This window comes from Scatophagus argus, chromosome 14, assembly GCF_020382885.2.
Source record: "Scatophagus argus isolate fScaArg1 chromosome 14, fScaArg1.pri, whole genome shotgun sequence".
Classification (NCBI taxonomy): Eukaryota; Metazoa; Chordata; class Actinopteri; family Scatophagidae; genus Scatophagus; species Scatophagus argus.
The window spans coordinates 196890-341068 of record NC_058506.1 but is presented as its reverse complement, the minus strand read 5'-3'; the positions used below and the strand labels follow the sequence as shown (position 1 = coordinate 341068).

Here is a 144179-nt window from a genome sequence, read left to right as displayed (position 1 = left end):
AAACACGGCTATAAAAAACTCCTGATGTTATGAAATGTTAATCTCTTAAGAAAGAGTAAAACAAACCGCTATAAACATTTATGAACAAAAATCTCTCGCAAGGGAGGAAATAAGCAACTACCTAATACTATAATCCTAAGAACATAAAACTCTCCAACTGGAGAAAACAGAAACTGACACTACTAAAAGACGAGAACAAAAAAAATCACTCTAAGCAGGAAGACTAAGACTAGGCAGAAATTCTAAACTAAAGTAAGTAAACTGAGCTACAAAATCTACAACAAAAAAATCACTCTTAGAAGAGGCAAAGACGAAGTGCTTACTAAGGATCAAAACTATGACTATCAGGGAAGACAATCAGACTGGTGACATATGAGGAAGGGCAAGTGACCTGAAACAAGAGGAAAGTTACTGCGGTGTGACAGCTTGCCATCAGGGAAAAAGTTTGCTACAAAAAATATGGCCAATAACTTGTTTATTGCTAACCAAATACAATTCTAAAGCCCAGAGCATGTGATTGTCCTGTGATCACTTGTTTCTTTATTGGAAGAGCAGGCCATAATGCTGACCGACATAGGCATACCAGCTGTATATGTCTTGAAGAACCCACCTGCCACATATTTTACATGCATACAATTGTACCTGAAAGGAATCTATTATTCTTCTTTTTCCTCTTCTAAGATTACTGAGTAAAATTTAGTTTATTGACAAATGCACAGATTCATAACATTACCTTAATTTTCTGCTACTTTGTTTTCAGTCCTATACATGAAATTATTATAGGTGTGCCAGACATCTGTATCATTTTTGTATCATATAGTTCAATAGATAGGGACGTAACATTGGTTTAGACCTTTTATTTGTATTCATTTGTCAAATTAGTATAGAACTGGATAATGATGTGCTATAGATGGATAATGAAGGATTTTGCTTAATTTGGAGCATCTACGATTGATTTATTACATCAAACAATTTATTTTTAGAAATTTCAATGAGACAACAAACAAAAGATAAACAGATCAAAAACCATAAAGAGCGAGAAGATCATACAGGTTAGAAACAGTTAATTTAGAATATCTAAACTGCTTTATTTAGAGGACCTGGAATGACACTAATGCCTCATTGCACAGGAAAACAGTGCACTATATCAAATACAATACATGCATGTTGAAATAATAAGTGTCTGCAGAACTGGTATGGTCTATATTAAAAAATCCATTGTGAGAGCTATGTAAATAAAACCCAAGTTCTATTAAACATTACTTTTCCTATAAACTAAGCTTATTGACAACATGAATATGTTTCCATGATATCAATTCCGATATCTGTGTAGTCAACTTAATCACAGAGCTGAGTGTAGTGAAGCTTCTAGGTGCCCTTAGCTAACATTATGCTAAAAACTCCCTGAGCTGCCCACTCTGTTGCCTCATGTTTTTATTTTGTTAAATATAATTTCTGTTGATGCCTGATAAGTGATATAATTTATTATTTAAAATTTATTTCCTTAATGTTAAAAAGAAAAAAGAAAAGCATGCAGTGTTGTATGATTATATAAGCCCATTCTTAGATGGACCTAAGCATATCTGAATATCTGAAGTTTTTTGCCAGTTAAAAATAAAATAAAATAAAATAACAATATCAAGACCTCTGCATGCTAGTGTGTGCTCATGCTACTGCTGAACCTTATCACACACTCTTTATACTACAGAGGAGTTATACTACACTAGGTCTACTACAGGATTTGTAAATCTTTTGATTGTATGCTTGCTAAAAAACATTACTTCACTCATCATCATCATCAAAACATCACTCTTTAACTTTCAAAACTAGTTTATTGCTGGATATCAGTATTTGCTATGAAACATTACTTTTTATTCAAAACATATTTTCACCTTCTAATGTTACTGATTCTCACATTCCATGGAAGATGCATTTTCCAAATAAAGTCTGATGTTGTGTGACACAATACAAGCTTGACCAAGATCCTCGCACACTTCTAAACACTATAAATATAAACAATGCCATTTTCACTACCAAGTTAGACAAAGTATTTTCATTCAAAAACCGAAAATGATACACAAATGTGGTTTTTTTGAGTACAAATTAAGGTTTATCTTTGTGGCTTAGGCGCTAGAGTAAAAAGAATTTCTTCTCAGGGAGAAATAAAGGAATTCTGATTCTGATTCCAATTCTGAGTGGGTCGTCCACTTATCAGAAGCTTGGTGGTTCAATCTCTAGCTCCACCTGCATGTCAAAGTGTCAAGATACTTTACCCTAAATTGCTCCAGAAGATATGTGAGTGTATGTGTATGCTAACTGATAACTTTCATGACAGCCTTCAGTGTTTGACCTTGTGTCTGAATGGGTGAATGCGGTTGTAGAATAATCCAAGACCATTAAGACATCAGTTGTGTAGGTTGAATAATAACATAACACAAAGAAAGGCTACTAAAGCTGTATTTAAGATAAGATAAAATAAGAACTTTATTGATCCCGCAGGAAATTGTTGATATTTTGATATAATTTCATATATATTCTATAAATATTCTTTTTTTCTTTCTTTTTTTTTGATAACTCTTATGAATGTCTAACTATCTTGTAGGAATAGTAAAACGCAAAGGTGAGGCTAAATGACCCAGGTTGAAGTCCTTGACATAATCTGGGTTTATGGCCTTCTGTCCTGGGTCACCTTTCATTGGTCATAATGACAGATGTGCTTGTGTAATGTGGAGTCTCTCTGTGGATCTCAGGGGACAAGCTGGAGCTGGGACTCTGGCTTTTGTAGCTATAAAAGGCCATCTCTTTACCATGGTAATTACAGCTATCTGTTACATGATTCATTTTGGTAAAAGTGTGGGCTTTAATAGAACCATGTTTGCGCAAGACTTTATGAAAGTTCAGAGACACATATGGTGCTTGAGCTGGAAGTCCCATTCCAACCCCCATCATTGACAACGTTCTTCTGTCCTCCTCAGCAGACCTTGACTGTAGCTCCACTTGAGCTCCATCTTTCTGTACGCCATCAGCAGGTTGTGGATATCCTGCTGCTGGGTGGCTATATGGGCACTCCATCAGATATAGCCTTCTTCTCTGCTCCAGTGCCATCTGCACAGGGAGGTGCTGGCCCACACGGTGGAGCAAGCCACCTCTCTTACTGTTACCCAGTACCAGACCACTCAGCAAAGGGCATGCAAGGGCCCGGTCACCTTGAGGTCCCTCAGCACCTTTTGTATCATTTTGAACATCCTGGTTTAAAGGCTTAATCTCACTGTTGACAGGTGTGGAGTGTTCATATGGTTGTTCTTTCAGCCTGCTGGTAGAATGTGGGTTTGTGCTGGAACAATGATGGTGGATCTCATCAGGGTATCTACAGTCAGTTGACTTCATGGGGCCTGAAGAGGAAAAAAATATTCAGAAGCTGAAATTACACCATAACTCCAGCTGAAAATCATGGAGGAGCAAACACTATATTTTGATAAGTAGTTTTCTCTCTCTCTCCCTCTCTCTCAACCCAGCCGGTCAAGGCAGATGGCCACCCATCTTGAGCCAGGGTCTGCTCCGAGGTTTCTGCCTTCTAAAAGGCAGTTTTTCCTCGCCACTGTCGCCAAGTGCTTGCTCAAGGGGAATGTTGGGCTCTCTGTATTAGAATTTAATTAAAGAGTTTGGTCTAGACCTGCTCAAATTGGAAAGTGTCATGAGATAACTTTTGTTGTGAAATGGCGCTGTATAAATAAACTGAATTGAATTGAATTGAATGTCAGGCAAGTGCATCGTCAACGAAACAGGTAGAGAGAAGTGTCTCATGAAGGTGTTGAGACTTGTGACCTAAAAATCTAATAGCTTTAACCTGTTTAATCTGTCTGCAATACTGCTGTTGTGGATTTGTCCTGTCAGTCACATGCCTGCACACCTGTTTGTCATCTGCTTCCAATCACTCATCACTGTCCATGGATTTTTAAGACTGTCTCTCCCTCTCCACCCTTGCCAGATTACACCATTTACTCCAGTGGTATCTTGTCAGGCTCACTTTTTGAATTTCGTTGTTGCTTATTTTGAGAAGACTAATTTTGTTCTTCTTGCTCAGGTTCACCTCCATGCTCCTGCCTGCCCTGCTCGGCTCTCTCTCCAGATCTCCCCAGCTTTTGGAGTTTGCCTTTGTGTTTTGGATTCTTCACTCTGGATATCTCCCTAAGACTTTTGCACTCTCCTGCTGCCTGGCTATCTGCCTGTTTCGTTTCCCATTCTTGCGAACTGTTTCCATTGTTTGTTTTGTACTGTTTACTGCTTTTGAAGTCTGAAACCAAAACTTTAACATGGTGTGTGTGTTCATTGAATCATTCTGCTATTTTGTTTATATGTAATGTCAGCTCTCTTGTGCAAATAAGATCTTCCTCTCAGTGTGATATCCTTGATAAATTAAACTTAACTAATTTGCTTGAATGACTAGTCTAATCTGTGAACTGTTACCCCTCAACAATGTCAATTATCCTCTGATTCTGTTGTACCAATCAAAGGCAAAGGGACATAAGATACCTTTAGACTGAACTTTATTTGTCCCAGAAAATTTTTTTTGGCAACACAGTTGCAGTTCAAAGAAGAAAAGTGGAAATATAAAATTTTATAATGGTGGAATTACAAAAACAACAATAAAGATATCCAAAACAATTAACTCCAAATGCTACACAAGTTTCTTAGATATATATAACCCCCCCCCCCCCCCCCCTTTTTTTTTTTTCTGGGGTGCTGTGTGTCTTCTCTCAAGTTCAGGTCCTCTACCAGAGGCCTGGGAGTTTGAAGGTTGGGGGTCAAAGCCCCCAGTACCCTGATTACCACTGTTGCTTTGCTCACCAAATCTTTTCTAGCTCTTCATTCAGCCCTTGGTATTTTTCAAACATCTCATATTTGTTCTTCTTGATGTTGATATCACTTTGAATCATGACATCTATCACCACAGCTTTCTTCTCATGTTTGTCAACCACCACAATGTCCGGCTGGTTGGCCATCACCGTTTTATCAGTCTAGATCTTGGTCATTCTCAACCACACTGGGAGATGTTTTCCATTATGACCTTGGGACTTCCAGCCCATAATCAGTGCATATGTTCCTATATACTATGCCAGCCACTTGGTTATGGTGTTTCATGTACACTATTCCTGCCTGTATCTTACATCTTGCTGTTATATGCTGAATTGTGTCAGGAGCAACTTTGTACAGCCTGCACCTGGGGTCCTATCTGGTGTGGTAGTCCCCAGCCTCCAGAGTGCAGAGTGCCTGTTCTTGTGCTGCCATGATTAGTGCTTCTTGTCGTCCTTTAACCAAGCCTTTTACAGACATAGAAGGTAGAATTTATTGATATCAGCCACTTCTTCTATCTATCGGTGGTACATTCCTTGCAAGGGCTTGTCCCTACGTGATGGTTCGTTGTCTTCCTTTTCATCATTTCCAGGTTTTTGCTGCCTGAGGTATTCACTACGCAGTTCATCTCTGAGGGCCATCTTCCTGATGTTTTTCTGGATTTTTGTTGTTTTATCCTGGACAGTGGCGGCACGGTGGTGCAGTGGTTAGCACTGTCGCCTCATAGCAAGAGGGTTCCAGGTTCAAATCCCGGTCTGGGCCCTTCTATGTGGAGTTTGCATGTTCTCCCTGTGCCTGCGTGGGTTTTCTTCGGGTACTCCGGCTTCCTCCCACAATACCAAAAACATGCACATTAGGTTAATTGGCTACTCTAAATTGCCCCTAGGTGTGAATGTGAGAGTGTGTGGTTGTCTGTCTTTGTGTGTTGGCCCTGCGATTGACTGGCGACCAATCCAGGGTGTACCGTAGAGAGCTGGGATAGGCTCCAGCTCCCCCGCGACCCTGACGGATAAGCGGTATAGAAAATGGATGGATGGATCCTGGACAGTGGTTCTGACTCTCACTAGTCCTTGGCCTTCCTCATTCCACTTAGTGTATAGTCTCAGTGTGCTGGACTTGCATGCATTGTTAAAAGCTTCCTTGTCTTGATATACACTGCTCAAAAAAATAAAGGGAACACTTAAACAACACAATGTAACTCCAAGTCAATCACACTTCTGTGAAATTAAACTGTCCACTTTGGAAGCAACAGTCATTGACAATCAATTTCACATGCTGTTGTGCAAATGAAATAGAAAACAGGTGGAAATTACAGGCAATTAGCAAGACACTCCCAATAAAGGAGTGGTTCTGCAGGTGGTGAACACAGACCACTTCTCAGTTCCTATGCTTTCTGGCTGATGTTTTGGTCACTTTTGAATGCTGGTGGTGCTTTCACTCTAGTGGTAGCATGAGATGGAGTCTACAACCCACACAAGTGGCTCAGGTAGTGCAGCTCATCCAGGATGGCACATCAGTGTGAGCTGTGGCAAGAAGGTTTGGTGTGTCTGTCAGCGTAGTATCCCGAGCATGGAGGCGCTACCAGGAGACAGGCCAGTACATCAGGAGACGTGGAGGAGGCCGTAGAAAGGCAACAACCCAGCAGCAGGACCGCTACCTCCGCCTTTGTGCAAGGAGGAACAGGAGGAGCACTGCCAGAGCCCTGCAAAATGACCTCCAGCAGGCCACAAATGTGCATGTGTCTGCTCAAAAGGGTCAGAAACAGACTCCATGAGGGTGGTATGAGGGCCCGACGTCCACAGGTTTCGGTTGTGCTTACAGCCCAACACTGTGCAGGAAGTTTGGCATTTGCCAGAGAACACCAAGATTGGCAAATTCGCCACTGGCGCCCTGTGCTCATCACAGATGAAAGCAGGTTCACACTGAGCACATGACAGACGTGACTGGAGTGAGTCTGGAGACGCCATGGAGAACGCTTTGCTGCCTGCAACATCCTCCAGCATTACCGGTTTGGCAGTGGGTCAGTAATGGTGTGGGGTGGCATTTCTTTGGGGGGGCCGCATGTGCTTGCCAGAGGTAGCCTGACTGCCATTAAGTACTGAGATGAGATCCTCAGACCCCTTGTAAGACCATATGCTGGTGCAGTTGGCCCTGGGTTCCTCCTAATGCAAGACAATGCTAGACCTTATGTGGCTGGAGTGTGTCAGCAGTTCCTGGGAGACAAAGACATTGGTGCTATGGACTGGCCTGCCTGTTCCCCAGACCTGAATCCAATTGAGCACATCTGGGACATCATGTCTCGCTCCATCCACCAACGCTATGTTGCACCACAGACTGTCCAGGAGTTGGCAGATGCTTTAGTCCAGGTCTGGGAGGAGATCCCTCAGGAGACCATCTGCCACCTCATCAGGAGAATGCCCAGGCATTGTAGGAAGGTCATACAGGCACATGGAGGCCACACACACTACTGAGCCTCAATTTGACTTGTTTTAGGGGACATTAGAAACAAAGTTGGACCACTTTGATTTTGAATATGACTCCAAATACAGACCTCCATGGGTTAATAAATTTGATTTCCGTTGATAATTTTTGTGTGATTTTGTTGTCAGCACATTCAATTATGTAAAGAACAAAGTATTTAATAAGAATATTTCATTCATTCAGATCTAGGATGTGTTATGTTAGTGTTCCCCTTTATTTTTTTGAGCATCTCCTCTTTTGGCCAATTTATTATGCCAGCGGGTATCTGATGACTGGCAGGGTGTATGTGTAGATGGTCCACACCTTGTTCTTACCATTCAGTTGGCTTCTCAGCACCTGCCTCACTTTGTGTAGGTATTTGAGTGCAGCTGAATTCCTTGCAGCCCCCTCATGGTTTCCATTTGCCTGTGGGATCCCAAGGTACTTGTAATTGTCCTGAACATTTGTTATGTTGTCCTTCTGTTAGAACAGTCCCCTCCATTCTGATCATATTCCCTCTCTTTGTTACCATCCAACCACAATTATTTAGTCCAAACGATGTTCCGATGTCACTACTGTAGATCTCAGCTGTAATGATGTGGATCAGCGAATCAGTGTCTCGCTTACTCCTGGCGTACAGCTTGTTATGTCATCCACTTAGAGGAGGTGGCTGATAGTTACCCCACTTTGAAGCCAGTATCCATAATCAGTCTTTTTAATGATCTGGCTGAGGGGGTTCAGGGCTATGCAATTGGGATAGAGAATCACCCTGGTATATTCCACATTCAATGCAGTTGGCCTTGAGTTGGCCTCGAGAGTTGTCTTCTACTCTTCCACAGCCCCATCGAGTTCTTTATGAAGGCACTTAGTGTCCTGTTGATGTTGAACATTTCCAGGCATTCTGGTCTTGCAGTGCAGAGTAACTGCTCTGTCGACCAGTAGCTGGTGCTTGTCTCCCCTGGTATTGCTACCAATTCTCCTTTGAGCACCCCTCATGTATGAATCCATTTGCCCACTTGTCTTAACCGGTATGAAGCCTGACAGGGGCTTCTATCTGCAGAGACAGGTTATTGCCTCGCCTAGGGGTCCGCACCGAGTATGTAGTCTGACTGGGCTTTGAACTCAAGCCTACCATACCAACTTTATGGTGCTGTTATTTAGGGTTGGTAATCTTAATGTTTCAGGATACCAAGACATTTTGGGCAATGCTATGCTTCCAACTTTGTGGCAACAGTTTGCTGAAGGCCCTTTGTTATACCAGCGTGCCTGTGGCCCAATGCACAAAGCAAGATCCATAAAGACATGGTTGGATAAGTTTGATGTGGAAGAACTGGACTGGCCCACACAGAGATCTGACCTCAACTGTAATCAACACTTTTTGGGGTGAACTGGAACAGAGATGCAAGCCAGGCTTTTTCATCGAACATCAGTGCTTGATCTCACTGATCTCATTCACCTCACAAAGAAATACTCCAACATCTTGTGTAAAGCCTGTGCAGAAGAGTTGTTATAGCTACAAAGCTGTCTACGTATTTAGAATGCAATGTCATTAAAGTCCCTGTTGGCGTAAATGGTCAAGTGCCCCAGTACATTTGTCTATACACAGTATGTACAACAGATTAAATGTAGGCTGAAGCCACTTCATGTATCTGCTTGTCTATCTCTCAGAGATAACAGAGTTAAAAAATTTGATTGCCACAGTAGCGAAAGACTTCCTGTGGCATTCTGTCTTGCATCATGGAGAGCCATTATTCATGCTCTGCAGTTTTGTGCGGCAACTTCTTTGACACTACCACCAAAGCATCAAGCTCCACCATTTTGTGGCAAGCCATATTACTCTCTGTAGTGAGGTCTTACATCCACACTGGGTCAACATTCCACCTCTGAAAATTAGGGTTTATGTAAGCACTCTCCCAAACAGAAAAGCCACAGTCTTGTGTGTTGTGTGGACATAGAAAAATATACAATATCAAAACTGTGCTTGCCTATTTTTAAATATGGCCAAATGGAAAACAGATTTTGAAAAGCTTCACCAGCTGTAGGTGGATATCAAGGGCATTTTTCAGAAGCAAAAGCTAAGGTAAAATGAAACACAGGAAACAAATATACAAAATGTGGATCCACCACTTAATGAAGTTTAAGTGTGGTAACTTAAAGTTTATCTGATAAAGGGTGTACCTGTGTATTTGTTTGCTACTGCCGGGCTACTGATGTCCCATCCACCAGGTTCTCTGTTGTGCAGGGAGCTGATGACCTGCTGACCCAGCTGGGAGGAGGGACCTGATCTAGGCAGCCGATTCTGAGCATCCAGATGCTGACATTTATAGGGGTATGGGTGGGTCAGATTGTAAGTGGGGTTGCAGGAACCCTGGCCTGCTTCAGGGATCAAGCTGGATCTCTTCTCCCTGCAGGGGGTCACAGAGTACAGGGATCTCTCCTTCCATAGCCCCATCTCATCGTCCAAGTGACTAGTGGTCTGCTGTTATTAATAAACAAACACCCATCAGCAAAGAAAATGTTAGTGAAGCGCATGTGTGTTTACTGCTGCACATGTATATTTTTTTAATTTATGTATTTCTGTGGTTGCAGGAGTAGTTTTATAACAGACCATCATGTTGAAATATTAGATTTACTGGCTTTCTCACTGGATCAATATTTTTATTCAAACAAAGTTTAACTACTGTGTTAAAGGACTGCCATTTTGAAATTTATCATATTTAGTAAGATTTATTTCTTAAGAGTGGGATCTCAAATAATGCCAAAGTAAAAACAAAGACGGATAAATTCCCATTTCCTTCAGTTTCCTATTCCAAAACTGTTGGGATGCTGTGTACAACATCAATAAAAACAGAGTGCAATTATTTGCAAACTATCTGTGATTACAGGCAACAGTTTTACTGAGTATTCCTGAGCCCATGTGATAATATCCTCTTATAATTTTAAGGGTTAGAGTTTTCTGGACATACAATGCAAGACACACACGACTCATACACAGAGGGTATAAAGAGGTAACAGCTGAGGATCTTTTGATATCCAGGAAGACTGGTAGAGGTAAGTTGTACAGGGGTCTTTGGAGGGGGTGTGGCAGGGGAGTGTTAGTGGTCAGGTGCAGCGGTGAATCCAAGAAAGCAGGGAATCCAGAGAACAAAGACACATTATGCTGTGCAAGGCAAACAGGAGCTGACTGAATTAAACCACAATAGGTGACTTTTCGATCTTGCAGCTTATGGATCGGTGAGCTGGTCCTTATATACTGCGATCGTTGGCCTCATCATGGATGGAGACAACCGAGAGTGCCGAAAACTCATTCAAGGATTGGACTGGTGGACTGGTGCCAGGAGAACTGCCTCCAAATCAATGCTGGTAAAACCAAGGAGCTGGTGGTGGACTTCAGCAGGCGCCAACACACCCCACCCGTACTGGTGAACATCCAGGGAACGGACATTGAGAGAGTCACTTCCTACAAGTACCTGGGCTTTCACCTCAAAAATAAACTGGGCTGGACTGACAACACTGACCACTGCCTCAGTCCAGGGCTGCTCCCTGGACTCATTGGATGAGGTGGGTGACAGGAGGACGATAGCCAAGCTGTCGTCCATGCTGGAGACCCCCTCCCACCCCATGCAGGGCACTATGACAGCACTGATTAATAAAGAATTATCTTATCTTATCTAAAGAAGGGTGGAGTTAATGACAGGATCACATGCAGCTGTGTAGGTAACAGCTGGCTGGAGGAGACAGGCTTAAGCTGGGAGACATGAAACGTAGGGTGAATCTTCATTGAGACAGGCAGTTTAAATTTAACAACAAATGGTTGGATTATTTTGATTATAGGAAAATGACCCAGATATCATGGAGACATCTTTCTAGAGAATAATGTTCTCTCAAGGAAAGCTATTTTCTGACCTACTCTGACCTACTTACTACTCTGCTGCAGGCATTTGATGACAGTCAACTACACTCTTGTTGCTCTGCGCCATCCACAGTAGTGCCTGGTGTCACTTGAGTTTCTCTCCAGAGCTTTCCTCCTGAAGTTCAGTATGAACTCTTTGTGGTCTTTGTGGTGTTTAGCGTCAGGTTATTCCACACCACTCTGAAACTCTCTGTATCTCATCTGTGTAGGCTCTTGGTGCTCTGTGTCATCCAACAGTAATGCCATGAGAGTTACTTTCCAGAGTCTTGGACCAAAGGAAATCTTGTTGAATTCAGTTTATGCCAATTCTTGTGATCAGTCCAAAAGACACAAGGAACGTCCTCTCCAACCAGTGTCACCACTCTTCAATATGCCAGCTTAACAGACAGCAACTGTGAGTGCCCCATGTCATAGTTTCTTTTAGCCAGTGAAAGGCACTGTGAAAAGAATGCATAGGCATGTAGTCTCTGGTCCAGACCTGAGTGCTGAGAGAGGACGGCCAGAACACCAATGTTTGAAGCAACCACTTCAACAGTAAACTGACTGGAAGAGTTAGGTTGCATGAGAACAGGAGCAAAGGTAAACAGATCTTTAAGTTACTGTTGCTTCAGAGGTCCGGGTGAACAGGGTTGCTGAGGAGATTTGCTTAGTGACAGGGGTTGCTACACGGCTGTGGACACAAGTGAACCAATGGTAGAAATTTGCAAAACTGAGGAACCTTTGAAACTATTTACGAGTGGTGGGTTTGGACCACCCAACTTCAGCCTGCACTTTCTCAGGATCTGTCCTAGCCTGATCTTTTTCAAAGATGTAACCCAAGAAGCTGCAAGTCGTAGAGCGAAATTCCTAATTTTCTGTTTTTACAAAATTTAACAAGCCAAAAAGGAAGACCACCTTGGCACTGGTCAACACTAAGGGCATGACTAGATATTCAAAATGCCCCAGGGGATTGTTAAAGGTGGCTTTCCATTCACTCCTTTCTCTGATGTGCACCAAGTGTTAGATGTTACGCAGTCAAGCTTAGAGAACATCAGAAAATCACAGCTCCCTGTATGGTTCAAATGCTGAACTTATGAGCAGAAGTGGGTACTTGTTATGTTGTTGAGAACCCAGTAGTCAGTGCAAGGTCTCCTGCTCCTAAAGAAGAGGACAAAGCCAGCTGCCAGTGAGTCATTAATATATTTTTCCATGGCCTCCCTTTCACTTTCACAGAAGTTATACAAGTGACTAGTGGGAAAAGGACCACTAGGTAGCAATTCAACGATGCAGTTATAGGAGATATTAGGAGGTAGAGATAAGGCTTTTTTTCTTACTAAAAACTTCACTCAGGACATGACATTCAGATGGGATAGACAGGAGATCAGATTTCAGGCTGGATAGAGCAGGAGTCTCCTCTACTGTCATAAAAAGTAATAAATATTCGATGCAAATGTTACGTACTGCAAGATGGCAGCATATGTGGACTATTTCCTATTATTCAATGTGCTGATGGTTGCCCAATAGAATGCCACTAACAGCTTCCTCTCAGTGTGGTCCTCCTGAGCACTGAAGTAGAGTCTCTGTGCTTTTTTCCCAACTTCCATGGTGTTTGCCAACCAGGAGAGGTCCTCAGACATGAGGACTCACAGGATTTTAAAAGGCTACATCTGCTCCATACATGCTAGAGTTATACAGAGGGTCCTGGATCTGTGTTTCCTCCTGAAGTCCAGTATGAACACTTTGTCTTTGTGGTGCTTAGCGTCAGGTTATTCTTAGAACACCACTCTGTATTGTATCTCATCTGTGTAAGTTGACTCATCTCCTTCTGAGATGAGCTTGATGACTGTTGTCAGCAAATTTTATGACGTGTTGGTCGAGTCTGTTGACCAGCAATTGTAAGTATAAAGAGAATAGAGCAATGGATTCAGCACACAGCCATGTGTTGTTGAAGGAGGAGATGTGTCAATCACTTTTAACCCTCTGAGTCTGGTCTTTGAGGAAATTTTTGATCCAGGTGCGAATGGAAAAGGGGAGGCCTGCAGTTTCCCAACCAGGATATCTGGGATGATAGTATGAAAGGCTGAGCCGAAGTCCATGAAAAGCATCCTCATGTGGTGATCTGAGTGCTTAGTGCTGTGTGCTCAGTGATATGAGTTGCTAAAGTGATTGCATCCTCAGTTGACCTGTTGGCTCTGTACACAAACTGGTGTGTGTGTCAAATGAGGGATGTACTGCAGAAGCAGTTTCTGGAAGCACCTCATGATTACTAGAATAGTAAAGAATAGTAAGTCCTCCAGGACCATTTCTTTGGGGACCGGGATGATGGCCTTTGATGTGAAGCGGGGTGGGATGATTGCTTGTGCCAGGGACTAGTTAAAGATCTGTGAAGACCCCAGCAAGCTGGTCAGGGCATGCCTGGAGTACTTTGACTTCAGCAACCTCCTCACTTCCTGTTGCCTCAGTGTGAGTGTGGGGGTGTTGGTCACCCACTGAGACCATAGCTATGTTGTTAACATCAAACCAGGCAAAAAAAACAGTTTAACTCCTCTGCCAGTGAGGTATCAATGACTGCAGTACTGTTACAGTAGTACTGCAGTACTGCCTTTGTCATTGGTCAAGTGCTGTAGTCCTTGCTACACCCTATGTGGGTCATTGTGTGTTAGATGGGCCTCTGTGATAGGTGATCTGACAGGCCAAGGTGAGGGAGAGAAGCAGTCCTGTAAGTATGCTTGATTTTAGAGTACACATGGTCTAACATGATAGTTTCCCTTGTAGCACAGCTCATATGTTAATAAAAGCTAGGAAGTACTGTTTTTAGACCTTTCCATCCATTCATCCATTTTCTTCCGCTTTATCTGGGTTGCGGGGGCAGCAGCTTGAGCAGGGATGCCCGGACTTCTCTCTCCCCAGACACTTCCTCTAGCTCTTCCGGGTGGACCCCAAGGCGTTCCCAGGCCAGCCAAGTGACATAGGCCCTCCAGCGTGTCCTGGGTCTCTTTCGGGGCCTCATCCTGGTGGGGCATGCCCGGAACACCTCCCCAGGAAAGCATCCAGGAGGCATTCAAAACAGATGCCTGAGCCACCTCAACTGGCTCCTCTCGATGTGGAGGAGGAGTAGCGGCTCTATTCCAAGCCCCTCCCAAGTGACAGAGCTCCTCACCCTATCTCTATGGGAGTGCTCCACCACCCTGCGGAGGAAGCTCATTTCAGCCGCAGAGTTTGACAGATGGATCGGTGCTCCCATCTTCAATCACTCGTGAACAAGACCCCAAGATACTTGAACTCCTCTACTTGAGGCAGGAGCTCTCCTCCAAGCTGGAAGGGGCAGACCACCCCTTCCTGGTTGAGAACCGTGGCCTCGGATTTGGAGGTGCTGATTCAGAATCAGAATTCCTTTAAGTGGAATTAAGCTCCCCAGTGCACGCTGAACCAACAGGACAACATCGTCTGCAAAAAGCAGAGATGAAATCCTGTGGTTCCCAAACCAGACACCCTCCGGCCCCTGGCTGCGCCTAGAAATCCTGTCAATGAAAATGATGAACAGGACTGGTGATAATAGGCGGTGGGCCTACAGGAGGTCAGGCCCACTGTTAGGATGGCTGTGTAGTGGATGAACTTAAAAACACGAGGCTGGAGGCAGAGGTTAGGTGCAGACCAACCAGGTGTTTATTTCACCCCCACGAAGACATAACAGGAGAACATGGAACAAACACTGTGGACCCCGAGCAGCATGTAGTCCTGACAGCCAGCCCTCCCAAATGGTGGCAGCCTTTTATACTCTGCCACTGATTAGGACCTTAGCCACTACCAAACATAGGGAAATATACGCTCCCCTAACACCAAACATTACAACAATTTACAAATAGAATTAAAATACATATCGCCTATATTTGTCTTCCACTGCCAGCATGCTCTTAATTTACATACTACTATACAATAGTGTGACAGAAATCTATAAAGAAAACATACAATACATTGTCACCCCCTTTCTTATTAACAACATGGTATCTCCCACCCACTTACACCCACATTGCCTATTCAGGCTGTGCCCAGCCAGGTCCTGTGGGCAGAGACCCCGACCACCAGGCACTCGTCTGCGAGCCCCAACCCCAGGCATGGCTCCGGGGTGGGGCCCCAGCAACGCCAGTCCGAGCAATGTACACAACCGTCATACATTAGAGGCTTTTAAACCGATCTTGGTCAGACCTGTCAACTAGGACCTTTTTGCCTTGGCAGACCCTACCCTCATTAAGCCCCCGACAACAAAGTTGGGTGCTCAAATCTCCACCACATTGAGGTGGCAGTTCAAGAAGGGGAGTTTTTTAGGAACAATGAACAATGATAGTGTTAGCACTGGTAGGGATGTAAACAACAGTGATGATTACTACACTCAGAAGAAGGTCTACATAACGCTGAGAGAGCTTCCAGGACTAGGTAGCAATGTCGGGCAATACTCCTGCTGTTGGTACACCAGTGACTGTGCAGGTAAATGCAGAGTCCCCATCCTCTGCTCTTGGCCACCTCACTACTTCTGTTTTGCTGGTAGCATGCATGTCCTGCTAGCTGCACGGTGTCCTCATGAACGAGCGGGTGTAGCCAGCTTTTGGTGATAATCATAATGCAGCAAGTCTGGACAAAGCAGTAAGAAAGGACCAGTAGCTCCAGTTCATCCTTCTTGTTCATGATGGATTTGGCATTTGTAAGGAAGATTCTGGGAAGCGCAAGTCTATATGGTTGCTTTCTTAGCCTAGCTTGTAGCTTGTCTTGTCTAGCTTGCCTAACCAGCACCCTCACTTTTGCTTCCTCTCCCTCCTCCAACTCAGTCGTTGGCTGGGCATGCTAACTATCCACAGCGTCTTCAGTGGTCTAGCAATGTACTCCAGGATGTTGTAAGCCCTCTGGTAATCGCTGGAGACTCTTATATTGTAGTTTGTACGTATTTCAATCAAATTTTGTCGACTATACACGTCTGCTTGACAGAGTTATAGGTACACAGACTTTGAGGTCTGTGAATCTTTAACCAAGGAAAATGACTGGTTCTCTGGGAGCCAAAATGACATTAAGTCAGGTCTGTTCTTGGTGTTTACTGGATAAGATCAACGTCAAAGAGGCAGGTTGGTGTGTAACCCGGGCCTAAAGTCTGTTTTTCGGGAAGCAGCGGTTAATGGATGAGGCAACTGTTCTAATTCGAGGCCTACTTGTATTTACAATTTGTGGTCCAAAAAGTTATTCTCTGCCCTACAGTCAGTAAGAGCTAGTAGGGAAGGTGAGTTTATGTTAATGGGGCCCTGAATCTGCGGATGCAAAAGATGGGGAACACTTGGCTCACCATTAACCCCACTTCGACTGATGGTCTTTGCCTTTTTGCCATTAGGGTAGGCAGTAAGAAAATGTTCTTTTTGATCACAAGTCAGTGCTCACATTCCTCAGAGGTAAGCAGAGACTGTCCAAGTTGCATTGGCTCCATGATGAAACTTATGGTGGGGATTCTTGGGTCCACAAATTGGGTTCTTGCCACAAGTCGGGTCCTTTAAACCTGACTTGTGGCAAAGAATAATGGAATGTTTGGAGGTGAGTAGAGAGTCCGGAACAACTAATCTGCATCCCCCTTTGGTTTGGTACTTGTTTATCTAGGCAAATGGCAAGAGAAACAAGTGAATTCAAATTGTGTGACTCATCACGAGTGATGAATCAATCCTTCAATTGCTCAGACAACCCCTGAATGAAAATTCCTCTTAAAGCTTCCTCATTCCATCGAGAGTCAGCTGCATAGGTCCAAAATTCAATCAAGTTATCGGCTACACTTGGCTGTTTGAGGCATCTTCTTCATCTGAATGGTCAAAAATTGCTTTGAGGCAAGAAGAGGTTAAACCAGTGTCACTGGAAAACACAGCCCATAAATAAACACAAAGTACAAAGTAAACAAACTAAGCTTTAGAAATGTCAAAGGTCTCTGTTTTAAAATATAAAACATTGGAGCAAAAAGCCTAAGCAGTGTTTTAACTAGCTGAGTATCTGCTGCCAAGGAGTTTTAAGGTAAAACTGGAGTATGAGCCAGTGGATCTACGGTGGAAAATAGAGAGGCAGGCTGCATAGGAATATGTTCTGGTAAACCATGAAAACTGACAGCAAAGTTTTGAGATTGATAAGGTAATGACCTGACTGTTGTCCATTATGGATCAGCTTAATTGATTATGCTGACCAAGCATGGCTCCTTGACTACAGAGTGCTTAGTTTGAGCACTAAACTAAGCAGTTTAGCAAACTTAGAGTTTAGCAGAGTCTGGTGTGGTGTCTCAGAGTGAACTCACAGTGCAAGAATCGCAAACTCAGACATAGAGAGTAAAACGAGGTAACAGTCTTTATTTTGAAGTGTGATTTGAGTCCTTAGCTGAGGATGAGTCTTATCGGTACCCAGGTAGCTTGGTGGAGGTGAGTTGATCAGGATTCCTCAGGGAGTGGTGTGGCAGGTGAGTGTTAGTGGTCAGGTGGATACAGGAATGAGCCAGGCAGAGTATTGAGTACACCACTGTTAGGATGGCTGTGTAGTGGATGAACTTAAAAACACGAGGCTGGAGGCAGAGGTTAGGTGCAGACCAACCAGGTGTTTATTTCACCCCCACGAAGACATAACAGGAGAACATGGAACAAACACTGTGGACCCCGAGCAGCATGTAGTCCTGACAGCCAGCCCTCCCAAATGGTGGCAGCCTTTTATACTCTGCCACTGATTAGGACCTTAGCCACTACCAAACATAGGGAAATATACGCTCCCCTAACACCAAACATTACAACAATTTACAAATAGAATTAAAATACATATCGCCTATATTTGTCTTCCACTGCCAGCATGCTCTTAATTTACATACTACTATACAATAGTGTGACAGAAATCTATAAAGAAAACATACAATACATTGTCACCCCCTTTCTTATTAACAACATGGTATCTCCCACCCACTTACACCCACATTGCCTATTCAGGCTGTGCCCAGCCAGGTCCTGTGGGCAGAGACCCCGACCACCAGGCACTGGTGTGGAATGTTTGGAGGTGAGTAGAGAGTCCGGAACAACTAATCTGCATCCCCCTTTGGTTTGGTACTTGTTTATCTAGGCAAATGGCAAGAGAAACAAGTGAATTCAAATTGTGTGACTCATCACGAGTGATGAATCAATCCTTCAATTGCTCAGACAACCCCTGAATGAAAATTCCTCTTAAAGCTTCCTCATTCCATCGAGAGTCAGCTGCATAGGTCCAAAATTCAATCAAGTTATCGGCTACACTTGGCTGTTTGAGGCATCTTCTTCATCTGAATGGTCAAAAATTGCTTTGAGGCAAGAAGAGGTTAAACCAGTGTCACTGGAAAACACAGCCCATAAATAAACACAAAGTACAAAGTAAACAAACTAAGCTTTAGAAATGTCAAAGGTCTCTGTTTTAAAATATAAAACATTGGAGCAAAAAGCCTAAGCAGTGTTTTAACTAGCTGAGTATCTGCTGCCAAGGAGTTTTAAGGTAAAACTGGAGTATGAGCCAGTGGATCTACGGTGGAAAATAGAGAGGCAGGCTGCATAGGAATATGTTCTGGTAAACCATGAAAACTGACAGCAAAGTTTTGAGATTGATAAGGTAATGACCTGACTGTTGTCCATTATGGATCAGCTTAATTGATTATGCTGACCAAGCATGGCTCCTTGACTACAGAGTGCTTAGTTTGAGCACTAAACTAAGCAGTTTAGCAAACTTAGAGTTTAGCAGAGTCTGGTGTGGTGTCTCAGAGTGAACTCACAGTGCAAGAATCGCAAACTCAGACATAGAGAGTAAAACGAGGTAACAGTCTTTATTTTGAAGTGTGATTTGAGTCCTTAGCTGAGGATGAGTCTTATCGGTACCCAGGTAGCTTGGTGGAGGTGAGTTGATCAGGATTCCTCAGGGAGTGGTGTGGCAGGTGAGTGTTAGTGGTCAGGTGGATACAGGAATGAGCCAGGCAGAGTATTGAGTACACATTGGGCTGAGCACAGCAAATTACGTGTACAATCTGGCAGCTTCTGGATGTATGAGCTGGACCTTAAATACTGCGGAGAGAGGTGGACTTGATGACAGGAACATATTCAGCTGAGTTGATGGGAAGAGTCAAGTAGACACACACACAAAATAACACACGCTCAAACAGAGAGATGAACAGAACAGATGGACAAGGACAAGCCAAAAACATTAGACAGGGAAGCAAGGGAGAACACAGGAACAAATCTATCCAACTGAGCAACTGAGCTTTTTGAGGATATCCCTTTTATACCCAATGAAAATAGTCTCACCTGTGTACCAAATGTACATTGGTAAGTGAATTGGTAAGTGAATGTTCCAAACAGGTGTTTTTGAGCAAACCACAACTTTGTCAGTCTTTTGATGCCCCTGCCCCAACTTGTTTGAAACATGTAGCTGTAAGTGACTGAAGATGTCAAAGCTTTGTCAAGGAAGGCTTTTAATTTAGGACAGATACCGGAAGTGCTGAGCTTGTATTTACAGCATAGTACACTTTAAAGGGGTACACAGGAGTGTAGACAACAAACAGACAACAACAAACAGGCTTCATCCTAAAATATGACCAAAAATAATAATGATAATAATAAAAAATAATAATTCAGTACGCCTTGAAGTTTAGGCACATAGTGGCCTTTGCAATTATTTGAGAAAATACAATTATGTGTTTCAGATAAAAAGATAGAAATATTTAGCCTAGCTTAGTATAAATCATTGAAGGATATCCTTTCATATCATGAAAAAATTAATAGTATATCTCCCTGCCTTTCAACAAATGATGGAAAATTTCTTATATAGTATAAAGAAGGTGCATATTATAGTCAGATGATAGCTAGAATCACCTATTAATTAATAGATAATTACAGATTCATTTTTGGACTGAAATTGTTTAAATGCATCTCCTTGCTGAATGGAATTTAATTCTAATTGTTAAAAATGATTAGTCCATGTGTTTGTCCTCAGTTTCTGCACATTTTCTCCAAGTTTGTTGACAGAATCACAAATTGTATCATAGTCAGACAAGCTGAAAGCAGATTTGATTCTCAGATGTCTTTTCTCAGAGTGACCAATTTCTTAACCAAAATACCAATGACTTTCTTTGTGATACCTCAATTTTATAGTGTGTGCTTTATAGTGTGTGCAAATGCATTTTAAGTAGTAAGGAAGATACAAGCTTTTCATAACACTATGAAAACAGGACCCTCTTTTTATTTATTCATTTATTTTGCTGTAAACTTTTCTAATGGCGAAATGATATTCCTGTAGTTAAATCCTCAAGATCTAAAACATGTGCTAAAGACTAATATTTTCTTTTACAAGATAATGGGTGCACAATTATATAGTAACTGTGGCAGATTATATCTGTGTTAATACATTCATCTTTTGTTTACTTTGAAGTATAAGTGTAAGTAAATCCCACCTCTGGATAGGGTGCTGCTCTGAGTTTGGTTTTTGCCTTGACCACTTTGCTTCTCAGTTGTTTGCAGTGGTCCTGAGAGGAAGCAACCCTGAGACTGGGCTTAGTGGCTCGATTCTGGTCTTCAGACAACTGCAGATCCTTGCACTCAATGTCACTTTGCATAAACAGACAGGAATACACAAAATATCTCTGTACTGGTCAAACTGGTGGTTTTACATGGAGAATCACAAAGAGAGGGATCAACTCACGTGAGGACATAATTGATGCTGACAATACAGTGAGGTCTGGAGGAACGGTTGTTGTGGACAATGGTGGCGTAGCTCTGCACCCACACCCAGCCTCCACACTTTGACAACATGCGGTAGTATTTAGTGGTGACCTGCCCCTTCACCAGTACTATAGGAAACAAAAATATCAGGGTCAACTAGGGCAAAATAGTTGATTTCACATCTCACACCCTTTCACACAGGAATGGCACAGGACTCTATACGTAGGAAGGGTCTGTTTCTCTGACCAGCATTGTGCAACAGTCATTCAAAAAGAAATTTCTCAACTAACTGTAACTCTAAACCTGCAATAAATAATTTTTAATTTTTTGGGGGGTGGGGCTTGTTTGGGCCACTTGTGAAGCACAAATGTATGTCATATCATCATATCTTATCATCACCTTTTGTTGATAAGGCAAACCTATGAGCAAATAGTTTGATGTAATCTGTCTGGCGACATGAATAATTTCCATAACAATTAAGAGAACAATTCAAATGGGCTAAAATATCATTTACCAGTAACCAGTACAGTGCATCCGGAAAGTTTTCACACTGCTTCACTTTTTCCACATTTTGTTATGTTACAGTCTCATTCCAAAATGGATTAAATTCATTTTTCCCTCAAAATTCTACACAAAATATTTCAAGGATTCAAGGAGCTTTATTGTCATTTCACACATGTAGAAACATGAGGTGGAACAAAATTAGTTAGTACGTCCTGACCACCTCCACCTCTGTGCCCTTGATGGAGACCGGTGTGGGATGGGGTCTGTTCCTCCTGAAGTCAACCACCAACTCCTTGGTTTTGGATGTGTTGAGCTGCAGCTTGTTAGCCTTGCACCATTCAGCGAAGTCCCCCACCAGGCTCCTGTACTCACCCTCCTGTTCATCCTCAATGCATCCCATTATCACAGTATCGTCTGAGTACTTCTGCATGTGGCAGAGCTCCGACTGGTACTGGAAATCAGATGTATAGAGTGTGAACAGGACCGGGGAGAGCTCTGTGAGAGAGAAGTGAGAGGATCACTTCTCTCTGAGAAGTGATCCTCGATCCAGGAGATCAGGTGTGGGTCCACTCCCATGTTGTGCAGCTTGTCTCTCAGGAGGAGGGGCTAGATGGTGTTGAAAGCGCTGGAGAAGTCAAAGAACATGATCCTCACAGCACTGCTTCCATTGTTGAAGCGAGAGTGGGCCTTGTGCAGCAGGTACAGGGTGGCATCATCCACCCCTACCTTTGCCTGATAGGCAAACTGCAGGGGGTCCTGGGCTTGGCGGGCCTGGGGTCTCAGATGGTGGAGCATCAGTCGTTAGTGTCTTCATCACGTGTGACATTAGGGCCACCAGTCTGAAGTGGTCGGGCTGTCTTGGGTGTAGGCTCTTGGGGACTGGGACAAGATAGGATGTCTTCCACAGGGTTGGAACCTTCCCCTGGTGAATGCTTATGCTAAAGATCTGCTGGAGGGGCTTCCCTAGCTCCATAGCACAGGCCTTAAGCATTCTTGGGCACACCTTGTTCGGGCTGGCTGCTTTGCCAGATTGAAGTTTCTTCAGCTCCCTGCTGACCTGGTGACAAGTGATATTGATGGGCGCTGAGTCTGTGTCCTTGTATTGGGGGGCCGGTGTTGAGTGGATGAAGGGGGAAGCAGACTCATTTGCATGGGGATGGGTGTGGATGGGTGTTGAGTGGGTAGAGGGGGGAATGGAGACATTAGCTCGAGAGTCAAACCTGTTGAAGAACTGGTTGAACTGGTTCGCTCTCACTGTGTCCCCTTCTGTAGTGCTGCAGGTCTTTTTGAAGCCTGTGATGGTCTTCATCCCCTCCCAGACCTCCCTCATGTTGTTTTGTTGCAGTTTCTGTTCCACTTTCCTACTGTAGGACTCCTTGGCCTCCTTCAGGCGGATCTTGAGCTCCCTCTGTACCTGCTTCAGTTCTTCCCTGTTTTCCTCTTTGAACGCCCTCTTTTTCCTATTGAGAACATCCTTGATGTCACTGGTAATCCAGGGCTTGTTGTTGGGGAAGCAGTGCACAGTTATGATGGGGAGAACAATGTCCCTGCAGAAATTCATGTAGTCCGTAAAACAGTGTGTGACCCCCTCGATGTCCTCACCGTGTGGCTCCATCAGCACATTCCAATCCGTGGAATCAGGGCAGTTGGGGCCTCCGCCTCAGGAGACCACTTCCTGAAGCAGTGAGTGGTTGTGGGCTGCCTCTGAATCTTCGGTGTGTACTCAGGCTGAAGAAACACCAGGCTGTGATCGACTTTTCCCGGAGGGGGGGGTTGCTGTGTATGTGTCTTTAGCATTAGCATTCAGGAGATTTATTGTCCAGTTCAGTCTGGTGGGACAGTCCACAAATTGGTGGAGTATTGTTCAAAGTAACGTGGTTAAAGTCCCCAGATATGAGGATGGAGGCTTCAGAATGTTGTGTTTGCAGCCTGGCAATGACGGACTGAATGACGTCACACGCTGTGTCTATGTGCGCCCGCGGTGGGATGTAAACAGCAATGGCGATGGCATGAGAGAACTCCCGTGGCATGTAGTATGGACGTAGACTCACTGCTAGCAGCTCCAGGTCTCTGCTACAGTTAATTTCCTTCATAGTTACATGCTCCGGGTTGCACCATCTGTTGTTCACGTACAGTGCAAGTCCCCCTCCTTTCTTCTTGCTGCTGCGTTTCTCATCTCTGTAGATCCAGTTAGATCCATGTTAGTGTCGGGCGTGTTGCTGCACAGCCATGTCTCAGAGAAGCAGAGTAAGCTGCACTCTCTGTAGGTCCTCTGGATCTTCATAAGGGTGGCAAGCCCGTCTATCTTGTTAGATAGAGAGTTCACGTTCCCCATAACCATCAACGGAACTGCAGGCTTGCATCTCCACCGCTTAGCCCTTAGCTTAGCAAAAAAAGAAATTTGAAAAATTATAAATGACTAAGTGAAACAAGTTTGCTTGAGTTTTTTGCAAATTTATTAAAAATGAAAAAAAATGTAACATGAACATAAGTATTCACACCCTTTGCCATGACACTCAAAACTGAGCTCAGATGCATCCTGTTTCCACTGATCATCCTTTAGAGGTTTGTACAACTTGAGTTCACCTGTGCTAGATTCAATTGACTCATCCTAGAGCTGGCCACCCAACTAAACTGATTGATCAGGGTAGAAGGGCCTTAATCAGGGAGGTGACCAAGAACGGTCACTCTGACAGAGCTCCAGCATTGCTCTGTGGAGAGGGGAGAACCTTCAAGAATGACAACCATTTCTGCAGCACTCCAACAATCAAGCCTGTATGGTAGACGGAAGCCACTCCTCAGTAAAATGCATATGAAAGCCTGCCTGGGGTTTGCCAAAAGGCACCTGAAAGACTCTCAGACCACCAGAAACAAAATTCTCTGGTCTGATGAAACAAAGATTGAACTCCTTGGCATGAATGACAAGCGTCATGTCTGTAGGAAACCAGGCACTGCTCATCACCTGGTCATTACCATTACTGTGAAGCATGGTGGTGGCAGCATCATGCTGTGGGGATGTTTTGCAGCAGCAGGAACTGGGAGACTAGTAAGGGTTGAGGGAAAGATATTATATCATTATCTTTTTATTTTTTTTCTAAGGTGTGCAATTTTAATTTTTTTCTATTTATAAGTGTGTTTTGAAGCTGAGAATCTGCACAAAATTTCGTTATGCCTGCATAATGACAATAAAGACTCTTGAACTTGAACTTGAACTTGAAAGATGACTGCAGCAATGTACAGAGACATCTTTGCTGACGTAGTATATTTGATATCAATGATGTGAAGATGTTAAAAGGTTTATTACATGAAGCTCAGCATCAAATTAGCATGTGCATGTGAGAGGATGTCAGCCAATATGGATCACTCTGCTGAAACATCTCCAATCCTCTGCTTATATAGGGTGCTTGTTTACAACAAAAGAGGGGTACACATCTGGAATTCATCCAAGGTTTCTCACTTTTTAAAGAAACCAAAAAGGGGCAAAGGGGCAACAGGACAACGACCCTAAGCATACAGCCAACATCACAAAGGAGTGGCTTTTTAGTGGACTCATACAAGTACCTGAGTGTAACACTGGACAATAAACTGGACTGGTCCACCAATACAGAGGCCATCTACAAGAAGGGCTTTACTTCTTGAGGAGGCTCAGATCCTTTCATGTCTGCAACAAGATGTTGCAGATGTTTTATCAGTCTGTTGTGGTGAGCACCATCTTCTTTGCTGCGGTGTCCTGGGGTGCGGGCATCAAGGCATGACACGAAATACAGGGACGCCAACAGACTGAGCAAACTGATCAGGTAGGCAGAGTCTGTTGTTGGCTGTAAACTTGTAAGCATGGAGGAGGTGGTAGAGGAGAGGATGCTGGCTAAACTGCTGGCAATCATGGAAATCCCTCTCACCCCCTCCACAAAACACTGTACGAGCTAAAGAGCAGCTTCAGCAACAGACTCATTCAACCCTGCTGCTCTAAGGAACGATACAGGAAATCGTTCCTACCTACTGCCATCAGACTTTATAACTCATCTACCTCTGTCAGAGCCACGATTACACACCTGAACTAAATCTACCTCTCACCTTTTGCACTCTGAAAAAATTGTATATTCTGATACTGTTTTGCTATTATTTATTTTCACACAAGTGGCCTTTAGTGTATTTTATTCTATTTTTATACCCCCTGTATTTCGTGCCATTGTGTGTTTTACTGTATTTAAGTATATCGGACTGCCATGACAACCTAATTTCCCCTTGGGGATGAATAAAGTGATCTATCTATCTATCTATCTATCTATCTATCTATCTATCTATCTATCTATCTATCTCTCTCTCTCTCTCTCTCTCTATCTATCTATCTTTGGGACATGAGTGGCCCAGCCAGAGGCCAGACTTGAACTGGTTCTGCTAAACCCTATTTAGCATCTCTGGAGAGATCTGAAAATGGCTTTGTGCGTCAGGTGGAGCTTGAGAGGTTCTGCATTTAAGAGTGGGAGAAATGGCCCAAAACTAAGTGCGTCAAGCTTCAGGATCATATTCAAGAGACTTGAGGCTGTAATTGCTGTCAAAGGGGCTTCAACAAAGTATTGATTACATGGTATGAATACTTGTGTACATGTTATATATATATATATATATATATATATATATATATATATATATATATACATATATATATATATATATATATATATATTTATTTTTAATAAATTTGCAAAAAATTCAAGCAAACTTGTTTCATTTTATATTTGATATTTTGTGTAGAATTTTGAGGGAAATTGTCATGCTTGGTGTTTTTGCTATGCATTGTCTTTTGGTTTTGAGTCTACGTGTCATGTTTCATGTGTGTCATGTGTTTCCATGTTTTATGTTCAAGGTTTATGTCATGTCCTGTTTTATTTTGAAAGCGTCTCTTCCCCTGTGTGTCCTGTTTTCTTGTAGCTTTGCTTTTGGTTTTCCTGATTGCTTTCTCCCTCCTAATGTGTGTCACCTGTGTCTCGTTGTCTTGTCTATTTAGTCCTTGTCTTCCCAGTCACCTGTGTTTGTGTGTTGTCTTGTCTTTTGGTTTCCAGAATATTTATGCCTTGCCATGTTTTGCCACGGTTTTGCCACAGTACTCTCTTGATCCCAAGTCATAGTAAGCGTGAGCCTGTTTTGTTTAGTTCTTTGATTTTTGTAAATGAAGTCTATTGCTCAGACCTCAGCCTCGCATCCCTGCGTCAGATTCTGCATCAGGGTTCTGCCTTTTCTGCGTCAGCGACGCCATTTTTTTGACAGAAATGAATTTAATCCATTTTGGAATGAGTCTGTAACATAACAAAATATGCAAGAAGTGAAGCAGTGTAAATGTGCACTGTACTTACCAGTAACTACCATTCATATTTTTTTCTGAAAAAAAAAAAATATATGGTGGTCCATCAGAAGGGGGGGGGCTTCTCCTCTCTTTACCATTGAACAGTATGAGAAAAATAATGTGATTTTTGAATGTTAAAGCATATATTCATACTCAAAACACCTAAAGTAAAAGTATGGACCTGGAAATAAGCATAATGTGGCCCCTAAAAAGAATTAAACTTGCTGAAGGCAAGCACACGTTTGTGAAGCCTGAAATCTGGTCAATGCTGCTCATGGCTGTTTTAATCTTTATTATTTTGCCTTGTTTATCCTCTGTTAACCATTTTTGCCTGTTACTTACTTTTTATTTGATCAGACACATCATTAGATTCTTCTAAAATTTGAAAGACAGTTTATTTAATGCTATAATAACTATTGTTAAATGGACTCCAAAAATACACTTCAGGAAAATGCACAAGGATATATTTTATTTGAAAAAATACTTTGATAAAAAACTATCATTGTCAAGCTATAGTTTCTGTAGGTCTGGTTGTTATTCACTCACTTGTCCTTTGAAAAGTGACCAAGAAATTTAAGGACTCACATAAATGGTGAGCATAGCGTAGATGGAAAACGTCACAGGCATGCACATGGTGGTACAGAGTCTTCTCTATTAGGTCCTGAGGCTCATAGCCTGTCAGCTCTGCCACCCTGGCTCCAGAACACATAAGAGGGCACAAAGTAGTAAAGGGTTGATTGGAGCATCAGTGTGCTCAAGTGCAAGATAATATTCAGTTACAGCTAGTCACTGTATCCACACACACAAATAAAATTTAATGTGAAAGTGAAAACAGTTTTTTACAAAGTAATGTCAATTAATTAAAAATATATAATGTAAGATGAGTGATGTTAAAGTGACTGAACTAGTTCAGCAGAGTTGCAGCCAATTAGTGCTAGTAGTCTGGGGGGTGGGGGATTTAACTTTATGGTAATAGCATCATCTGGAACAGATGAGTTTAGCTATGTCTCTGTCAGAATTGTGGCGCAGCAATCCCTCACCACCTGTTTAGTTGTAAAGTCCAGCTTCAGGAAGTCCAGTTTATTCTCCAAGAAGTGGACATTAGTGAGCAGGATGGAAGGAAGCAATGTCCTAAACATGTTAGCTTTTAGCATGGCTGTTAGTACCCCTCAACTGCATTCTGTCACACTGTCTCCCTCTCAACAGTGGACAGTGCTGATACAAGGCTCCGCTGCTACATGGACTGTTGGACACAGTCAGCATAGTAGTGCAAGGCTACAAAGACTTTCCAGAGTGGTTGCATCTATAGTATTGCTGGGTCCACGTAATTCTCATATGGACTGATGGTCATATGCTAATTTAGTGTTACCAAGCTGCAAATTAATTGTCCAACTACACGATCTTAGTGGGTTATTAGCCATTAAATGATTGATACTATCGAGGGTCAGTGCAGCTGCAGCCAAGCAGGGCACCACGATCATTAAAAAAAAAAGATGGAATATGGCACATGTGTAAATCTGCCTAGAGCAGGCCGTCCTCACAAACTGAGTGACCATGCAAGAAGAACACTAGTGAGGAAAGCCACCAAGAAAGCTACTATTCTGAAGGCGTTAAAAGCTTCAGCAGCTGAGATGGGAGAGGCCCAGGGAACAGTTGTTTTTCCGCGGGTTCTTCACCAGTAAAAGCTTTATGGGAGAAAGCCACTGTTGAAGAAAGTTCATATGAAATCTCGACTAGAGTTTGCCCAAAGACACGTGGGAGACTCTATGGTCAACTGTAAGAAGGTTCTTTGGTCTGATGAAACCAAAATGGAGCTTTTTGGCCATCAGATTAGACACTGTATTTGATGGACACTAAACACTGCACATCACCACAAATACACCATCCCCACTGTGAAGAATGGTGGTGGCTGCATCATGCTGTGGGGATGTCACTTAGCAGTAGGCCTTAGAAGACTTGTAAAGGTGAAGGCTAAGATGAATACAGCAAAATATAGGGAAAAGCTGGAGGACTATTTGATTCAGTCTGTTAAAGAACTACATCTTGAGAGAGGATTTATTTTTCAGCAAGACAATAACAAGAAACATACAGTAGAAGCTACACAGAAATGGTTTAAAGACAACAAGTTGAATGTACTGGTGTGGCCAAATCAACAGCCAGACTTCAATCCAATAGAGAATTTGTGAGAATTTGTGACTGGACTTGAAAAGGGCTATTCAAGCCCAATCCCTGTGTAACTTGAGAGAGCTTGAGCAGTGTTGCAAAGAAAAATGCAGTGAAATTGCCAGATGTACAAGCCTGATTGAGGCCTACACACACAGACTCAGTGCTGTGATTGCATTCAAAGCTACATCTAATCTATGAACTATTGACTTGAAGGGGGGTGAATATTTATGCAATCCCTTATTTTAGATTATATATAAATTATATATTTATATTTTTAATTAATTGACATTACTTCATAGAAACTTTGTTTTGGTTTGTTTTTTTTAAATTTCTGATTAAAAATTAAATTATATTGATTATGAATCCATTTACAAAAGCAATAAAAGAGGAAAACATCCAAGTAGACAAATAGTTTTTATAGGCACTGTATACATGCACTCTCTCTCTGTCTCTCTTTCCCTCTCTCCCTCCCTGTATGTGTGTGTGTGTGTGTGTGTAAACTAAGAATGCTGTCCACATCAGTTCTTAAGGGTACATTTGCACAAAGGGGATTGACTGACCTGGACAAATAGGCTAATTCTCTTGTAGCCTGACAGGATCCTCTGACATCTTCTTCAACTTCTTGACTATCTTTAACATCTTGAACTAGTATGACTATCCTGGTCTGCTCACCGTCTTTCACACAACTGCTGTGCTGTCTCATTTGTATTCCTCCCTTTATTTCTTCATTTATCCCATACGTGCACAAAGCCTTGTGATCATATAAATTAACCATTTAAAATGCAAAACAAAGCAACACAAAAATAGGTCTTACGGTTTAATGCTCAAAAGGAACACCTGGGGAATATGTTTGTTTTACTTTCAGATTACATACAGTATACTTTAATTAAGATGGCTGAAATCATAAAGTGACTGGAAACTTGAAATGTCCCTTGTTTTAAAAGTGTTCTGTTCTGTCTGTAATTATTAATTATTATTGTGGAATGTAGATTGCAAATGTGCAATAAAGTTCAATTATTTGAATCAGGTTTTGTTATTATTTGAATGCACAGTTATGCCATTTCTGCCATAGAACCCATTGTGAATGTTCATGTATGTTGAAATACATATCTTTGTGCATTAATAATGTATCTCTACATTTTTACCTTTACCAGTAGCTGCCTCAGTCAGAGTATTGCAGTGTCAATAATAGTGAGCTAAGCAAGGGGGACTGGAACAGCACATACTATTGCAGTATAGTTCATATGCACCAGGCTTTCAACAAAAAAGAAAAAATATAAAAGGATAAAAAACATGTGGGTAATGGGGGTGTACCCCAGTTTAGCTGTAAGTCTACCAAGAGAGAGACAGAGACACACGTATCCAGATATTTCCAAGATGGCCTAGAGGTTGGCGAAACAGCTTGTGATTGGAAGGTCGCCAAAGGTCGCCGATCCGATTTCCCCACCAGACGGACAGGAAAAATTTGAGTGTGTTTGAGTGATTAATGCTCCCCCACTCCATTAGCCGGCTGATGTACCCTTGAGCAAGGCACCTAACCTCCAATAACAATGTTATGCTTCCAACTTTGTTGCAACAGTCTGGGGAAGACCCTTTTCTATTCCAGCATGATTGGAATTCATCCAACCATGAAGACATGGCTCTATGAGTTTGTGTGGAAGTACTTGACTAGATCCCTGACCTCAGCTCCACCAAACACCCTTGGGATGAACTGGAACAGAGATAGTGAGCCAGTCCTTTTCATCCAACATCAGTGCCTGACCTCATTTCTCTACTGCATGAATGGGCAGATATTCCCACAAAAATACTCCAAAGTCATGTGGAAAGCCTTCCCAGAAAGGTGGAAGCTGATACAGCTCCAAAGCTGTCTATGTATTTAGAATGTGATGTCATTAAAGTCCCTGTAATGGTGAGGTGCCCCAGTACTTTTTCCTATATATATATATATAGACCATCATACACATGCATTTTTCCTTGACCTTCTTAGTCAAGTGTCTGTCCTACCTCATATCCAAGAAAATTAATTTAAAGTCCAGGCTGGCTCGGAACATGAACATGTTGCTGTAGAGTTTGATCTCTGTGATACCACTGGGGGGCAGGGACTGCCCAACTGCCACAAGACTCACTGTCTGATAACAGGATTCATAGAGCGCTAAGTCCATCATGTGTTGACGCACTTTCAGGTAGCCGCTGCAGTGGATGACCTGAGAAATAACAGCAGGAAAGCAACTGTCATTAAAATGTTCAAAGAAAGCCAACAGCACAGACATACATAGCACTAAAACAGCAGACTTGTGATTTGAACTATGGTTGTTCAATGATCCCACCACTATTCAACCACTAAACAACTATATTACTTCACCTTGTGCAAAGTACAAACACATCATGCTGCTGGTAATGATTATGAGGGGCTCTGTTCACTGAACTGATCTGAAAAATTTACTGGTTGGCCAAATAGCTTCCAGCCAGAAACCGCAGGAACCAATAATCAATTTGCAGGACACCTCCAGGTGCTGTTGCTCCATAAGAACACATCCTGAGATCAGTAAAGCAAGTCTTGATTTTTAACACCGTGGTTGTTTGAGAATGACCAATAAGCATAACTTATTTATGTATAATTTAATGGAATGAAATCACCTCTCATGTCATCACTTATGACAAGTAAGTTATCATATTGTGTACATATTTTCATTTTTTTATTCTTTTTTTATCTATCATACGCAAGGGTCTTGTGATATATATGTCTATAGATAGATAGATAGATTTGGATTTTATCTATCCATTCACTGACTTAGTTAAGCATCTGTCCTATCGTGTTTCAATATGCCCAAGTCCTAGATTTGAGATGATACCACTTTACATTTATGATAACTTAGTTAGGGTAAATGACAATTCAGTGGCTGCACTTACCTTATATCCACCACATGTGAGTCCTGCATTTCGTTTAGCAAGAACACATTTCATCCTCAAGAAGAAGGAGCGTTCTATTTCATATTCTGTCACACAAGCACACATTGCAGAGGGATTATTTACAAGTCATTGTATATTGTGCTCTTACAATACAATACCCAAGTGCTATGTTCACCAATGATACGGCTTGCTATATCATTTCAGATTTGGTGAATTTGTTTTTGCAGACTATTATAATTGAATGTAACCTGTAACATCAGTAACCTGTGCAAGTGCAAGTAAGAGGGACCAAGAGTGACACCTGGATAACTCTGTTGTCACTCCAATCCTAACCCAAATAGAAGCTAGAAAGGGTCTGCTGTACAACTTATATAAAATTAATTGGAAAAATCTAATGACCCTAATGCATTTACATTTATTCAGTGTATTTACATGACACTTTTGTCTAAAGGACTACAAAGGCTGTAAAAAGTCACTTTATTTTTAATGACAAGAATGGAGTCTATATTGCTTTTCCTAATGTCCATTTCCTGAGATCCTATTATGCAACTAGACCCTTTCTGCCTAGTAAACAACACCATACCTGCAATTTATAACACTGGCTTTCTGACAAAAATGTTTTGTTTCCAAGCCCAAGTTGAGCCAAACTAGAAAATCTAATCACAAAGACTCATCAACTAAAAATACATCAAAGTTCTCATTTATTACAGCAAGAATTCGCACCTCACTGACCAAAAAGTTTAATTCAGACTTATCTCTCCAGTGATGTTATTAAGTGATTTTTTTTCATTAGCATTATATACAGTGGCAGAACAAAATACCACAAACAAACAAACAAACAATGGACTGTACCCTTGCACATACTGACTGTTTACATCCAGTAACACAGTAACTACAATACTGCATCTTAATATTCAATAACTGCACATGTATCATGCTGTTTACCTCTTGACAACTTTGCACAGTTATTCATTCTATGCTGAATTTTGCCCAACAGCCGATGTAGCACACATGCACATTTATGTTTATAACTTTACTCCTACCTTCTTATTCATAGTTTATATTTTATGTTTACTTTTCTTCTCAAATTGTCCATTTTGTTAAATTATTCTGTTCTTTTTTTATACCTTAAACTTTTATTGGCATTCAGTGTGGACAACAAAGTAAGAATTTCATTGCACAGGGATACCTGTTTCCTTACTGTGCACACGACAATAAAAACTTTGAATCTTGAATCTTAAACAAAAAAAGAAACACAAAGACTGAATGTTGGAAAGGCTAGGTGAAAACAGCATTATCTTTCTCTTTACAACAACAGAGGTATGTTGTACTCACCACTTTAGTCTGTGGTTGTCTTTTTAATCTTTTATTATTTTGCATTTTACTACACCTCATGGTTTCAGAGAGCAGCAGAACAGTATACAGTGAGTACCTTGTTTATATAAAGAATTATACAGAATTCAATCAAGAAAAGAGGTATGTAATAGTTTAATTAAAGAGGAAAATGGGAAATTAGCAAATAAAAGTGTGTTTATGTACCTGGAGAGAAGTAATGGTGTGGGGGCTGGCAAAGACCCAGCATTGCTGTCATCTCGTCTTGGTCTGATGGATGGATGTACTCAAATATGCTATTTCCTGTTAGCTCCACCTGCAGCAGATACATTTCCAGCATGTTCTCACAAATATACTGAGTTATGTAGTGATCAGCTAGAACCCACATACCCCACCCCACCTCACTACCACCATGTCCTTTACTCAAGACCAATATCTGAAAATTATGTTTGCAGAGGTGATAAAGGTGGTCTTACCTGGGACAGGCCAAGGTGGACTGATGCTGTTTCAGAGATGTACATGATTTTGCCATCAGAGGCAACAACAAACACAAATCCATCCAGAGTCTGAGGGAACAGTAACAAAGTACTTCCTATTAATCAACAGGTGGTAATGTTAATGATTTTTTTAATTTTTATAATGTTATGTGAGAATTCGTTTGCCCATATGATGTAAGAACGGACAATATCATTTTCTGACCTGCTTCTTACAGTTTTGTTTTTATGCTGCCCTTATGCTGAGAAAGAAGTAAAAGAAAACATCTACAAGCTGTGTCTTTATTTTAAATTGCAAAACTCTGATTAACATTGGATATGAATGAATGAATAAATCGTGTCAAAAATAAGTTGCTAAAAGTATAATTACCAGTGTAAACACATAGGACTCATGATGCACAATCAGCAGACTATTGACATTTTGTCCCACTTTTTTTACACTTATTGTAACTGAACACATGCTCTGTTCAGTATTTGAAGCAAGAGGGCCTCTTTACTGCAATGAGCACTTTCTCTGTTTTCTTGCATGGTGGTGGAATACATTTTATAAGTACTGTTTACACCGCACACACACACACACACACACACACACACACATACACACAGTTAGGTCCATATATATTGGGAGAAGTTTAAGTTTTTGGCATTTGACTTCTGTACACCACCACATTGAATTTGAAATGAAACAGTCAAGATGTCAGTGAAGTGAAGACCTTCAGCTTTAATTCAGGGGATCTGACAAAAGTGTGGCAATTTAGTTTACTTTCATGCAGCACCCTCATAGCATAGTCATCCCACAGAATAGTATAACAGTAACAGGAAAGAGTAGTAGTACTGCAGTAGTAGAACATTGTTTTTTGTTTTCTGTACTGACTTGTAAAAGGTGGGAACCCAATTCTTTGGCCACGCTGTCCAGAGGACTGAACATTGTTGAGTGACACCATCCATCATCCAGACCTGCAGAGAGAAACAGACAGACCAGAGTTTATTAACACCCAGAGGGAATAAAAAAAATCAGAGAGAGATTAAGACATTAAGATAAGACATTTAAACATTTTTGTTGTCATCTGAACTACTTGTGCTAGTTGTACATGTGCACAACTCTACTCATTCCTTGACATTACCAAGACATGGAGGAGAAAAATCCTCAAATTGTATACAATGGCTGTTCAACCTGCACTTTATACTGTTTACTGTTTACATTAACTGTTCTACCTGCACTTTCTGGAAAAGAAAAAACAGACACAAAAAGAGCAGCAGAATACAGTTCTGTATTCTGCACCATGTATAGTCTTTGTGCACTATGTATAATCTTTGTGCACTGTGTATAGTCCTTGTGCATTATGCACAGTCTTGAGTTGTTTGCATTATGTACAGTTATGTACTGGTTATATTTAATGTTGAACGTTGTCTCATTTCATTGTTGACTGCTGAACAGCTGAAATGACAATACAAAACACTTGACTTGACTTGCTATTATAACTAACTTAAACAATATATCAGCTAAAAAACAAATACATGCAATAAATAGTCTTCAGAATTTCAATTATATATATTATATATATAATTACATATAACAACCTGTCATGCTTGTCCTTTGTAATTTATGATGTTTATTGCATGTATGTTTCTCTCTCTCTCTCTCTCTCTCATCCTCTCTGTCCTGTCTACCCCCCTCCCCTTCACCCAGCAGACTATCAGCAGGATAGTTCTCCCTTGTAAGCCGGGTCCTGCTCAAGGTTTCTTCCTGTTAAAAGGGAATTTTTCCTTGCCACTGTCTGCTTACTCGGGGGTTCAGGCTCTGGGTCTCTGTAAAGCATCTAGAGACAATTTTGATTGTATAAGGTGCTATATACATAAATTGAAATTGAACTGAACTTGTCCCTAGGTATGTGTGTCAGCCCTGTGACTGACTGGTGACCAGTCCCGGGTGTACCCTGTCTCTCATTCACTGCAACAATGTACAGCTGAAGTGATATTGAAAATTTATGGATGGATGCCTCCTCTGTTGACCTGCGTTGGGTAACATATTGCTTATTACGTCACTTCCTGTTCTTTCACTACTCATTCACTTGCTAGTGTTTGGTGTTCGGTGACACCAGCACTTCAATCAACATATTTTGTGTTAGCTTTTATTGTGGTTGGTTCTTATAAATAAGTACACAAGCACTTTAGGAAAAGTTTATTAGGAAAAGTTTATTAACCGCACGAACATCTAGATTCTTTCCTTTCCCAATCCTCGTTCTGTCTGTCGTTCATCTTAGCTTAGTGCTAACATGGCTTCTTCCACTCACTCTCCCTCTGCCTCTCCCTCTCCCGTCTTCTGTAAGGTGTGTGAAATGTTTCGCTATTCCTCTGCCTCCTTTAGTGAGAGTGAGATGTGTAGAAAGTGTAGCTTATTCATAGCCTTGGAGGCGAGGCTAACTGAGTTAGAGGCCCGGCTTCATACTGTAGATCATAGTCCATTAGTCCCGTCAGCTAGCCAGCAGCAGTTAACCTGTGCGGACCGGCCTACTTTAGCTACTTTAGCTGATGTCAGCCGCCCCCCCGGCAGCCCCCGAGCAGCCGGGAAGTCAGGGAGGTTGGGTGGCAGTTCGAAAGAAGCGTAGTCCAAAACAAAGGCCCGTGGTTCACCACCAACCACTTCATGTGTCTAACCGCTTTTCCCCACTCAGTGACACACCCACTGAGAAACCGACCCTGGTTATTGGCGATTCTGTTTTGCGATATGTGAAGCCGACGCCAGCAACCATAGTCAAATGCATCCCAGGGGCCAGAGCGGGCGACATAGAGGGCAATTTAAAGCTGCTGGCGAGAGATAAGAATAAATATGGTAAGATTATAATTCACGACAGCGCTAACGACACTCGACTACGCCAGTCGGAGGTCACCAAAGTCAATATTGAGTCAGTGTGTAATTTGGCAAAAACCATGTCGGACTGCGTCGTGTTCTCTGGTCCCCTCCCGAATCTGACCAGTGATGATATGTTTAGCCGCATGTCATCGCTCCGTCGCTGGCTGTCACGGTGGTGCCCAGAAAACAACGTGGCCTTTATAGATAACTGGGAAACTTTCTGGGGAAAACCTGGCCTCATTAGCAGAGACGGCATTCATCCCACCTGGGGTGGTGCGGCTCTTATTTCTACCAATATGGCCAAGTTTATTAGACAACCAACCCCCTGACAACCCAGGGTCGAGGCCAGGAAGCAGAGTCGCTGTCTTACACACTTCTCTGCTGCTTCCATAGGACTGCCGCCCTCCGTTAAAAGTAGAATAAATAAAAATATAAATGCACACAGTAATACTAAGTTTAACAATCCCATAGAAATAGTGTCAGTGCCTCGTCCTCCCATAGTCCAACCAGCACAAAATTTAAGAGGTGTTAATCATAATAACCTCATAAAAATACAAACTAGCAAATATTTAGAGCCAAAAAAATAGGACAATCAGATGTGGATTATTGAATATACGATCCCTCCACTCTAAATCCCTCCTAGTCAGTGATCTAATTATTGATCATCAGTCCGATATATTCTGCCTCACTGAGACTTGGTTACAGGATGATGAGTATGTTACTTTAAATGAATCAACTCCATCTGGTTATATTAACTATCATATCATACCTCGAGGCACAGGCCGAGGAGGAGTGGTAGCAATCTACCACCCCAGTCTTCAGATTAACCCCAAACCTAAATCTATCTATAGTTCATTTGAGAGTCTCTCAGCCTGCCTCACCAAAACTGGAAGTCAGAAAAGCCAGTTTTATTAGTTGTTGTGTATCGCCCACCTGCTGCTACTTACTCAGAGTTCCTGTCTGAGTTTTCTGACTTCTTATCTAGTTTAGTGCTCAGTACAGATAAAGTCATTATAGTGGGTGACTTTAACATTCATATGGATGTTGACTCTCTGTCTTAAGACAGCCTTTAGTTCACTCTTAGATTCAATAGGTTTCCTTCAGACAGTAAATGAACCAACACACTGTCATAATCACACCCTTGATCTGGTTCTCACCTACGGTCCAGAAACTAAGAACCTATTAGTTGTCCCGCAAAACCCTCTCCTTTCAGACCATTCACTTTTAACTTTTGAACTAACTCTAACAGACTTTACAGCACACAACAAAAAGGTCTACTATACCAGATGCCTCTCTGAAGATAGTTTAGACATTTACGGATGCAATCCCATCACAGCTCCCCTCAGCACCATGTACCAGTACAACAGAGCGTACTAATTTAAATGTTACTCCTGCAGAAATTGATTATTTTGTTAATAACACTGCAGCCACGTTGCACACAGTTTTAGATATGGTTGCTCCACTGAAAAAAGGCTAGCTCCTTGGTATAATTCAAATATACGAACACTGAAACAAACATCAAGACGGATGGAGAGGAAGTGGTACTCCTCCAAATCAGCTGAATCCCAGAGGGCCTGGAAAGACAGTCTATTGGCGTACAAAAAGGCCCTTTGTGAAGCCAGAACTGCCTATTTTCAACATTAATAGAGCAAAACAAGAAAATCCCACGTTTTCTTATCTTTAACAACAGGTTATGTACCACAGGCGTTTAAAACCGCTGTCATTAGACCTTTGCTTAAAAAACCTTCACTTGACCCAGACATCTTAGCAAACTATAGGCCGATATCCAACCTCCCGTTTTTATCTAAAATACTTGAAAGAGTGGTTGCAAATCAGTTAGCTGATCACCTACACAGGAACAGTCTGTTTGAAATGTTTCAGTCTGGTTTCAGAGCCCATCACAGCACAGAAACAGATTTCACTTTGTTCACATTAATGATGTTTCCACTTCACATATAAGGGTTAGCCTCGGTGTTCCACAAGGTTCAGTGCTTGGGCCAGTCCTGTTCACCTTGTACATGCTCCCTCTAGGAAATATTATTCAGAAACATGGCATAAACTTTCATTGTTATGCAGATGACACTCAGCTGTATTTATCCTTAAAGTCTGAAGAAACAGAGCCATTAGCCAGACTCCAGGCATGTCTTAAGGACATAAAGGACTGGATGACCTCCAATTTTTTTATTATTAAACTCAGACAAAACTGAGATCATTGTTCTAGGCCCCAAACATCTTAGAACTAGAATAGCTGATAATATTGTCTCTCTGGACGGCATTACTCTGGCCCCCAGTACGACTGCGAGGAACCTCAGCGTTATCTTCGATCAGGACATGTAATTTATCCATCACATTAAACAGACCTCTAAGACCGCCTTCTTTCACCTCCGTAATATTGCTAAGATTAGGAGTGTCCTCTCTCAGAGTGATGCTGAAAAACTTTACTGTCTTCTAGGCTGGATTACTGCAACTCACTATTGTCAGGATGTCCAAATTACTCTATTAATAGCGTGCAGCTGATCCAGAATGCAGCAGCTGGAGTTTTATTCAAGAATCAGTAAAAGGGATCATATCTCCCCCATCGTAGCTTCTCTTCTCTGGCTTCCGGTAAAACTCAGAATAGAAGGAAATTTCAACAGAAGAAATTAGCTCAGCAATTTCAAAGCTGAAGACAAATAAGGCACCGGGCACGGATGGATACACATCAGAGTTCTACAAAATATTTAGGGAATCATTGATCCCCCTGCTAAAAAATACATTTAACTGGGTGCTAAAAAAAGGAGAAATTCCATACTCCTGGAGGGAAGCTTTCATTTCAGTTATTCCAAAAGAAGGAAAAGACAAATTGGAATGTTCTAATTATAGACCAGTGAGCGTGCTTAATCAAGATTACAGACTTTTCACCGCCATCCTAGCCCGACGATTAGAAACTATTTTACCAGATATAATTCATCAAGACCAGACAGGATTTATAAAACATAGGCAGACACAGGACAATATCCGGCGCACATTACATGTAATGCAAAACATCATAAAAAAAAATTTAGAAGCAATAGTGGTGGGATTAGACGCAGAAAAGGCATTCGATTCTGTCAGGTGGGATTTTCTGTATGTCGTGCTGGAACAATTTGGTTTTCATGAAGTATTTATTAAAACTATTCAATCTCTATATAATAAACCCACAGCTAGGATAAAGATAAATGGCAACCTATCGAACTCTTTCACACTAGAACGTGGGTGTCGTCAAGGCTGCTCAATTAGCCCTCTCCTCTTTGCAATTTACTTGGAGCCTCTGAGCCAATGGATAAAACAAAATGAAGAAATAAAAGGGATAGACATAGAGGGGGATGAACAGAAAATAGCACTATTCGCAGATGATGTATTAATATATCTGACGCAACCCACTGAATCTCTTCCAGCACTCATGTCAACTCTTGAGGACTTTGGCCTATTGTCAGGCTATAAATTGAATGTGAAAAAGACACAGGTCCTCACTTTTAACTATGCTCCAGACCAAACTATTAGAGAACGCTTCAAACTAAAGTGGGATTCAAAATCCATGAAATATTTGGGAGTGAATCTACCTCAGGACTTAGATCAACTGAAGTCTATAAACTATGATCCATTGATTTCAAAAATAAAATCAGATATTGTAAGATGGAACTTAATCCCGTTCACAAGTCTAATTTCAAGGGTAGAGGTGATCAAAATGAATGTTCTCCCAAGGTTCTTGTATTTATTCCAAAGTCTGCCAGTAAAAGTAACAGATAAAGAATTTATAGAATGGGACAGAATCATCTCTCGTTACATTTGGCAAGGAAAAAGACCACGGATAAGATACGCAACTCTTCAACTTCCCAGAGTTAAAGGAGGACTAGCCCTACCCTGCCTTAAGAGCTATTATCAGGCCGCCCAACTAAAAACTATGTGGACCCTGTGTAGTCCTGCCTACAGGGCGAGATGGAAAGACATTGAAGGCCACACATCCAGTATTCCAATACAAGCTATAATAAATGACAAAAAACTGAGAAAACATCTTAATGAGGAGCTAAATCCATGGTTAGGAGTATCTCTTAATATTTGGCTTGAGATTATATCAAAGAATAACCTGACAGAGCAGAGCAGGCTACTGCGATGGATTGCACATGATTCGGATTTTACACCTAATACATTGGATGGGAGCTTCAGTAGATGGGGACGGGGTCCAACAATATTTTGGGAGCTTTTTAAGAAGAAGACGATTAAAATTTTTCAAGACCTAAAAGATCAGTTTGGCTTGAAGAAACAGGATTTTTACAGATATTTACAGATGCGGCATTATATGGAAAAGACTATAAAAAAGTCTAGTGTGGATGAGGTAGAATCAGGAATTATTAAAATATTTGTTTTAGCATATGAATCGGATCAGGGCAAGAAATTAATCTCAAAATTGTATAAAGAAGTGGAGAATTTAAAGGGCTATAATACATTCTATATAAAAGAGAAGTGGGAGAGGGAGGGGGGAGAGAGGTTATCAGAAGAGGAGTGGGAAGAGATCAATGAACAGCAATGGAAGACAACATGTTCCCTCTCATGGAGAGAATATGGCTGGCAAAATATAGTCAGATACTTTAGTACACCAGCACAACACAAATCTATAGATACGAGATGTTGGAGACTATGTGGAGAAGATCGGGCGAATCATTTTCATATTTTCTGGGAGTTCGCCTCTATCATACCTTATTGGCAAGAGTTAAAGAAAAGCATGGAGAAAATTCTGAAAGTGGACCTTCCGTTTACATTTGTGGGTTTGTACTTGGGAACAGGGAACCAGAGAATAACAAGCTCAGGGGATAAATATTTATTCAGGACAATGTTAGTGGCGGGTAAAAAAGCCATCACCAGGAAGTGGCTAAAAACGGAGGTACCTAAAATTGAGGATTGGGTTGAAGTGATGCATAATATTTTTATAATGGAAAAGTTGACTTTCTCAGTTAGATTACAATCAGAAAAATTCAAGGTCTTATGGAATAACTGGGTGGACTTTGTAACACCATTTAGAACTGATTTCATTTGGTAAAAACAATGTATCTTATGGACCCCCTTGGTTCTGGCTACACATGTTAAATGTTCAACGTATAAAGGATTGTATTCGGCATTTTCCTTCATCAGGAGTGAACAGTCTGTACAGGGGGGGAATAAGATTGAGGATGGTAGAGAAAAATGTTCTCATATGTAATATACCGATTTAAGTTTTATTTTTATTTTAATCTGTTTAGATTTATGAGCCCTGGTGTGAAGCATTTGTAGGTTCTACTTGTATGTGAATGGAATAATGCTGAATGGAATCAATAAAAAGTAAATGAAAAAAAAAAAAAAAAAAAAAAAAAAAACTCAGAATAGACTTTAAAATTCTCCTACTTACATATAAGGCCCTAAATGGACTAGCCCCATCATACCTGCAGGATCTAATAGTCCCATATATTCCCAATAGAACACTCAGATCACAGAGTGCAGGTTTACTTGCAGTTCCCAGAATTCATAAAAGTAGAACGGGAGGACGAGCCTTTAGCTATCAGGCACCCCTGCTGTGGAACCAGTTGCCAATCTGGGTTCGACAGGCAGACACCACCTCCACTTTTAAGACTAAACTTAAAACCTTTCTGTTTAGTAAAGCATATAGTTAGCCCCAAATAAAGTGTGTAGGGCTGGTAGGCATAGTTACACTCACCTCATGATATATAGCCACAGGTAGAATAGGTCTGACTAACTGTTAATCTTTAAATCTCTATCATAGCTAAGCTGCTATAGGCCTATGCTGCCGGGGGACACAAACATGATCCACCAAGCAGTTTCCCCTCCTCCTTTTCCTCTTCTATCCTCTCCCCTCGTCAGATTAACATACAGTTCATTATTTTATGTCACTAACTGTGTGTCCAGTTCTCCTCGTAGTCTTGTGTCTCTCCCTCCCTTTCTCTCTCTCTCTCTACATATATATATATATCTTTCTGCAGTTATCTCTCCATCCAGATCTTCATGTTGAACTGTGACCCATGACCTATGAACTATGACCAATCCAATGTCTACTGTTGACATCTGCCTGTCATTCTTCTGTGCACCGACTATCGGCGGGGTGGTTCTCCCTTGCGGGCCGAAATTGAACTGAATAGAATTGATAGGATAGTGATTTTCAACAGCACATAAAAAATACATGAATGATACAGCAGTTCATTATAATTTCATTATTCTAATTTCAGTCTTGTGAAATGTTAAAATCATATTGAGGTGGTATCAAAAGTGAAACTGAACAGTTGAGATTTTGTTTTACTTGTCTTTTTAGTAATGTCATTTCTTATGTTGTTAATTGCTTTCCTGCCTGTACAACATCCATTGCACGTCTGCCCCGTCCTGGGTGAGGAATCCCTCCTCTGTTGCTCACCCTGAGGTTTCTTCCATTTTTTCTTGTTAAAGGTTTTTCTGGGAGTTTTTCCTTGGTCGATGTGAGGGTCGAAGGGCAGAGGATGTTGCTGATGTTATGTTAAGCTCTTTGAGACAAACTGCTTGTAAAAATGGGCTATACAAATAAAGTTGTCTTGTCTTGTTTATTTATTTGGGAAGGTGGTCGTTAAATTTTTTTTACCAATCAGTGGGCCTTATTATGAGTTATAAAAGTCCTCTGGTCTAAATGTCCCCATTAAATGATCAGTGTGTGTCGACTGGCTCAAAAGACACAAGAAAGACATGGCTTTCATTCAAGAATCACTCCCTAAACATACTGATAAACAACAACGATTGACAAACTCGCACTACTATACTGCAGCTATAGCCACATTCAATTCCTAAGAACTGAAACTAAAAACAACTTAAAGCTATGAAAGTGAAAACGGAAGAATTGTCTACATATCTAATATCTTTGGCCAGAAAATTGCATTTTATTGTGTGTATTCCTCTAGTCAGTATAGTTCAGATTTTTTTTACTTTATATCTTGTAGAATTTTTTAAATCATTATTCGTCCTGATATGAATACCATACTTGATCCTTCACTTGACAGGTCCAGTGTACCACCTGAATCCCTCTACAGGAGCATTCCAATGTCTGATTAGTGATTTCAGTTTCCTGGGACCATAACCCCTTCTTCAATTCCATTTTGTGTTACAACTTCACATTTTGCATTAGCCAATGCACCTACCAAGGCCACAAGGTGGCACAAAATGTTGGCTTTGTCAGGACAGGCCGCGCTGATTACTCCAGAGTTGTCATTAAAGTCCCTGCTGGTGTAATCGTGAGCTGTCCCGATACTTTTGTCGATATGTATGAGTGTATATGAAAGTGAGAAATACAAGAAGTGAACTTTGTGCTGCTACGTTTTTAACGCTAGTGTGTCTGATATGCTGTACAACCCAAATGGCATTACATTACCCAGAAACAGATTTTGTTCCTGGAATACTGTTGTCTATGAATATAATCTGTAAAAGATAGAGAGAAGTTAAAGTTAAGTATATTATTATTATATTATACTATGCAGTGCCACACAGCGGTGAGGTATTGTGTGGTTTTGGGTTCATCTCTTGTCATTTCCTGTTTTTATTTTGAAAAGTAACTTTCCTCTCGTTTCAGGTCACTTGCCCTTCCTCATGTGTCACCTGTCTGATTGTCTTCCCAATTACCTGATTGTGTCCACCTATTTCCCATTACCCTCATGTGTTTGAAATAGTCTGCGTTCCCCTCTTGTGCCAGTGTGTTTCGTTCTTAGTGAGATCACGCCAGCATCCTTTGCTCAGAGCCATTGCCACAGATTCTTGCCTTGTAAGCTTTTTGTGGCATCGTAAGCATTGTAAGAGTGATTTTTTGTTGTACTTTTCATAGCTCAGTTTAGTTTCTATTTAGGTGTTGTAGTTTAGGTCCTAGTTTCTTCTTTTTTATAGAGCAATTTTTAGCTGTTACATTATTAGAATAGATATTTTAGATTTTTCTCCAGTTGGAGTGATTTTTTTTGTTCTGAATTATAGCCTTAGTCTGAAGATGTATTCTTGCCTTGGAAGCGATTTTTGTTCTCTAAGTTTTATAGCCTGTCATTGTTTTTTCCCCCTTCCATTATTTTGTTAATGTTTCATAGCCGTGTGTTTCTCTCCTAGGAAGAACACACTTCAGGAAATTTTCACAGCCTTATTGTTTTCCACTCTGTCCAGAGGTGTTGACACAGACTACATCAATAAAGTCTGTTTCATTGATATCGTGTCCCTGCATCTGAGTCCTGTCCTGAGCCCCAGCCTGACATGCAGTACCTTTGAGCAAAGCAGAGGTTGAGAAATATGTCAGATATTGCTGTATGTTGTGACGGAAACGTGACTTTTCGACAATTATTCATCACTACCCTGAATGATAGCAAAAAGTTTTAAACTAGTATCATTCGTTTTCCACCACTACATACTTATTGCTGCTGCTGTGGTACTGCAAGGCCAGCTGCCTGGCTGTTTTGGCCTCAACCCAAGCAACGCTGTAGCGGCGTGCATTCCCTTAGGAGCACTTATTTCCACAAAGTCCTTGATCGATTCTCTGTATTCCCTGTCATTGTTATCAATGATGAGGCCAACTATGGCAGAGTCGTCAGAGAACTTCTGCAGGGGACAATGGGTAGAACTGTGCCATTCACCCACTTCTGGTCCCCCACAGCCTGGGAGTCCGGTTCTTTGAGTCCTGATATGGTGTTCAGGCTCTCCAGACTCCACTGATGTTGTTCTGCTGCAGCTGATCCTCCATTTTTTTCCTGTATCAGTTGGGTTTGGGTTCGTTATATATTATTAATAATATAATATTATTGTTAGGAACCAGATATAATATTTGGGTCAATGTTTGACAGTACATCTATCAACATGTTCAAGCTATGACTCTTCCCTACATTTCTAAGCTTGAGGACCAGACAGTCTGCATTTGTTTGTGGCTCTTCAGTAGTGGTAAGTGTTATGATGCAATAGATCCAAACTAACATTTCAAGTATTCACAGATCTACAAAGCTAGTACTGTATATGGGATGGTGATTTTTTTGTTGGGTTTTGTTTGTGTTTGATTTTCAGTATTATGAATGTGGAAGTGTAAAGAGTGTGCTGCAGAAGAAAAAACACATTATCAATTATTGAAGCACTATAGGTTAAAGCTTAAAATATAAGATGGCAAACAGCTGCGCAATGTCAGATGCTCTGAGGTGAATCTGAATTTCTTCAAGCATAAACAAGGTGATTTTGAAGTGAAGAAATCTAGAAGAGCACAGATGAATATTTTCCAGATTATCCAACAGGACAATCCCAAGAAAGCCTTGAGGAAGACAGGCTGGCACTATTGTATGAAGTGAGAAAGAGCAACAACCAACAGGTGGTTAAAGAGAAAATGGAAAAGACAATTGCTTACAGGCGTCATGAGGTGATTGAAGAAAGGCCTTTCATTGCTGAGTTCAAAAGAAGGTGATCAGCTTTTCTTTGAGCGTGAGGTTAGTCATAACTAAGTTTTTTTTTTAATGTGAATGTTGTTTTTCAAAGATGAAAATTAAAATATGAATTTTCCAGAAAAAGCATTGTGTCAAATTTGCTGCACTGCAAGCTTGTGGTGGTCATTGGAACTAAGTTATAGAATCATACCTGTGAAAATTATAATTTAATTAAAAAAAAAAATTAAGGGATCCTTGTTGTCCCCTTCTATGTGGAGTTTGCATGTTCTCCCTGTGCCTGCGTGGGTTTTCTCCAGGTACTCCGGCTTCCTCCCACAATACCAAAAACATGCACATTAGGTTAATTGGCTACTCTACATTGCCCCTAGGTGTGAGTGTGAGAGTGTGTGGTTGTTTGTCTTTGTGTGTTGGCCCTGCGATTGACTGGCGACCAGTCCAGGGTGTACCCCGCCTCTCGCCCGTAGTCAGCTGGGATAGGCTCCAGCCACCCCGTGACCCTGACGGATAAGCGGTATAGAAAATGGATGGATGGATGGATGGATCTCCTTGTTTTAGTCCGGTATTGTTTTAATATAGAATGATTCACACACTACTTGGTCATGGGACATGCAAATATAATTTTCTTAGGAAGTCATATTAACATTTAATTGGTCCAGTAATTTCATTCTTGTATTGACATGTATTATGTTGCTATTTTTATACTTTATTGTTAAATGTGTGTAGGTGGAAGCTGAGTTTATTCACATCACCACTGTCCCACTGCGATCGGAATTCATGCAACAGCTGGATCATCACTCTACACAGCTGATGACAATCTTGAAAAGGAGAGGAGGAGCAGCAGGACGTAAAATAAGGAATATCATGGCTGACTTGGATAAGTTATTTTTTAATTTTTATTTATTTTTGATGATGAAGATCAAGTCAAGTCAAGTCAAGTCAATTTTATTTGTATAGCCCATTTTTACAAGCAGTTTGTCTCGAAGGGCTTAACATAACATCAGCAACAAACTGGAACTGGAACTGAAAACTGGCCACCAGTATGTCAGTGCATCCCTACTTCACACAGTTAGAAGCTTACCTACAGATGTGTATGTTTCACAGTTTGGTGCTGGACAGCAGACATTATAAAGTAGCGCCATTCACTCCAAAACCAAAAATGTGCACCACACACATTTGTGGTCATGTGAAAAAACCATTTGAAAAACATCTTTTGTTTATTTTATTCATCTAACTCAAATAGATGCATATTCCACCATGCCAAAAAATACCTAAAGCTGCCTGTAAATTTTTAAAAATGCATAGCAAAAATTAGTAGCCATACTAGTTTGGTTGAAGAGTGATGATCTTTAGTGGTAATGCTGCACAAATCCAACGACAATATAACCCCTTTAATCCCCCAGACACCTTTCCCTTATTCCCTGCTATAGAATGATGCCATTGACCCGAGAAGAGCCTGTATACTGAAAGCACTAATGGTTTGATGAAGACCCTGAAAATCTCATAAAAGAGTATATGGTAAATATTTTGGTCTCTGGTTCTATTATACTTTCTTTCCAGAAACTGAAAAGGTGATATGTTATAACTCAAGGTTTATTTGTTTCGTGTTTGAGGATGTTGAAGACAACTAGGAGGCTATGGACCAGACAGTCCTGGGAATCTTTGCCTTAAAGGATTGAGGGTGCAGAGCTTACAGATGGCCTGGCAGATGTTGGAATAATCATTGAAGGTGTGGAAGTGCTCCATGATCTTAATAACATTGCAAATGCAGTCACCATTTTGTTTGGCCTCATGTACTAACTAAACTTGACCTATTTAGGGTATTTTTTCTATGCTATGCTATCATGTCATGATCCACCTGCTGACCATTTGCACTGTTTACCTCACCTACTTGCGCTACTTCCACTCTGTGCTACCTCACTTTTGTACTACCTCCAGAACCATGTTTATTTTACTTGTCTTATTTTATTGTTTTACTTTATTCTATTTTATCTTATTTAATTTTATTCTATTATTATATGTTACTCGTTCTTATGTTTTTTATGTATGCACCAATCACTAAGACAAATTCCCAGTAATGTGAAACCTCTTCACTTACATGGCAATAAAGACAATTCTGATTCTGATTCTGATTCTGACAATAAATTATATTTTTTACAGAACTCAGGTATTTTGATTTGAATATACTTAACAACATTATGTGGAAATTGTTGACATAACTAGGTTTAGTCCAACATAAATTCACTAGCTTTATTCAAGTAACACTTCAATAAAAAAACAATGTAAAAAATATTAATTATTTATTATTATTACTATAATTATTATTCATTGTTCATTGACATTTGTAATACTTCATTGGATGTACTGGATGTAGTTGTATACGCTCACCCATTGTCCTGCTCTTAAATAATACTTTCTCATTAAAATAAACATGTTGTAACAGACATATTTTCCTAACAGGCATTACTGTTGCCAAAAAGATGCTGGCTCTATGTTCGACAAAAGTTTCAATTAATGATATGACAACAGGCCTTCAGTAGAGTAGTGCTGCCTGCAGATTTTTCTCATCAGTTAAGTTTAACTAGCAACTAATTAAGACAGAAAAATTCTATATTTCAACCAGGCCTTTTTCTCATAAATGTGGTCATTGAGCTTCTGTGGGTCATGCCAATTTTGCACTTTCCTCTTCTGTTGTAGAGATAAACCAACCCTGTCTATTAGAAATTAGCTTAACTAATAGACAACAAAAGCATTTTGGTCAAGGTTAGGGTGTTCTAGAAATCACATGAAATATGCTGTGTCTGACTGGTTGCCAGTCAATCGCAGGGCCAACACACAAGGACAGACAACCACACACTCTCACATTCTCACCTAGGGGCAATTTAGAGTAGCCAATTAACCTAATGTGCATTTTGTGGGAGGCAGCCGGAGTACCCGGAGAAAACCCATGCAAACTCCACATAGAAGGGCCCAGGCCGGGATTCGAACCTGGAACCTGCTTGCTATGAGGCGACAGTGCTAACCACATCACTTAGTTCTTTTCTTTTGTAACCGTCGAACTGGTTTTATGATGTTCAGTTTTAAACACATTGAATTTATGCGTAATTTTTTTAAAAAAGCAATACATATTTCAAGTGCACAATATATAATAATATAATAAGACAATCGTAGGTATGTTACAACCTGGGATAAAAACGCAAAAGATGTTTTTGATCGTTTTCCAACTGACAACTTCACCAAAATAAGAAAAGGCTGAATCGTAACAGCAAAGAATAAAATATGAAATTCTGATTTATATAAAACTATGCAAAATAAATAAACAAATAAATAGCCATCTAAACTATAGGCTTGTCACACGAAATTCGTCATTCGTCATTGCCGTTATTGTTTTGCTGTTTTTTATTTAGGTTTTTTGTTGTTGTTTTGTTTTTTAACGTGAAACGAATCGAATTGGCTCTGAAAATGTTCGAGGTTGCAACTTTACCTCGGACTCTGAATTTTCATTTCGAAATGAATAGGTCTACTATTTTGTCCATCATGCGCGTGGGCCCACCTCTTGCTGGGGGTATGCTATGTTCAACAGAAGTATTATATATTATATATATAATCAAATTAAAATTTCCACGTGCCTATACCTCTTACCTAAAAAGCCATCTCATAGGCTACACCAGCCTATTTGTCTAAATAATTATCCTTAGTTAACTATGATCGTAAACGATAAGGATGAGACATGAAGTTTGTGCCTTCTCACATTCTGCTGTGCTCGGCTATTGGGAATACAGCACTACAAAATCACACAATGGATCCATGGTGGCCAACTCAGAATTCTTATAACACAAATTCGAATCAGACATTTATAAGCATTAATAATTCACATGCTAATGGAGAAAATAATTGTCGGCTACAGGCCGTTGTCCATGAGGCGTTACTGTGTCTCATAGACGGCTTAGCTGCCACGGGTGGCCGGCCATAAAAGCCTGTTTATTGAGAGTGACTTTATGAGTGATGACAGAAAGGAAAGGTTCTGTTTTTCTGCCCTCTAACCTGCCCCAACGTAGCTGTATGCGACGTAATGAAATAATTCACGATGAGGAATGAGTCCGGCGTTTAAACTAGACTTCAAAAAAAATTCCATAAGACCCTCATTAATAAAATTAAGTTAACAGCCGAGAGATTTTGACTGAGAATTAGTTCTTTTCTTTTGTTTTAAACACACTAGTTAATTGAATTTATGCGTAGTTTTTAAAAACAGCAATACATATTTCAAGTGCACAATATATAATAATATAATAAGACAATCGTAGGTATGTTACAACCTGGGATAAAAACGCAAAAGATGTTTTTGATCAGTTACTATTATAATTATTATTATTATTATTACATGTTTTAAATAAACTTTCAATGTGGTAGGCTACAAATACCGGTAATATTTTGTTGCAAACTCTTTGAGGAAAGATGACCAGAAAATTATTTTGGTATTTATTTTATAACTTACTTTTTAAACGTGTACTTGTTCATTTTATTCCCTAAATCGAGACTATTTTTAAAGCGGTGAAAACGGGCATCATTCGCTTTCTAATTAGACATCTTTATAAAGTGTTTTTAAATTGTAAGTTATGATTTTAGAAATAGTTAATCATTTGTGAAAAATCTCTTTCGCTCTTGTTTGAGTTCTGATCGTTAGTGGCAGTGTTTGTAGTAAGTTATTACACATGGACGTGCCACTGAAAAATTATAGCATTCATTCTCCTTTTCCTTATTATTATTAGCCATAAATAACACAATTAGTTACTAGGTCCACTTTTAATCATTTCACAAATGATCCTTTATTAGAAAGTGGTAGGGTACCGAAAAAGTATTATATCGATGTATAGTCCACATTTTGATTTTCATCGCTACAGACAATTTAAGAAACTCCTCATTGTATTTGTTGGATATATACACCACAGAGCTCCCGCACGTATATTCATTATTAGTCTTTTTTACACATGGAAAACCTCAATACAACAGCTACATTTTCTGAATATTTTTAAATGTATTTTATTTTACATATTGTATCTTATTTTTGAGTTTTTTCAGGTTTAAGAAAAATGGCAATGGCTCTATTTATATAATATGTTCACATTCATATACCCTCCGCATGCAGCTTTCTGACTGTTCACTCAGAGTGCCTACCGTCGGGGAGGACTGCTCTCATCTTGAGGTAGCTGCTGGTCAGCCGGATGATGGAGGCCTTGTCCAACTGGGAGGTGATGGCCGCCGGCAGAGGCAGCAGCTTGGCCAATTCATAAAACTCTTCGTTCTCTTTTTCTCTGCGTGTCTTCGCAGCATTCTTACATTTTTCCTTCATCTCTGAAAGTTTCAGATAGCTGGCGTGTATAATTAAGTCCCCGCTGGCCCTTTCTCCATAGACCTATGTAATAAATACAGTTAGGCTATGTTACTGAGATGAAAAATATAGACAGCCTTAAAATTCCTATAAAACCCTTTACATAAAATGAGTAACAGATTCCGTAATCTGAACCCAAAGAACAGACCAGGTTATTGTATTTCCTTTATCCCATGAGCCGCATAACTCACTCAGAAAATTAGAACATACGCATATCCGAACCATCCATGTTAAAGCTTCGTTAAAATGTGTTCATCTGTTCAATTATAAGAGCAGATAAAGGTGCAGAAAACCCGGTGCTGAACGCCACGTCCACTTTAAGGCGTCTTGTGCGCAGAAAAAGAAAAACGAATATAAGGCTAGTTGCGTGTTGTAACCCAGTGTAGAGAAAGGTACAACAGAGGACTGCGAAGTGAACTGATCTGAAATCGTATCAAACCATCTCTCTCTCTCTCTCTCTCTCTCTCTCTCTCTCTCTCTCTGTCTCCTTCTCTTTCCCTCTCTCTCTCCCTCTGCATGTGTGTGTGTGTGTGTGTGTGTGTGTGTGTGCACGCGCATACGATTGAGTGTGGGTAAGAACTACCACGGACTGCTCACCTCGATTAATAATGCTATTTAACTTTAATAACGCTAAAGTTAAATTCAAAATATAAATTCAACAAATCTAAAGTATTAGTATATATAACATATACACAAATAGTAGTAAATATGAAATATTAGTCAGGTAAAAAAGTAAATATTTACCACAATTACTAATTACAAAATACATTTAATTTTTTTATTGCTGCAATCTGTATTTTATGTGCTGTGTGGGGTGGGAGTATTAACATTTTTATACAGTTTCACGCGGTGGAAGCTCAGGTGGGTGATCCCCGTTCAACACCCAGGTGGAACTTGATGCATGGGCCAGGACCCAACATGAGGCCTTGTGAGGTCTGCCTGAATGCAGGCTGAAGATTGGGCTCTTGGGTGACCTGGCGAGACATGGTGACCTGGCGAGACGTGGCATGGAGGCCTGAAATGGCGACCTGGCAAGACGTGGCATGGAGGCATGAAATGACGACCTGGCGAGACGTGGCATGGAGGCCTGACGTGGCGACCTGGCGAGACATGGCATGGAGGCCTGACGTGGCAACCTGGCGAGACGTGGCATGGAGCCCTGGTGTGACATGGCGTCCTGGGGAGGCTTGGCAAGAAAGTCTGCTGTGGCATGGGGTGCTGGCAGACCCAGCCCTGGAACAGTGAGCTGCGGCCCAACAGCTGAGGCATGGAGACCCCAGACAGCAGACGGCCGAACCCGCAGAGTCGGGACTGGAGAGCTGGTCTCAGTGGCGGCAGCGGGTGGCCTGGTCTGCGGAGTTGGGACTGGAGTGCTGGTCTCCGCGGCAGCGGACGGCGTGGTCCACGGAGTAGGCACCGGCTGTCATGATCTGCTGTCTATCAGTCACTGGTTTTTCTGTTTTCCCCTGAATGCTTCATCCTTCAGCCCATTTTCACCTCAATCAGCCTCACTGCTTTCACCTGTTCTCCTCACAGGTTATAAAGGCAACCCCTGTCCTTCCCTCATTGCCAGATTGTCCCTCAGCTGTGAATGACACTCCAGCTCTGCATACCAGCTTGCCTTGCCAGTTGTAACCCTGTCTGCTTCCGTTTTTGCCTCCTGCCCTGTGGTTTGGTAAAGTACCCTGATTTTTTCCCTTCGTTTTTTGAAGAAGGTGTTTTTTGTTGTGACTTTATTTTTTGGCTGAAGAGGTTTTTGTTCTTGGACTGTTTGTTGAGGTTTTTTGAAGAAAAAGATATTTTTGCTGTGGTTAAGTTTTGCTGAAACGGTTTTTTGTTATTTGACCTTTCAGTGGACTCCATTTACCAGCCCCGCTCCCTGGTGGACATTACTGCCTCAGCTGCCTCGCCTGAATTAACTAATAAAGTTTTTTTGCTCCTTACCGACCTAGTCCTGTGTGTTGCATTTGGGTCCATATACTCCCTGGTTTCAGTACAATCTGGCCAAGACATGGACCCAGCACGCACTAGTCCCCAGAATCGCTTTGAGTGCATTGAAAGAGCCCTTCAGCATCATGAGTCATTAATGGCATCTGTCGCAGCTGAGGCTAAACGGGCAGCTGCCACTCAAGAACAGACTCTCTCCACTTTAGTTAGCCAGGTGCAGCAATTATCTGCCACAGTGGCCCAATTAGCTCCTGTTTCCCCAGCTCCTGAACCTGTTCCACCTACGAGCTCCTTCCCTTCCCCAAGCTCAGTTTCTGAACCACGCATTGGAGCCCCTGAACGTTATGCTGGCGAGCCTGAGGGTTGTAACCCATTTTTAACCAACTGTTCATTTTTTTTTGCTTTACAACCCCTCACTTTTGCTTCTGAGGAAGCTAAGGTAGCCTTCACCATAAATCAGCTAACTAAGGTAGCCTTCACCATAAATCAGCTAACTGGAAGAGCAAGACTGTGGGGAACAGCTGAATGGGATAGAAGAACACCAGCCTGTGCTTCATTCGAAGCTTTTTCTGCAGAGCTGCGCAAGGTCTTTGGGCATGGGGTTCAATCTACTGTTGCTAGTGGCCTTTTAAGTTTACGCCAGGGCAATAACTCTGTTTTTGACTTCTCCATTGATTTCCGTACTAAGGCCCGTCTAAGTGGATGGAACGAGGGAGCCCTTCGTGATGCCTTTCTTCATGGGCTGGCGGATTACAAGGATGAACTGGTGTCTCATGCCCTTCCATCCTCCCTCGACGATGTCATTGCCCTAGCGATCAACATTGATCTTCGCATCCAGACTCGCAGGAGAGAGAGACGGCAAGGGTCTTCTACCCGGTTTACCTGCCCCCTTACCACGAGGATCTGCTTTAGATTTGCCCCAAACCATGCCCTGTACTGAGTCCTCGTCCAGCAATTCGGAGCCCATGCAGGTTGGCCACACCAGTCTGACGCCTGAGGAACGGGAGCGGCGTCGCAGGGCCAATCTCTGTTTATATTGTGGTCGGCCAGGCCACTTCATCTCCCAGTGCCCAGTAAAAGGGAGGGCTCATCAGTAAGAGAGGAGATACTGGTGAGTCCATCCTCTTTCAAAGCCTCCTCAGTTTTTGATCGTCCTCTTTTCCTAGTTAAGCTCCTTCTACCTGAAATCACTCAAGCCTTGTCCTCATTAATTGATTCTGGTGCCGATGCTAACATTATTGATGAGGAAATAACTTACCAGTTGGGTATTGAGCTGTTACCCCTGTCTGAACCTGTGCCCGCCAGAGCTCTTGATGGTCTTCTGTTAGGAACGGTCACTCACCAGACTGAACCAATCAATTTGCTGATGTCAGGAAACCATCATGAGACCATTCAGTTCCATGTCCTGCCTTCACCTCGCATTCCTCTGATTCTTGGCTTCCCATGGCTGTGCCACCACAACCCACATATAGACTGGTCAGCAGGGGTAATCCGAGGTTGGAGTTCTATCTGTCATCAAGTCTGCCTCTCACAGGGAGCTGCTCCATCTCACTCTCGGCCGTCCCATGGTCAGCCTGATCTCTCTAAAGTTCCCCCAGAATATCATGATCTCGGTGACGTTTTTAGCAAGTCTAAGGCCACATCTCTTCCTCCCCATTGGCCCTATGACTGTGCCATTGACCTTCTTCCAGGCACCTCTCCTCCCAAGGGGCAACTCTATTCACTCTCTGGCCCTGAGACGGAGGCCATGGAAACTTATATTAATGATTCCTTGGCAGCAGGAATCATACGACCATCTTCATCCCCCACTGGTGCTTAATGAAATAACCATAAAGAACCGTTATCCATTGCCCCTTATGACAACTGCTTTTGAACTGCTCCAGGGGGCCAGTGTTTTCACCAAACTGGACCTACGTAATGCCTATCATCTGGTCCGCATCAGAGAGGGGGATGAGTGGAAAACAGCGTTCAATACCCCCACAGGCCATTATGAGTACCTAGTTATGCCATTTGGTTTAACCAATGCCCCAGCTGTTTTCCAGTCCTTGGTAAACGATGTTCTTCGTGACATGTTAAACCATTCTGTTTTCGTTTACCTGGATGATATTCTGATCTTTTCCAAGACTATGAAGGAACACATTTGCCATGTCAAAGCAGTCTTGCAGCGACTCCTGGAAAACTCTCTTTTTGTTAAGGCGGAGAAATGTGAGTTCCATCAACCCTCAGTGTCGTTCCTGGACTACGTTGTTGCTCAGGGGAACCTTCAAATGGATCCTGCCAAGGTGTCAGCCGTTTCTGCTTGGCCCGTCCCTGAGAACAGGAAACAGCTGCAACGCTTTCTGGGATTTGCCAATTTTTATCGGCGGTTCATTCGGGGCTATAGTACCCTTGCAGCTCCCCTCACAGCCCTCACTACCCCCAAAGTCGCATTCTCCTGGACTCCTCCTGTCAGTCAGGCTTTTGAAACCCTCAAGACCCATTTCACCACTGCCCCTATTCTCCAGTTGCCCGACCCTGAACGACAGTTTGTAGTGGAGGTGGATGCCTCTGACATAGGCGTGGGAGCCGTTTTGTCTCAACGTTCTGCATCTGACCTAAAGCTCCACCCTTGTGCATTCTTCTCTCGTTGTCTGACTCCCCCCGAATAGAATTATGACATTGGAAACCGAGAATTGCTGGCAGTCAAACTTGCCTTGGAGGAATGGCGGCACTGGCTAGAGGGCACTAAGGTTCCATTCCTTGTTTGGACTGATCACAAGAACTTAGAGTACATTCGCACTGCAAAGCGTTTGAACTCACGGCAAGCTCGTTGGTCCCTTTTTTTTTTTTTACAAGGTTTAAGGTTCTTTTCCCTTTCCTACTGCTCTGGCTCCCGAAATGTTAAGCCTGATGCTCTGTCGCGCCAGTTTGTTAAGGACAGTTCCCCTGTGGAGTCCGCGCCTCTTTTACCTCCTTCCTGTCTGGTCGCCCCTCTCATCTGGGACATTGAGGAGAGGGTGAAAGCTGCCTCTGTGGATCAGCCAGGACCTAGTACATGCCCACCTGATTGATTGTTTGTGCCTGATTTGCTTAGGTCGGAAGTTCTACAATGGTCACATTCTTCCAAACTCACATCCTGGTGTACACAGAACCTTTTTGCAAAGACGGTTTTGGTGGCCCAGCATGGACGAGGATGTGCGTGAGTATGTTAAAGCCTGCCCCACCTGCAACCAACACAAACCATCACATGTTGCTCCTGCTGGGCACCTTCATCCACTTCCCATACCCAATCGTCCTTGGTCTCACATATCTCTGGATTTCGTCACTGGCCTTCCCCCCTTGGCAGGGAATACCACCATCCTCACCATAGTTGACAGGTTCAGCAAGATGGCACATTTTATTCCACTTCAAAAACTCCATTCTTCATTCTTTTGCATGTTGTCCGTCTTCATGGCATCCCGGTTGATATAGTTTCAGATCGTGGTCCCCAGTTCACTTCCATATTCTGGCGGGAGTTCTGCAAGTTGATGGGGGCCTCTGTTAGCCTGTCCTTTGGTTTTCACCCCCAGTCTAATGGCCAAAGCGAGAGAAAGAGTCAAGAAATGGAGGTCAGCCTCCGCTGTCTTGTGTCATCCAACCCTTCTGCCTGGTCCCAACAACTGCTTTGGGTAGAATATGCCCACAACACCCTCGTCAGTTCGGCCACGGGTCTCTCTCCCTTCCAGTGTGCCTACGGATATCAGCCCCCTCTGTTCCCTGCCCTTGAGAAGGAGGTTTCCTGCCCCTCTGTGCAAGCCCTCCTTCAGCGATGCCAACGCACCTGGGCACAGGCCCGCAACTCCCTCCAACACTCCACCGAGCGTTATGTCAAGTCTGCCAACCAGCATCGCTCTAAATCCCCTGAGTACCAGGTGGGACAGAAGGTGTGGCTGTCCACGAAAGATCTGCCTCTCCATGTGGAGTCTAACAAGTTGGCGCCCAGATTCATAGGTCCATTTCCCATAGTGAGGATTATCAATCCTGTCGCAGTGAGACTCAAGCTCCCTCAGTCCATGCGCATTCATCCCACATTCCATGTCTCCAGAATCAAACCTGCTCCTGAGAGTCCCTTGGTACCCGAGACGCCCCCACCCCCCGCTCCCCGCATGGTTGATGGTGGCCCCGTTTATGCTGTCAGCCGTCTGCTTCGTTCCCGCCGCCGAGGGCGAGGCATGCAATATTTGGTTGACTGGGAAGGCTATGGCCCTGAGGAAAGATCTTGGGTTCCTGCCAGTTTTATTGTTGACCCGCACCTTATTGCTGATTTTCATCGTGATTACCCTGACCAGCCCAGTCTCTCTTCCTCTGCAGCCCCTCCTGCCCTGCAGCCGCAACCCCTTCCTTCAGATCTGATTGATGCGGGACCTCAGGACCGTCCAGAGATTCAGGACAGTTTGGATTGGCCTGATGCTCGGGATTCCTCGGATGGCTTTCCTCCCTTTGCCCGTGACATGGAAGGATCTGCTTCACCTGAATATTAGCCCTTTGCCTGCCTCCTCCCTTGTCTGTTTTGGGACGTCAGGAGCCGTCCCTTGAGGGAGGGACGGGGGGGTTCGGTCATGATCTGCTGTCTATCAGTCACTGGTTTTTCTGTTTTCCCCTGAATGCTTCATCCTTCAGCCCATTTTCACCTCAATCAGCCTCACTGCTTTCACCTGTTCTCCTCACAGGTTATAAAGGCAACCCCTGTCCTTCCCTCATTGCCAGATTGTCCCTCAGCTGTGAATGACACTCCAGCTCTGCATACCAGCTTGCCTTGCCAGTTGTAACCCTGTCTGCTTCCGTTTTTGCCTCCTGCCCTGTGGTTTGGTAAAGTACCCTGATTTTTTCCCTTCGTTTTTTGAAGAAGGTGTTTTTTGTTGTGACTGACTTTTTGGCTGAAGAGGTTTTTGTTCTTGGACTGTTTGTTGAGGTTTTTTGAAGAAAAAGATATTTTTGTTGTGGTTAAGTTTTGCTGAAACGGTTTTTTGTTATTTGACCTTTCAGTGGACTCCATTTACCAGCCCCGCTCCCTGGTGGACATTACTGCCTCAGCTGCCTCGCCTGAACTAACTAATAAAGTTTTTTTGCTCCTTACCGACCTAGTCCTGTGTGTTGCATTTGGGTCCATATGCTCCCTGGTTTCACCGGCTGTGGGGAGCCTGTCAATGACTGCAGGCCACCCCTGGACCCCCAGCGGCTCATGTCCACCTTCCAGAGGTGCCCAAGACTGGGAAGCCTGATTGTCGTTCTGACAGAATGTGTATGGCGTCGCTGAATCCAGATGCAGAATCTCAAAAAAAAAGGTAGTCAGGCAGTGGTCCAAAATAATATTCTTTTCATTTTAATAAAAGAAACACGCACCTGGCACACACCTACTGTGGCAAGGGATCACCAAAGATACAGCAGAAAGACACAGAGAGAGAAAGAAAGGGAGGGAGAGACACAAAACCATGAGGAGAACTGGACACACAGTGACATAAAATAATGAATTAAAGGAGGAGAGAGGAGGGCAGAGGAAGAACAAGAGAGAAGGTGGGGGAGTAGAGATGGTGGTGGTATTGGGGAGGTGGGGCACTGCTCGGTGGATCATGTTTGTGTCCCCTGACAGCATAGTCCTATAACAACGTAGCTATAATAGAGATTAAAGATTAGTAGTTAGTCAGACCTATTCTACCTGTGGCTGTATATCTAGAAGTGACTGTAACTATGCCTACCAGCCCTACACACTTTGTTTGAGGCTAACTATAGGCTTTACTAAACAGAAGCCTAGTCTTAAAGGTGGAGGTGGTGTCTGCCTGTCGAACCCCGATTGGCAACTGGTTCCACAGTAAGGGTGCCTGATAGCTAAAGGCTCGTCCTTCCATTACTTTTATGAACTCTGGGAACTGCAAGTAAACCTGCACTCTGTGATTTGAGTGTTCTATTGGGAATATATGGGACTATTAGATCCTGCAGGTATGATGGGGCTAGTCCATTTAGGGCGTTATATGTAAATAGGAGAATTTTAAAGTCTATTCTGAATTTTGGAGGAAGCCGGTGAAGAGAAGCTAAGATGGGGGAAATATGATCCCTTTTACTGATTTCTGTCAAAACTCTAGCTGCTGCATTGTGGATTAGCTGCAGGCTATTAATAGAGTAATTTGGACATCCTGATAATAATGAGTTGCAGTAGTCCAGCCGAGAAGTAATGAAAGCATGGACAAGTTTTTCAGCATCACTCTGAGAGAGGACACTCCTAATCTTACCAATATTATGGAGGTGAAAGAAGGCGGTCTTAGAGATCTGTTAAATGTGATGGATAAATGACATGTCCTGATCGAAGGTAACGCTGAGGTTCTTCGCAGTCATACTGGGCGCCAAAGTAGTGCCATCCAGAGAGACAATATTATCAGCTATTCTAGTTCTAAGATGTTTGGGGCCTAGAACAATCACCTTCTATGCGGAGTTTGCAGGTTCTCCCTGTGCCTGCGTGGGTTTTCTCCGGGTACTCCGGCTTCCTCCCACAATACCAAAAACATGCACATTAGGTTAATTGGCTACTCTACATTGCCCCTAGGTGTGAGTGTGAGAGTGTGTGGTTGTTTGTCTTTGTGTGTCAGCCCTGTGATTGGCTGGCGACCAGTCCAGGGTGTACCCCGCCTCTCACCCGTAGTGAGCTGGGATAGGCTCCAGCTCCCCCGTGACCCTGATGGATAAGCGGTATAGAAAATGGATGGATGTTTGAGTCCATGTGCCATGTTTCATGTTTGTTTCTCATGTGTTTTCATGTTTTATGTTCAAGGTTTCTGTCACGTCTTGGTTCTCTGTCTTTTGGTTTTTGAGTCCTTGTCATGTTCCATGTGTGTCTTGTGTTTCCATGTATTATGTTCAAGGTTTTTGTCATGTCCTGTTTTATTTTGAAAAGCGTCACTTCTAGTAGACACGTTGTCGTGTCTACTTAGTCCTTGTCTTCCCAGCCACCTTTTGTCAGAGCGTTACTTTTACCTTGTTCTCCATGTCAGTTTTGTATTGTCTTTTGTTCCATGCCAGGAGGTCTTAGTTTTGCCTTGTCTTGCCAGTTTTTCGCTGATCCCATGACACAGTAAGAGTGTGCTTTTTTGAGTTTTCCTTTGTTAAACAAAGACTTATTGTTTTTGGACCTCTACCTCGCCTGCCTGCCCTTTTTAGACTCTGCATCGGGGTTCAGCTTTTTTCTGCGTCAGCTAAGATGCCCATTTGTGACAGAACGCTCTAACCAAAAATGAACCCCGCAGAATCCTTCCTCCTTTTTGGGGCACCAGACTGGCTATCAGACCCCCTCCCAGTCTGGGCCATCTCTGGAAGGTGCACATGTGCCGCTTGAGGTCCAGGGGAGTCCTGCATCCAGCGACAGGCTCCCCACTGCCGGTGCACACTCCGCGGATCGAGTCGCCAGCCGCCGCGGAAACCAGCCTTCCTGTCCCTGCTCCATGGACCAAGCTGCCAGCCGCCGCAGAGATCTACGTTCCTGTTCCAGCTCCGCGGACCAAGCCGCCAGCCGCCGCAGCGTTCCTGTTCCTGAGGACGAGGCACTGACACTATTTCTATGGGATTGTTGAACTTAGTATTACTGTGTGCATTTATATTTTTATTTATTCTAATTTTAACGGAGGGCGGCAGTCCTACAGAAGCAGCAGAGAAGTGTGTAAGACAGCGACTCTGCTTCCTGGCCTCGACCCTGGGTTGTCAGGGTGTTGGTTGTCTAATAAACTTGGCAGTTATCTATAAAGGCCACGTTGTTTTCTGGACACCACCGTGACAGTCAGCGACGGAGCGATGACATGCGGCTAAACATATCATCACTGGTCAGATTCGGGAGGGGACCAGAGAACACTACGGAGTCCGACATGGTTTTTGCCAAATTACACACCGACTCAATATTGACTTTGGTGACCTCCGACTGGCGTAGCCGAGTGTCATTAGCGCCGACGTGAATTCTAATCTTACCATATTTACTCTTATCTCTCGCCAGCAGCTTTAAATTGCCCTCTATGTCGCCCGCTGTGGCCCCCAGATGCATTTGACTATGGTCGCTGGTGTCGGCTTCACATATCGCAAAACAGAATCGCCAATAACCAGGGTCGGTTTCTCAGCGGGTGTGTCGCTGAGTGGGGAAAAGCGGTTAGACACATGAAGCGGTTGGGTGAACCACGGGCCTTTGTTTTGGACTACTCTTCTTTCGAACCGCCACCCAACCTCCCTGACTTCCCGGCTGCTCGGGGGCTGCCGGGGGATGGCTGACATCAGCTAAAGTAGCTAAAGTAGGCCGGTCCGCACAGGCTAACTGCTGCTGGCTAGCTGTCGGAACTAATGGACTATGATCTACAGTACGAAGCCGGGCCTCTAACTCACTTAGCCTCGCCTCCAAGGCTATGAATAAGCTACACTTTCTACACATCTCACTCTCACTAAAGGAGGCAGAGGACTAGCTAAACATTTCACACACCTTACAGAAGACGGGAGAGGGAGAGGCAGAGGGAGAATGAGTGGAAGAAGCCATGTTAGCACTAAGCTAAGCTGAACGACAGACAGAACGAGGATCGGGAAAGGAAAGAATCTAGATGATCGTTAATAAACTTTTCCTAAAGTGCTTGTGTACTTATTTGTAAGAACCAACCACAGTAAAAGCTAACACAAAATATGTCGACTGAAGTACACCAATACCACCGAACACCAAACGCTAGCAAGTGAATGAGTAGTGCAAGAACAGGAAGTGACGTAATACGCAATACGTTACCCAACGCAGAGAAGCCACCAGTATGTCAAAGAACTGGCCTCTCCGGACACAGAGAGGGTGCAAGTGTGAAGTTCTGCAGGGGGATGGAATGTGAGTGTTTCACTGCAGGGGGCAACTGCTTTTACAGCTCTGGGGAAGAAGCTGTCCCTAAGTTTGTTTGTCCTTGTTTTAATGTTCCTGTACCGCTTTCCTGATGGAAGCGGTACAAACAGTTCGTTCCCCGGTTGGGTGGGATCTGTAGCAATGTGTCTGGCCTTTTTCTGGACTCGGGCAGTGTAAACTGAGTCCAGATCTGGTAGACTGCAGCCCACAATCCCCTGTGCTGTCCTCACCACCCGGGCTAAGTCCTTCCTGTCCTGTGCTGTGCAACTGCCATACCACACAGTCACACTGAGATACCACACAGTCACACTGAGGACCATGTCCATGTTTCGGCTGGTAAGACACAACTGTTATACTCGTGGTAAGACACTCAGTTCACTGTCATGTTAGAAGAACAAAACATACACATAACAGAAAGGAATGTTCAGTAAATGAAATAGGGGAAACATCACAACTTTTAGCATGTTTGAGTCAAGGTCCAAATAATATTAGTTCAGGACAAACAGGGTGGCATAGTGGTGCGGTGTGGTGGTTAGCACTGTCACCTCACAGCAAGAGGATTCTAAGAAGAATCACTTTATCAGCAGTATATATACCAATATATATACATATTTTTACATACACACACTGAATTTGGCTTTTGCATTTAACCCATCCTTAGTTGAACACACATGCAACACCCAGCAAATTATATGCAATGAAACACACTGGAGCAGTGGGCTGCCACTATCAATTTCAATTCAATTCAGTGTATTTATATAGCGCCAATTCACAGCAAACGTTTTCTCATGACACTTTCCAGTTAGAGCAGGTCTAGACCAAACTCTTTAATTAAATTGTAATACAGAGAGCCCAACATTCCCCATTGAGCAAGCACTTGGCAAAAGTGGCAAGGAGCAGAAACCTCGGAGCAGACCCTGGCTCCTCAAGATGGGCGGCCATCTGCCTTGACTGGTTGGGTTGAGAGAGAGAGAGAGAGAGAGAGAGAGAGAGAGGGAGAGGGGGGTGGGACGTGTGAGAAGGAGCAGACAAGCAGAGATGCATAGCAGCAATAATAATACTAGAAACACTGGAACTGTAGATAATGATAATGAAGTATACAGGAGGTACTACGGTGAATAGCAGTATTAGCAACAGTAATAATGGTAGTAGCTGTACAGAATAGTAACAGAATTAAAATAAATTATGACTAAACAGTAGTAATCGCAGTGAGTTTCGAGCAGGACCGCAACAGGAGCTCTAACCACGATCCATGGGAACCTGCGAGATGAGAAAGCACAAGGACTCCAGGGAAGAAGTTGGGTTAGTGATATGCATTAATGGGACATAAATGTGTGCAGAAGGAGAGGGAGAGGAAGAAAGAGCTCAGTGCGTCATGGGAAGACCGCAGACTAAGTCTAAGTCTATAGCAGCATAACTAGGCGCCAGCCTAGGCCAGCCCTAACTATAAGCTTTATCAGAGCATTTTTTGCATTTGTCACTCCACCAAACCCAAATTTTTCTGGTGGGGGAATCGAATTGGCGATCACTGGCAATCCGATCACAAGCCACTTCTCCAACCTCTAGGCCATGGCTGAGTTCGAGTCCAGGTTTGAGCTCTGTGCTCCTGTGCCTGCATGGGTTTTTCTCCAGGTGTTCCAGCTTCCTTCCACAGTTCCACAAACATGCAGATTATGGTAATTGGTGTGAGTGTGTGCACATGTGTGATTTCTGTCTTTGTGTGTCCGTGTGATTGACTGGTGGTATAGATTGACAAGGGTGCCTGCCTCTCCCCTGGGTGACCCTGCATGGATAAGCATGAATTAGCAAGCAAAAATTAAAAAGTGTTGGTTTTTTTCCACCGTTGTGTGTCTTGTTCAACTGCCATTTTTGGTATTTACTTACTCTGATCACATATGAAGTGATATACACCAATCAGCCACAACATTAAAACCACTCCAAAATCTAAATTCAATTATAATTAATTCACAAACCTCATTCTTAGTCTTTCACACCCAACCTGGAAAGCAGTGCAACCAATTTTAATTTTTACAATATTGTATAGTTTACGATTTCCGCTTTTCCTCCAGCATTTATTTCTTGATTAGATTCAATCAGCTTCTGTCAGTGTGTACGTAAACCCACTCCCAGCTTTAATGACACTCTCTACCTTGTCCTGACATATGGCATTGAAATTGAACATTTAAAAGGTCTTTCTCCAAAATCCTTTTTATCTGACCGTTGTTTAATAACTTTTGCATTTGTATCACTTGACTACAAGTCAATAGGAAAAACAATTCCTACATTAGATGGCTATCTGATAGTGCTCTAGCCAAATTTAAGGAAGTGCCATCAGCATTTACTTCAATATGTTCCAGTACAACAGAACACTACAATATTAAGGAAGAGTCTTATGCTAACTGTAAACAAATTGATAATTTTGTTAATACTGCTGTAAGCTCACAAAGAATCACACTTGACTCTGTTTCCCCACTAAAAACGAAAACTATAAAGCAAAAGAAATTAGTGTCATGGTACGAGATCCGGAAATTAAAGCAAAATGTACAAGACGCAAAAGGAAATGGCATTCCTCCAAACTTCCAGATTCCAGCTTAATCGGGCAAGATTGCCTTAAATAAAACAGGAAGGCCCTACAGAATGTCAGAGCAGTATATTACTCAACATTAATTGAGGAAATAAGAACAACCCTGGATTTCTATTCAGTGCTGTAGCCACTGTCCTCTCTCTTTCTATCTCTCTCTTTCTCACTCTACAAGTTTTTCTTTGACACTGTCAAGTGCTTGCTGCTGGGGGAATAATGGGTATCTCTGGTTTATACCTGTTCTATTTGGAAAGTGTCATGAGATCAAGAATCAAGAGTAAAAAAAAAACTCTTGATACTTGATCTCATGAGATAACATTTGTTCTGAACTGGCAGTATATAAATGAATTGAAAATTTAAATTCATCAGTCATGATGGATAGCACTGCCTGGAAACATAAAGTATTAGAAAAAGTACTTACTTAGAAAATGTATAGAATAAGTTACTAAAATTCTTACTTGACATGAACAATAAATACATGCACACAAAGATGCAAAGCCAGGACTCTGTTTAAAATATTTTCAGTGTTTCAGTGATAAGAATCCCTGCCACCCCCTGGACATAACTGGTATTACTTGGTCAGCTAATGGTATGGCCATTCAAAATATATATCTACATCAAGAATTAACATACAGCTGCATGGTAGAGAGTGGGCTCACTTCATACACTTCATGTTAACAGTGCTAAGCACCACCAAGATGACAATTTATTTCCTTGATAATTTAATTCCTTGGTAATTTATATCTTTTATAAATACCCTTGATAATTTGTAATTATTACTGATGACCAAAATTACTCCTGTACTCTATTTAATTTCATTAACCACTAAATGAAAACACTTTCAACTCTGATTCCTGACTGGATAGTGACCTTAAACATTACTTTCATATCTCAAATCCCACATGCTGTATCCTCTCTGCTACACTGCACAACTTTATACAAGGACACCACCGGTAATTATCTACACCCTATCTCTTCGAAGCCTTGTGACCCAGAGCATACAGATAATGAGCAATTAATGTAAACTGTGGATGCAGGAACTCTTTGTGTAAAAGGTTATGCTGAGAGAAGAGGCTACAAAATAAGTATTATAAGTATTATTTTTATATGCTATATTTTTATGTTATTTACTTGCATATGAACATCAGAAAAATGTTAGAGCAATGTGGGGTTAAAATATTGTGTGATTCTAAGGTACATCACTTTTACAGTGGGTCTTGAGGACCCACATGGGAGCAAAGTTGTAGAAAACTGATGGCTGGGACTCAATGGCTGCTTGAGCAGAGGCTGTACATTGTTGAACCTGCTGCTTTTGATTTCAGCACCCATATTCACAAATTAGAGCAGCAACGCTGCCCAAATGGGCAGTGAGACTCTAGAAATTTGCTGTCTCTCCTGTTTTGGGTCACATGCATGGTTCTCAGCAACACTAGACTAGAAAATAATCTGTGGATATGCACTTTTTATGAATCAATTCAAAATCTGTATCCTCTTACTATGTATAACTGATAATTCATTTTAACATGTGCACAGTTACATATAAAATGTAAAATGCAACAAACATGCATGTAAAAAGTTTTTCCTCAGTTTTTCCTCGCCACTGTCGCCAAGTGCTTCCTCAAGGGGAATGTTGGGTTCTCTGTATTACACAGACCGCTTGTAATAGGCTCTGCAAGCGCCGTGATTGGCCACTCGCAGTCTCGCGAGCAAACACGTGAACAGATGCTTTCCTTTCCCCTTCACATACTGGGACATTTTATTATCCCGGTTACAAAACGCACTCGAGAAATCAAAGAACATGATTCTCACAGTGCTTGTCGGCTTGTCCAGGTTGATGTAGACCCTGTTCAGCAGGTAGATGATGGCATCGTCCACTCCAAGGCGGGGCTGGTAAGCAAAATAAAGGGGATCCTGAAGTGGTGGACCATGTGCCAGAGCTGTTCCAGGATGAGTCTTACCAGGGTCTTCATGATGTGTGACGTCAGAGCCACAGGCCTGTAGTCCTTGGGGTCACTGGGACACGGCGTCTTCGGGACAGGAACGAGGCATGATGTCTTCCACACCACGGGGACCCTCTGAAGACTCAGACTCAGGTTGAAGACATGATGAAGTACTCCGCTTAGTTGGGGGGCACAGGCTTTCAGGACCCTGGGGCTCACACCATCTGGTCCTGCAGCTTTGTCTGCACGGAGTCTCTGCAGCTGTCTTCTCACCTGCTCAGCTGTGAAGGTCATCGTTGAAGTGGTGGGTGGGGGAGGAGTGCACGTGGTACCCAGGTAAGAGTGGTCCACCCAGGATTCTGGGGACAAGGTGTGAGCGAGGCCATCCAGATGGAATGTGGGGGGATGGAGAGAGGCTGTGGTGGCTAGTTGCTGCAACGTCGTTTGAAGCGTGAATTGGGGTCCCTGTGTCGAATCTGTTAAAGAACTGATTCAGCTCATTCGCCCGTTCCACACAGCCATCAACTCCTCCTCCGCTGTTTGGCCCATAACCTCTGATGGTCCTCATGCCACTCCTCACCTCTCTGATGTTGTTCTGCTGGAGTTTCCACTCCAGCTTCCTCTGGTACCTCTCCTTTGCCTCCCTGATCTTTAATCTCAGGGTTCGCTGAATAGCTCTCACCTCCTCCCTATTGCCTTTACATTCCCTCTTTGGTAGGACAGTTCACAAACTGAGTGAAAGTGGGGAGTGTTTTGTCCAGGTTAGTATGATGAACAATGCGGGCAGCGAGGAGTTGCATCACCGCACTGAAAAGTGTGGTTCAAAATTCTCATTCTGAAAGCTGTTGTATACTTTATAAAGATAGGGTTCTTTGATGCTGACTGGCTGTTTAGTCATGACTCTGTGGCTCTAAAGCTCTTACCGTTAAGGTTTCAACAAAAAAGATCCCAAAAGCTGAACCCTCAAGACCAAGAGTTAACTGAAAGCAGAGTCATTACTGATAAATTTAGGTGAATTTGAGCATTTACAAAATCTTCTGGAGTTAATAACAATGGGTTTCTGACTGGACAGACTGGACAGATTTCCCATTACGACTGGTGCAGCAGGTGAGTACGTGGCCTCTCAGGAGAACCTGGTGGTCTCACAGAGACTGGGGAGAGCGGGCATGGACAGAGTTGGTGAACCTGAGCACAGTAAACAAGAGATTAGTGTCTCGAAAACATACGGTGGCAAAACCGCAAGAGACTATGGACTATGACACTAGAACAATCTGACAAAGTTGAGTAGTCTGGGGCAGTCCTTTAAAGTCAGCCGACAGAGGGTGTAGATGATTGCTTCCCATGGCAAACAGGTGTGCAGGAGAGTGGAGAGCAAGCAGGTAAGATGGGGTAGCCCAGCTTCACTCTGGATTGCACATACCCACATTGGAGGGGAAAAGTTGTCCAATCACTTTGTTTATATGTGATGAGCAATCTTCTAATATTCAGACAATCATCTCTCCAGATGAAACAAATCACCTAACCAAACTTCAAGCACGTCTGAAAAACATTTCAATTTTCTACTTCTAAATTCAGACAAAACTGAAGTTATTGTTCTGGGCCCTACACACCTTAGAAACAAATTATCCAATGATATAACAATACTAGAAGGCTTAGCCTTGGCCTCAAGCTCTAGGAGTCCATGTCCTTTAACTCACACATAACACACATTTCAAAAACTGCATTCTTTCACTTCTGCAATATTTGTGGTTCCTAGAGTCTTCAAAAATAGATTGGGAGCCAGAGCTTTTAGTTATCAAGCTTCTCTACTGTATAATCATCTTCCGGTTTCGGTCCGGGAGGCAGACACCCAGTCTACAGTTAAGAGTAGACTTAAAACATTCCTTTTTGATAAAGCTTATAGTTAGGGCTGGCCTAGGCTGGCCCCTGGTTATGCTGCTATAGGCTTAGACCGCTGGGGGATCTCCCACGATGCACTGAGCTCTCTCTTCCTTTCCCTCTCTTTCTGCACACATTTATGTCCCATTAATGCAAGTTACTAACTCAACTTCTTCCCCGGAGTCCTTGTGCTTTCTTGTCTCGCAGGTTCCCATGGATTCAATGGGATTGAGTCAGTAAAGGCTGGTACTTCTACAATATCGAAAAGACAGGAGAAGAATGAAAAAGCAATTGAAGTAGAAAGGAAGAAGACATCGTTTCCTTGATGAGATTTGGTCATACTGGTCTAAATAGTACATTACTGATTATAAAGAAGCATGCTACAGGGTAAGTGAATTCTGCGGAGTACAGGAAACACTGGAGCATGTATTCTTAAAATGTCCAAGGTACCAGCAACAGAGACAAACTCAAAACAATATTCCAGAGCAACCAGATGACTCTACATATATGAGAATTCTTGCAAAAGAATTCAGGTGATGTGGGATTGTTGGAATGACCACAATTACGGTTGGATGGTACAGCAAAAACAACTAGAAAATTTCACAAGAAATTTTGAGTGTGCCACTCGCCAGGATTCTATTGCCGGGACCCTGCCTGCGCACGTCTTTCGATACACATGTGTTTTTCATGTGCATCTTGTAAAGCGAAAACTGAAATAAGTCAATTAGAGACTTGAACATGCTTTTCCTCACCATGCCAGTCGATTTGATGTATAATTTGTATGGGTTGCTAGTGCTAGTTAGCTCTGTAATGATTTTGAGGCTTTTATTTTGAAAATAAGTGTGTGTCTGTGTAAGAGTGTCTGTGTGTCTGGGTGGGTTGGAAACAATCACTGACATGTCTGATAATAGGATTGAGGCATTTATTTTGAAAATCTATATCTCTGCCAATTCCTGTTATTGGTGGGGTGTTTATACTTTGAAAATCATTGTGTGTCTGTGTGAGTGTGCTGTGTGTGGGCTGGAAACATTCCTTGGTAGCTCTCAAAACATGTTTGAAGCGTTTATTTTAAAAATCTCTGTGACAGCCACTTCCTGTAGTTCGAAAGGGGCTTTTAGTTTGGAAATCTGTGTGTGTGTGTGCGTGTGTGTGCGTGTGGTCATATATGCATGTTGTTGTGTGTGTATCTTATTAATATACACTGGGTGTCCGTTGGCCTCCATGTATTAGTAGTAGGAGCAGCCATTTTGTGTGCTGACTATATGAGCACCTGTGCACGTTACCATAGAAACAGGCCCCCTCCCTGGCTGAAAGGGAAGGAGAGTCACAGAGCAGAGGGAGAGAGAGAGAGAGAGAGCAGAGAGAGAGCTTATATTTTGAAAATCTGTGTGTGTGTGTTTGTGCGTGTGGACATATATGCATGTCGTCGTGTGTGTATCTTATTCATATACACTGGGTGTTCATTGGGCTCCATGTAGTAGTAGTGGGAGCAGCCATTTTGTGTGCTGACTACAACTGTGTTTCAATATGAATAGCTGCAAGTCAGTTGAGCAGCTGCGCACGTTACCATGGAAGCAGGCCCCCTCCTCGCCCCAGCCCCTCCCTTCCCTGTCAGCCAAGGAGGCTCTCCTAGGTAAAAGAGAGAGAATCCTCGATCGCCCCAGAGAAAAAGGTAGCTAGAAAAACGCCTTCTTCTTGTGACCAAACGAAAGGTCGCAGGGCAAAAATTCTTCTTGTCTACTAATGTCATGTCGAATTTCATCTTTCCTTGTCAAAGTATATGTTCGTACGAGCAGGATAGAAACGCCTCGGTTTTCGGGATCGGCATCGAAAAGCTCGACCGAATTTAACAAGGGCGTGAATGAGAGGAGGGAGGCGCGCTCCCTGCACTTGAGGAGCTCCTGACCAAATACCGTTAGTGACACGGCAATGAGTGGCACGCCATCTTACCCGGGACGAAAATCCCTACATTTTCATGTATAATTTGTGCATGTGCAATACACACTACGGCCACAGACAAAAGTTGTTCACCTTTATTCAGCTGTTTTTCAGAAGCTGAAAGTTAGAGTGTGTGACGTCATCACCGCTTGGCGGGAAAAAAAAATTCGTCGCTCCAAGATTTTCATAAAACTTAAACTGCTCCAGCTGGAAAACCCAAAAAAATTGAAACACAAATGTATTGGACAAAATTTAGCCCCAACCCTCTTTACCCGTTTAAACTTTGAATGATGTCTCTAGGTGAAACTATGGCAGAGCTAGAGGGCGACAAAGAGAGCAATGTTTTGCGATTTTTTTGTTTTTTTTCTCTCTCTCTTTTTCATTCATCGTCTATGTCCCTCGCCCATCGGTTTTTCGCGATTTTCTCGAGAACCGTTTGTCGGATCAGAACCAAAAGTCATAGCACACTATTCCCGATATGGCCACACGTCTGGTAAAAGTGTCAGGACACTCACGCAAAAGCTGCGGAACTAGTTACGCGCCAAAATTTTGTCCGGAAGAAGGAAAATAAAAATAAGAAGAAGTATGAGCAATAGTAATAGTGGAACAATGAGCTTTGGCTTTGTATTAAGCCCCATTCTAGTGCTATTGCCCCACTAATAATAATGGTAGCAGCTGTACAGAGTAGTAATAGAATTAAAACAGATTATGACTAAACAGTAGTAATCGCAGTAGGTTTCAAGCAGGAATGCAGCAGGAGATCCAACCACAATCCATAGGAACCTGCGAGACAAGAAAGCACAAGGACTCCAGGGAAGAAGTTGAGTTAGTAACTTGCATTAATGGGAATAAATGTGTGCAGAAGGAGAGGGAGAGGAAGAAAGAGCTCAGTGTCATGGGAGGTCCCCCCTCAGTCTAAGCTTATAGCAGCATAACTAGGGGCCAGCCTAGGCCAGCCCTAACTATAAGCTTTATCAAACAGGAAAATTTTTAGTCTATTCTTAAATGTATGAAGGGTGTCCGCCTCCCGGGCTTAAACCGGAAGATGGTTCCATACTAGAGGAGCTTGATAACTAAAGGCTCTGGTTCCCAATCTACTTTTGAGGACTCTAGGAACCACAAGAAGCCCTGCATTTTGGGAACACAAAACTCTGGTGGTGTTACAGAAATTTCATTTCTGCCTGTAGTGAGTTAAGCAAAGGAAAACACAACAAATCCGGAAGATAGCATACACCACAATGTTTTAATCTCTATAGAGAGGAGGCAACACACAGAACCACACGGCAGCAAGCAGTTCAGAGTTGTGCCCCACTGGTTGACGACTTCATCCCATTTTATACTTTCTGATGTGTCTCTGGTTCTTTGTTTGGAGCTTCAAAGACATTCCTTCACAAGTTCAAGGAAAAACGGACAGGATGTTATAACTGTTAGTACCCCAAATCAGGTTTATCTCTTGTGAGATGAAGATCTCTTTCTCCCCTCTGCTTTACCCAGGATGTTATTTATAACGGGGCTATAACAGTCAGTTCACCAAGTCATTACTTGGTCACTATAACACTACACAACTAAAGCTAAAGATTAACTACATTAAGTATGGGGTAAAAGTAAACATTATGTCATTGTTACTACAAAGCATACACAATTTCCATCACAGTGGGATAATAGGGAACTATCAACTCTTTAAGATAGGATGGCGCCTGACCGTTCAGGGCTTTATATGTAAGGAGGAGAATTTTAAAATCTATTCTGAATTTTGCAGGTAGCCAATATAGAGAAACCAGTACAGGATAAATATGATCTCTCATGCTGGTTCTTGTGAGTAATCTTGTTGCAGCATTCTGGATTAGCTAGAGAGTCTTTATAGATTTATTGGGGCAGCCTGATAGAAGGGAGTAACAATAATAATACAGCAGCATTATCAGTGCAATAGGCAGAGTCATAGAAGATTCTGGATCCAGCAACATGCTCCGGAAGTGCTGAGAAAAGAGGAAGCACAGGAGCTCTAGGGGAGAGGGCGAGTTAGTGCTGTACCGGTGATGGGACATGATGAGCGAGTCCCCGTACTCTGAAAGCCCAGCAATCTAAATCTATAGCAACATAACTAGGGGTTGGTCCAGGCAGAGCCTGAACAGTCCTAACTATAGGCTTTGTCAGAAAGGAAGATTTTAAGTCTACTCTTAAACATAGAGGCTGGTAATTGGTTCCACAGCAGAGGAGCTTGATAACTGAAGGCCCAGACTCCATATCTACATTTGGAGATTTGTGGTATTACCAGTAAGTCTGAATCTAAGGAATGCAGCACCCTAGAGGACTGTATGGTTCAATGAGATCAATGATATATGATGGTGCCAGACCATGCATGGCTTTGTAGGTTAGGAGGAGGATCGTAAATTCTTTCAATTTTACTGGAAGCCAAAGAGGCCAGCACAGGAGAGTTATAGTAGCCCAGCTGGGAGGTAACAAAAGCATCACTTCCATAGAAGCTTCTCAGCAGCATCTAACGAAAGGACATGCCTTATTTTTGCAATGTTACGAAGGTGGAAGTACGCATGCGTGTGTTGAAAGACAAGTCCTAATCAAAGCTAACACCCCGGTTCTTTACAATGGTGCTAGAGGCAGGAGCTAGTCCGTTATGAAAGGCTATATCATTAGCTAAAGATTGTCTTAGGTGTGTCGGACCAACTAGCAGAACCTCAGTTTTGTCTGAGTTCAACAGAAAGTTGTGGGTCATCCAGGATGTAATATCTGCAGCACAGGATTGCAGTTGTGTTAGCTGATTGCTTTCATCTGGCTTCATTGATAAATACAATTGGCTGTCATCAGCATAACAGTGAAAATTTATAGATCACATTGCCTAGTGGGAGCATATAGATTGGGAATAGGATTGGGCCAAGCACAGAACCTTGAGAACACTATGGCTAACCTTAGTGTATATGGACGAGTTGTGATTTACATGTACAAAGTGATGTCTGTCTGACTTGAACCAGCTTAAAGCGGTTACCAATTTGATTTTCCAGTCTCTGTAAAAGGAATCTGGTGGTCAGCAGTATCAGATGCAGCACTGAGATCCAGAAGGACAAGTACTAAAATACAACCCTGGTCAGAGGCCATTGACAGGTCGTTGGTGACTTTTATCAGTGTGGTCTCTGTGCTGTGATGTTCCCTAAAAACCTGACTGGAAGACTTCAAATAGGCTGTTATTATAGAGATAGTGAGGGTCTGCTGGGAACGTCTGGCGGAACCCTCGGAACCGTCAGAGGGGTTTTCAACTCACACCTCCGGGAGAACTTTGACCAGATTCCGATGAATATTTTACAAGATGCACATTTTTTAGGATTTTTAGTGCAATTCTAGGAAAGGTAGGGATTGTTGATGTGTGTGAAAAAGTGTGTACAAAAAATGTGATTTACAGCACATCATCTGTAGGAACGCTGTTACCTGAAACTAAGCTCTGAAAGATTTGTCCTGAATGATCTCACAAAAAGCATCCTCACTTCAGATAACAAAAAGGAGTCTTATGAGAACAGCCAAACAACGCATGCACATTTGGCAAGTATAAGAGTGGTTTCACACAATAAGAAGGACAAAAGGCTTAATAATGAAATCCGTCCTTTGAGAGCTATACCTGCTTATCCTGGAGGATCATGGGATAAGAAGAAGAAGAAGAAGAATCAGCTTTATTGGCAGCATATATATTTTTACATACACACACTGAATTCATCTTCTGTATTACATGCAGTGAAACACACACAAGACTAGTGAGCAGCATCAAGCACCCGGGGAGCATATTGGGGGGTTAAGTGCCTTGCTCAAGAGCACATCAGCCGGCTAATGGATGGGGGGGGGGGGGCATTTTTCGCATTAATCACTCCACAACATCCAAATTTTTCCATAAGCAAGTTTGGATGGCACAAAAATCATGCTGATGAGACACAGGGCTAACATGTATAGACAGGCAAGCATTCATGCTCATTAATATTATAGGATGATTCCAATAGTTAGTATTGTCACTTCATAGGTGGTCAGTGCTGCCAGTGGCAGTGCTGTGTGGAGGTACTGCTGCCACCACAGACATATGAATCACTCTATTACTTTGATGACAGTAATTTATTTATATGCAGTGTAATGACTGTCAGAGCTAACTGATTGAAGAAAACAGTGTAATCTAAAGCACAGTTTTTAGTTCATTTATCTATGCTGTGTAAATATGAAAGAGTAATGATTGATTCCACTGTTTGGACTGTTACTGAGGAATTAAATTAAATTATAAAATAAATACAGTAATTCAGTGACATCAAACAGTTTAACTTGTTCACATATAAAAATACCATAAGTGGGAACAAGTTACTGTATTGTATGTGCCAAGTCAAGTGCTAAGTCCAAAACTTTGAGTTTTGAGTTCTAAACAACAACAACAACTGTAGTCTGGATAAAATGAAAGAAAGAATTATCCATTGTTACACTTCTGTTCTGGTTGGGTTGCTGGTCACTCTGGCCTTTGTATAAACAAACCAAGAGAAGTACACACAAGGTTATAGACCAACAGGTAACTTATTCATACTGTCTTCCTGCATCACTATGACCCACATGAAGAAATCAAATTCTAATAACTGACAGAAGCTTTTGCAGCACTTTAATGCTTCTTGATGTGTATGTTTACGTTCTTTGGTGTTATGAAGAAATAACTGATTATAGGTATTATTAGACTGAACTCAATTGCATGTTATGAATAATGACTAACAGGTAGAGATAGGCAGAAAAGGAGGCACCTAGCACAGTAATGACTTGAGGATTATTGTCACACACTGTTTAAATTGACAGTACACAAATAGAGGATGCAAACACAACAGTTTTCACAGGTTTTGACCATTTAATTCGATAAAATACCCGTACCCGTAACACTAACCATGTGTTACCATGGTTACCAAATGACTTGTATAAATATGTACATAGCTTATACAGGTCAATTATAAAAGTTTTGCTTGACAGCAGATTGTGAGCTGCCTTTTCAAATGGTCTTGGTCTGGTTGTTTGGCCTGCACCTGGGTTTTGATTGACAACTTTCACACTGAACCCAAATGAACCGTTCTAACCAGAGTTTGTTTTCTGTGTGAAAGCACCCCTCATTTTTCTTGAAGCTGTGCTATATGTTTATGTAATAAAAGTAGATTTTACATTTAAATCGCATTTTTTTAGCTAGTTTTTAGTTTTTTAGTTAGTTGCATGAGTCTTTATGTGAACACAGTCTTTTATCAGGGTAGATGGGACCTCATGTTTAAAAATGTCTATTTTCAGATTTGTTTGTCCTGTTGTCAGTTTTTCTCACTGGTTAAAGACATCATTAAATAATGCTGCGACAGTTGACAAGGCAGTCTGATCATGATCATTAATGATGGCACACAGAAAGTCAGAGAAGCATGATCTAGTGCAGGGGTGTCCAAACTACGGCCCGCGGGCCAACTGCGGCCCGCGGTCCATTTTTAATTGGCCCGCAAGAATTCTTTTAAATAGAATAGAATATGGCCCACACTTCAACTTTTGCCTGAGTGTATTGCACTTCTCCATTTTAACACCAGGGGGAGGTACTGTTGATCAAGGGCCTTCAAGGCAGTTGCTCCAGCAAAAAAGACACTAATCAGAGAAGAAATTTATCCCAAATTACTCAACATGGCAGAACCACAGAAGCGAAAGGTAGAGAGTGAGTGCAGACAATTTCAGACACGGGTGAGTATTTCTTCAAAGAATTTCAGGGGAAGTGTGTCTGTTTGATCTGCACTGAAACTGTGGCAGTTATGAAAGAGTATAACGTACGACGTCATTATGAGACAAAACATCGGGCCTATGCATCCTACACTGGTGCTGAGCGAGGGCAGAAAGTAAAGCAAATGGTAGGTAACCTGCAGGGTCAGCAACAGTATTTTTTTGTGCTCAAAAAGTCCAAGAAAAGGCTACAATAGCCAGCTATGAGGTCGCCGAACTCATCGCAAGACATGGCAAGCCTTTTTCAGATGGAGACTTAAAACACTGTCTCGTTAAAGTCGCCGAAACTATGTGCCTGGAAAAAGTGCAGGAGTTCAACAACGTTAGCATGTCCAGAAATACAATTGTGCGACGCATTGAAGACTTGTCAGCCAACATTAAACTGCAACTGTCTGATAAAGCTTGTGCTTTTGATTTTTACTCCATCGCATGCGATGAGAGCACTGATGCCACAGACACCGCACAGCTGCTAATTTTTTTGCTGCTCGATCTTAAAAGTCTAAAAGGCACAACAACGGGTATGGATATTTTTGAAGCTGTGTCAGACTTCGATCCAAAGCGCAGCATCACTGCTCCCACTGAGTGCAATGCCGTTCCCACTTTAGGTGAGTAAAATGTATTCCACAGTACCCGTGTGTTAGCATGCATGTGCAACAAATATCAATAATGCGCATCAATTCTGTCGCTACCCTGCTTTTGCGCACCACTTTATTATATGCGTTTTTCTTGTTAACACACAGAGTACACACCGCTGTGCACAGTGCACACACTGCACACGCAAAGTCAGCTGATCTCATCTGATGAAGATTTGCTCCTTGATCAAGTGAATTTGTCCGGATTTTTGGCACGAGTGGCGTCGGATCAGCACCGCAGCTGGATGGCCCAATTTACATACCCAGCGTAGCTGATATTCACCAGAATAATTTACTAAAATTATATGTACTCCTGTTATTAAGTCCAGTTCAGTCTGTTAATGTTGTTTCCGTTTCAGACGAACGTTAATAGGTGTGTTGCTAACCCTAATAACTTAAATAACAAGCTTGAAATTTAGCCGTTCCATTTTCCACTTCATTGTTTTTTCTCTGTACTGTAAAGCTTCTGTCTAAATCTGAGGCTGCTGTTCTGAGAATGAGCTTTTTCTGAATAAATCAGTTAAGAAAGCTGTGATGAAGGCAGTTTTGTTTTTAATTATATTCAACAATTTAACATATTTGCCCACTTTTAATTGATTTTTCTAACTTTAATACACTAAAGTTAAGGCTATATACCTAATTTCTAGTATGTGGCCCAGCCCCTTCTATATTTTTATGCATGTGGCCCTCAGTGAAAAAAGTTTGGACACCCCTGATCTAGTGTTACCAGTTTGCTTCAGCAGTGCCCTTGAAGTGCAAGACAGTTAACCCTTAGTTTTTGAAATATTTTCTGTGTTTTACCATGTTACACAGTATATGTAATATGGTGAATTTGTGTATTGAGCAGCAAGTGGGGCCCATAGATGTAATCAAACACCGGGAACAACCTTAAAGTCTGAGCATTGATTTATTTATCAAAATAATTAAATTAATGCTAACTGAACTGAACTGGAGATTGTTTTTGTGGCATAAAATAAATACAGACAGAAATATGAAACAGCTTTATAGCAAAATTAACTAATGTTGACAAAAGCTAAACAGAATGTTGTAATAGAATTGAAGATTAATCAGAAATTGTGACTGTACAGAAATGGCAAAATTATGCATTACAGATGCAATGCATTTGTACAGCCGTTAAAAAAACAAACAGCTCTATCTATATTTCCAATTAAACAGTTAAGAAATCTGACAATAATTTGAACTGAGCTTTACCTTTTGCCAAGAAGTGCAATGAATGATTAGCTCTATATGCTCATATACAACAATCCTTTTAATGACTGTGCCAGCACAGAAACATTCTAAGACAAGTGCCAAATAAGACTCAACCTCAAATTGTCATATATATCATGACAGCTGTAGAGGTACTTTTACTATCATTGGTCTTTGAAAAAGGAACTGCATTGTGAGGAAAATGTTTTTTTTATTTCCTGGGCTTTAGTCAAACTAGACATCTACTAATTGAGTGATCAGAGCCAAAGATATTTCTGTTTAGTTTCAAGACTAAATTGTGTACAACATGGAGTCTTGATAAAATGACAGAACTCAACCAATCCCAACTGTATAGCCTTTAAGTATTTAGCAATTCAGCTTCGGTAAACAACTAAGAAAAGTTCCAGTCTGATGCTCTTCCTAAAAATGCAGTCACATAAAACCATTCTGTGAAATGCAGTTCAAGACTGGGAATGCTAGAAACAGAGATGGAAATTACCTTGAAAACCTGAAGAAAATGGACCCCGTGGAAATCGCAGGAATAACAGGATCAAGATATATAACAAATTTCATGTTTTACAGTACCAGCCGAAAGGACACTTATACAAAAATAGTCAACATATTTATTAACATGGGTATTGTGCTTTTTTTGCTGTCCCACAATGATTTCACACAACCATCAATACCAGATCAGAACCTGTAACAGACTTAAACACCAGGACCATTTTTACAGATCCACCAACTTCATCTAAAATGATTGCATACCAGAAGAGAGGAACTAAAATGTGATGGTGACTATAAAATTGTTTCAGTCAAAACCAGACTGATGCATGTTCTGTCCCAGGAAGCAAAGAAATTTGACTCTTACACTTCACACACAAACACACACAAGAAAGGGAAGGGGAAAAAAAACACAATTAGTTTTGGCAGATCAGGTGAAGAAGTGGTCTATAATGGTAATTACAACATATCAGTGCATTCCTAATGAAGTTGTTCTGATTGATGAAACACAGTCTATTGGCATGATCCTACTGACCCTCTCTGTACAACACTGCTGAGCTGAGCACATTAGATTCTTTGGTGAAACGTTTTTGGTTTTCAGTGGACATCTAACTACATTAACCCTGTTAATATGGTGGCCAAGACAGCTCAACACACTTCAACTTAAGAAAACATGCAAACAGATAAACACACAAGCAAATTAAGAAAATATCTTCATCAGTTTTGCACAGCATTTAGGAAACAAGATGCAAATTCAAAAATGTGCTGCAAATACACAATGAGGAAATAAAAAATACAAAAAACTGGATTGGACACGCTTGTTGCTACAGTTTGTGACATGTATCATCTGTTTGTTTATTTTTTGGACTGACATTGTGCTACTGCTCTGCCATACTCAGTATCTGATTGGATTACTACGATATTCTTATCCAGATACTAATCACTGATCCAGCTAACAGAGGCAATGTGTATAAGCCAATCAAAGGAACTTCATCCATATGCTAAAACAATGATGAAGACACAGAGCTACAAACTACTGGGGACTGCCTATGTCATAATTATTATTATTATTATTATTATTATTATTATTATTATTATTTTTATTTGAATTGTTGCCAGTGTCCGTTTTGCACAGCTGGTATTGCACTTAAAAGACTGATCCATCCATTTCCTTCACTGCTTTATCTGTCTGGGTCATGGAGGGCTGGAGCCTGTCCCAGTTGACCACAGGTGAGAGGTGGGGTGCACCCTGGACTGGTAGGCAGTCAATTGCAGGGCTGACACACAAAGGCAGACAATCACAAAGGCACGCATTCACACCTAGGGGTAATGTAGAGTAGCTAATAAACCTAACATGCATGCTTTTGGGATTGTGGGAGGAAGCCTGAGTACCCGGAGAAAACCCACGCAGGCACAGGGAGAACATGCTACCACCACATGGAAGGGCCCAGACCACGAATCAAACTGTATCCCTCTTGCTGTAAGGCAAAAGTGCTAACTGTTTGCCACTGTTTTATATTTATCCCAGATAATAAATAAATAAAAAAATTATTTCACTTTGATTTGACAAAAAACTAAAGTGATTTCCACATATGCTTCATGGGACAGTGTCAGAACTGAATGCAGTTCTCGTGTATACAGTTTGAATGTATTTATCGAATTTAAAATTTAAGAGCTTTACAATGTACAGTTGTTACATTAGAAATAAACACATTAAGAGTGCATTGAGTGGTAAATGTATTTACTTATTAATTTACATAATCAGCAATTTTCTGCCTGGATTCCTATCTTTCCTAATGTATAGCAACAGCATTGCCTTTACTGTAATAATGTTTATGATATCCTTCATAGCTCTCCATTATATAGTGCATTCGGAAAGTATTAACACTGCTTCACTTTTTGCATATTTTGATATGTTACAGTCTCATTTTTTTTCATAAATTCATTTTTCCCTCAAAATTCTACGCAAAGTACCCCATAATGACAAATTTTTTTGTAAATTTATTAAAAATAAAAAACAAAAATATAATTTATACATAAGTATTCACATCCTGTGATCAATACTTTGTTGAAGCCCCTTTGACAACAATTACAGCCTCAAGTCTTTTTGAGTATGATCCTATAAATTTTGGCACACTTATAGGACTTATAGGACACACAAGTCTGGCCTCTGGCTGGGCCACTCAAGGACATTCACAGAGTTGTCCCGAAGCCATTTCTTTGTGATGTTGACTGTATGCTTAGGGTTGTTGTCCTGTTGGAAGATAAACCTTCACCCCAGTCTGAGGTCCAGTGCACTCTGGAGCAGGTTGTCAGCAAGGATGTCTCTGTGCATTGCTGCAGTCATCTTTCCCTCGACCCTTACTAGTCTCCCAGTTCCTGCTGCTGCAAAACATCCCCACAGCATGATGCTACCACCCCCATGCTTCACAGTAAGAATGGTATTGGCCAGGTGATGAGCAATGCCTGGTTTCCTCCAGACATGACGCTTGTCATTCATGCCAAAGAGTTCAATCTTTGTTTCATCAGACCAGAGAATTTTGTTTCTGGTGGTCTGAGAGTCTTTCAGGTGCCTTTAGTCGGGCTTTCATATGCATTTTACTAAGGAGTGGCTTCCGTCTGGCCACTCTGCCATACAGGCCTGATTGGTGGAGTGCTGCAGAAATGGTTGTCCTTCTTTAAGGTTCTCTCCTCTCCACAGAGCAACACTGGAGCTCTGTCAGAGTGACCATTAGGTTGTTGGTCACCTTCCTGACTAAGGCCCTTCTACCCCGATCACTCAATTTAGTTGGGCGGCCAACTCTAGGAAGAGTCCTGGTGGTTCCAAACTTCTTCCACTTACGGATTATGGAGGCCACTGTGCTCTTTGGGACCTTTAATGGGGCAGAAATCTTTCTGTACCCTTCCCCAGATCTGTGCCTCGACACAATCCTGTCTTTGAGGTCTACAGACAATTTCTTTGACTTCATGGCTTGGTTTGTGCTCTAACATGCACTGTCAACTGTGAGGGCTTATATGGACAGGTATGTGCCTTGTAGTGGAAACAGGATGCACCTGAGCTCAATTTTGAGTGTCATGGCAAAAGTTGTGAATACTTATGTACGTGTTACATTTTTTGTTTTTCATTTTTAACAAATTTGCAAAAAAATTCAAGCAAATTTGTTTCACTTTGTCATTATAAGGTATTTTGTGTACAATTGCGAAGGAAAGAATTAATTTAATCCATTTTTAATCCATTCCAAAAAGTGAAGCGGTGTAAATACTTTCCGGATGCCCTCTAACATCCTGTTCCTCTTGACTGAAGTAGATTGCACATGATTAATCCATTTTGTGTGGAAGAAGAGTCAAAGAATGCACCAAATACCCCTGATGTGGGTAGCAGAGAGTTCACAAAGGCAGCTGATAACTACTGTTGTGGTACTCATTACTTCCGACAGGGGTTTCAGGATTTGTCAAGCTAGCTCACACAAAGAACAATTTTTTTTATATATCTCTATTCGCATGTCTTTTCTCATGTGACATTGAGCTTTCAGGAAAAGCAATATTTAACAACATAAATAAAAAATTGCCAAGGCTCAGCTATGACTTTGTGGCTTGATTTGATTGTGGAATTTTTTTTTTGTATTGCTGCAACAGCATGGAACAAGTTGAACCAGCAACACCTTTCACAATCATTCACTAAATCACTAAATGACTGAATGATACAATTCTGTTAATGTATGAAATTTTAAATGACTGGAGACTGAAGAGTTTCTGTTAAGAGTCTCTAACTATTATCACTTACTTTTACAAATTTTGAAGTCAGCACAATCAACTCATTCCACTTCATCTGATTTTAAGACGTGATGATTATTTAGGATACACCTTTTCCTCAGTTTACACAAGGATTCTGTTTACCTGGATGAGTACCAATTCTTTCTGTTAAAAGTCAGATATGTTTAGATTCTTCCTTGGCAATCCAATGGTAGTGAAGCCATGCAAATTTGTCCTGGCCCAGATTATACTTAATAGGGCAAATTTAGTCAGTTTAGTTGCATAAATTTCATATTTACATCAAACCCTTTCAAGCTGCTATTATTTCAGTCAGTAAGGTAGTATCGACAAATACCTTTCATGGCTTGTAAAACAAGTGCCGGAAAACATAAATATTCAAAACAAGGTATATGTCAATTTTGTTAGAACAATATTAGAAGATAAACCCCCTATATGTGGCTCTTCATGACCTTTAGGGCATACTGATCCCAACCAATGGGAACATGCAGGCACCGAACAGAGCTGTCACACTGTCTCCTCTTTTGTCACCGACAGCTGAGTGATGCAGTCGTCACCATGTTCCCAGATGCAAAAGAATGCCTCTCATGGCACACACATAGGCACTAGTAACTTGGATCAAGTGCACAGGTCAAGATATTTTATAAAGAACTTGTGAAGACTGTACTTGCTTACTTACCCATGCAACACTTTGAATTTGTGTGGTCAAGGTTTACAAAGACAAGAAAATGAACACTGAGAGCAAATAGGTATTCAAATTAGAGAATCTGCCTGTCTGAAGTCAGCATGTCACAAAGGTCACCAGCGCCTAAACTGCACTGTACCCATATAATGGCTGTGCCATTACCAGACAGGGACTACTAATGATGCTCTGCAAATCCTTCCACAGCACACATTTACACAGGTAACTACCATATATGTGCCATGTCTAGCTACTGTAAAGCTACTGTAAAAAAAAATACACATAAATACAATACCTAATGTCAGATGTCAAATGTCTAATGTCAAAGAAATAATATAAAAAAGCATTGCAAAAAATGCAACAAAAATGTAGCCAATACATTGGATCAAAACTGATAACCACCTTAGAACACTGTATAAAGAATTGAGCTGACACATGTCAATCACATGTTCAGGTAACAAGCTGCTTTTTTCATCATGAATCACCTGCTTGCATGTTGGAAAGAAAACATACGCTACATGTAAATGCTCCCAAATGTGCTGAAATGACGTTGGTTAGTAATGTGATCACTCTTAGTCTGTGTACAGTAACAGCCAACTTCATCTTGAAGCACAAGTTGTCAAAGTTAAGTATATCACCATCATTGTGAATGAGCACTTGTCAAATTCATTGTCCAAAGTTGCTTCATAAAAATGAGACTATAAAGATTTTTAACTTCTAGTCACCATTTCATATTATGATAAGCATTTATGAAAATGACAAAAGCTGAGATGAAACAGAAAGGGGCATCACACTTGTGTTTGCTTCTGATTTTTTGGCTTTTCCAGGGTTTTGCTAAGATGATGATGAAAAGTAAAGGAATGAAGGAAATGTATGAAGACTCCAGTCATGCACATGTGGGTCAAGTCAAACATAGCTGCAGGTTTGGATGATAACTAGGAATGATTTGCATGTCTCTCACTGTGTTTGTCTTATGGTTTTTTGGGGGAGTAATGCGGTCAGATGAGGATCTCCACCATGTCGTTGTCCACTTCCTGTTGGGACAACGGGGCTATAGGAGAGACCAGTTGCTGTGGGTGGGACTGGACAGGGAGCCTCCGCTCCAGGGTACTGCTGTGAAACATGGGCACATCTACATAGAGAAGATAAAGAATGTGGAAAAATGATCAGTAAAATTGATTGATTGATGATCCAGTCAGTAAATTTCTAACCCATATGTGTTATACACCAATATACAATAATCACTCTCTATTTTTTGTATGACATTTTTTTTGTAAGTATTTGTAAAAAGTTCATCATCTGCACCTGTAATGTACTTTTCACAAGTACAAATATTAGATTGTGTCCATAGTCATACTTCTGATGAAGAAAAATCCTCTTTGGATAGCTGACTAGTTGTAGCCGACTAACTATTTATATAGCACCTTTTAAGAACCTAGTTCCAAAGGTGCTTAACAACCAGTTAAAAACAAAACTTCCAATCAGGCACAACAGAAGAGCAAATAAAGTAATATAGAAAATTAATCAAAAATAAGTGTAAGAGCTTACAATAAAAGGACAGTTAAAAGACAATAAAAAGACAATTTCATGTAACAACCTGTTCATGAAAGTGGGTTTTATGAAGTGATTTAAAAGGGCTCGCTGATCTTGTGAGCCTCATCTCTTCAGGCAGGTCGTTTCAAAGTTAAGGAGCTCTGATAGCATTTAGGAACAACTTAAAGGATCACCTGAGCATCTCAGGCTGCAACTAGCTCACAGAGGTCAACAACTTTGTTATGTACGACGGGGCCAGACCCAGACATGTTTTAAAAGTGATCAGTGAGATCTTAAAATCAATTTTAAAATGGACAGGCGGCCAGTGAAATTATGCAAGGATAGGAGTGATGTGATGTCTGTTAAAACCAGTGAGAAGCCTAACTTGTATGTTGTGCTCAACTTTGAGGCTGTAGTTTTCTATTAGTTTTATTATAAATAATAAAGATACCAACTTCTTGTCAACCCTTATGAATTTGAATGAACAACTTCCTGTTAGCCACACACACTTAGGATTTAAGTGCCGCTCACTTCCAGTTTAATCCCCATCCATTTGAAGAATGGACAGATATTATTTAGTTATTTGAACAAATACAGATACAAATAATAGTGTTCTCGCCCTTCCCTATTATTTATGCTCTACATAGGACCAAAAACATTAATACAATCGAAGCAAAAAATTAATGTCCATGTGATTTACATTCTTTTGTAATCACACAATGCACTGAAAAAAACTTCAATATTAATCCCTCCTCCTGCCCTCTTTCTTCCTCCCTTTGCTGATGTAATATGTGTAAGGGACTGCTTTTCTCTGCTCCCCCTTTGTTTATCTTGTTTCTAACAATGTGGTATTAGTTGAGTAACTGTGCTGCCCTTATGTATTTCAAAGACAGTAACAGTGGACATGTCACCTATTTTAAAATCACTGCATTGGTTGCTATCAGTTATAAGAACTTATTTTAAGATTTTATTGCTAGGTAATCAGTTAATAGCTTGGCATCAACTTATCTCTCAAACATGCTTTATAGTATGTATGTTTTATTTATATCTTTTGCTGCATTAGTTTTATTAATGGTTATAGATACAGAGCACTAAATGTCACATGTTATTAAGAGTATACTACTCTATAATCCTTGTTTTTTTCCTATTAATACACTGGCACGTTTTTTAAGAGTGTAATGCAATTGTCTGTCTTGAATAAACCAAAAAAGATAATGGTGTAATTTTGTTTTTTATAGCTATCAAAGAACAGTAAAGCTTTCAGTCATGAGGATAATTTCATAATTGTGCATTTATATTTCAGATAAAGATTTTGTTTCTCCAATTTTTCCTGAAGTTTTGAACTGTCTTAAGAATTGTCTTTAGTGTTCTGAAACTCTGTTAAGCAATAACAGATTAAATATTATGGCTTATTTTACCAGGCACTTACAGTCATAAACGCAAGAGAAAAAAACAAACCTATCGTATAATATATGAATGTAATTATTCAATTTATAATTGCACATAAGCCAAACAGATTTCTTTCTTCCACACATACACAAACGGACACACACATGACTGGACCCACTGTCTTTCATTCTCACAACATAATGTTATGGACATTAACTTTTCGATGATGATGCAGAGTTTGTATAGCTAACACACAAACAATGTTTGCTGGTTATGAAATATTTATTGTTGAAAAACTAGCAATCAACAATAACTCTAATTTGGAGCTCAGCTGACCAGTTAGTTAACAATGCTAGTTAGCAGTGAAGTTACCTGGTTAGTTCTGTAACTTTTTGGAAAAAAATCTCTCATCTATGCTACACTGATGTGTGGAAAGCGGTATCAGCTTCCTTGATCTCTTTGGTCCTTAGCCAAGCAAAAGGTAAGTGTTTTATACAATCTTTCACTAAATATTTTTGGTCTGACAAAATAAGACATCTGAAGACCTGGACTATATTTGGAGAATGTAGGTTAATAAACATAAGTAAAACATAGATCCTTACACATCAACCGAACCGGCTCATTCTGACATGTCTAACAGACAGTGTGAACTGACCTGCTAAGCGGTCAGGAATATAAATGGGGCTGGGGCTGGACAGGCGTGCGGGCAGTGTCATGCTCTGCAAGGCTGGAGTGCTGGGCTTGCTTGTGTCCTGACTTGGGGCCTTCTCGGTCTGTGTGTAACTGTCCCTGCTGCCTGTCTTAGAGTGACCTGCAGCCATCGGGGTGGAAGGAAGCACCGGAGAGGGGGATGATGAGATTGACTCGGCCCTAAGAGGCTCTGTACGAAACTCAGGACCAAGTAGAAGCCCTGGAGGAACATGAGATGAGAACAATTGTGACTCAAAAACACTATATACCCAGTTCTAACCTACAATGTCAGCTGCTGTTCTAAAAAGTGTCACATGTGCTCAACACTCTGTAAGGACCGCTGATTCGTACCCAGGCTTCCTTTCCAGCTGGTGTCCTTGCGTTCTTCAGTGATGGGCGAGCTGCTGAGTCCCAGGCTGTGAGAAAGCAGTCCTGAACCACCAGAGCCAGTGTTGGAGATGGACATCAGGGACTTGGAGGGTCTCATAGCAGACGGTACGTCTGACTTGACTGGCTCCTTCCTGGATCTTTGATGAAGCACCTTGATCATAGCATCCTTCTCTATAATCTGAGCATGAAGATTCTTTATCCTGGATTAGGCAGAACAAGAGGGAGGACCAAAATGACACCCTGTTGCCCGGTAATTCTGGTCCACTTCATATTCAAGCTTGTTTTTTTACAAATCAAGACCAGTAAACAGTAATCAGCTTCATGAATTGATGGCTAACTCATTTAATGAATAGTTTTAGTGGTATCATCCTGCATTATCGGAAGCCTTATCAGATGGAGAAATCATAGTCTTGAGACAAGAGATTTTGCAACACATCAGAGTGCTTCATGTGTTAATCTCCTCTGGTGTCACAAAAAGCTCACCAAGAAATAATTGATTATATGACTGCAACTAGACTGCATCTGTTATAAACAAGACAGGTAGAGCCAGGATGAACCTTTTAATGAAAAACTGCTAAAACACACAACCCGAACCACTCATTTAACTCCTATTCCCTCACTGTTTATCAGAAGAAATCAATGTACTCATTTCCATGGTTACTAAAGGATTTGCTTATAGACCAAATCACTGTAATAACTGGCGACTGAACTTTCTGTTGTCATTTTCAGCCATAATGTAGCATTGAAAGTCATGTAGATAAACATGGTGGTCCAACCTATCTGACGTTTCTGCTGTCCTTATTTTATGGACTGCTAATGTCCTTGATAAACCACCTCTACCCAACAGTGATGTCTCACCAATACTTGGACTAACTGCTAGCTTTGGGTAAACATAAACTACCATTTTTTAAGGCCCAACAGATAATATCTCCAGCCAAACACTGATTAACTGAGTGTTGTTATTAGGTGGAAACATCAAACATGTATATCAGATGAATGAGATGTATGCAACGTGAACTGTGTCTGGGAGGCTGTTTGCAGGAGGAGAGTGCTTACCTGCTCTCCATATCCAGACAGCGCCGGTTGGCCATGAGGATCTCCTCTTCTTCCTTCTGGATTCGAGCCTCCACTGATGTGTCATAGCTGCTACTAGGAGAATGGCTTATAGCTGCTGCAGATGTATCCCTGCAAAACAGGGCAGATCTTCCAATAGCTTACAACAGTGTTAAAATTATCCAAAAACCACACTAAACTCCTGAATGCTTGTCTCATCCTGGGATAGATGTTCACATTTGGCCATTACAGTACACACAAAATATGTAAAATACTACTCCTAGTACTACTACTACTACTATTATTACTACTTGTCATGCCTGGGTTTTTGTTATGCTTTGTCTTTTGATTTCTGTCCATGTGTCATGTTCCATGTGTGTCTTGTGCTTCCATGTATTACGTTCAACGTTTTTGTCATGTCCTGTTTTATTTTGAAAGTGTCTCTTCCCCTGTGTGCCCTGTTTTCATGTAGCTTTGCTTTGGTTTTCCTGATTGCTTTCCCCCTTCTGATGTGTGTCACCTGTGTCTCGTTGTGATGTCTATTTAGTCCTTGTCTTCCCAGTCACCTTTGTCCGAGCTTTGAATGTTCTTATGTGTAATGCCAGGAGACTAAGCCTTGACTAACCATGCCATGCCATGCCAGGAGATTTTTCCCACAGTTTGTCTTAGATTCGGAGTCACACTGTATGTGTATTTTTTCAGTTAGGTTTTGTTATCATTAAATAAAGACTTTTACTCGGACCTCTGCCTGCCTGCCTGCTCCTTGGACTCTGCATCGGGGTTCAGCTCTTTGTTGCGTCAGCGACGCCGACCCATCCTTGACAGAACGCACTGACCCAACATGAAACCCGTAGAGTCTCCTAATGCGGGCACCGGACTGGCGGCCCGGCCTCCCGATTTGGTGCAACTCTGGGAGGAGCAGATGCGCCGCAACCAACTGTTCCAGGTCTGGGTCCACCAGCACCCCAAGCTACGCCAGGGCCCCATGCTTCAGCTGATAGATCGCAGCCCACTGTTCCAGGTCTGGGTCCACCAGCACCCCAAGCTACGCCAGGGCCCCATGCTTCAGCTGATGGATCGCAGCCCACTGTTCCAGGTCTGGGTCTGCCTGCCTTCACGCCTCGTCTCACCAGGTCTCCTCGTCAGGTCTCCAAGTCGCCACGTCTCGTCGCCAGATCTTCACGTCTCGTCAGGTCACCACGTCTTGCCGCCAAGTCTCCACGTCTTGTCGCCAGATCTTCACGTCTCGTCAGGTCACCACGTCTTGCCGCCAAGTCTCCACGTCTTGCCGCCAAGTCTCCACGTCTCGTCAGGTCTCCACGTCAGGTCACCACGTCTTGCCGCCAAGTCTCCACGTCTCGTCAGGTCACCAAATCTCGCCAAGTCTGCACGTCTCGTCAGGTCTCCACGTCAGGTCGCCAAGTCTCCATGTCTCGTCAGGTCTCCACGTCAGGTCGCCAAGTCTCCACGTCTCGTCAGGTCTCCACGTCAGGTCACCGGATCTTCACGTCTCGTCAGATCTCCACGTCAGGTCCTCAGGTCTCCAAGTCAGGTCATCGGGTCTCCAGGTTTCGTCGTCAGGTCTTCACGCCTCGTCAGGTCACCACAGTGGCGGCTCATGGATTGTCCCTTGGTTCTGACCCAGCACTCAGGCAGACCGCCTGAGGCCTCATGTTGGGTCCTGGCCCGACATTTGGGCAGACCCCCTGACTTATCGAGCCCCACCTGGGTGTTGAACTGGGGCCGGCCGCCTGAGACTTCAGGTCGGGCCAATGCCTGAATGGCTGACTCTCAGACTTTGTTTTTCTTGTTTCATGCCCTTTGGTTTTTCCTCCTTCCTGGTCTCTCTCCCCCTGTCCGGCCTGGTTTTGAACTGCTCTTTGTGTTTAGGAACATCTGGGATCTGTTCCTTAAGGGGGGGGTTCTGTCATGCCTGGGTTTTTGTTATGCTTTGTCTTTTGATTTCTGTCCATGTGTCATGTTCCATGTGTGTCTTGTGCTTCCATGTAATGTTCAAGGTTTTTGGTCATGTCCTGTTTTATTTTGAAAGTGTCTCTTCCCCTGTGTGCCCTGTTTTCATGTAGCTTTGCTTTGTTTTCCTGATTGCTTTCTCCCTCCTGATGTGTGTCACCTGTGTCTCGTTGTGATGTCTATTTAGTCCTTGTCTTCCCAGTCACCTTTGTCCGAGTGTTGAATGTTCTTATGTGTAATGCCAGGAGCTTTTTGCCTTGACTAACCTTGTCATGCCATGCCATGCCAGGAGATTTTTCCCACAGTTTGTCTTAGATTCAGAGTCACAGTAAGTGTGTGTTTTTTCAGTTAGGTTTTGTTATCATTAAATAAAGACTTTTACTCGGACCTCTGCCTGCCTGCCTGCTCCTTGGACTCTGCATCGGGGTTCAACTCTTTTTTGCGTCAGCGACGCCGTCCATTCCTGACAGAACTTTTCCTGACACTACTACTACTAATAATGATAATAATAATAACAATAATAATAATTATTATTATTATTACTATTATTATAAGAAGAAGTAGCAGAAAAAGAACAAGTTACCCAAAGACAGTTTCTGTCATTTTAGGTTGTTCTTATCATGCTAATGTGTGTTCAAGTGCTCATTTCTCTGATAAGTTTGGTTTAATTTAGTTATGTGATGTTATAAAAAGTGTGTCAAATGTCATGATTGACAACTAATACCCGCTTGTGATTAGTTCAGGTTGGGGTATGAGCAGGAACTTCATCCAGCTGTTCCACCACTCTATCACTACTGCATAATGGCTGGTATCTGGGATTTTTTTTTGGCTTCACTTTTGTACAGTGAGTGGAAGTGAAGACACATCATCCATCTTAATATATATCAGTGGTCAATAACCTGAGCTTATAATCACAGTTGCAGTCTGGAATGTGACCATGGAATTTAATCTGAGACTACAAAAGTTCCTTTAGAAACTGTCTATGATTGTAATGAATCCTCAGAAACCAGAACAAGAACCTAGGGCAAGTGGTTTGTGCTAATGCCACAATTCATCTTATGAACATTTGAGAGACATCAGTGTCTGAAATAATGGCTCAGAGAATGAACGTCAATAAGTCTTATGCACATATACCTTTGAGTGGCAACTGAGGCAGCAGCGTCCAGGGCAAACTGTCTCATCACGCTTTCCTCCAAGTACTTCTGCTCCCACTTGGTCATGTCGGCCTCCAGAGCCAGGATCCGCTCCTCCTTCTCTCTCAGATGCTCCATGAGTGCTGTGGCATTGTATTCTGATGGAACAGTACCACTGCCCTGAGAGCCTCCTTGACGCTGGGAAGGACAGAAAAGACAAGAACAAGGGAGCCAGATCATACACGGAGTTATCATCGTTGATGTCTTTTGCTGATTCACCCACAGTTAAGTACATGTATATTGGGACAAGTATAGGTTTTTTGGCATTTAGCCTCTGTACACGACCACACTAAATTTGAAATGAATTCCTCAAGATGAGCAAATTCAGGCCATACCTGGCCATGAAACTGCTTGTCAGCCATTTGTCCAATCATTTATGAGCCACCAAAAATTGGAGTGGATGTATAGGCATGGTTGTAGTTCCTAAACTTTTGTCAAACCCCTTGAATTAAACCTGAAAGTTTTTACTTTGCTCACATCTTGATTTTTTCGTTTCAAATTGAACCTGTACAGAGGTGTACAGAGGCCAAACCCCAAAAAGCTTGTCCTAATATATATGTACCTAACTGCATATTACCTTCAAAATATATTAATTTTAGCAATTGTATGTTCTAAAAATAATCTGTTAATATTAAATAATAAAAATCATTGTATAACATTTTTTTATTAGTGCTTTACCTGCTGCATGCGTAACGACTCCAGCTCTCTCTCCAGTCTTGTGCGCAGTCGATGCTCAAGTTGTTCTCTCTTCTCACAGGCAGCCTGGAGTTGAGCCAGAGCCTGCTGCATCCTCTCTACTTTCTCTACGTAAACCTGCTTCTTTTTCAGCTGCGTATAACACACACACACACACAGCAATACTTACATCTTAACTCTGCTGTGCTAATTCACATAGGACCATGCTATCTGTGAGGTTATTTGATGCCTCATGACAACAAATTTGCTGCCAAAAAGCTACGAATACTCCAGGACTGAGAAACCTCAAGATCTACCTTAGTCACTTATGGGCATTCTTTCTTTCTTTCTTTCTTTCTTTCTGTTATCTCACAGAGCTCAGAGCTCTCTTTTTCCCTTGCCTTTCCCCTGATTCCTTGCCTTTTAATGAGCATTCAGGAGGGGGTCTTTGCAGTTATTCTGGTGGCTCCAGACAAGAATACAGCTGCTGTCGGGGAAACCATGGAAACTTCTGTGCCATATTTTCCCAGCTGGACAGTTGGATCCTTCACTTTCCACTGACATTCCAGTGTGGGTTTGGCCCCTAAAATTTGCTTCCTGAAACAATTCAGGAAGCAAATTTTCAGGAAGCAAGGAAAGTTTGCTTCCTGAAACAATTCAAAATGCAAGAGCTCTGTCTTCCCTACACAAAAATATCTCTCTTCATTTTTCTCCCATCTTAATTTTGTCTTCCCAAGGAAGAGAAGAAGGAAGAGCTGTTAGGATTACTCTCTTGCATTGTGTTGCTCATTGTTTTGTGTTTCTCTTTTTTTCCTTTTTCCTGGTCTCCCAGTGGCTCATTGGTGTGTCTGTGAGCCTGTCCAACCGGAGTGAAGCAGGGTGGAGCAGGCAGATTACCCACACACCTGTTTCTCATCGTCAGCCAAATCTCCTCCGCTACTAAAGGCTGACTCTCCCGTCTGCCCTTGTCAGATTATGCCGTCTCATGAAGAGGTACACAGTTAGGCTTGCTGCATCATCCCGTGTATTTATATGTTCACTGGAATCAGTGTCTGTTTTCAGGTTCACCTGCCTGCTTAATTTCTGGTGCAGGACTTTTGGTTTGTCTCTGGAAAAGGATTTTCTGTTTGGATTTCTGGACTGTGTTTGTTTAATTGTTTTTTTTTATTTCCTGTTGCCTGGACTTATGTTGTTTCTAGTTGGACTCTGGAAGAGTATTGTTTGTTTTTTGAGATCTGAAATTAGCAAAGATGTTGTTTAACTTTTTTCTGTCTTTGTTCACTGCTTATTTGCAGTCCTCTTTAGCTCTAAAACCAACAAGCATGTCAAAACAGTGTCAACAGTGATGGACCAGCTTCATCTTTTTGAGCACCAGTATCAGTAGGTTTTTATTTGCTTTATTTCATATATATTTTTATTGGGTAGTGTTGCTGCTCTGATCAAACAGATTGGAAACAAACCTTTTCAGTTGGTCAAATGATTTTGGAAGAGAAAACATAGCTGAACATTAAAACACAAACATCCATCAGTTCATCCACTTTCTGGTTTTCTGTACAATCAGGAATTATGATTCAGTCGCTTACATCCACAAATAAAATGGAGATAAACTGTTGGGTTGTTCATGTGTTTCAGAACTGATGGTGAAATTGTACATAAACTGAAATTAATTTATGTTAAGAGATATGTAGTGTAGTAATGGATATCAGTGCATCACTGCTCTGCATTTTCTTTAATCTCTGCCACAGAGGTCTTTTTTGGGTTGTTCATCTGTTTGTCTGGGACAAAGAAGAATCCGTAAAGCAGTGAGAGAATAGATAATTAGATAGTTGATTTCTTTTAATTAGTGGGCCAATAGCACTAGAATGGGGCTTGTATTAAGCCCCATTCTAGTGCATTGTTCCACTATTACTATTGCTCATACTTCTTCTTCTTCTTATTTTTATTATTTTCCTTCTTCCGGACAGATTTTCGGCACGTGTCCAATGGACACCCAGTGTATATTAATAAGATACACACACGACAAAAGGTATATATGTCCACACGCACACACACACACACACACACAGATTTGCAAAATATCAGCCTCTCTCTCTCTCTCTCTCTCTCTCTCTCTCTCTCTCTCTCTCTCTGCTCTGTGACGCTCCCTGGCTAAAAGGGAAGGGAGGGGCTGGGGCATGGAGGGGGCCTGTTTCCATGGTAACGTGCACAGCTGCTCATATAGTCAGCACACAAAATGGCTGCTCCCACTACTAATACATGGAGCCCAATGGACACCCAGTGTATATTAATAAGATACACACACAACAACATGCATATATGACCACACAGAGACACGCACACACACACACACTGATTTTCAAAATATAAACCTCTTTCAAATTACAGGAAATGGCTGTTAAAGAGATTTTCAAAATAAAAGCTTCAAACATGTTTTGAGATCTACCAAGGAATGTTTCCAGCCAGGCAGGCAGGGTCCCGGCAGCAGAGCCCCGGCGAGCGCCATTGGCCCACTCAAAATTTCTTGTGAAGAAATTTTAAGGCAGGATATTTAGAAGTGGTTTGGATATTAAGAGGGTCTGCAAAATATGCCATCAGTTGGTGCCAACAAAGACAAGAAACGCAATAAAGGTTTTCCGGAAATCAACTAAAAATTTACTGTCTGACTGCCTTCTTCCACTTGCATAAAATTGCAAAAGTCAGGCTTACAGTATGCTGTCTCAAAAAAATGCAGAAAAATTAGTCCATGCATTTCCAGGCTGGATTATTACAACAATAAATAAAATGGAATTGAACTAAATGAAGGAACACTCGGTTTGAATATGAAATACTAAATAGAATATGAAATTACTAAATTATACTGGTTAGTGTAATAAGGTTTTTTATATGCAAATTTAAATTTCATTCATGCACAAATTGCTTTGTGTTCCTGATTACAAGCTGCCATGTTCATTATTTAAGTTCAGGCTACACACTTGATAATTGTAGATCGGAACATGATTATAAAATGTTTTCCGGTTTTCACAAATGTATGTTAAGTATGTGAAATATTTCAAGATTTACATAATAAATGCACAGCTGAGGTGGTGATGTTTCATTTATGTACAATGTTTTGACATAATTCTGAATAATTCTTGTCTATTGGCCTTGTCTGCTCTCTGAGTGCCATTCTAGTTCATGTTTTCTTTTGACTGACCATGTTTTTTGACTGTTCAACTGGAGCAAAAATGTCGACAGCACATGAATGAGTATATGCAATCTGGACCAGTATCATTTAGTGTGTTCAATGCATTATTGCAGGCATTATTATGTGAAAGGACCATGCCGGATGGTTTCAGGTCGCGTCATGCTCTGTCCTGTCAGCTAGTTTTGTGTATATCTTTAGTTTTGTTAAATAAAACTGCAAAAACGAGATTCAAGTTCTTTTGGATCCTGAAACAACAACACAGAGCAGGGTCAAGTATTTAAATACTTAAAAATCTGAAAAGAAGAAACAAATGTGTAAAATTGTCCATACAGCAATTTGTATGTTATGCATATGTATATTCTATTTTTGCTTTCGAAGGTGCATGAAGTTAGCTCAACATGTTTCCCCTGTTTCCTTTCAGCAGTCCACATCCTACCTAATCTTTTATTAATTTTATTAATTTTATGACTTGACAGACTTATCAATTTTATTATACTACTACAGAAATATTGCCATCAGGGGTTAAGGTGCCAACTGTGAACCACAGTGTCAGTTTGAGTCTTGCCTGAATGCCTGTGTTGCATGTCATTCCCCATCTCTCTTCACATTTTCTGTCATTTTTCTATTGTCCAAAATCTCAAACAAAAGCATAAAAGGGAAAGAAAATGTGTTTTTAAAATTTCTGGTTAAAAATGTCACTACTCCAATCTTGCACTCCACAGCTCTTCAACATTTTAAAGATTTGGTTTGCTTTCATTTGCAAAGTAGTATTATCTATGCTTTTATTTCATGTGGCTTAGATTACTACAATACTTTATGTTCTTGTACGAGCCAGCAGATGCTCTCTAACAGTCACAGAGCAGCAGTTTCGAGCTTTATCACTTATTGATGATGTTGTGATGTAATCACAATAGTGCTAGTTGGGAGCATTGCTGCATATCAGCTAATGTCTTAGGATTTTTACATGTTGTATAAGCACTATGTGAGGGGATGAGGATTTTCTGGCTTTGATAAACATGGCAACAAGTCATAAACCCAAATCCACCAAACAGGATTACATAACAGGAATAGGAGTTACCTCCTCTTCCAGCTTGACCACTTTGGCCTGGGCGTTGTTGAGCGCCTGGTCTCTTATCTCAATGTGTCTCCTCTGGTCTTCTGTGGTAGAGCGCAATGCATTCAACTCCATCTCCAGCTTTTCCTTCTCACGCAGCGTCTCTTTGTCTGAAAAAACACATGACCACATGTACAAACAAAAACAAAGTCCTTTCTTATTTTCTGAAAAGGTTATTCATGATATACCCTCACAGGCAACTTTTGCTAGTAGTCTTGCTAGTACAGGGTTGGACCTTGTTGTGCCTTGACAACTGCCTTAATTCGTTGTGTCATAGATTCAACAAGGTGCTGAAAACATTTCTCAGAAATTTTGGTCCATATTGACGTGATAGCATCACACAGTTACTGCAGATTTTTCAGCTGCACATCTGTAATGTAAATCTCCCATTCCACCATATCTCAAAGGTGTTGAGATCTGGTGACTGCAGAGGTCATTTGAGTACAGTGACCTCACTGTCATATTCATGAAACCAGTTTGAGATGATTTGAGCTTTGTGACATTCAACAAGGTGTTTAGTCATAATCTGATTTAAATCTGTTACGAATCAGTACAGCTACTACCATTATTGTTACTACTATTGTTATCAAAATCACCATAATACCTTCTGTATACTTCATTATCATTATCATTACCTACATTTCCGAAACTTTTGGTATTATTACTGCTGCTATGCATCTCTGCTTGTGTGCTCCTTCTCTCACACCCCACCCCCTCTCCCTTGCTCTCTCTCTCTCTTGCTCTCCTGCTCTCTCTTGCTCTCTCTCTCTCTCTTTATCTCCCTCTCTCTCTCCCTCTCTCTTAACCCAACCGGTCAAGGCAGATGGCCGCCCATCTTGAGCCGGGGTCTGCTCCGAGGTTTCTGCCTTCTAAAAGGCAGTTTTTCCTCGCCACTGTCGCCAAGTGCTTCCTCAAGGGGGAATGTTGGGCTCTCTCTATTTACAATTTAATTAAAGAGTTTGATCTAGACCTGCTCAAATTGGAAAGTGTCATGAGATAACTTTTGTTGTGAATTGGCACTATATAAATAAACTGAATTGAATTGACATAATGTGTTTTCAGGTGGTTTTCACCAGGTCTGCATGCCTAAATGCACTGAGTTGTTGACATGTGACTGACTGATAAGACATATGTGTTAACAAAGAGTTGAACAGGTGCACCTAATTAAGTGGAGGATGAGTATATATTAACATGCATGGATCAATTTGAGAAGTACCTAATTTGAGAACAACCTGATGTTTTGTATTACTTCAGACATTTCCAGTCAAATAGACAATAAACCAGTGGAATGCCAGGAATGGCATGTTTACTGTCCCAGGCTCTGTGTCTATGTGTGTATGTGTGCATGTGTGTGTGGTACGCACTCTGTGCAAGCAATTGGGAGATGGTTTTGCGGTTGTCCTCTGAGCCGTCACATTCTTTAGCAGCAAGCTGCTTGTTGGCCGTCTCCATGCGCTCTTCAAAAAAATACACAGCACACAGGCTCAAAGTCAAGACAACCACACCAAGAACTAAGGATCTGTCAACTCTCCAGAACTGACAGCTGATACAATATGGAGCATTTCTGAATTAAAATGTCTAAAAAGAACTAGACCCTTGTTATATGTGGAGACAAGCTTAAGTTGTGAAAGTTGCTTAAGTTGGGGCAGCTAGACTTCATGGAGTCAGTGGTTTAGATACGTGGATGAAAGTACCTTATAAGCACCTAGGTTATAATTAAATCCCATGAGGTAGAAGCCTTCGCTGAATACAGACATACCTCCCAATCAGTCAATCAGAACTGAAGACGTCTTTTAGATGAATGGTGAAATGTCTTTGCTTTTAAATTTAAGTCCAGTTGCCCCAGCTTAAGCTCTTCTATGCAAGATGAACTTGAGAAGAATCTACACAAACACCCTTGTTATATATTTTGTTGAGTTGTGTGCATAATGTATTTTAAATGTTTCCAATCATGTTTAAACTGAAAGAAATTCATAATTTATTTATGAAGAAGATGCATTTCATTTTATTGGTTGTTGCTAGAATTTGCTGGAGAGAGTCTGTGAACACTGCCTGCCTGAACAACATGAGATAAATTTTCATCTGCACTGGTGGGTGTTTAACACCCCCATGATCCACCAGATACTTAGATCCTTTGTTTTTATTACAGTGGCAAAACTATATAACCAAGTTAACCAAGTTTGTTCCAGACTAATGGTTAAAAAAACTGCTTTTGCTTTAGCACAAAATCCTGTCACCTTCAACAGGTGATGATATCAGGTGATAACCTGTGACAAAACGTACTGGAAAAACTGAGAATTTATTTCAGAAGTGTATTGTTCTGTCATGCAATGTCGCACCAGTCTAAATAGAGGAAAATAAGAATAGCCACAGATTTCTTTTCTGCACTCTAGCCAGGCTGACAGAGCACTACCTTGTGTTCCTATAACCCTCAGTAATAACAGTCTTTTTTATGACAAAAATGTACTTTTAAGAGTCAAGATTTGTTGACTGCTGCCCTCAATTGGAACCTTAGAAACAGCTGGAAAACTGGATATTTATCTAGACCGCTTTTCTTCCATGGACCTACCTCAATTAACTTAATCCAAACAATCAACATGTCTCTTAAACCCCATCCCAATTAGACTGTTTAAAGAAGTTTTACCCTTAGTAGCAGTCCGATCAGTCTTTCTCTATTAACAGGACATGTATCACAGTCCATCAAAATAGCTGTAAAACTAAATTAAACCTAATCATAAAAAAGCCTACTCCTGATCCACAGATTTTAGTTATCTACAGACTTATATGTAACCTTCCGTTTTTCTCAAAGATCATCAAGAGAGCAGTGAGTCAAGTGACTTTCTACATAACAATAGTTTATTTGAGAATTTCAGTCATCATAGGACAGTCATATTGAATTTTAGTCACACATTTTGTACAATGGACCATCACACCTTATTACGATAAAAGAAACTATAATAAGCTAGTTTAAGACCGATTTATCAGATTGATCTCAGTTTTTACGTGTTAACAATGAATCCTCCATACACACCAAAGTTAGTCACAGAATTAAATGGACTATGGACTGAATGACCAAACTCAAAATCAAACTCAAATTTTAGAACACAAACTAGCATACACCTATTCACACAAACACGAACACGAACAAACCGACGAAAGAGCCACCATCCTTCTGATTAGAGGATGACCCACTCTACCTCCTGAGCCAAAGGTGTTCTCTCCACATATGCTATTAAATACAATCCAACAAGCAAATCCGTATGTGAAATTGATTCCACACAATGGTTGGTTCATTGTAAAGGATGTGAAATAGAAACATCTACTGCTCTATCATAACCTGCTCAAATGCTGTCATGAAAGGACATACTCTTTGTTTGGGCTGAAGATCTCCAAAACAGTAACTACAGCGAGCATATGTTGATTTCCAAACAAAGTATGGAACAACAAATCCATGACACATGCACAAATATTCCTCTAAAAAAGGAGCAGCAAAGAAAAAAGGCTCATGCTGGTGACCTGTGAGATGTTTTCAGTGGGCTGAGTCTGTGCTCGAAGCCATGAACTCAGCTTTCTTCTCTCCAGTCTCAGATGTGTTTGCTGTGTAGTTGCACCTACAAGTACTGTCAATCAGTCAGTCCCACAAATATAGCAGAATGAGCACATATACTACTGTAGCAACTAATAAACAAACTAATTTACTTTTTTAATAAACTTTCTCAGTGGTGAGTACAATACATAAAGATTTAAGTGGCCACCCTTTATGTCAAAAAAGAAAAAAAAAGAAACATAGGAGAAGCTAGTTCAAACAGTGCAGTAACATGCTGAATTTGTAGTGTGTTGCAACAGGATTGTCGTTCTGGTAGTTATTGCACCTCCCTGTTCTCTCACCTCGGAGATCCCTGTTGAAGTCGTGCAGCCGACGCACCTCCAGCTCCAGCTTGTTCCTCATGGTTTTCTCAAGGCCCTCCCTCTTGGAGGAGGATTTGGCAAGGTTTTCATAGGCCTCTGACACCAGCTGGATCTCTGTTTCCAACTGGCCAAGGGGAGGAAAGGAGGGAAGGAGAAGGAGATACATCAAATCTTTAACCTAATGTAGAATACATTTTTCTGCTGAATGTCCACAGCTATATCCATTTATCAGACTAATTTTGACTCAGAGTTTTTTTTTGGCACTGATGACTAATCACTGATTAATAGAAGCAGTATCCGTATCATGATAACTGATCATAATGCTGTTTCTTTGCTTTACTTTATCATCTTTAATAAAAAACATCCTTAAAATGGTAAATAAATGAATAATTTTACTTATTTTGTTTATGGTGTTTGTTTTAAAGTAGTTAGTAGTAGAATTTAATAACAGTTATAATAGTTTAAATAGTTTGAAACAAAAAAAGGAAAAAGGCAGAATTTAGTAAAAGTTCTGTGTTTCATTTGCTTTTTCAATTTCAGCTGAAATTTAGAAAAAAATCAGTGTCTTAGTCTTTGTACTGAGGTCTTTGTGCTCTGAGGCCACTCCTACACTACTTGGTCACTACTTAGCCAAACACACTGTGGGACTCTGCTGTTCACTGTCTGCTAACTGATAACAGCTAACGTGCTCCTCCTGCAGATTTCAACGCAGATTTGCCCTCTTGGTACAACATATTCATGAATTCCTGCCAGCAAGTTGCTTGTGACTGACGGACAGATCAACAGCAAGAATATATAACAATTTTCATAGTTCTTGTAGGCCTCACACTAAGTAGCAAGAGTAACTGTAGTAACAGCATAAGAAGACATGCTCTGTGCTGTCAGTGCTCATTTCAAGTTATCTGCTAAGCGATAGTTTGATTGTCCCAAACACATTTTCTGTAGCCTGGTTGGCTTAGGACGCTGTTCAAGCCCTGCTGAACATTTTAGCAGTGGACAGAGAAACTATATCTGACCTTTAAATCTGATCAGCTATTTTTGATTGTCCTTTATGTAGACCACTGATGAAATTATTCGTAACAAATATCGTCCAATAACGACTGGTAGTCATCTATTAACATAGCTTGGTGCCTCTACTAAACGCAGTTTACACCCCAGACTTCCCCAAATGCAATGTCTTCAGTGTTCACATGGAATTAGTTTCAACTTGCCAACCCAACTCAACTTGCCAGTGTTTTGGGTTTAATAAATCAAACTGTAAAAATTTAACAGAATTCAACCAAAGCAAAGTATGATCATTGTTTGTTTAGTTTAACATGACAATTATTTATCCAATGGTTTTGTTGAAAACAACATACAACTTTTTGCTTCACATATGTATATGCATCACATATGGTTACTTACATTTTAGAATTTCTCTGCCGAAAAGTCTCATACTAAAAATGCAGGAAGTGGGAGCAAGTAGGAAGATATCCACTTGCTTTTACAAATAGTCTCATATTAACTTCAGCTGAAATTTAGAATGCATTTTTACACAAAACAGTGGATTTTGTCCTCTTTTACATTTACAGCAATCAATAACCTTTTTATTGTTTTTGTATTGTTTTAAGATGTACTTAAAACAAACTTAAACTATCCTTTTAATGTTACCTTGTGCAACTTAGCGACTTTCTCACGGCAGGCCTCCATCTCCTGCCTCAGTATCCTGTTCTCCTCTGTCAGTACATCCACCATCTGCTGGGCACGTGTCACCACAGCAAAGGGCTCAGCCTGCAGTTGAGAGAAGGAGGGTGGGTGTGGACAATGTCCAGCCAGAACTGGTGGCTGGAGCTGTAGAGGTGGTCCTTGGAACTGTTGTTGCTGTTGTTGTTGATACTGGTGGTGCTGCTGCTGCTGATGGTGCATTCTTGGGGTAGAGCCATAAGGGTCATGAGGGAAACCAAGACCTCTTGGTGGGTGAATGGGCCCTGGGATGTAGGGTTCACCTGCTTGGTGAGAACTAGGGCTCTGCAGGCTTCGAGGTCCCGTGCTGGAGAAGGTCTCTCCCTGGCTCTGGGGGTGCTGGTGAGGGAAGGAGGGATGGGAAGGATGGGAGGACTGGGAAGCACTGAGCATACTACTGAGTATGGAGGATTGGGTGCGGGACAAGGAGCCCACAGAGGTGACAGAGGAGGTGGGGCTGTGCTGGTTAAGTGGCCTCTGGGAGTGAACTGAACCCTCCTTACTGGACCTGAGGAGAGATCAGCTGTGTGATGACATGGTTCTCAGTCCCAGCTGGTGTCTTGTGTTGATGTACAGAATCCCAAAACTAACACACAGGCTGAGTAAATATTCAAAATTCATTTCACTTAAATTTTCTCAAAGAGAACGCCTGGCTGAAATGGATTGTGGATGCTTTTTCTTTGTTTAGTGATACGGTTTGGTGCTTCTTTGGCCATCAGCTGCCCCACACTGATAATAACAATGATATAATATTAAGGTCATATTATAGTCGTTAACCTAACAGCATCTTTTATGAGAGAAAGAAAATGAATTTTAAAATACAGAGAGGTTATGGCAGTGTCCAGTGTGTTCAGCTGGAGTCTGGCAGGTCAGATTTGTAGCATATTTTAAACTACTGTACTGTCTTTTGTCCCTCAGGCCATATGCCTCCTCAACTCCTCTCGGTGAGGACAGAATTGGACTGTATTACTGGATGGTTAACATTGCACACTTCTTGGTCACTTTTTCACGGAACACTTCTTTGCACACCATTGAACTGCTTTTATTCTTTTATTCTGTTATTGTGTTTAGGATTTTCCATTATATATTTTATATTTTTATACTCTTTTATACTTTATATTTTTGTACTTTTTTACTTTTATGCATGCCAATTTGTGATTTTTGTCTTGTACTGCTTCTACTGCATACTGATTTTCCCTTGAGATCAATAAAGTACCCACCAACCTACCCACCCAATAGGAGAAATTTATCAGTATGATGAAATGTCCTTTGAGGTGACTTAAGCATGTAACTGTAAGTCAGAAAATGTATTTATACTTGTATAAATTTACATATGGTATCATCATTCCATTTTAGCTTGGAAGAGCGATTCCATAGAATGCTTACACTGTAATATGTCTGGCTTAGTCTTGGTCACAATCGTCTAATAACTTTAAAGCATCTGCATTAAAAAATATGTACGTTGTGTGTTTAAAAATTAACATTAGCCAATTATCTTGTCTGATTTTTCACAATATAAAACTTCAGTTCAACACAATGAAGTTTTCTGAGTCTCTCAGGAGAGACTGTCTGTTCAGAACAGCAAAAGCAAAAATTTAATTACCGTAATACTTTTAAATGTCCCAATCTGATTCACCTGCCTTTGTTTTTCTGAGTAAGGTGGGAAAACACAAGCTATTGTATCAGTTGTGCAGAGCAAACATTTCTGCCTTTAGCGACTAAAAGAATGTCATCATCCAAGCAGATCATGTCCCAACTTGTCCTGCACTGATGATTAAACTTTTGCAGTATTCATGACTATTTACCTTGGAGGAACCAGATTCATAGAAACTGGTGTGAACAAGTCCAACAGGATCTTTCCTGTTCCTACTATCTCAAAAACAGTATTGGAAAGTGTAATGGAAATTAACACCTCTTACTCAGGGCACACCCAGACACCTCTCACTCTTCACAAACACCTCTCTTTTATAGGTTAATTCATCCAGGGCATCCAGGCACCCCAGATTCAGACTTTACCACCCCTCACTCACAAAATAACACACTCAGCTACCCCCCATTCAGAGTACATAAACACTCCTCTTTCCCACAGACACCGCTCTTCCTCAGACTCAATTTCAATTTCAATTTATTTTTATATAGCACCTTATACAGTCAAAATTGTCTCAAGATGCTTTACAGAGACCCAGAGCCTGAACTCCCGAGCAAGCAGACAGTGGCAAGGGAAAATCCCTTTTAACAGGAAGACTCACACAGAGACACAAATACATCTTCCTCTCAATTGCTCTTGGTCAGTCAGTTTGAAACTGCCAGCCCTCCTGCAAGAACATTACTCTGTGGTCAACATTAAACCAACTAAAAGACTTTCTTTGTCTCAGTTGTTTCTCTTCATCAGACTCAAGGAGATCTTTTTTATCCATGACAGAAAGTTCTTACATCTAGTCTTTTTATTTATCTGTTAAGATTCAAGATTCAAGATTCAAGAGTCTTTATTGTCATTATGCAAGCATAACGAAATTTTGTGCAGATTCTCAGCTTCAAAACACACTTATAAATAGAAAAAATTAAAATTGCACACCTTAGAAAAAATATAAAAATATAAAATGCAAAGTACAAAATACGGAATACGGAGTGAGGTAGATAACAACAAAGTGCACTTAGTGCCAGACTATGTGTATGAGTGTTTCACTGTAGGGGGGTTATTGCTTTAACAGCTCTGGGGAAGAAGCTGTCCCTGAGTCTGTTGGTGCTGGTTTTAATGTTCCTGTACCGCTTTCCTGATGGAAGCGGTACAAACAGTTTGTTGCCCGGGTGGGTGGGGTCTGTGGCAATGCGTCTTGCCTTCTTCTGGACTCGGGCAGTGTAAACTGAGTCCAGATCTGGTAGACTGCAGCCCACAATCCCCTGTGCTGTCCTCACTACCCGGGCTAATCTGTTATTATCCACTTCTACTTGCTTGTCTTTGTCAGTGAGAAAATCAGTGCTGAACCAGCATTTATATCATCTCTGAACAGTGAAACTCCTCATGAACCTGTGTGTGCCTGTGCATGTCCATGTGTGTGGGAATAATAGCATCAATACTTTTGCTGGCAACAGGCAACCAACTTAACCCATTGATAATTAATATTTTCAATTCATATATTAGAGAAGTCAAAACTCCATTACATAGTCTGACAGTTGCACTTACTGTAGGTAACTATCCAAACAATCTTGTGACTCATTTAGCAATAAAATGTAAAAGAAAACACAAAGGAGATCTTACAGGCAGACTGTGTTTGTATACAGAAATAGTGTAGTAAATGTTTGTATGTTCATGTTTAGTGTTTGTATGAAATACTGTATACTGCACAGCTACTTCCAAATATATAAATACACTGGGTTTGTTGACTTGTGAGACTTGTGCCAATTCACCGCAGCTCTCTCCATTGCTTTTGCCCCCAAACTCCTGTGATCCTCCTGTATCTTTTTGGCAGAGAAGCAAGTCAATCACAGTTGCTAATGGTCAGTTTAGAGATGCTTTGCTTTATTGGGGTCAGTTACCTTGCAAGCAGTAATGTTGTGTAATCCCTAGGGAGTGTTTCAGGAAGCAAATAAATACATTTTGTTTACAGGAAAGCCCAGTCCTGGTATCTTTCCTTGGTTTAGTGGTATACACTGGTTAGAGACACTTTACATCATTGTACATTTTTATAAACTTCTTTCAGAGATCAAAGTAACCAGACACAAGAAGTGACCAAGCAGTGGAGCATTTTTCAGAGATCAGCACCAGCTGATGCTGAAATTCTTATAAATCTATATACTGCAAAACTATGAAGCAACTCTGATACGCCATTCTTGCCTAATCCAAAACTCTGTTGAAAACTGAAAACCAAATTGTAACCAAAAAACTATTTAAGGTTCTAGGTGGGTCCTCCAGTTTTGGCAGTTTATTTGCCCTCACAACAATAATTTGGTCTGTCAAAAGTAAAAAAACCAAACAAACAAAAAAAAACAACTTATTTGAGCCGTGGCACATCTCTAAATTTAGAAACATTGTACGTCTTGTTGTTGGGCAAAAATGTTTGGAACAGTCTCACATACTGTATAATGGACTACAGCAACTTCTGTGTGGAGAACACCGTACCCAGCTCTGTGGAGTTTCTCTGACAATAAACCATGGACCACCCCTGACATAAGCACCTTACTTAAGGATTAAAAGAAGGTCTTTAAGTCAAGAAACAAGGAGGAGCTGAAGGCTGTCCAGAGGGAGCTATAAAGAAGATCAGGGAGGAGAAAGCTTGTGACAGGAAGAAGCTGGAGAAGCAGCTGCAGTGGAACAACATCAGCAGATTCTGGAAAGGCCTAAAAAACAATCTCAGGCCACAAGGAAACTGACTCCCAGGCTGCTGGGGACCTGAAGTGAGTGAATGATCTGAACCTATTCTTTAAAAGGCTTGATCAGTCACCTCCACCTCCCCTCACCAAGCCATCTCTGCTGCAACCCCCAATCCTTGTGCTCCAAGCACACTGTCCCAGTCCCAGTCCCCACTCCACAACTTTTAGCTCACAGCCGTTCCCTCCTGTTTTGTCTGCCATAAACCCATCCCCACTCCCTCCAGAACAAACCCCCCCTGCTCCAACACGTCCCTCACCACAGACCAGGTGATTTCCGCCTGTGTGGACACTCACCCCCAACACTGGTGAACATCAAGGGAATGGACATTGAGATGGTGGACTCTTACAAGTACTTGGGTGTTAACCTCAACAGCAAGTTGGACTGGACAAACAACTCCACTGCACTGTATAGGAGGGGCCAGAGCAGACTGGTGCCAGAGCAGACTGTAAAAGCTCCTTCAGTGGCAGGCTGCTTCACCCCAAGTGTGTGAAAGAGCATTACCGCAAAGCCTTCCTCTCTGCTGCTGAGACTATACAACCAGCACTGCTCCTGGCAAACCCCATGCTCTCCACAACAATCTGAATTTCATTAAATCATTGTGGATTAATCCCCCATCTCCTCGTGCAATACACTGACTTTATACTACTAATAAATTGAAAAAAATGAAATAAGGTAAATATTGTGGTGTTTTTGCATAGTCTTTTTAAATGTAAATATTCCCGTAATTTTTACTTTGTATATTTTTTCACTCGCCCTATATGTACCTTTATTTTGTTTTCCAGGAAAACTGGTGTTGAGTTTCTTAGGGTAGTTGCATGTGTATGCTCTCTGCTGCATAAATGTACAGCTCTCTTTGCAGCACAGTGGTAGTTGTAATATTTTTGTATATTGGTTTCTGTACCAACAACAATGTCAAGCTTGTCTTATTTATTTATGTGTTCATGTGTTTAGCTGTCTCAGTTTTGTCTCTTTCCTGATGTGTGGCTATACAGAACAAGAATATTGTATGTCTGTAATTGATAATTTGTGTATGCACAGGCTGCAAAATCCTTCTATGAACAGACTTTGTTTTCGGTTTGGGTTCGGGTGCATGATCTTGATCCACTAGATTTTGTTAGTTTGACAATGAATGACACATTGAATTTGTTAATTTCACAGTGGCATCATAACCCCAACCATATTGCCCAAAATGTAATGCAGTAATGTTTATTCAGAGTGCATTTTAACTGACTTTAAAAAAGTAAAATTTCTGTAAAAATAACAGTACTGTTATTTCTGTAAAAATAACAGTAGTTTTATAGTACTTTTAGGTATAATATCATAATTCTCTTAACACCTCAGGTGTTATGGCAAATGAAGGTGGGGAGGGCAGCCTTTGGAAATTTGAAATTATCTTGTCTGGGGGACAAGCAAGACACATGGCGGGACTGATTTTAGTACATTACCAACAGTCTACGGCTAAAATTGTCCAGGCAGAACCTTGTTAACTTTAGTTTTGCATTACATGCATTAATATTAATGTTGAATATTATGTTGATGTATGTTCTCAGTCATCCGGGTCATGGTAGCTTCACCTCTCACCCAAAAGGCTTCTTCATTCTGAGACTGAAGGGGAGATCCAGCTATTTAACCTCTAGTGGGGTTGTTGGATGAAAGGTGAAATAACCTAAAGTTATCCAATGGCCTTCGCTTCTAGCACTTCAATTTATCTATATAATGTGTAGTATGTGTGCAGCTGTGTCCACCAAACCTTGAACCCCATTTTCATTACAGTTTGGCAGAAGTCCAAAATGCATACCTATATTGAGTAGCATTAAATTTTTCAGTATTCAAGTAAAGCCTCCTCATCTTTTTGCTTGCAAGTCTTAAGTTGTGTTGAGTTTTCAGGCAATCAAGTCTCAAGAAAGACAAGTCCAAGTTAAGTTGTAAGTCCTTATTTCCAAGACTAGACCCCAACTTTACTCAAGTCTCATGTGTCCAGGTCTGGGCACACCAAACAGCAAATGTGCTGTAAACTAAAACTAGAGCTAAAAGTCTCTCAGAAGCTTTGTACATATATTTCACACATTTCACATTACATGGAGACACATTTTGTTAGCATTTTGTATATTTTAAAAATATTTGTGACTAAAACACCTTATGAAGCTGCTGTGGATACATGTGTGTTGATTCATGGCTTTGTGTAGGTGTATTCCTTACCTGAATGAGCCGTACTCAGGTGGGGGCTGGTAACGGACATGGGGCACCTCCCTCAAGTGCTCCCTCCCTCTCTGCTCTTGGTAAAAATGGCCTCCAGCCTCCTGCTGCTTGGTGGGAGAGCCCAATCCTTTGAAGGGGTAGTCTGGAGGTGGCCCACGATGCTGTGGTTTGTAGTAGTCACCTGGTGACCCTGGTGGGGGAAGCAAAGGGGACAGGGGGGCGCTAGTGACTGGAGCATGGGCCTTCACACCACTGGTGGCCAAGGAGAGTTGCATAAGTCGTTCACTGAGAGAACGAACATGTCCTTGCTTAAGGTCCTTTAGCCCATCATCCTGGTGCACCTTTCCTGCACCACTCACTCGCTGTACTGTAGGGCGGCCTTCAGTACGTACCTTGGCACTAGTCACCCCAGTGACATAGAAAGCAGTACCCACTGAGGCAGGGAGAGAAGGCTGTTGGGGTTGGTTGTTCTGCTGCTGAGGCTGAGACGGAGGACCATGGCCACGAAAGTACTGTGACTGCACTTTTGCCTCTTCATATGTAGGGAGATCTTCTGAGTTCAGACACTGCCCTTGGCTGCTCCCACCTCCACTACTGCTCCCTGCTCCTCCTCCAGTCCCTAAACCCCCTCCTCCTCCTCCACTGCTTCCACCCCCTCCTCCAACTCTTGTGGAGCCTAGCTTCTCAAGGCTGTTGTCCGTCTGCAGCTCCTGTCCCTGGGGCTCCTGACGGGCAATGTGAGAAGACATGGAGTGATCATCAGGGGGGCCTACCTGTCCCTGAGCCTGTCCTTGCCCCGAGTAACCGCCTCCACCTGCTCCTCCTTGTTGTTGTTGCTGTTGCAGCACATAATTCCGGTTCATCTGCTCCTGCAGGAGACGTTGCAGGACAGTGTTGCTGCCACCCCCAGCACTGTTGTTGCTGTTCGATGATTCCTCGACTGCGGCCCTCATCTCTGCCTCACACTTACCCCGCACCTCATGGAATGACAGACTCCGCCCACGGTCAATATTCCCTGAATGGGTGAAGAGGGGAAAAAATGAGTGGGAAAAAAAGGAAGCAGTATAGTGAGTGGACATCCGAGGATGAAAAATGTGAAAGAATGTAAAGAGACACAGTAAAGACTGAAGTTATTCTAGAAATACAAGCAGAAAAGAGAGAACACGAGAGAAAAGGACAATAAACCTTAAGGCCAGAGATGCACACGAATCATTCACCAGTACCCCACCCCCACCCCAAATAGATAGGGTATAGATAGATCATTTTAGCATCATTAGCAAAGCTTGATGTTTTTGTCAACCAAAATATAATCGTATGACACCACATCAGTCATAAAAAAAAACTGCTTTCAGTCACACTACATTGCCGAACTTGGACTAAGTAATTACATGGTTTTGATGCCCAGACACACATGATTACAGTGACTCTATACACTGTCAAAAGAACGGGAAGATGATCTCTTAACTTTAAATGAAAAAGGCAGTAACCCACTGGCTACTGGTACAAAAGAGGATAATACAAATTTGCAAGGAAAAAAATACGCTGATTTGGAAACACACCCAGCTGACCCCCAGAAATTTTATTGGAAATTTTCATTCAGAGTTAAAAAAAGAAGCAAGATCATTCCAGTTGAACATCCAACGTTGTCAAAGTTGAAACCACCTGAGATGTATTTGTTGTATCGTTGTGTATTGTCCAAATCCAAAGAGGATAATATGTTCTCAATTCAGACCAGTCTTGTCCTACAGCCAATGAAAATCAGATAAATCACTCAGCAGAAGAACTTTAATTTTTTAAGGGCAGTGTGGATCTGCAATTATATTCATGTGGTTTCTTCCAACAACCTTGAATGTTAACAACTATATAATTTTACACTGTTTTATACAGAGTAAAAAAAAATTATTACATCTAGTGCTTTCAGTTATTCTTCGCATTCTCAAGGAGGAAGATGCTTTTTTCCGAAACATCTGTAGGTAAACACAATCATGAGACAACAGGAAAATGCAAGTTGGTATGTCAGGAAATGGTGAGTTCTCTTAATACAGAACAAGAAGAATTGAAAATTGGCTGGGCAGTGGAAAGTATGATGGATTTTTTAATTTTTTTAACTTAAAGCTGGCATTGGTAAGATTTTGGAAAACAGCAACTTTTGAAGATAATAGAAGTATTCACCCAAAAAAAATCCCACCCCTGTCCCTGCAAAGTCACTCTGAAACACATGAATGTGCACTGTCTGACTACATTGACTGCATTCAATGAGCTCTTCTCATCTAATCTCATCTCATCTTTTCTCATCTAATAAATACAAAAATAAACAACTCTGTTAAATTGCTAAAACATAAATGCAAAGTAACTATCTCGCTAGTATCTCAGTCAAAGCTGTGTGCTTTGTGTCTGAGTGCCTGTTGCTGCTAGTTCCTCAGCTCATCGGGTTACTGCTCAGCACTGTGGGTGTGGACTAATTAAGTTTTAGGTTACCAGCCGCTTAAAACGGCATACATAATGGTATACATAACAGTGTCCACTACAGTTACCTACTATGCTAGACAACATGTCAATGCCCTATAGGGGCAAAGGTATAGAACATATGAGTCAGATAAAACAATGTAAATTTTAACCAGGGTTTAATTTTTTTTTCCACCCCTGTCCTTCACAGCTGGAGTTGGCCTTTGGTCAGCAGGGTTGTGAAAGCACAGCCCATCACTGGCGTGGCTAACCATATTCAACTGCTCACTACAATTACGTCTCGCTCACATGTAGGAAAACATCAAAAAATATCATAATGAACATTAAAGTTACAAGCAGCACTGAGTGACTGAGTGATAACTTAAGATCCCTATGTTGATATAAACACGTTGACCAAGTTTGATGAGGATCAGGCCAGCTGTTTAGGAGGGGTTTGAAAAAGTGTAAGATGTCCAATTTACACCATCTAGTGGAGTGAACTTTAAAGTTTAAAGTGACATATTTTGTCATTGGAGGGAACTCACTCCAACGAAATTTGTTCTCTGCATTTAACCCACCCAAGTGACGTGCACACACACACAGCAAACCCGGGGCAGTGGGCGACCGCATGCAGCGCCCGGGGAGCAGTGGGGGTTAGGTACCTTGCTCAAGGGTACCTCAGCCATGGACACCGGGACGGGGAATCGAACCAGCGATCCGGGTCCGACACCCTAACCGCTGATCCACGACTGCTTTAGTTCTTACTAAGGCAGTTGCTCATCCCTTGAGATTGACTACAGAAAATCCTGAACTGCTCATTTCATTTGTTTGATTTGGAGGCTTTCCAGTTGTGACAGAACAGATTACTTGAAAGGACTCTGTCTATAAACAGTAAAAACAGAAGTCAAAAGTAGCACCTAGTCGTGTTTCCTTCACTTTTGGGGATATTACATGTATGCATGCCACCTCCTCCTTCTCCTCCTCCAAACATTCAGGATGGATCTCATCCTTCTTTGAGTTGTTTAACTACCTCAGCGATTTCTGCCCAAATGATGGGAGAGCCCACCCCTGGGTCCTCTGGCTATGTTTCCACCACAGAATACGTGCCAGTGGGATTAAGGAGCTCCCCTTCCATCGTCTGACTGTATCCTCAGTCAAGGTCAGCAGTTCCCCATCATCAATGTATACAGAGTTAACAAAGTGCCACTTCCTCTTCCTGAGTCACTGCCAGAATATCCTCGACACTGATCAAAAGTCTTGCACCATAGCCTCATCAACCTCCTTCCACATCCGGGTTTTTGCTTCACCGACTGCCTGAATTGTGTTTGGCCTGCCAGGAGCTGTCAGGTGCCTCTGGAGTCCCTCGTGCCAACCATGTTCACTGGGACTCCTTCTTCAGCTTGAAAGCACCCATCACCACTGGTGTCCACCAGCCGGATCGCGGACTGCCGCCATGACTAGCACCTGCAACCCTCTGACCACCACCCAAAGACCTGCCTGGGCAATGGTGATGTAGAACCTGGTCCACTCGGATTCCATGTACACTATTACCCCCAGGATGCAGTGAAAGCTCTGCATTAGGTGGAAATTGAAGACCATTCTGACAGGGTCCACAGCCAGATGTTTCCAGCAAGCCCTCACAGTCCATTTAGGTCTGCCGGATCTATACAGCATCCTCTTAAGCCTGAGCCAACTCACCACCAGGTGGTGATCAGTTGACCGCTCTGCTCCTCTCTTCACCTGAGTGTCAAGAAAGTCAATTATCAACCTGTGACTTAGGGCATCCTAGTGCCAAGTGTACTTTTGGACACCATTAGGTTTGAACATGGTGTTAGATATGGAGGCTGAAAGTTGGTGGTGCAAGCCACCCCCTCTGTTCAACAATGGTTGTTCTATCTGGAGACAGATGGCCTCTTTCACACCTCTCTAAAATCATCAGCCTTCTTTGTCCAGAATGTGAACATTTGAGTCCTCAAAGGTTTGTACCTTATCCTTGAGAGGCGGATCTACAGCCAAGCCTTGTCCGGATGAGCTGACTCTCCTGGGCTGTACCATGCATCTGCGGAGTGGTTTTTTAATAGTCTGTTATCTCATTCAGCCATAAGCCCATACATCTCTTTGTCTGTACCTTTTGACATTAGCACAACCACAAGGTGCAAAAACCAGCCTACCTGGTCGCTTGGAGGTCCTGTCTATATTTCTGTAACTGTCTCCTTGTCTGTCTAGAGAGACCTCCATCATAAGCTACCAACTGCTGTCCACAACTCACCCCTCCCCCACAGATGACACGACAAGTTGCCATCTTTCAGCCCAGATGACTCCACCACACTGACATCAATGGTCAAGGTGACCACAGGAGACTTGACTCCCAGCTAATTTACAGACCACGGACATTGAGTGACATGAAAGATGCCATTTCTCACCTCCCCTCAGTCCAAAATCAAGGAGCTGAGTACACAGCACAACTGATGGTGTTTCAAGTGTGGAAAGATGGGACAATGAGCCAGAGACTGTCCTGAAAACAAAGAAACAGAGGTCGACTGACTAGTGATGGAGATGACGACACTGACAGTTCTTCTGGTTTTGGTGCAACAACTATGACCACATATCATCTCACACAACAGATAAGTGAAAACACACGCACAGAGAACAAAATGAAATCACTACGAAATCAATATGATTATCAGTGGAAGAGTCCAAACACTGTGCTGAAGTCTATGAACAACACTCTGATGCAGGATGCAGGACACACATCATGGGGTGCAGCCGTGGCCGAGAGGTTGGAGAAGCGGCTTGTGATCGGAAGGTCGCTGGTTCGATTCCCCCACCGGATGGGGAGGAAAAATTTGAGTATGGTGGAGTGATAATGTCCCCACCCTTCCATTAGCCGGCTGATGTGCTGTTGAGCAAGGCACTTAACCTCCAATATATTGGGAGAATATTGATGCAGCCCACTGCTCCTGTGTGTTTCACTGCATGTTGCAGGTTGTGTGTGTGTGTTTCGATCAGTGAAGGATTAAATACAGAGAAGTCATTTCCCAGGTTGGAATTAATAAAGTAAATTAAATCATGACACCATAAAGCCCACAATGCACATCTAATATCTGTTGGAACTGTTGAGCTCATTCTAGACACTGATTACCACTGAGGTAAAGGTGACCTATCTGATCTGTTTCATGAAAAATGCATTTCTGTGAAAGATGTCTCTAAAATTCCTGAGTTGGGTGTCACACTCAGCAAGTTCTCATACAGACCATGCCAAAATCAATATCCATTGCAAAAAGAAAGAGTTGATGGCATTGAACCTTTATTTGAATCCCTTCTCAAAGCTGGACAGATCATTCCATGCAAAAAAGTCAAAAAACCATATCACCCAAACAAACTGAAGCCATTCAAGTCATCCCAAAACCTGAGGCAAAGAAACATGACTTCAGTACTGATTCAGGACCATGGGGGATGAAAAAGACCTGTAGCTTGCTCTTCTTCATGATTTGACTCTACATAGTACATACCTGTCTCAAAGCTATGCCAGCTGCTGAAAAAGCTGTGATAGCATCATGTGACAATGTTGGCAATGTTGATCTCACTTTACTGCGTTTCTTGATGCTGTCTTCTTACCCACACAGGTTGTTATCTATCCATTTGATGCAAACACAAATAACCTTGACTTTGTTTTACAGGGAAATGCCAAAGCAGATGCAGTGAGAAAGGCAGCCACTAAACAAAAACACACTACTCTGTCTTTTGCCATGACCACTAACACTTACAGTTGATTTGCAGGAACTGCAGAGCAGAGGCACTCCCAAAGAGAGACTTGTTTGGAAGATGAGCAGGTTGTTCTTGGGAATGGGAAAGCTTGTTTATCCACACACTTGTGTCCTTGTCATGCAAAGTTGACACACAAGAAAGAGCATGTATCAAAAGGGGGTGAAATATAAGGGGATTCTCTAACTTCTCCCAAACATTCATTCATTTTCTATACGGCTTATCGATCAAGGTTGCAGGGAGCTGAAGCCTATCCCAGCTGACTAGAGAGAGACGGGGTACTCCCAGGATTGGTCGCCAGTCAGTCACAGGGCTGACACACAAAGACAGACAACCACACACTCACACCTTCTCCAAAACATTTGGTCAAAATTGTGTAATCTCTGCCACCAACAATGCAGGCAGGACTCATCCACCTCCACGGCAACCTTTTGATCACTTGCAATGGATTTCATTGGACTAATACCTGGTGAGGGCAGAGAAATAATTTTTTGATGGGAAATTTCAATCTCCACCTCCAGTGACCATGATATGCCAAGTACTGCTTTGAAAGCACTGGTCAGTATTTTCGGTTTTGACAAGAGACACCACTGTGCCTATCACCCAGCCAGTGGAAGATCCATAAAATGAGAAAATGGCACATTGAAAAATGAACTGGTCAAATGTTGTGATGAGACAGGCTAAACTTGGGTAAACTACCAATGGTTTTAATGCACATATGAGCCAGGATAAGAAGCAGAAATGGCCTCAGCCCATATGAGACCCCTTTTGCCCAACCAATGGCAACCAGGTGACTGGACTGAGGAGGAGGAACTGGAACAGGCCATCCCAGATCCTTCTCAGCATGGAAACATCAGTAAAGATCACAAAGAGGGCAAACTGAGGGCAACCCATGACAAAATTTGTTGTAGAAGCAAAGACTGTGACTCCAAAGAATGGAGACTGAGGTCTTGACTGACTAAGGGAGGATGGAAAGTAACACTGATACTGACACCCCTGCTAATGATTTTGCTGGTGGTTGCCATCCTGATTTGTTGTACCATTCCCTGCATTAAAGCCTTGATCGCCTCATTAGTTAGATCCTGTTGTTCAGTTCATGCACCTGTCTAGCAGCAGCACTCACAAATCTCTGGACTAGATTCCACCATTTGATTATGATATGATGATGATTGTTTAAGCCGGTGAAATGTTGTGCTACAATCCAGTAAAATCTAAAGAACTGACTATACCAGATGCCTCTCTGAGAATAGTGTAGACAGATTTAGGGATGCAATCCCATCACAGCTCCCTTCAGCACCAGTACCAGTACAACAGAGCGTACTGATTTAAATGTTACTCCTGGAGAAATTGATTCTTTTGTCAACAACACTGCAGCCACGTTGCACACAGTTTTAGATATGGTTGCGCCACAGAAAAAAAAAGGTTAGAAATCATAGGAGGCTAGCTCCTTGGTATAATTCAAATATACGAACACTGAAGCAAACATCAAGACGGATGGAGAGGAAGTGATACTCCTCCAAATCAGTTGAATCCCAGAGGGCCTGGAAAGACAGTCTACTGGCATACAAAAAGGCCCTTCGTGAAGCCAGAACTGCCTATTATTCAACATTAATAGAGCAAAACAAGAACAACCCACGTTTCCTCTTTAACACTGTAGCCAGGCTGACAAAGAGTCACAGCTCTGTTGTGCTTTGTATTCCTGCAGCTCTTAGCTTAAGACTTCATGAGTTTCTTCACCAATAAAATCAATAACATTAGAGAAAAAATCCATAAAGATCTCCCCAGAATAGCCGATATAGTGCCATCTCTAGAAACCTCTTTTAATCCTACTCCATCTCTGGACAGCTTCCTGCCCATAGACCTCCCCGAGCTGACCTCCAGCATTAACAAATCTAACCCAACTACATGTCTCTTAGACCCCATCCCAACTAAGCTCCTTTCCCTTGATTGGCGTTTCCTTCTTAGATCAGATCAACTTATCTTTAACAACAGGTTATGTACCACAGGCGTTTAAAGCCGCTGTTATTAGACCTTTGCTTAAAACCTTCATTTGACCCAGACATCTTAGCAAACTATAGGCCGATATCCAACCTCCCATTTTTATCTAAAATACTTGAAAGAGTGGTTGCAAATCAGTTAATTGATCACCTACACAGGAACAGTCTGTTTGAAATGTTTCAGTGTGGTTTCAGAGCCCATCACAGCACAGAAACAGCACTGGTTAAAGTTACAAATGACCTCCTCGTGGGCTTGTCTCCATACTCGTTCTACTGGATCTCAGTGCTGCTTTCAACACAGTAGATCACAACATTTTATTACACAGATTAGAACATGAGATTAGGATCACAGGGACTGCGCTATGCTGGTTCAAATCATATTTAACAGATAGATTTCACTTTGTTCACGTTAATGATGTTTCCTCTTCATATATAAGGGTTAGCCTCAGTGTTCCACAAGGTTCAGTACTTGGGCCGATCCTGTTCACCTTATACATCTTAGAACTAGAATAGCTGATAATATTCTTTCTCTGGACAGCATTACTTTGGCCTCCAGTACGACTGCGAAGAACCTCGGCGTTACCTTCGATCAGGACGTGTCATTTATCCATCACATTAAACAGACCTCTAAGACCGCTTTCTTTCACCTCCGTAATATTGCTAAGATTAGGAGCGTCCTCTCTCTGAGTGATACTGAAAAACTTGTCCATGCTTTCGTTACTTCTAGGCTGGATTACTGCAACTCACTATTACCAGGATGTCCAAATTACTCTATTAATAGCCTGCAGCTGATCCAGAATGCAGCAGCTAGAGTTTTAACAGGAATCAGTAAAAGGGATCATATCTCCCCCATCTTAGCTTCTCTTCACCGGCTTCCAGTAAAATTCAGAATAGACTTTAAAATTCTCCTACTTACATATAAGGCCCTAAATGGACTAGCCCCATCATACCTGCAGGATTTAATATTCCCATACATTCCCAATAGAACACTCAGATCACAGAGTGCAGGTTTACTTGCAGTTCCCAGAATTCATAAAAGGGAGGACGAGCCTTTAGCTATCAGGCACCCCTGCTGTGGAACCAGCTGCCAATCTGGGTTCGACAGGCAGACACCACCTCCACTTTTAAGACTAAACTTAAAACCTTTCTGTTTAGTAAAGCATATAGTTAGCCTCAAACAAAGTGTGTAGGGCTGGTAGGCATAGTTACACTCACTTCTTGATATAGGAAAGGAAAGTACCTTGCTCAAGGGTACCTCAGCCATGGACACCGGGACAGGGAATCGAACCAGCGATCCACTGGTTACGGGTCCGACACCCTAACCGCTGATCCACGACTGCCTCAAAGGGAAGTTCCCATACTGGGAGTCGAACCCGGGCCGCCTGGGTGAAAACCAGGAATCCTAACCGCTAGGCCATATGGGATACATATAGCCACAGGTAGAATAGGTCTGACTAACTGTTAACCTTTAAATCTCTATCATAGCTATGCTGCTGGGGGACACAAACATGATCCACCAAGCAGTCCTCCTTTTCCTCTTCTAGCCTCTCCCCTCGTCAGATTAACATACAATTCATTATTTTATGTCACTAACTATGTGTCCAGTTCTCCTCGTAGTTTTCTGTCTCTCCCTCTCTCTCTCTCTCTCTGTATCTTTCTGCAGGTATCTCTCCATCCAGATCTTCATGTTGAACTGCATCCAGCTCTATGACCAACCCAATGTCTGCTGTTGACATCTGCCTGTCATTCTTCTGTGCACCGACTATCGGCGGGGTGGTTCTCCTTTGCGGGCCGAAATTGAACTGAATTGAATTGATAGGATAGTGGTTTTCAACAGAATATGAAAACTAAATGAATGATACAGCATTTCATTATAATTTCAGTCTTGTGAAATATCAAAATCATATTGAGGTGGTATCAGAAGTGAAACTGAACGGATGAATCACATGAAAATTAAACATTTTTATGAGTTGAGATTTTGTTTTACTTGTCTTTTTAGTAATGTTGTTCTCATGTTGTTAACTGCTTTCCTGCCTGTACAACAGCCATTGCACGTCTGCCCGTCCTGGGTGAGGAATCCCTCACCCTGAGGTTTCTCCCATTTTTTCCTGTTAAAGGTTTTTCTGGAAGTTTTTCCTTAGTCGATGTGAGGGTCGAAGGGCAGAGGATGTTGCTGATGTTATGTTAAGCCCTTTGAGACAAACTGCTTGTAAAAATTGGCTATACAAATAAAGTTGTCTTGTCTTGTCTTTCAGTGATAACTGACTTTCCCTTCTTTTGTTCATTCATAAAGAGTTTTTTAGATTGGTGATTAGTGTTGCTTTGTGAGCACCGCCCAAAGGGGGAAATGTAATAGAAATTCACAGAATATGTACTGTGAAACACCACCCTTCATTATGTTTTGTAACCACTAATGTAATTGTGTTCCATATGTCCACAAACAAGTAGATTCTCATTCAGATCACTCTATGTACATGCTTCATGTGACAGCAGAGGCAGATTCTAAACCATTACATTACCTCTTAAGATGCAAGTCTGGCTCAACATGGGAAGGACAATATGAAACCATGACATAAAGTGTCCCACAGAAAGTGTATGAAAACACTTGCATGCCTTTGTCCATTGCTCATTTGCTCATCTGCTGGACAGAGTTGCGGGTCCCTTTGCAACTGAACTTGAACTTAGAAAATTGAACTAACAGAAAGACAAATTGTCTCTGCACTTCATTCAACAGAGAATTGCCACTATATCTACTAATCACACACATCCCTATTCCACACTACCACATTTATGGATTATCACTCACTTAAACATTGGCTTGTTTTCATTCAAAATGTTTTAAATTTTAATTTTAGTCTTTTACCAGATACTCTAAAAACATATTACTTAACTACTACTCTTCTTGCTACTCTTGAAAATGATTCAATTTATGTATTGAAAAATTGGAGAAATGTGAGAGCAGACATAGAATAGATATACACAATAAAAAGTGAATAACAAAATTAAGCACGATTTCAGGGAAATAGAAACACTACAGCTGACACTGAAACACTTTCTCTTTTCACAGACTAAAGCAATACATATAGGATTTCAGAACATCTTGAGCCATTCACAAACTAAATTACTCTTTCTGTCCTGTTTTCATTTCCACAGCATAAACCAGAATGAATGAATGCTCCTATCCTAATGTTCCCTTTTTAGAATTACTGGGAAAAGCTGGCTTTTAAATGTTGTATTAAAATGCTCCTACCTGTGTGGCTTTCTCAGAAAACTGAGTCCTAAAATGTAAAACAAGGAGGTAATCCAACAGTTTCTGTTTCACTGAATTTACGGTTCTACAGATATCTACCTGCTTTGTGCATGTTTGAGGAGGCGCACCTCTCTTTCCATTTCCACCCCCCCACCCCCCAGCTCCAACAGGTGGGGCTGCAAAGTAAAGACAGGTGAATCTGGCAACTATTCAGTCCTGAGCCACTCCTTCATACCTGCGTGCTAGTGTAAGTGCTTCACCACCATTTACTCTGCCAACCGTCAGTGAGATACATGCTCAACATGGAACTTGTCTTTTTACTGATTACCAGCGGGGTGGACTATTCTTGTCTATGAGTACAAAAAGTTAAAATTAAGGCAGAATATGACCAGCCCCTCAGCTACAGAAACACAGTACCTAGTACTCTGCAGCAGATTATTAACACAAAAAAAACATATGAAGAGTCCAAAAAAATGTGAGTCAGCAGTAGTGTCTAGACACATGCCTGAGACACTCACCAAATCTTTATAGAATGACACAAACAGCTGGTTCATGACAGGAAAGCATGGGATGGACACATGACCTGTACCTACTACATATACTGTGATTTAGAAACATTTCATAGTTAATGCTGCACAGGATGGACTGCAATGAATGCAATTTAAGTGTTTAGTTTAAGCTTTGGAAATGGATCTGTTTAATAATGCTGCTGTGCAACTTAGACTTGATTCAAATCTTTACTTCACCATGGCTGTAGGTCAAACAGCCTTGTCTTACAAAAAAAAGCAGTGAAAATATCAAATGCTTGTTCTTTTTTGCGATGTGGCAACCAAACAGGATATCATACTTCTAGTGGGTTATGACTGATGATTGAGAGAAATATTTTTTTTTCTGTATATTATGCCTTTTATAATCTAACATGCATCCAGTTGCAAACTGTAAAACAGTAACACTTTATTAAATAGGTTGTGCATAGTACCGACATGACACTGTCATAACTATGACATGAGATTTGTCATGAACATAAATAAGTCTTTATGAAGACAGTTAAAAGTCATTTGGTCAGTAATGTCATTTTTTTTAATGCAACGCTGACATTGTTTGAGAAGTCTACTTTATCATTATGTTAACCAATACAACATAACCTGTCAGAGGCATGTTATAGCTGGTGCAGCTGTCAAACTTCAACAATTAGATTATATTAGAAAATTACATTAAACTGGGTGGTACGGTGGTGCAGTGGTTAGCGCTGTCGCCTCATAGCAAGAGGGTTTCAGGTTTGAATCCCGGTCTGGGCCCTTTTATGTGGAGTTTGCATGTTCTGCTTGTAAAATTGGGCTATACAAATAAAGTTGACTTGACTTGACTTGACTTCTCCCTGTGCCTGCGTGGGTTTTCTCCGGGTACTCTGGCTTCCTCCTACAATCCCAAAAACATGCACATTAGGTTAATTGGCTACATTGCCCCTAGGTGTGAGTGTGTGCCTGAGTGGTTGTCTGTCTTTGTGTGTCAGCTCTGCGATTGACTGGTGACCAGTACAGGATGTACCCCGCCTCTCACCCGCAGTCAGCTGGGATAGGCTCCAGCCACCCCCCTGACGGATAAGTGGTATAGAAAATGGAGTGTGCAGGATTACATTAAACTTAAATGTGTGGTCGGTTTAACATTGTGTCATGAATAATTTGGATGTAATATTAAGATAAAATAAGACATAACTTAATTAATTCCAAAGTAAATTCTTGTGCCAGAGGTTGCTTAAAAGAGTACACATTACAGTACACTATTTACAGGTTAAATATAAATTGCAGAACAAATTGCTAAGACACCAGTGCATTTCCCAGGTCAGGGCCATCTACTGAATAAGTAAAAACAATAAGATGGTTGGAGTACAAAATGCTAAATATGAGGAAACCAGCGCCTAGTGCAATAGAAGCATTTATACAAAATAACAGGTAACAAAGATCATGTTAAGACAAAAAGTGATATATTTTAATCTTGATTTATGACAGGTAATGAATCCTTTAAATAAAGTGTTACCAATTGTTTTTATAGCATCAAAAAACATTGGAAAAAAGACATTATTATATTAATCATATTACAGACAACCTAAGCAAGATACAAAGGTATGGACAAAATAATCAGGAATGTTGAAATGAGGTTGAATCAAAATATCCTTCAAGGCGGTATGGAGCCTTGCAAAATTATAACTGCTCTAATTGCTCAAGCACAGAATTAAACAAAACTTCTATTCAACCAAGGAAAAATGCCCAGTAGGAATGTTTTCAGGAAGTAGGATGGAAGTCTGCATATTTGACACAAGGTGGCATAACCAAGTAGAAACACAGACATGACTCAAGCTAAGTGTAATGACATCGACCTCAGGAAATCAGGTTCAACAAAAGTGTTCCTGAAATTTCATACAATGGGAAGAATGAAGACCTTGTTTTTCCACGTAGTTAGAAATAGTCTAGTAATAATGAAGCGGCTTGAACACGTTTGAACTGGAGAAAGTATAGTTACTTTCGACTTTCTCCTTCAGGAAACGCCCTGCAGCCCCAGGAGTGGGGCTGTACTGGTCACATAACACTGATGCCCTGTACAAGAAGGACCAAAGTCGCCTCCACCTTCTGAGGAGACTGAGGTCCTTTGGAGTGTGCAGGCCCGTCCTAAGGACTTTTTATGACTGTGGTAGCCTCTGTTATTCACTACGCTGTGGTCTGTTGGGGACTGGGCAGCACATGATCAGGAGGGCCATCTCTGTTCTGGGCTGACCACTCCTCTGGTGAGAGGAGGATGTTAGCCAAGTTGACATCCATTATGGACAACACCTCTCACCCTCTGCATCAGACAATGGGGGCTCTGAGCTCTTTCTGCGGCTGCTACACCTTCAGTGTAGGAAGGAGCAGTACCGCAGGTCCTTCATTCCCACTGCTGTTAGACTATATAATTCTATGGTCTAGTCCTCTTTTCCTTCCTTATGAGGACTTGTACAGTATATAGCTGTATATTGTACTGTGTTTACTGTAACTTGTAAATTGTTAATTTATTTTACCTCTATATTTTTTTGTAACTGCTTTGCACATTTTTTGTTTTTTGCACTCTTCTTCTGTTCTTGTGAGCTGTCACGACAAGTGAATTTCCCCACTGCAGGATCAATAAAGTTCATCTTATCTTATCTTCATGAGACGTATAATCTATCGAGCCTTGTATCCCTGTGACCCTTAGCAGCAATGACTTCATAACCTTTTTTAACGACAAGATCTTAAACATTAGAGACAAAATTCAGCACCTACTGACCTCAGCTGATCCTGATGTAACATCAAACATTAGTGTCTTAGAACCAACAGTAGAAACAGATATTCATCTTGACTGCTTTTCACCTATCGATCCCCATCAGCTATACTCACTCATATATTCATCCAAGCCAACAACATGCCTCTTAGACCCCATCCCTACCAAACTTCTCAAAGAAGCTTTACCCTTACTTAGCACCTGTCTATTAGACATGATCAATCTGTCCCTGATAACAGGCTATGTACCCCAGTCCTTTAAAATAGCTGTAGTCAAACCTCTCCTTAAAAAACACACACTTGATCCAGAGGTTTTAAGCAACTATAGACCAATATCTAACCTTCCATTTCTTTCCAAGATCCTTGAAAGAACAGTCGCCAATCAGTTATATGACTTTCTTCAAAATAATAACTTATTTGAAACTTTTCAATCTGGCTTTAGAGCTCATCATAGCACAGAAACAGCATTGGTCAAAGTCACAAATGACCTCCTCCTGGCATCAGACAAGGGATTTATCTCTGTCCTTGTACTGTTAGACCTTAGTGCTGCATTTGACACCATTGACCACTCTATATTACTGCACAGATTGGAACACCTAATTGGCATCAAAGGAACTGCATTAAGCTGGTTTCAGTCTTATTTATCAGAGCGATTTCAATTTGTTCATGTTCATGATACATCGTCCACACTCTCAAAAGTTAGTCATGGAGTTCCCCAAGGTTCTGTCCTTGGGCCAATATTATTCAGCCTGTATATGCTCCCCATTGGTGATATTATTAGGAAACACACCATACATTTTCATTGTTATGCGGATGACACGCAATTGTACTTATCAATGAAACCAGATGAAACAAATCAGCTAGTCAAGCTTCAGACATGTCTTAAAGACATAAAAACCTGGATGACCAGCAACTTCCTACTTCTCAATTCAGACAAAACCGAAGTTATTGTTCTGGGCCCCGAACACCTTAGAAATAAATTATGCAGTGATATTGCATTGATAGACGGCTTAGCCGTGGCCTCAAGCTCCACTGTAAGAAATCTAGGAGTTATCTTTGACCAGGACATGTCCTTTAACTCGCACATTGCAAATATTTCAAAGACTGCATTCTTTCACCTCCGAAATATCGCAAAGATTAGGCACATCCTGAGTCAGAAAGATGCAGAAAAGTTAGTCCATGCATTCATTACATCTAGACTGGATTACTGTAACTCCCTTCTATCAGGCTGCCCCAGTAAATCCATAAAGACTCTCCAGCTAATCCAGAACGCTGCAGCACGACTACTGACACGAACCAGCATGAGAGACCATATTTCTCCTGTTCTGGCTTCTCTACATTGGCTACCTGTAAAATTCAGGATAGATTTTAAAATTCTCCTCCTCACTTATAAAGCCCTGAACGGTCAGGCACCATCCTATCTTAAAGAGTTAATAGTACCCTATTATCCCACCAGAACTTTGCGTTCCCAAAATGCAGGGCTACTTGTGGTTCCTAGAGTCCTCAAAAGTAGACTGGGAACAGAGCCTTTAGTTATCAAGCTCCTCTGCTATGGAACCATCTTCCGGTTTTGGTCCGGGAGGCGGACACCCTCTCTATATTTAAGAGTAGACTAAAAACTTTCCTCTTTGATAAAGCTTATAGTTAGGGCTGGCCTAGGCCGGCCCCTAGTTATGCTGCTATAGGCTTAGACTGCCGGGGGCCCTCCCATGACGCACTGAGCTCTTTCTTCCTCTCCCTCTCCTTCTGCACACATTCATGTCCCATTAATGCATATTACTAACTCAACTTCTTCCCTGGAGTCCCTGTGCTTTCTTGTCCCGCAGATTCCTAGCGATCATGACTGGACCTCCTGCTGCGGTCCTGCTGTCGTCCTGCTCAAAACCTACTGCAATTACTACTGTTTAGTCATAATCTGATTTAAATCTGTTAAGACTCAGTACAGCTACTACCATTATTGTCACTACCATTGTTATCAAAATCACCATAATACCTTCTGTATACTTCATTGTCATTATCATTATCTACATTTCGATACTTCTGGTATTATTACTGCTGCTATGCATCTCTGCTTGTGTGCTCCTTCTCTCACACCCCACCCCCTCTGCCTCTCTCCCTTGCTCTCTCTGTCGCTCTCCTGCTCTCTCTCTCTCTCTCTCTCTCTCTCTCTCTCTCAACCCAACCGGTCAAGGCAGATGGCCGCCCATCTTGAGCCGGGGTCTGCTCCGAGGTTTCTGCCTTCTAAAAGGCAGTTTTTCCTCGCCACTGTCGCCAAGTGCTTGCTCAAGGGGGAATGTTGGGCTCTCTCTATTTTACAATTTAATTAAAGAGTTTGGTCTAGACCTGCTCTAATTGGAAAGTGTCATGAGATAACTTTTGTTGTGAATTGGCGCTATATAAATAAACTGAATTGAATTGAATTGAATTGAACTGGTGAAGGTGGAGTGGGAGAGCCGGTCTTAATTAGCAGTGAAGCTTTGGTAATCCTGACAGTGGGCTGCTCCTGTGTTTCACTGCATGTTTTTCAAGATGGCGGTGCGAGTGCATGCAGCAGCTCTCTGCATTTTGTGTTTGTATTTGTGTTGTTGTTTTGTTTTGTTGTGTTTTCACCACTTGAAGCTTTAATCCAGTATCCTTTGCACTTCCAAAGCTGGATATTATCCCATCCGAACTGCAGCGGACCACAGAGGCTCTTGCCATCCCCCCTCTGTGGCCTCGGAGACGGAGGAGACAACGTAGACAAAAGTGGGGCAAGTGGAGCGGACTGCATGCTAGGCTACATGCTAAGCCACACAGACCGGCTCTGCCCAGTCTCCTCCTCGCCAACACCAGGTCACTCGTCAACAAACTGTACGAGATTCGACTGAGGATCGTCTCACTTAAGACGGATATCTGTGTGGTGATCTTCACCGAGACCTGGCTGGATAAAAACATCCCTGATGCAGCAGTGGAGCTAGTGGGGCGCTTGCTGTTTCCGAGCTGACAGGACTGCAGCTTCAGGCAAGACCAAAGGCAGAGGTTTGGCGCTGTACATTCACAACTCGTGGTGTTCAGCAACGAACATAATAGGACCTTTCTGCTCCCCCGATTTGGAATTTCTGGCAGTGAAGTGCAGACCGTTTAACTCGTTAGAGAACTCAGCTCTGTTAAGATCATAGCAGCCTACATACAACCGAGGGCTAGTGCTAAGTTAGCGCTGGAGGAGCTGTACTGCCTGATTAGCAGCCAAGTGGATGCTAATCCAGAGGTGGCTGTGATCGTGGCTGGGGTCGTTAATCATGTGGAATTTAAAGCTGTTCTCCCCAAATTCCACAAATTCATCAACTTTCCGACCAGAGAAAGTTGATTTGGAGGCCGTGAGAATCTATTCTGGGGTAGAAGGTGGCACAAGCCTCTGATAATTCTGTGTCTTCTGTGGCCTTTTCCAAATCAAGTTTTGATGTAGGTACGAATATTGCCTTAGTGTGAACATTCAGGGAGTCAGAGGTTGACTAGTTTTTTAGTGCATTTGAGAGGATTGCGACTGCACTAGACTAGCCTAAGGATATGTGGTCTGTCTTAAGGTCTTAGGTAAAGCTCAAGAGATTATGTCCTATTTTTCATTAGAGGAAAGCTTAGAATATCATGTACTTAAAGTCTGGCCTATTTTAAGCCCTATTTTACTCAGAGGCCAGAGGCCATTTTTAGCACTTGTTCAGAGCTAAATCCACGTGTGAAGTACAGCCCAACAAAACTTATGCTAATCAGAATCAGAATTCCTTTATTTATCCCTGGAGGGAAATTCTTGAGATAGTTTGGTTATTACGATCTCACCAAAGCTGAAATCCGCACTTGGAAGACAGGGACTCCTGAGGACAACGGAGTGGCGCAGCAGAGTACTGGGAGCGGCCGGCAAGAGGAAATGAAAACAAAAGCGAGAAAAATGGGCAGGCGCACTTGCCCAGCTGGAAAGCTAGCAGGCCACCAATTCCAACTCTCTTCCTGACCAACGTCCGCTCCCTGGACAACAAAGTGGGCCTGTTACGTCTGAAGCGGAGTGTTTCCACAGAGATGAAGAACTGTGCTATCCTTTGCCTCACGGAAACCTGGCTAAATCACAACATGCCGGACTCAGCCTTCCAGATCGATGGCCTGCAGCTCTTCCGGGCGGATCGCGACCACCTCTGTGCTCCAGGACTGCTTCCAGTGCACAGACTGGCAAGTCTTCAGAGAGGCAGCTACGTATGAGGGAGAGGTGGACATGGAGGAATACACCTCCTCCGTCCTCGGCTTCATCTCCAAGTGTGCTGATGATGTCGCCATCAGGACAGTAACCTGCTTTCCCAACCAGAAACCCTGGCTGAATGCTGAGGTAAGAGCTCTCCTGAAAGCTAGGGATGCTGCGTTCAGGACAGGTGAGGCATCAGCACTGGCAAGGAAAGAACTAACGGCAGGCATCAACAGGGCCAAAGCCACATACGCTTGCAAAATTCAGGGGCACCTCTCCTCCAACGACCCCCGGAGCATGTGGAAGGGCATAAAGTACATCATGGACTATAACATCAGAGATGCACAATGCCCAAGGGACCCCTCCCTGCCGGACAAACTCAACATGTTCTATGCTAGCTTCGAGGATCTCGAGGATCCTGACACCCCCCCGCACTAGATTTACACCACCACCCAGTGACACGCCCCTCTGTGTGTCCACAGCGGATGTGAGGAAGACCCTCAAAGGTATCAACCCCCGCAAAGCTGCTGACCCAGACAACATTCCAGGGCGTGTACTGAGGGACTGCACACCGCAGCTGTCTGAGGTGCTGACAGACATCTTTAACACCTCACTGTCACTGGCGTCCGTCCCGTGCCAAAGTTTCCACAGTGACAGGCCTGAATGACTACCGACCCATAGCCCTGACCCCGGTAGTCATGAAGTGCTTGGAGAGGCTGGTAATGGCACATATCAAAGACTTCATCGACGTCACTGTGGACCCCCACCAGTACGCCTACAGGAAAAACTGCTCCACGGATGACGCCATCTCATCAGTGGTACACACAGCCCTCACCCACCTGGAGAGCAGAAACTCCCACGTCTCTGAAAACTCCCACGCTCTTCCTGGACTTCTCCTCTGCCTTTAACACCATCATCCCACAGTCCCTGGAACAGAAACTCTCCACCCTTGGTCTGATCTGGTCACACACTTGGGAACTGGGTCCTGGACTTCCTGACCAACAGACCTCAGACTGTCAGGATCCACAACTCCACCTCCTCCTCCATCATCCTCAGCACTGGTTCCCCCCAGGACTGTGTGCTGAGCCCCCTCCTGTTCACTCTGCTGACATACGACTGCTCGGCGAGGCATCTCAGCTGTCACATAGTGAAGTTTGCAGACGACACAGCAGTGGTGGGACACATTAACAACAACGATGAGTCGGAATACAGAGAGGAGGTGGAACACCTGGTGCAGTGGTACAGAGAAAACAACCTCTGCATCAATGTAATGAAGACCAAAGAGATGGTGGTGGACTTCAGAAAGGACAGGTGGCCCATCCCTCCCCTGCACATTCCACAGGAGTAGTTGTGAAAGTGGTCTCCAGCTGCAGGTACCTGGGTGTGCACCTAACCGAGGACCTCACCTGGAACACCAACACTTCCCGGCTGGTCAGGAAGGCCCACCAGTGTCTCTACTTCCTCAGAAAAGTAGGGTCACTAAGGGCAGCCATCTGCCTGGACCAGGTGGGTTGTGAAGATTTACACCAATCAGCCGTAATATTAGGAAGACTCACCTAATATTGAGTAGGTCCCCCTTTTTGCAAACAAAAATGGCCCTGACCCATCGAGGCATGTACTCCACTTGATTACTAAGGTATGCTGTGGAATCGGGCACCAAGTGCAAGTCCTGTAGGTTGTGAGGTGGGGTCTCCATAAATCAGACTTGTTTTTCCTGCACATCCCACAGATGCCTGATCGGGCTGAGAACTTAAGAATTTGGAGGCCAAGTCAACACCTTGAACTTCTTGTGTTCCTCAAATCATTCTTGAACCATTCTATAGTGTGGCAGGGTGCATTATTCTGTTGAAAGAAGCCAGTGCCATCAGGAAATAATGTTTCCATAAAGGGGTGTACTTGGTGAGGAGCAATATTTAGGTCGGTGGTGTGTGTCAAAGTAACATACACATGAATGGCAGGATCCAAGGTTTCCCAGCAGAACATTGGTCAAAGCATAAAACTGTCTCAGCTGACTTGACTTCTTCCCATAGTGTATCCTGGTGCCATGTCTTCCCTAGGTAAGCAATACACACATACTTCTCTTCCATTGCTCCATGATTCAGTTCTGATGCTCACATTGCCATTGTAGGCACTACTAGTGGACGTGGGTCAGCATGGGCACACTGACCGACCGTCTGCAGCTATGCAAGCCCATACCCAACAAACTTTAAGTTTTGACACCTTTTTGTCAGAACCAGCATTAACCTTTTTGGCAGTTTGAACTACATTAGCTATTCTATTGGATCGGACAACAAGGGTCAGCCTTCAGTCCACAGGGTGTGAATTATAATGTTCATTTTAGATAAACACTACTTCATTACTAAAGATCTGTCATAGACTACAACTAAAGAAGCTCAAACACTACAGCAAAACAACAGCACACATGTGGCGTGTGTGTGGAAAAGAGAAGAGAGAGAAGAGTAAATAAAGCAGGGAAGATGCTAACTTTCACTGAGGAGCAATAAACTGGCTTATTATTATATTAAGTCTCTTACTTTGCTGTTGTGATTGGAGGGCACTCCACTCTTGTTCAGTGTTCCTTAACTGAAGTTGTGCGCTCGTCCAGCAGTTTGCTGATTTCCTCAAGGGGCAGTGGAAAACAGTGGGGACAACTCCATTATTATCTCCTAACAAAGTTTTTTTTTGTCCTTCCGCCGACCGTGGGATTTAGCGCAGTTATCTCTTTGAATCCAGGTAACAAAAAGAGAACAAAGGTGGTCTTGTGGCTCGGCCCGTGAGTGAAAGACGTGTTTTTGGCAACCAGGACAAAGGAAAGCGTGGAGTAGCTTTCACTGCCGCAGGGAAAAAGCAAGGATGCGCACATTACTACCTGCATGATGTCACCAGAAGGGATCGGGGACCCCTGCAGATCCTGGTCGAACTAGTGAGATTTTGGCAGTCGTTTAAACAAAGGGTTGTAAAACCCTGGCTTCAGGACATATAGTGTCTCTAAAAGTTGTTTCTGTCTGAATTAGTTACATTCTTGATTAAGCATTTCTGGAGCTAAGGATGGAATAGCCAACAAGTGAGCCATCTCACTATAGTGAGGCTGCAGTCCTTTCAGCATACTAAGATATACACATCACAATAGCTCATTTTAATAAGAATAGTAAATAAATTATTCAGATCATAAAATTTGTGTTTTATTTCTCTTCAAGCATTTATTAAAGATGTATTAAGGCTTTCAGAAATGGATTAGTCTATTCAAGTGAAATCAAAATTGTTTGTTTCATTTATGACCTTGGTGCCCTGGCGCATGGCCTTTGTACCCTCCAAAATAAATAAATAAATAGCCATTCAATTAGCCTTGCTCATAAAATTACAAAACTGCAGACCTAGTAAAAATATCCAAGAACAAATATTTTTTCCAGTACCAGCTGTTCAGGAAAGTTAAGGTCTGATGATAGTTTCCTTACAATGGTATTCTTGAAATAAATAGGGACAAACCAGTCATGAGAGACATGTTAATTTTAGTGAAGATATAGGAACTGGCAGAAATATACAGTATATTCCTTTAAGAAAATGTATGGGCAGGATCACAAGGACCCACAAAGAGGGCTTTATTGTAGTAATAGCTTCAGTGAGAATATCAGTAGGTACTGTATTAAGTCAAAGGAATTGAGGTGGTTTTTAAAAGAAGTCATTGTTTCCTTACAGAGGGGGAATTTGAATTCTGATGCCGGAAACCTCTTTGGCACAAACAAAAAAAAAAAAAAAAAAACAGGCTTAAAAATTCTTCACATTTCTTTAGAGGTTTTCCACTCTCCCCCGTGACATTCTCTTTTTAGGACATGTATGCTGCCATTCCAGAATTTTGGAGCAGACATTAAAATTATGTAAATTTGGCTGCAGAGGATTAACAGAGATGTAAACATTATGCATTTGTGGTCACATACATCAACATCTTTGCAAATGAAATTGAAGTGTCTATCAAAACACCATGTGAGAGGACAAGATCAAAGTACAGCCCTTATGAGTAAGCCACAAGACACTTCTGTTCAAGTTAAAAGACTCAGCAATGGAATCTACTGGCAAATCCAGTAGAGACCATTGGAAAAACAAGTTAAAAATATTGATAAATAAGTTTTAGGACGCTAAAAAGACACATAAAATCACATTTTAAAAGCTCCAACTGTTGCTGAGGAATATCATTTGTGTCAAAATAAGCAACAACTTTCTTAATCGAAGTGTACTGAGAGCAAATTAGGGAGTTCTGCCAAACACTATGTTGGCAGTCCTACACATATAAATTGTAAATTGTTTTTATCAATGCCTACCTCTGTTTTTCACTATCCACTTTGAAAGTGAAAGTGAAAGTGACATATTTTTGTCATTGGAGGGAACTCACTCCAACGAAATTTGTTCTCTGCATTTAACCCACCCAAGTGACGTGCACACACACACAGCAAACCCGGGGCAGTGGGCGACCGCGTGCAGCGCCCGGGGAGCAGTGGGGGTTAGGTACCTTGCTCAAGGGTACCTCAGCCATGGACACCGGGACGGGGAATCGAACCAGCGATCCACCGGTTACGGGTCCGACACCCTAACCACTGATCCACGACTGCCCCACGACTGCTGCTGTAACAATGTGAATTTCCCCATGACTTCAACTACCCAGGAGCGAGAGGTGTTTTGATCATGTAGTGACTACTTGGACTGAACTTTCAGTCAGGTAACATCTGTCTTCATTGTTGCAAAGGTGGAATTGCAATCCAGACACATAACCTGTTGTTGGGATCTCATGCCATGTGATGAGATTAAAACAGCAGAAAGGCATGTAGTCTCAAAAGCCTCAGCCAGAGTTTTACAGCCCTTTAAACAAGCACCAAAACCTCACTAGTCGCATGAAGGTGTGAATATTGCACATTTTCACTTTTTTTAATTTTATTATTTTTTTATAAGCGTTCTTTTTTTTTACTTACCTATTTTCTGGTAGCAGGGACATAAAGAATTTCACTGCACATTGTACCGTGTATGATTGTGTGTGTGACAAATAAACCTATCTTGCATATTGTATCTTGTAAGTTTGGTTTCAACTCAAACTAGCCCCTGGGGAACCCCAGTCGCCTTCGGTGACGTCGCGCAGGTAATAATTAACCCTGCTGCTACATGCTTTTTCCCTGTGCAAAGTCGTGACTCTGAGAGATACTCCAGGCTTTCCTTGGTGTCTTGGTCACAAAAAGGGAGCACCCCAAATCAAGCTTGATTGTTTCATTTTAAGACTTAGTTCATGATGATCAAGTGATGATCAAGCAAAAAGGTCTGTTTTTCTTTTTTTTTTGGATTTCCTGGATCTGAAAGAGACAACTTTGCCAAATCAGCTGATCTTGCTCGTTATTCACTGAAGGACAAATGGACTTCGCCAAGGAGAGTCGACTCATTTGGAGATAACAGATTACCCCCTTTATCTCCATATGAGTCGACTCATCCTTTTTTTTCTCGCTGCCTGTTGAGGAATTCAGTGACCAGTAACTGCCAGAAGAGCACAACAGCCTCACCAGCTTCCAGCTATGGACCACGCTGAAGAGAGAGTGGTCCTTGGCTGAGAGTGGACTTCACACACACACGCACACACACACACTATCCAATCACCTCAGAGCAATGCAAGGCTTATGTCTGGGCAGAGACTTAGGTGGTGTGCATTACAGATTTTACCGGACCAGAGCCAGGGCAGCCAAACGCCGGTTTGCCTGTCTCATTATTGTGTGGTAAAATAGCACAGCTCATTGTTCCTTGATGGTACTGCTCTCTTTGCTTCTTCTTATTCTCTCTCTCTCTCTCTCTCTCTCTCTGACACAACACACCCATAACCACCTGAGTGTGGAGATCACGTGGTAGCATAACTTAGGTTTTTCTCCCGTGCCATCTCCCTGTGTGTCAGACTATGTTGTTCCCGCTTTGTTCCTCACTCTCTTTTCGCAAACCTCACAATTGAGCCCGCCATATTGAGCCTGGTGAGACCACGTCACTCATGTGACCTTGTCTGCCACCTATGCCCTCTCTCTTCCTTTTACACACAGACAGACACACAAAATTTTGCTTGATGTCTATAGCCATAGTTTGCAGTCATAGCACAGAATAGGTCTTATGAACAGATGTTTATAATAAATGTAGCCGATGTTAATAAATCCTGTTACATTAAAGAGGAGTTGTCCTTGTTTTGCTTGCATGTTGTAATCAAGAGCTAGATGATAGGGTCATTTTCACACCTTGTTCACCCGGCAGTGCAAATATCGCTCTGATGTTCCATGCTGTTCCAGGTCTGGGCCCTTCTATGTGGAGTTTGCATGTTCTCCCTGTGCATGCTCCCCCGCGACCCTGACGGATAAGCGGTATAGAAAATGGATGGATGGATGGATGGATGTTCCATGCTGCCTGTCAAAATATTGCTGTAAATACTGTAGTTTGTTGCAAACAAAATAAACAATCAAGAATAATATGAAAGAATAGATGTTCAAACAATATATATGGTGGTATTAACAGAGATATTGAAAGAGGAAGAATTTCAAATTCTGTTGTCATGACAACCTTAGCTTCTAAAACACAAACCACATCTAAACTTCATTAGAGAAGAGGGCTTTAGAGGGCTGGGTGATGATACTATCTTGTTAGGGGATCCAATAAATTATTCATGGATAACAATGGTAAACTTTAGGTCATTTCCTTCAATATGGACAAATCTAACAGCCTGTCAGAAAGAAGGAATAAATAGCGAGTCAGTGTGCTACTACTCTGCATTTGCTCTCTGATTCACTGCCTGTTGCCTGCATTGCACTAGGCAGTGGACAACAGCTTAACTTTAGAGCAAAGCATACAGCAGATATAATGAAATGATCTTCAAAATATACAGTATTTTACTAGGGTCAATGATGACAATGTTCATTATCTGTAAGTGCAACAAAAGGGATACAGTATGATCAATTTATAAAACAAAGCATTTTACAATGCCTTAGATTATGCTTAAGTGCTTAAAGTGAACTCTTTACCGTGACCCAAAAAACAAAATATAACACAACATCAGTTATGTGAAAATGGTTTGGTTTAGGGAGGGATACCAAATCTGCACTATTAAACGGGCTAGAAGGGGCTAAGTTATTAAAGACCCTAGTATTGATAAGATTGTATGTGATATGTATGAGGCAGCATGCAGTAAACACACACATACATACACAGACCATGCTAATACATACTAATAACATTCTAATGAAAAGGCATCTCATCTTAGGGAGGAATGTTCAGATTTCATCAGATTTAATAGATTAAATGATCTGGGGAACATATAGTAAAAATGCTGTGTATGTTTTTTTTGGGTTTTTTTTGTTTTTCGAATGATGGGAAGCATTTTTGTTAAAGCTGCAGCTATAATGAACAAAGGTCAAAGGTCACCTATTCAACCCACAGTACATATAAATTAAGTAGTGTTCTTGTTCTTAATTTGTTTCTTTTTCTCTCATAAATATAAAAAATAGTTTTCAAAAAAAAGTGTGCAGAATAACACAACTTGATTCTCTATATTTTATGACATTTTATGATATTGCACTGTGTAGTTGATGCTATGTATATTCATATTGGTTTTAATAATTAGCCTGCTCGCCTTGTCAAGTGTTAAACTTACTGGCTATCCCAGCTAACTTGCTCCATATTACTGTAACTTAATATGGAGTGGCACAGAGGAAAAGTGAAGATAGCGTTACTCAAGTTGACGTAAGTGCAATAAAACCTTCCCAAGAAGAGTAAATTATGAATATGATCCGTCTAAAACCAAAGATGGACAGATGTCGACACCCCACCCCTCACACAACTCCCACACCCCCTAGGCCAAAGCTGTCAACATAGACTTTTATTCGTTATGGTCTTTTAAACTGCAGGAAACAAACTATACAGAAAAGTACCGCATATGACCCAGGGTTATACATTCTGGACTATTTCTATAAACTGACGTGTTCGTAAAATCATGATATTGCCTGACTTCCATTATATTCCATTTCACAAATTTGTGTACAGTCCTATTCAAAGTGTGAGATGATTTGAAAAGCTTTTGTTCCACTGCAATATGTCTCAAATTAGAAAGCCAGGGTTTTAAACAAAAAAAATACAATGGGCACAACAGATGACATGAAGTCAGAGAAACAGAAAAAGGGACAACTAAGAAAACCAAAGGGAGAGAAGGAGAAGCTTGATTAAAGTAGTGAAAAAAATGTGTATATCACAGGGAAGCTAAGCAGTGAGGCGAATTTCTAGGCCCTGAATCAAATCCAGTGGGTCCCTCACTCTCTAATCTGTATGGAGTTTTCATTTACACTCAAACGTTGTTTACATGGAAATGCAAACAAATGGACAAATTTTATATAGGTTCACTAGCATCTCTAGATGTATTGTCGAGAGGTGATCAGTGAAATGCACCACTGTCTAGAAGAGCGGTCAAATGCGATAAATCTTGCATTGCAAAACTCCCTCCCAAATATATTATATATATGATAGAATATATATAATATATAGCTAGATAGATATACTTTATTGATCCCAGGCTGAGAAATGACAGTGCAGCAGCAGCATTACACACAGTGACGATACTGTGAAAGAAAAAGAAAAAGAATAACCTATACATGCTTGCTATCAAAATAGCAATATACAAAGCAATATAAAAATGTATATACAACAAATAAGCAATATTGAATGTGCAAAATAAAATAAAATGTAAGGTGGAGTGAACCGAGTGTGTAAAAACATGTAAAGTGCATAGTGACTGTATGTTATGACCAGAGTTTTAGCAGTCATTGTACAGTATGATGGCATGTGGCACGAAAGATTTCCTGTATCTGTCCCTTCGACACCAGAGCTGTACATATGTATATATACATATATGTGGTGGCATTCACCATAAAGAAAAGATCTTTGAAAGCCCACCAATATAAGTTACTTTCCAGTTTCTGTGTAATATTTCTGTTGTTACAGAGTATAAATCATTGATTGTGTCGTTCTGCAGTATAAGACTCCCACCAGTTCTGCACAGATATCAGATCAGTATACCCTCTTTGTAGAGAGCACAATTTGTAGTTTAAAGAAAAACAAACAAAAACAATGTCATTGTCAATAACAAATTCCTAATGAAATGTATATCATTTACAACATTTCTTTACATTAACACTCAACATCATAAAATCCAGCCTGCATGGTTTTAACTGAGATGATCAGCCAGCAGTAGCCATATCAGCAGATTCACTCTGACATGCCGAAGTCTTACCTCCCTACCATAAAAAGGTCACCTGTGGCCACACACAGGTTGGATCAACACTCAGAAACATTCTGCATTTTACAGCTTTAATGTCATTCAGATAGTGGAATGATGAATGTACTGCATTTACTGATTACTGTATATACACATGTCAATAACACACCACAGCCTGTCTCATGTTATGGGTATTATGTGTCCCTCTAACCCATTATATACAGCCTGTTAAAGGCAGGAAAACTGTGCTGTCAATAAAGGTATTAAGACGGAATGGGGGGACATTGTTAAGCCAGCAAGGTGGCAGAACAGAACAGGGGTGTGACTTTTGGATAATGTGTTATATTTCTGACCCCACCACTTAGGGTGTAAAAAGTACAGTGGTAAGTGGTGAACTCAAAAAAAGGATAATAATGAAAATTATCTGCACTCTGGGGAGACAACAAGAACCAAGCTCTGCATTCTTGAAGCAGAGGATGAGATCAACCACCATATGACAGGGACAAAAAAACATTGCCAAATAATGCTAATCTTATAATGTCAATTTTATAAAGACATATGATTTCTTCCTCTCCAAAACAGAGTTAAGGAAGTTTTTCCTATGGGTCAAAGGTCACCTAATGCAGTAACCTGGATGTTAAATTAATAGACACAGGAGTAAGTTGCAGTGCTTACAGCCAATACCTCAGTTACGCCTGGCTGATAAAATCCACCTTGTGTATGCAACACTGGCGACCGACCAACTTAGATGCTTTTCCGTGTCCCTGAGGACCTCTTGTAACCACTCACAGGAACCCTATTGTGCCCCATACACTAAAACATTCAAACTTAAAGCTGAAAATAAAGACATTCAACAGAACCTCTTAATGGTTAACTAACAACCTACTCCTAGTCTTAAGTTAGTCATTTAAGTAATTAACTCACAGAACCCATCACTCAAACAAACTGTAATGAAGCAAGTATGAGCTACATGGTGACTAGATGAAACACAGTGAAAAAAGAACTTGTGTCAGTGTTTGTTCTGGTTGGCCTCACGATATAAAAGGAATGTGTCTGACATTTCTACAGGAACATAAGTGATTTCCAAATGACATCCGCCTGTTTCGTGAACTCGACAAGCCAAAGTGAAGAAAGCGGAACACAGTTTGATCGAATTTCCGATGGGAGCAATCGCACAATTGTTTTACCTTTCCATGAAGCTTCTTCCGTCTACTTTCCCAGTCTTCAAATCACTGAAACATCACTTTGTTATTTTTTCTTTCCCGTGTGACTAAATCGGCTGCTCTGGTTGCAAAAAACCTCCCTCTGCAAAAAATCCCTGGTCAATCGTGAGTCTCGCCTCGGATGTTGATCCTTTCTCCTGCAATATGAGCTTGTTGGCAGCCGCAAAGTCTCCGTCCCCGTAAATTTCTTGCTTAACCGTAAAAAAGAAGCGGTACAGGAAAAGCGGCAGGAAGCTCACCCAGCCTGGCCTGCAGTATGAGAGGAATGTAGCCCCCCCCCCTCAACACACACACACACACACACACACACACACACCCCACACCCCCAGGCTCGTCTTCTTCCAGCTAATGGAAACTAGAGGAAAAATTGTTTTTTTTTCTTCTTTTGAGAAGGGAAATCCCTCCTACCTCTCTCGTCTGTTGTTAACCGAATAAATGTAATTGTCAGATACCAAACAGACCAGCCCACAGAAGTAACAAAGATTAAACTAGGTAGTTTAAGCACTAAAAAGCGCAAAATTATAGCCTGCATACGAACTATAACAACTGGTTAATTATATAAATATAACAGGTTAATTTGGATGCTACCTTTTACGGAGCTCGTTCTAAAAATGAAAACCAAGAAATCTGATGAATCTTGCGCAAGTCTTTATGAGCTATTTCGTCGGTTCTTCGAAGTCTATGTCACATAAGCTCGGACAAGAAAAGGGGAGGAATAAGAAGGAGGAGTAGAAAAACGACAAAGGTGCTTTTGTGAATTTGAACAGATTGTCGGCCACTCTGCTGCCTTTACGTGCTGTTGGAAATTTGGTTATTTTGTGGAATAGTGCACGTCCCAATTGGTTGATTGTTCTGGAACTACTGTACGCTGTATGGTAAAAGGCATGATGACACGAGGAAGTTGAATTGTAAAGATTCTTAAACAATCTGTCCTGTTTCTGGACACTTGAAATGAAAATTTTAAAAAAGCTAGGCATTTTTGTTTTATCTGTAAGAAATGAATAAATCAAATGCACTAATAATAATAATAATCTGGTCTGTGTGGCTCTTGCAGGCCTTTAAGTCAATTCAAACTTTTAATTCCTGTTGAGCTGGTCCTGCAGGCTTACAGAACCTAACCAACTCTTCTCAATTTCAATTCAATTCAGTTTATTTATATAGCGCCAATTCACAACAAAAGTTATCTCATGACACTTTCCAATTTGAGCAGGTCTAGACCAAACTCTTTAATTAAATTGTAAATAGAGAGAGCCCAACATTCCCCCTTGAGCAAGCACTTGGCGACAGTGGCGAGGAAAAACTGCCTTTTAGAAGGCAGAAACCTCGGCGCAGACCCCGGCTCAAGATGGGCGGCCATCTGCCTTGACCGGTTGGGTTGAGAGAGAGGGAGGGAGAGAGAGAGAGAGAGAGAGAGAGAGAGCAGGAGAGCAAGAGAGAGAGAGAGAGAGAGAGCAAGGGAGAGAGGCAGAGGGGGTGGGGTGTGAGAGAAGGAGCACACAAGCAGAGATGCATAGCAGCAGTAATAATACCAGAAGTATCGGAAATGTAGATAATGATAATGACAATGAAGTATACAGAAGGTATTATGGTGATTTTGATAACAATAGTAGTAACAATAATGGTAGTAGCTGTACTGAGTCGTAACAGATTTAAATCAGATTATGACTAAACAGTAGTAATTGCAGTAGGTTTTGAGCAGGACGACAGCAGGACCGCAGCAGGAGGTCCAGTCATGATCGCTAGGACTCTGTGGGACAAGAAAGCACAAGGACTCCAGGGAAGAAGTTGAGTTAGTAATATGCATTAATGGGACATGAATGTGTGCAGAAGGAGAGGGAGAGGAAGAAAGAGCTCAGTGCGTCATGCAAGGGTATATGCAAGGGAATGTGCCTGATCATGGTGGACATTTGCAGATGGCTGTGCATTTTATAAAGTGCAGAGTGATGAACGTGCAAGGGAACTGAATGTGCAAGGGGAGAGTACATGTGTGTGTGTGTGAGTGGGAGAGAGAGAGAGAGAGAGAGAGAGAGAGAGAGAGAGAAAGAGAAAGAAAGAAAGAAAGAGTGTGTTTATGTGCTCATTCCCCCCTCACCCTCAACACTGGTTCCCCTCAAGGCTGCGTGCTGAGTCCCCTGCTGTACTCCCTGTACACACATGACTGTGTGTCCACATCAGATAGCAACATCATTATAAAGTTTGCTGATGACACAACCATTGTGGGGTTAATCTCCCACAACAAGGAGGAGGCCTACAGGAAGGAGGTCACCCACCTGGAAAGCTGGTGCCGGGAGAATAAGCTCCTGCTGAACGTCAGCAAAACTAAGGAGCTGATTGTGGACTACAGAAGGATGCAGCAGAAGGACATCCGTCCACTCTGCATCAGTGGGTCTGAGGTGGAGAATGTGGACAGTTTTAAATACCTTGGTGTGACCATCATACGGACCTGTCCTGGTCACTGCACGTTAACAGGACTGTTAAGAAGGCCAGGCAGCGTCTCTTCCACCTCAGACGCCTCAGAGACTTCAGGCTCCCCCTCAAGGTGCTCAGGAACTTTTACACCTGCACCACTGAGAGCATCTTGAGTGGGAGCATCAACACATGGATGGGCAGCTGCACAAAGCAGGACCTCTTGGCCCTTCTCTCCACCCCTTCAGACCACCCCTTCTCTCCTGCGTTGGGTAACGTATTGCGTATTGCGTCACTTCCTGTTCTTGCACTACTCATTCACTTGCTAGCGTTTGGTGTTCGGTGGTATTGGTGTACTTGAGTCGACATATTTTGTGTTAGCTTTTACTGTGGTTGGTTCTTACATATAAGTACACAAGCACTTTAGGAAAAGTTTATTAACCGCACGATCATCTAGATTCTTTCCTTTTCCGATCCCCGTCCTGTTTGTCGTTGAGCTTAGCTTAGTGCTAACATGGCTTCTTCCACTCACTCTCCCTCTGCCTCTCCCTCTCCCGTCTTCTGTAAGGTGTGTGAAATGTTTAGCTATTCCTCTGCCTCCTTTAGTGAGAGTGAGATGTGTAGAAAGTGTAGTTTATTCACAGCTTTGGAGGCGAGGCTAAGTGAGTTAGAGGCCCGGCTTCGTACTGTAGATCACAGTCCATTAGTCCTGACAGCTAGCCAGCAGCAGTTAGCCTGTGCGGACCGGCCTATTTTAGCTACTTTAGCTGATGTCAGCCGCCCCCCGGCAGCCCCCGAGCAGCCGGGAAGTCAGGGAGGTTGGGTGGCGGTTCGAAAGAAGCGTAGTCCAAAACAAAGGCCCGTGGTTCACCACCAACCGCTTCATGTATCTAACCGCTTTTCCCCACTCAGCGACACACCCGCTGAGAAACCGACCCTGGTTATTGGCGATTCTGTTTTGCGATATGTGAAGCCGACACCAGCAACAATAGTCAAATGCATCCCGGGGGCCAGAGCGGGCGACATAGAGGGCAATTTAAAGCTGCTGGCGAGAGATAAGAGTAAATATGGTAAGATTATAATTCACGTCGGCACTAATGACACTCGGCTACGCCAGTCGGAGGTCACCAAAGTCAATATTGAGTCGGTGTGTAATTTGGCAAAAACCATGTCGGACTCCGTAGCATTCTCTGGTCCCCTCCCGAATCTGACCAGTGATGATATGTTTAGCCGCATGTCATCGCTCCGTCGCTGGCTGTCACGGTGGTGTCCAGAAAACAACGTGGCCTTTATAGATAACTGGGAGACTTTCTGGGGAAAACCTGGCCTCATTAGCAGAGACGGCGTTCATCCCACTTGGGGTGGTGCGGCTCTTATTTCTACCAATATGGCCAAGTTTATTAGACAACCAACACCCTGACAACCCAGGGTCGAGGCCAGGAAGCAGAGTCGCTGTCTTACACACTTCTCTGCTGCTTCTGTAGGACTGCCGCCCTCCGTTAAAATTAGAATAAATAAAAATATAAATTCACACAGTAATACTAAGATTAATAATCCCATAGAAATAGTGTCAGTGCCTCGTCCTCCCATAGTCCAACCAGCACAAAATTTAAGAAGTGTTAATCATAATAACCTCATAAAAATACAAACTAGCAAATATTTAGAGCCAAAAAATAGGACAGTCAGATGTGGATTATTAAATATACGATCCCTCCACTCTAAATCCCTCCTAGTCAGTGATCTAATTATTGATCATCAGTCCGATATATTCTGCCTCACTGAGACTTGGTTACGGGATGAAGAATATGTTAGTTTAAATGAATCAACTCCATCCGGTTATATTAACTATCATGTTCCTCGAGCCACAGGCCGAGGAGGAGGAGTGGCAGCAATCTACCACTCCAGTCTTCAGATTAACCCCAAACCTAAATCCATCTATAGCTCATTTGAGAGTCTCACTCTCAGCCTGTCTCACCAAAACTGGAAGTCAGAAAAGCCAGTTTTATTAGTTGTTGTGTATCGCCCACCTGCTGCTGCTTACTCAGAGTTCCTGTCTGAGTTTTCTGACTTCTTATCTAGTTTAGTGCTCAGTACAGATAAAGTCATTATAGTAGGTGACTTCAACATTCATATGGATGTTGACTCTGACAGTCTTAAAACAGCCTTTAGTTCACTCTTAGATTCAATAGGTTTCCTTCAGATAGTGAATGAACCAACACATTGCCACAATCACACACTCGATCTGGTTCTCACCTATGGCCTAGAAACTAAGAACCTGTCAGTTGCCCCTCAAAACCCCCTCCTTTCAGACCATTCGCTTGTAGTTTTTGAACTAACTTTAGAAGACTTTACAGCACACAACAAAAAGGTCTATTACAGCAGATGCCTCTCTGAAGATAGTGTAGACAGATTTAGGGATGCAATCCCATCACAGCTCCCCTCAGCACCATGTACCAGTACAACAGACCGTACTGATTTAAATGTTACTCCTGCAGCAATTGATTCTTTTGTTAATAACGCTGCAGCCACGTTGCACACAGTTTTAGATATGGTTGCCCCACTGAGAAAGAAGGTTAGAAATCATAGGAGGCTAGCTCCTTGGTATAATTCAAATTTACGAACACTTAAACAAACATCAAGACGGATGGAGAGGAAGTGGTACTCCTCCAAATCAGCTGAATCCCAGAGGGCCTGGAAAGACAGTCTATTGACATACAAAAAGGCCCTTCGTGAAGCCAGATCTGCCTATTATTCAACATTAATAGAGAAAAACAAGAACAACCCACGTTTTCTCTTTAACACTGTAGCCAGGCTGACCAAGAGTCACAGCTCTGTTGAACCTTGTATTCCTGCAGCTCTTAGCAGTGAAAACTTCATGAGTTTCTTCACCAATAAAATCAATAACATTAGAGAAATAATCAATAAAGATCTTCCCAGAATAGCCAATATAGTGCCATCTCTAGTAATCTCTTTTAATCCTACTCCATCTCTGGACAGGTTCCTGCCCATAGACCTCCCCGAGCTGACCTCCAGCCTTAACAAATCTAACCCAACTACATGTCTCTTAGACCCCATCCCAACTAAGCTCCTCAAGGACGTCTTTCCCTTGATTGGCGTTTCCCTCTTAGATCAGATAAACTTATCCTTAACAACAGGTTATGTACCACAGGCGTTTAAAACCGCTGTTATTAGACCTTTACTTAAAAAACCTTCACTTGACCCAGACATCTTAGCAAACTATAGGCCGATATCCAACCTCCCGTTCCTATCTAAAATACCAGAAAGAGTGGTTGCAAATCAGTTGATTGATCACCTACACAGGTACAGTCTCTTTGAGATATTTCAGTCTGGTTTTAGAGCCCATCACAGCACAGAAACAGCACTGGTTAAAGTCACAAATGACCTCCTCATGGCATCAGACCGCGGGCTTGTCTCCATACTTGTTTTGCTAGATCTCAGTGCTGCTTTCGACACTGTAGATCACAGCATTTTATTACACAGATTAGAACATGAGACTAGGATCACAGGGACTGCACTATGCTGGTTCAAATCATATTTAACAGATAGATTTCACTTTGCTCAAGTTAATAATGTTTCCTCTTCATATATAAGGGTTAGCCTCGGTGTTCCACAAGGTTCAGTGCTTGGGCCGATCCTGTTCACCTTATACATGCTCCCTCTAGGAAATATTATTCAGAAACATGGCATAAACTTTCATTGTTATGCTGATGACACTCAGCTGTACTTATCCTTAAAGCCTGAAGAAACAGAGCCGTTAGCCAGACTCCAGGCATGTCTTAAGGACATAAAGGACTGGATGACCTCCAATTTTTTATTATTAAACTCAGACAAAACTGAGATCATTGTTCTAGGCCCCAAACACCTTAGAAATAGA

At 41.8% G+C, this 144179-nt stretch overlaps 2 protein-coding genes, 1 long non-coding RNA gene and 1 other non-coding gene across 10 annotated transcripts; 1 reads left to right on the top strand and 3 right to left on the bottom strand.

The window, feature by feature from the left end:
• Positions 1-33259: 33259 nt before the first annotated feature.
• On the bottom strand, positions 33260-34737 carry sim2 (SIM bHLH transcription factor 2). Its single transcript, XM_046411158.1, has 3 exons — positions 34559-34737; positions 33667-33756; positions 33260-33506 (listed from the first exon to the last, which is right to left on the bottom strand). Exons 1-3 carry the CDS (start codon positions 34610-34612, stop codon positions 33390-33392), a joined length of 261 nt encoding a protein of 86 aa, XP_046267114.1. The 5' UTR covers positions 34613-34737; the 3' UTR covers positions 33260-33389.
• Positions 34738-76090: 41353 nt separating this feature from the next.
• LOC124071069 lies at positions 76091-78688 on the top strand. The gene is made up of 2 exons (XR_006845285.1): positions 76091-76849; positions 76985-78688. It is a non-coding gene; the product is annotated as an uncharacterized LOC124071069 (long non-coding RNA).
• Positions 78689-81769: 3081 nt separating this feature from the next.
• amot (angiomotin) lies at positions 81770-138824 on the bottom strand. Of its 7 annotated transcripts, none has more exons than XM_046410097.1 (13): positions 138467-138824; positions 110340-110400; positions 108434-109448; positions 101791-102370; positions 100120-100264; positions 97596-97688; positions 96196-96341; positions 91937-92086; positions 91200-91396; positions 88098-88226; positions 87003-87241; positions 86617-86871; positions 81770-84171 (listed from the first exon to the last, which is right to left on the bottom strand). In XM_046410097.1, the coding sequence occupies exons 2-13, from the start codon at positions 110398-110400 to the stop codon at positions 84038-84040; spliced, it is 3144 nt and encodes a 1047-aa protein (XP_046266053.1). In that variant the 5' UTR covers positions 138467-138824; the 3' UTR covers positions 81770-84037. The 7 variants fall into 7 exon arrangements, with proteins under 7 accessions (XP_046266053.1, XP_046266051.1, XP_046266054.1 ...); XM_046410095.1 differs by having other exon boundaries at positions 137843-138823; XM_046410098.1 differs by lacking the exon at positions 138467-138824 and adding an exon at positions 120126-120678.
• Positions 117993-118064, bottom strand: trnae-uuc. The gene has a single exon. It is a non-coding gene; the product is annotated as a tRNA-Glu (tRNA).
• Positions 138825-144179: the final 5355 nt, after the last annotated feature.

Excerpts from the sequence above, each read along its gene's own strand:
- amot (XM_046410097.1), bottom strand. The coding sequence starts at position 110,400 with ATGTTTCGGAAAAAAGCATCTTCCTCCTTGAGAATGCGAAGAATAACT. Across the intron at positions 87,242-88,097 it reads TGTCTGGATATGGAGAGCAG|GATAAAGAATCTTCATGCTC; the intron begins GTAAGCACTCTC and ends TGCCTAATCCAG. Across the intron at positions 84,172-86,616 it reads TATTCCTGACCGCTTAGCAG|ATGTGCCCATGTTTCACAGC; the intron begins GTCAGTTCACAC and ends TTCTCTATGTAG.
- sim2 (XM_046411158.1), bottom strand. The coding sequence starts at position 34,612 with ATGTTCAGTCCTCTGGACAGCGTGGCCAAAGAATTGGGTTCCCACCTT. Across the intron at positions 33,757-34,558 it reads TGGGTTCCCACCTTTTACAA|ACTCTGGATGGATTTGTGTT; the intron begins GTCAGTACAGAA and ends CTGTTCCCTCAG. Across the intron at positions 33,507-33,666 it reads TCCACCTTGGCCTGTCCCAG|GTGGAGCTAACAGGAAATAG; the intron begins GTAAGACCACCT and ends TATCTGCTGCAG.